This window comes from Anas platyrhynchos, chromosome 3 (genome assembly GCF_047663525.1).
Source record: "Anas platyrhynchos isolate ZD024472 breed Pekin duck chromosome 3, IASCAAS_PekinDuck_T2T, whole genome shotgun sequence".
NCBI classification, from domain to species: Eukaryota; Metazoa; Chordata; class Aves; order Anseriformes; family Anatidae; genus Anas; species Anas platyrhynchos.
In genome coordinates this window covers 105,146,245-105,286,214 of record NC_092589.1, presented here as the reverse complement: position 1 = coordinate 105,286,214, position 139,970 = coordinate 105,146,245, and the positions used below count along the sequence as shown (strand labels likewise).

Below are 139,970 nucleotides of genomic sequence, written 5' to 3'. Positions count from 1 at the left end.
AGAGAAAGCTTGCTCTTGGCTATCAAAAATGGGACAATCAGCTGAAATCAGTGGGAATTGTGCTCAAGCACCACAGTACAGTGATGAAAAATTATAGACATGGTAGAAATCTGTAAAGCTTTTATCATGAGGAGGCTGAAGACACAACTCTGATCCTTCTCACCATCCTTTTATAAAAGTACATCAGTATTTGCTTTTCACAGACCTGCTATGCAAAGAGTAATAAAGAGATCTTTGAGTCATGTGAGGAGAGTCCAGCTCCTTTAGGACCTCCGGTAACTTAGATAATTTGCATAACTTTTAACAGTAATGAATAAATAAAGAGCCAAAGGAATACCTGGTGTTAATGAGTGTAACTCCACTAATTTCAATAAATTAACAGCAGTAACTCCAGAACTCAGTTCAACAATGCTATTTAGTGAACTTGGTGCAGAAAATAAGTGAGCCTATTTTATAGCTTTTAGGAAGATGAACCAGTCAGGTTCAGCTTTCCAAAGTTATTAACTCCTAGAAAAAAGACAGGGAGTAAAAAATTAAAAATTCAGCCTAAGAAAGCAGCAGCAAACTGAAAAGGGAGATCAGAATGGAACATTTGTACAAACTCCTTTGTCTAACAACTCATGCCCTAGGTAAAATATTCTGGCCCTGAAACTAAAGCTGAAGGAGATTTTATTACAAACGCAGCTGCATTTATAATTAGACAGTGAAATGTAGTAGGAAAAAATAGCATAGGAACAATTTTGCATGGGGACTGCATGACCTAATAGCTGCTTTTCAACTCTACTATCAATGATTTTGTGCTCTAGTTTCCTTCATCAGCTGACTGGGGACTGTTTTTGAAGTCATTAGGAAACTGGGAACACACCGATTTTACTTGAGAATTACAGAGAAATGGCACAGATAAGATAAAGATGGAGAATTTCCTCTCTTACACTGTCTGTGCATTGTTTAAACTGGACTGATGCAGCGGCCATTCCTGTTTTGCTGCTGCTAAACGGGAGAGAGGAATCAGACCCCGTATGACATTTCCAGGCAGCAAGTTACAGGCGAAACTTGTGCAAGTGGCAGTTCTTTGTGTTCCCATAGCAACCCAAGCTGCAGTTGTCAGTAATTAAAATTAAATCCATAGTTTTATTAGAATGCCAGGAATTGCCTTCTCAGATGATGGAGACAAAGCCGAAGCCACAATATCTGCAAAAATAATAGATTTCCTTACACAGCTTAGTTATTCCTTACAGCAGCGTTCAGCTACATTGCACCCGTTTCAGCATCAGTTCGAACAGGAGTGGGAAATGGTATCTAGAAGGTTTTAACCCTACTCTTGTGGCACGTTGTTTCTATCATAGGTCGCATAACGTGGGCAGCAGCTGCAGCAAGGGGTGCAGCAAGGTGAACTCCCCTGGAAAGTGCTTTGCATACAGAATATATTGGCGTCCTAAATTAAGAGGATGGGGAGAAGGTCGAGCGCTAAACCCTGACTATATAACATGGCTTTGCTACCAACAGCCCCCTCATTTCTGGCTCTGCCCTGGACCTTCCCCACCAGCTGTCTGCAGAACAAGGCTTGGGCATGCATGCTGGGCCCAGGTCATGGCAGGACTCTTCCCTGAATCGACTATTAGACTGTCTCAACCAGACCGCACCATGCTTGGCTCCCTTTGCCCTACAAGTTCTCCAGCACTGTCCCGGGTGGCTTTGCAACCTCACATGCCCTCGTGTTAACCATCAGCAAAACACACCGCCAGGATCATGTGAAAAAAACACCGCTGTCGTGGGCTGCGGCACTTAATTCATTTCCCTTCAGACAAGTGGATCTGGGAAAACGCAGACAACATAATAATCATGTTTTATGGCCAAAATCTCTCCCTCATGGGGCCCAGTGGAGACCCAAGGCCAAGCACTGTTTAGTGTATATGCAGCCAGTCTGCTTCAGAGGGAGCAGGAGGACACGAGCCAGCCCGTGCTCCTTGGCCTCACACCCGACAATCAGTCCTTGGCTCTCTGTTATTTAGTAGTATGGATGTATCCATAAAGAGTACCCAAAACCACTTCTGGCTCCAAAAAAAGCCTCCTTAACTTAATAGAAAAGTAAATTATTTTGCTTCTCAGAGGCAGATTAAATTTTCCAACTGGCTAAGCATAAATTAAAATCCGTCTCTCCAAACCAGAGCCTACCAGCAGCTACCATGTCCAGCAAAACAGATTCTCATTAGTTGCTCTTAAAATTGTTAAGAAAGCAAAAATAAAGTGCTATATTAATAAATAAATGAAAAAAAATAATTCCTTACATCTACCCTGGAAAGAGAGCTGGTAACAACAGAACAAACATCTGCATTTCATTGTAGTGAATCAAATAGGAAATTGTAACACGTTTATATCTTTAGAAGGAACAAGAATGCAAGGCTGTACATACACACCTGCATCATAAGCCCAGTAACAACATCAACACTCCAGATTGCAGAGAGGCATACTCTTTTGTTTGGTAGTAGAGGTAACAGCCATGGTTAGCATGACGCCTCCTGCCAAAAATACATCTGACAAAACTAAACCTTCTGAGATGAGGGGGCTTCTGTGGAAACTGTGGACTTCAAATAAAATTTTAGTTTAAGTTTGGAAAACAACTTTAATTTTCTGCTTCTTCATCTCCTCTTATTTTGAAAACAAAATCCTGCTAAGTCTTGCTCTTCCTAAATTTTATCACAGGAAGCCTCACAACGCAAGCTGAAGAACTGCACGCAGAACAGTCCAGAAGTTCTCTAGAGCTGTGATTCAACGAGGCATCTTTCAGACTGAACAGCTCAGCCATGATGTTATTCTTGCTCACCACTTCCATCTCGGCACTCCACGCTCCAGTTTCGTGCTGAAACAAAACTCTAGCACAGGCACAAACCACATTTTCCAGGAATGTCGATACAAGCAGCATTGTGCGTTGATGGATGTTCAGGAAAAGTGAGTAAGAAGGCTCCTGGTACTTTAGAAGCAAAGTTGTATTTAAAAGTCTCCACAATCACCTCTTGCAGCTTGTTATACAATGCTATCAATAGCCAAAACCCTACTGGGAGCCAGGATATTTTTCAAAATGAGGTTGTATTGCTCGGGCGGTGCTACTCTGCTGCTTGTGACTGCTTCCTTTCCCTCCCGCCTGAAACTTGATAAGATCACAGTGGGAAATGGAGCATAAGATTTATAAACAATGGTGTTACTCCATGAGAAATGCACACAGGAATAGAGGAAATCCTAGATTTCCTTATGAAGATAACTTTCCAAATAAGACTTTACACAAACACACAGGTTCCAGTCACAAGGGTGGCGTGATGTGAGCCAGATATGAGACCCTAAATTTACGGGTGTTGTAAAGGGACATCTGAGAATCTAAATAAGAATTATCTAACAAGTGAAGAAGCTGAAATCCACATTCAGATGTGGGATCTGAAGGACTTAATGCTGATGTCCACACGAGCAGCAGCAGCTTCTACAGCGCCTAATGGCCATGGGATGCCACCGCCTGCGCCCAGTGAGCAAAGCACAGTGCATGCACCACCCCACTGGACTTGCTGCAAGGACAGGGCACGCTGCAGGGCCACAAATCTGTGCCAGCACATCACTACCCCAAAATCCATCCACCTGGGAAGGATTCCCATATGAGGAATGAGGGAATAGCCAGGAGACAAGGAGCAGAAGTGTCATCACCCTCACCCACCTGGCTGGGGGGTCATCAGCCCAGCTGGCGGTTTTAGATAAAGCACGAGCTCTAGTGTTTTGCTAGAAACCCTATGCCACTCACCATGTGAGCAGCAGCACAGCTTTTCCAAAGCAAGCTGTCTGGAAAGATGCCTGGCTTTCTCTGCGTAGGATCCAAACTGTTTTTAAGGGACACGCTCCAGGGACTTTTCACACGTATCGCATCAATCCTGCCATTTCACTGGTTCGTTGCCTGTTTTTATTACTATCGTGCACTCTTCACGAGAAGCACAGGCTTCCGAGCTGCTGAAAGACAAAGCCACAGCAGGGAGCGACAGCTTCCTCAAGTCCAGAGAGGTCCCAGGAGCTGGGTGGTGCCAGGGGAGCAGGCATTGTGCAGGGCTGGGATTCAGCTGCCCAGACATTGCCTCCTGCACTAGCCACCGTGAGCTCCCTTTATAGTTAGTGGAGACAAACAGGCACTCATAGTGTCCTGTGCAAGATGAAAAACTGCTGGATGGAGCAGTTGTTAAAGCCAGAATCAGCTCAGGTACAGAAACCCACACCTGAATTCCAGTGCTTGTGCACAGGTGCCATAGGACATGAGGGCACGGAGCACCTGGAGCTGGTTGTGACAAATCTTATCTCACGCAGCCTTGGGATAGATGTGAACAGATTTCAACAACAGTGGGACTCAGGTCTGAGCACCTTCATGCAGGTACCCATGTGCCCACCACACTTTTGTTTCACCTGGGCTGTCAGCTGCAGAGCCAGGGATCACCCTGCCAGTTTTATCTGACCAAACAAAATTCAAGCCTGCCCAGCGGATCGAAAGCAGCCACCTCTGCAGAGTGCAACGGAGCATTGAAGGAGAGGGTGCTGACAGCACAGCCGAGAGCCCAGCACCACCTCCCCTTGTCCTGCACAGCAGGATGCTCACGGCAGCCCACGAGCAGCCCGGGCAGAGGCAGTCAAGCGTGCCCAAACTCCTGCAACGCAGCCGGGCAGCCTCTGAGAGGTGCAGGGAGAGTTAGCAGCAACCAGGTTTTCAAAGAGCAGAGATGGCTTCTTCAAAACCTCAGCAAATCCCTCTGAAGGAGTTAAGTCTGTCCTCTGTGCGGCTCGGACCTGCCAGTAGCGGTAAAATTGCCTCCTTTTCTCTGGCATTTTCTATACACTGCTACACAGTGGGACTCCAGCTTGCAGACACAGTTTCTCCGGGGCTTTATACGTTTTGTCATGGTTGGCTGCATTTTTCAGAGCTCTTCCTTTTACCTTCATTAAACTTGAATAAAAAGGGTCTATTAAAAAATGCAAAAGACTCATTTTTCAAAATCAGCCATAGCCTTCAATTTTTCAAGGTTAAGGCACTGTTTCTTTCATTTGATCTAATCCCAGCTGCAAAGGAAAGGAAGGGACTCAGTTGCAGAAGAACTGAGGACATAAATACCTTTGAACCAAGCAGGACAGACCAAAAAAAAGTGCCTGCTCAACCAGCCAAGATAGGCTCCACAGGCCCAGTGGTGTGAGGAGGACATCTTCACAGAGCCTGTCAGAGCAAGAGCCAAACTGATGTCCTCCAGAGCACCTTCTGCAGCACCTTTTTTGTCCCTCTCTGTCATTAGGTGCCTGAGGTTAAATCCTTCAGCCAGCTGCGTAAATACCTGACCCCATCCACCAGCCATGGACAATAAACCTTTTTCCCAGCTGGGATTAATATTTAGAACACACAGCCAGGTTTTCAGGGACTGAGGAACTAGGATAACTTGTGAGCAGACGTGATGGAAATTTCGGTTTACGTGCTTCACAACAAAATGCCTGTTTTCAACAGGCCCTTGTCTCTCAGGCTTCCAAGTCCCTAGGGTTATTTTCAAAAGGTTTCCAAAGAATAAGAGCCCCATTTTCTAAAGAGCCCGGTGCATGGGGATGGATGCTGACTTGCAGGGTGCTGTTGCTCTCCTTACGTCAGTGGGGCACACAATGACACCGGGCACGGGCAGCCAGCCAGGAGGTGCACAAAAGCCTTCCTGAGGCTTTGAGCCGCTGATATAGGGGCCTAAAATGACAGCTTCGGTTTCCAGAGAAGCTGCCCATGGAGCACAGACAAACAGACAGTGTAGAGGACTCTGCCAGGAAACTCTCTAATCTTGAAAATACTTTTGTCAATAAACACGGGTGACGTATTTATTTGAATGTATGGCTTTAAAAAAAATAAATAAATAATTCCACCAGGCTTATTAATCCCTGTTTCTGCAAATGAAAATATGACGAGAGTGTAAGGTGTCAAACTAGTCAATGCAATGTTTTTAAACTCAGGGTTAACAGCCACCAGAAGAGCTGCTTTGTCTAATTTACTTCAAGCAGAGAAGAGCATAGCGGCATTACTGTCTTGGCATATCATGTAACATAGCAAAAAGTCTTCAACAGCTTTTAAGCATTTTTTTTTTTGCCGTGAAGGACTCAGAGCGATGTGATCAAAGAGCAGGAAATACGCAGCACCTGCTCATTGCCTATAGCTGATGGAAAATAGAGGTTGGTTTGTGTTGTCATTGGCTTCTGCTCATTTCCTGCTCCGGCCCAGAAAAACAAGGTTTTTTATGAGTGCTTAGGAGTTCGAATCGATTCAGATGCTTCAGCCTTAAAATCAGATCTGCAGCTGACCCTCCCTGAATTAAAGTGAATATCCCTCATTACTGGAAAAATAAGCCAATGCTCTAAAACCCATCTGTATTTTAAACTATGTTCTCTCTGCCTAAGCCCTTTGTATATACTTTAATTCCCACAGCAGAATTGTATAGTCATTATTTTTTATTAAGCTACCTTTTTTGAGCAGAGAAAGGGAGACAGGAAAGCAAAACAGCTTCCCCCAAGCCCAGGGGGGTGGCTGTACCCAGACACATCCTATTTGAGACAGGGGACTTGCTGCCTTCTCCAAGGAGTGGAGAGAAACAGAGAGGTCCACAGCATGATTTGGCTCTCCCAAGACACAGACCACCTTGGGAAGTGCCCACCTCTTTCCATCGCTGTGCAGACAGCCAGAAGTGGGTGAGGTCTTTAACTGAGGGCCCCTGCTCAGTGCTTGAACCTGGGGTCACTGGAGAATTGCAGCAGGACCGAACGCTGCCTGGAGTGGCTTTTAAAATGCCACAGTGTTTAGCTGGACTGCTCATTTTGCTTTCTGTGACCATTAAATTGGAAGCCAGTATTAAAATACTCCGTTCCCAGTGCCAGGGTTTTGTTATTCAGAGGTTTTCATTCATCTCACAGAAAATCTAACTACCCTGCAGACCTTGATGAGCCCAAGTGGGTACACTTTAGGCAGATCATGCCTCCTGGTCCCCTCACCAATGTGTTCTTTGTGCATGCAAAATTGCCCTTGCTAGTGGTAATGAGCTGAGAAGCTTATATTTTCATGGCATCCGGGAATACTTCTCTTTAGCTTCAATATGAAAGCTGGGTTATATTGGAGTAATATTTGTAAAGCATTTTGTTAGACTCTGTCTAACGAAAGGCACTATCAAACAATCCTTTTAAATCAAAAAGAAAAATGACAGACTTTTCCTGAGCACTAACCTCAGTGTAGTAGATGTGATGGGCTGCTACCATGGGTTGCACACTTGAGCATACATTTCCGAAAGTATGGAAATAGAAAAAAAATAGAAACACAACACCCCACACCCCACCCCCATGGCAGAGAGGTTGGAACTAGATGATCTTTAAGGTCCCTCCCAACCCAAGCCATTCTATGATAAGATTTTATGAAAAGAAGCAAAAGGAGAAAAAAAAAAGAAAAAGAAAAAAAAAAAGGTTTTCTTATACATGAGCAATGGAAGCTATAAAATTTCTCCCTGTTTCAAAGAAAATTAGAGTTTAGATCTTCCATCTGCCACTAATTCAGTGCTAACAAAGACATGATCAATTATCACTATAAACAAAGCACATTCCAAAACAATTGTAGCCGAGGCAATAAAACCACCCATTAGAGCAGACACATTGGATAGGCTCCAGTCAGTCTCATTTAGGTGACTAATTTAGGCAAAGCTCCACTGCAATTTTAGGCATCTGGCCTGGGCGAGGAGCAGAGATTTCTGGCAGCCAGATACACCCTCGTGGAGTCTATTTTACAATTCATGGAGACGTGTGGGTGCTGCTGAAGATGTGCAGCCGCACAATGGTGCTTCCCACAGATGCATAGGGCAGGAGGACGTGGTCCTGGCATGCCACAGGGTGAGTGACCACCTGGGATGTGCCACCACCAGAAGGATGGGCAACATGAAGCCCCAGCAAGATTTGGCCCTACCTTCTCTCCTCTAGGCTAGAGGTGGCCCTCTGGGGAGCTCGGGCCTCCTTCCTTTGCAGGGCCCACACAGGCAAAGTCTCTAACAGCACTTCACTAACCCTACACATTAGGACTAGAGGGAATGGCCTCAAGTTGCACCAGAGGAGGTTTAGGTTGGAAATGAGGAGACATTTTTTCTCAGAAAGAGCAGTCAGGCCTTGGAAGGGGTTGCCCAGGGAGGTGGTGGAGTCACCATCCCTGGGGGTGTTCAAGGAAATGTTGGACCTGGTGCTTGGGGACATGGTTTAGTGGGTGACAGTGGTAGTAGGGCAATGGTTGGACCAGATGATCTTGGAGGTCTCTTCCAACCTTAATAAATCTGTGATTCTATAATTAAACATGGCCAAAGCATGTCCCACCATCAAATTCTCACCGTGGTTCCCCTGGCACAGTCATTTTTGTTGTTGTTGTTCAGATGTAGCTACACCAAGGCACGGCCTAGCAGCCAAGTTCCTTTCCTCCTAACAGGATGCCTCACCCCAGGGCTCAAGTGAGGTGTCTTCTAATCAGCTCCTCACCTGAACTCATGGCATTTGCCTACACAGCTAAAAAGTGGCTCAGTTTTGGCAGAAGCAGTGTCAAGTTCAACCATCCAGGAAGCTCCAGGGCCTAGTAGTTAGGACAATAATAAAGTATGAAAGATGTAGGTACGATATCACACAGCCTACCCAGACCTGAAGTCCCTGAAGGAATGCCTCAAGCACTAGACTATAACATTAGGCCTGGCAGCTCTTACCACCCTAAATCAACCACACCATCGCATCTAACTATTCAGGCTTCTCTGGGGGCAGTTCAGAGGACTCCCTGCCCAGCCCTGGACCACAACAACGTTTGAGGTGCCCTGCTCCCGAGGACGGGCACACCTGTACACACCTGTGCACATAACATTTCTCACCCTATAACGTCCGAGACTGAGCATGGCAATGTGTTCAGGCAGTCCTGGAAAGCAGATGGATGGGCTTGTCTGAGACTTGGATGGGGTTCAGAGAGGTGGGATCCCTGCCAAGATGACGGGAGGAGCCCTTCCTTGGATCCTGGTCAAAATACAGTTAAAGCCCTTTAGTATTAAATGCAGAGCTGCTGTGTAAGTTGCTGATAGTGACCAGCAATAGGTGGCAGTGAAAAGGTGTAAGAAATGTGGGAAGCAAGTGGCAGGCACTCCCTCCCAGCTCCTCCTGGCTGCTTGCAATCAGCAGCTCAAAGACTTCTAGGGCTGGGGGATGAAGATGAATTTTGTGCTTGATTGACCCCACTGACTGTATCTTCCAACATCTCTTTGCTTTTCATTTCCACAATATTTTTTTCACAATTTTCATGATTTAATCATGTATATGTATGAAAAGTTTTTCCTTTTGCTTGTTTGAAATTCCCTTCTATTAACACCTTATATTCTGACGATAGCTGTATAGCGAGTATCTGTATAGAGAGATAGCGAGTATCTGTCCTTTATTCACCTCCTCTGACTGTCTGACTTCACCCCTCAGTCATCTCTTTTTGGTGCTGGAAGTCTAATCAGCATTTCCCACTATGAAAGCAGTTTAACAACCTTCTCTGAAACTTTTTTTTTCTACTGTAGCTGTTTTTCAGAATGGAATGACTAGGATGTGCACCCTATCCAGGATGTCAGCATCACCTGTGGAGTGATGGTTTGGGTTGTTGTCTTTTCCTTTCTGTTTAGACAAACTATAAAACACAATGTATTAGAGAATATTTAAATACAACTGAATTCTCAAACAAGTTCAAAGCGGGGCCCATGCTCCACATGTTGCCTGCATCCCACTGTGTGCATGTACATTTTTCCATGGGCACAACTTAGAGACCAGATTTGAAAGCCTGACTCCAAACCATCAATATAACAAATTAAATAGAGCTTTGAGATGCACTTTTTGAGAAGGATCCTTTATAAGGAATTCCTGTAGTTCATTTACCGAACAGGAGCCACATAGCTTTTGAGATTAGTTTGTTTAACAGCAGGACTTACTCCATAAGCATAAATGCCTTCTTGGTTCACGGACCTCCTTGCTGGATGCATTCCAGCCTGCAGCTGCGGACTTCAAAGGCCAAAACAAATGCTGACTGTTTGGCTGGGTGCTCCTGTGGGTCCCAGACATACATCTCTGTTGTCATTTGGTGCTTGCTCCCAGCCCAGCCTGAGGTCCTGCCTCACCAGTGTCCCTGTCACACAGACTCCTATGGAAAGGAGAGGTTGCAGGGCTCAAACTCGGTCAGTGAGGAGCTGGGACCACAGAAGCCAGACCCACCAACAGCCCTGCTCAGCTTCTCTTTTTTTTTTTTTTTTTTTTTTTGCTTTGGTGTGGGCACTGTGCACCCTAGTCACGTGTTTTCCACGTGTGTGTGCAACACAAGCAGAATCCTTGCATGGTGAGGGGTCACAACACTCAAACCTGCTGGTAGGCCCCCCACACCTACCATTGTAACCAGTGAGTAGAGACTTAATGAGCTTCACACAAAGCTTCTTTGGATTAACAGAAAGTCTCTTTTGCATTCAGACTGCTCATGCCTGCAAGACTGAAGGCCAACCCACCACGTGTGTGGAGACCTGTTGCAAGGAGTGGGTTGTCTCCACACCAACTGGGGTCTGGTAGCCCCAGAGCAAACCAAAACCCTCCTGGCTCCCTAAACAGGCCAGGTTCACTTTGCAGGGCTGGCAGATGGAGGAAGGGAAAGGGGGAATCTCTGTCCATATCAATGAGCATGCATGATCAAAGACCTTCTGAAACCCCCCCAAGCATCGAGTATCATAACAGTATCATTCAGATGGCAGGCCTCCCTTTAGAAACACTATTTCTTTCTCCCATAGTTAGGTGTTGCATAAATGCTGATCATGTTGACCTAAATTTGCTTGCTTTTGTGTACTACCCACCAGCTAGGTGCAAAAACAAGTTCAGGTTCATCTTTCAGCTTGCACTCTTCAGCTCTGCCAGCTCCCAAATAGCAGCAGTACTGCAGGTCCTGCTATGGCAGCTCAAAGTTTTGGCATGTTGGGTTTTTGTGATCCAGGGTATTTTTTAAAAATATATGCTTGGAGGACATGAAACACCTGGTGTGTGAGAAAGCAGGACCCAAACCCCGTCTGTCAATGTCCTTTTAGAATAAAAAAAAAAAAAAAAAAAAAAAAAAAAAGGATAAATCAACAGAACCTTTGAGTTCAGATGCCATTTACTAAAATGCAACATTCACATTGTCTGCAAATAGCAGCTAGCTGAAACTTGTTAGAAGATTAAGTTTCAATTACAGCTGACATTTCCACAACACTGTGCGATAGAAAAGCCATTCACATCCCCAGACCCAGACAGCCATCTCACATCTCCTCCTTCCAGGCATCAGCTGTTCCAAGGGTCATCGCTGGCAAAAGCCACGACAGAAATGCCGTCTCTGACATTTCTGTGCTCCGGCAATCATGGGACTCATCAGCCCCGGCGTCAGATATGAGGAGCAATCACACGGCACTCCCAGAAGCTTGTGGGATGGTCTAGTGCTAAGCACACATCAAAGCTAGTGTGATTTCAAGGGAGATAGGTGTATTGTATGGGCAAGAGAGCTATATTTATGTTCTTCCCCATTACTTACTGTAGAGGAAATGGGAACAAAAAAGAAGAGCTCTCCAACAGGTACTGGAAGGAAGGCTACATTCCAGATTTTTTCTTGTAATATGCTGTCAGCTGGACAAAGCAGCTGCTAATTCCACTGATTTAAATGGCTTTGAAGGACAAGCTCTAGGGTAAGGTGACGGGCTGTTCTTAAGCTGACTTACTTAAAGATTCACAACACGCAGCTGCTGTTTTAGAATTTCAATAAAATGTTTATCTTGATCTTTGTGACAGGAGAATTATAAGATCAACTGAAAAAGACACACTTGTAACTCCCATCTCCCCTTTGCCTTGAAAAATGATAAACACTCTGAATTTCCAAAGCATTACTCATGGTTTTAGATGAACCATCACTTCATAAGCAGAAATCTTACAAAACTACCCTGATACGGGAGCAGAAGCTGAACTCCCTCATGTTGAGAAGAGATCGTATTTGGGGAGAGGTCTTCTCAAAGATCTCTGTCATTTAAGGCTATTCTGTACTATTAAGGCTATTTAGATCATTACCAAAATGGTCTTACCCTCACGTCCAACACAGCTACTTAGGCTGCCCATCTTTCAAATACCTGACAACACTTGGCAATACCGAGATGCATTTCCCAGCTACATGAAGTCCCTCAAACCATCTTTAAATTTCTGCACTGCATTAATCATTACACTGATGAGAATTTCCTACCATTTTCGTTCTCACCCTGATATCCTCTCTGATAGCATTTAGTACCATTCAGATTACTTTGTAGATAAATGCTAAGTGTTTTTAATGGACACATCAGGGCTATTACCACCAGCTCCTTTCTCCAAGAGGAGACTGATCTATACAGCTGCGGCTGACAGCTTTCCCTCTGACACGATCCTTTCATCACAGGATGCTGTTAAAATAAGGGGCTTGACCCAAATGCCATCGGAGTCATTGGGAAGCTTTGCAGGTTGAGAAAGGCAAAACTCATGTGCCTCTCTCCATCCCAATCTGCCATCAGGGTGAAATACAGATGGGCTATGAATCACCCTCCTATGAACAGGCTTCGATGGGAGGAAAATCAGTGTGCATGGACAAGTTTTAGCCAAGCATATAAGTGATTGAGAGATCAGGACCTCAGGGCTTTTCGTGACCAGGGCTGGTTTGCATTCTGCACATAGTTATTGCTTTCCATGACCTTTGGATGCAGTGCTGCATGCCACAAGCACTGCTGGCGTGCATTTGGGGGGCTTTGGTGCACCTGCTCCAGAGGGAGAAGGAAGCTGGTGGGGTAGGTGAGGGATATGAACTGAAATAAATATCCAAGTGGATGTTTAATAGCCATGTACAACAGATAAGGTCTAAAGACAAAAACAGCTCCATTTTTAATTTATTCTCATGGTCTTGAAAAGCTAAAGTGATCCTGCTGGGATTCTGGCCTGAGCTTCGATGGGCTTCAGTTGTACCAGCTGTCAGGCTTAGGGCCACTAAACCACTCTGTTTACTTGGGCTGCTTCTTCTTCTGTAAAACTACCACTGTACCTCCTTTACATGTTTGTTTAAGAACACAATTCTTCAATGAATATAAACAAAAAATACCTTATTGCTGGCAAATAAGATGATTTACTGGAATATACAAGATTGGTGGTCACTTGGGCCTTTCCCTCTGCTAATGCGAGTGTGGATATGCAGAACGCTCACTTGTTTGTTTCTCTATAATAAGTCATTAGCGAGTATTTGGAAACAAAATGGTACAGCATCTCCTACCTTAGGGTGACCCTTTTTGATACCAGACACATAGCCCAGCGCTTCCCACTAACACAATAACTCCTCTTATTGTGGACTCGCATGCGGCTTGTTGTGACACCATTAAGAAAGGAGCCTGCTGAAGAGCAGGATGCAGTTGTTGCCAAGGGACAAGAGATGTGCGACCTCAAACAAGGTGCTCGGCTTTCTTCCAATTAGAAGCCCAATGGGTGTATTTACAATACGAGGCAAAAGAAATGAGTTTCAAACACAACCCAGGATTAACTGAACAATATCGAAAAAGCTACTGCTAGGCACTGTATTCATATGATACGAACAGCAGGGATCCATTTCTGTGGCTGAATCTCAAACAGTGCATAGTATGTATCTGTCTCTACAGTCATATTTTTAACTATGTAAAAAAAATATATATATATATATATTCCTTCCCTGCTAAACAATGATGCTGAAAGGATCGTTTTTAGCATGATCCTTGTGTATGTCCTAAAACCACTTATGTATCTTCTTGACCCATGAAAGCAACATTTTCCAAACTTTTAAAAACTGAGTTATCATTAATTTGTACAGCACGTTAATTTAAACATTTCTGCATTCTTCTAACCAGTGTCTTACACCTCTCATTCCCTACTCTGTTATAAATCAAGAAAAACAGACAATTTATTTCCAGCTGTAGGAATTCAGTGCATTATCAGGAGCATAAATCTACCTGATTTCTCTGGACCCTTCCATTAAAGCCTGCAGCCCTCTCTCCAAAGATGTCAGCATACATACCAAACAAATGATATCAGCTAAAAATCCCTTATCAGCATGCTCAGATTTACTAGTCTAGCCCCTGAACTGCTGCAAACGCAGTAATAGATTAAATGTCAGGAGGAAGTTCATCCTTATTGTTTCCCCCTCAGATGAGAAGACCAAACATTGCAGGCTTATAAATTTGTCTTTGTTAAAGGCAAGCTGTGTGAATTTCTTACCCAGCACTGCCTGCCTGAGCAGTAAATGAACAAAAGAGGTAGCTCATGGCGTACAGCAGGCGAGCAAGTGGCATTTCTTTAGTGAATCTCTGTTGGACACAGAGCATCATACAAATGCATCTCAGATACCTCACTGTCCTGCTTTGTGCATCCAACAAAAGCTGTGTGGGTCCCTAATTTATTGGCTGTCCGCCTGTGGCACCAAGGAGCCCCGTTTATCACACTGGAGGGCACTGTGCTTGCATTCCCCCAAACCCAGTCTTCCACCTTGCCAATACTTCTGAGATAATTTAATTCTTGTTTCTCTCCCTGTGGTGCACAAGGCTTCTGGCATCCTACTCCTCTACAAGATGCAATGCCCCATGGCTGAACCTCCGTGAGTGAGTGAGACCACCAGATCTCAGACATGGCAACATCTGCTTAGGCTTTGTTCTCCACCATAGCCTCTCCCTAGGTAGGAGGCAACCAACTCAGTGTCTGAAAAGGTGTTCAAAAGCCTTAGCATCCACAAATGTTATCCCAGCAATTTCACACAGGCCAGCCCCACCCTACTGAATGTCCTGTTTGCTGATGGATCTGGTGAATGGTAGCTCAATCTTCATTTTATCCACTGCCCTCCTCACTGCTGAGTGCAAATTCTTCTCCATCCTGAATGATGACCATGAAGACCTGCCCTGTCCCATAGCAGGGCTTTTCTCCAGTCCTGCGTCAGCTTACCTCCTAAGAACAACATTTGGAGCTCATCCAAGCCTCTGTCCACCTCCAGTACTTGATACCCACTGGATCCCCTTTATCCACTTGCGTTCTGACGCCTTTCCAAAACAGCAGCAGGATGGAGGGACAGAAGTCCCCTTCCCAGAAAGCGGGACAACTCCTTCCTAGCTCAGAAGGAGTTCTCAAAAAAACTTATTCTTTATTATAAAGGCCACCATCTTACAAAGAATGGAAGTCAGGCTCACTGGTTTGCCATCTCCAAGAGCCTCTCCACAGCCTCCTGGGTAGCTGAGAATTGCACTGGCAGTTTAGCAGTTTACAAAGGGGGTGTTACACACCTTAGCCAGCAGTATCTAACTCATCCATTTGATCTAATACTTCCCATGTATTAACTCCACATCGATTTCACTCCTCTGACCTATGGGCCCTAAGGAATTAATTTGATGTGGGAATGTCTCCAACATCTCTAGCAGTGAGTTCATCACTAATCCATTTAGCCACTCAGCTATGCCTCGTTACCCCCAAGGTCCTACTATATTTTCCCACTAATTCCTTACTTCCCTGGTTCTTCAGATGTACCTAACCAAATTTTTACTCTTGGCTTGAGCATCCTTTCTGAGATGTTTCCCAAGTTATTTTTTCAGCCCTCTTATTTTCCTGCTTACATTCAATCTCACATACTTTATGGGCTTTGCTATTACCCTGATTTGGAAAACAGTTCTGTTCTTTCTTGGACACTCATCCTTTCCTTCTGAGAGTCAACCTGACATTTTATTAACCATTGTGTGCTTTATTGGACTACTTTGTTTTCTTTTCAGTTTGTAGCACACATTTCACCTGGGCTTCTAGCTTTTCAGCCTTTCTCATAGCTTGTTCTGTGCGGTGTTTTTGTTTTTTAACTACCTCATTTTAACGTTGCTCCCAGTTTCTGAATTTAATATCTACATGCTGCATTAATCTGACCCGCTCTCTCCCACCACAACATTAAAACTCTTTGTACTGTGGTTGCTGCTATAGATTCCCTCTCCCACTAACGATTCCCAGGTTTGACCCTGTGCACCACTGAGGACCAAATCCAGACTGACGGCTTTCCTTGTGCACCCTGGGACTAGTTGCTGCAAGAATCTGCCGATTTACACCCAAAGGTGTCTTCCTGGTTTCCTTCTCTCTTTTAACATACTCACTGTTGTGGCAGATGAAAGAGGCCACTGTGATACCACCTGGAGGGTGGTCAAAGACCAGGGGTAAGAGCCTTTTCTGCAGACTCTCTCTCTCCCTGAGACTCATATTCTCATCTGCTCCTCATGGACACCAACCTCTCCGTCTGCTTTTTAGGGAGACCTGCACAGGTGAGGGAGAGAGAAGAACAAGAGATACTCATCACAGCCAACCTGTGTGGTCTGATTTCACCAGCTGGTGATTAGATGATTCTCCTAAATTCCTCTTTCTGCTCACCGGGGAGGGATGGGCCCTTCCAGAGGGAGGCAGGGGCAGTGGTTTAGTTTGGGAAGCACTCCCCAAACCAACCACCTCCCTGCCTTGCTGGGTTACTCTCGCTCCACCATTGTCCCACGTGATGGGTGTCCCACGTTAGCAGAAACAACAGAGTTCATTAAGAAAGAGAAAGAGGAAACACACCAATTACTCCCTTCTTCAGCTCTACTGATGTACTACACTCCGTCCTTGTTGACTGTTAGATTATAGTCTACACATAGCAGAGTAATGTCAGTGTATCAAAAATAATAACAAGTATTCCCTCCTACATGTCCATAAATCTATACACACTCATCTGTGCGTGCACCAGATGCATTTACACCATAATCCTGCCATTCAGCTGAAGGCGTTGGTTACATCCAGAGCCGCCTTTTTTCACAATGAGTCTCCTGGAGAATTTTCTGATGATGTTTTTCAGGGGAAAAAAAAAAAAAAAAAAAATCAGTTGTCTACATACACATTTCTGCTAAAGAAAAATTTCAGCCAGAAATTTCACGAGTTGGGGGGAGGGGGAATGCTTTTCCCAAACAACTCTAATATTTACTACACCGCAGACAGAGCCATCATTTAAAATTTCTCCCTGAGGCATTGTAAAGAATGTCATCGTGCGCTGCTCCATTTTTCTTCTCCAAAAATTCAAGACACAAATGGCAGAGACAGTGGCCTTTGTGAATGCTAAGATTTGCTTCCCTATAAAACTTCATTATTGCTAGGTATTTCCAGAATGGTGCTATCGCCAGATAATGCAATTATGTGACTTTATGGTGATGGCAGACGAGTTTACAAGAAGAGCATATGGAAAATAGAGCAGCATATCAATTAACTTGAAGATGGTTTTGATTAAAACTTTGAGGCTGGCAAGACTGTTCTTGAGCCCTTAAGATTACCCGTGTTTTTTGTAAATGCCACAGCACAAACGTTTTCTGACAGACTGTTTCAGCTGGGTAATGCCCTCCATAAATCTGAGCTTGAGCTCCAGCGTGCACCACTGGTTCTGAAATGTGTCAGCAAGGACTGGAAAAACCACAAGAGTTTAGGCAGGAGAGAAGAGCTGTCAAATTACAGGAGAGCCTCCAAAAGCTAGACATCGCATGCCCCAAACAACACCACATATTTCTACAGTATCTTTTGCCCTTATGTGACTTGTTAATGTTGTGGCAATGGTTCTAGTTATGGTTCATAGGCTAAGCTCTAATAGAAAGTACTCGTGGTTGGGAGAAAATACTGTTACAAATACTATTAAAGAAATGAAAATGCATTTTTTTTACCTTTAAATAATATCATTGAATATCTTAAATTGCTATTTAGTAGACATGAAGCTACACTATACACAGAAAAAATGCATTTTTTTTGGCCTTCTGATCTTGTGGAGCACAAATTAAAATTCTGGAAGTAAATGACATTTAAGCGAAAGAAAGGTTATGTCTATAGAGACTGTAATTAATTATTCTAAGAAGTTCTGAAATACTTATTAGCAACAGAAAAAAAAATAATTCAATCTTCTGTTAATTCAGAGAAAAAGAATCACATGAAATTTCATCTGAGAATTTTAGATTTTTCCATGCCAAGGAAAAGCAAAGACAGAAATGCCCATTCTGCATAAAGTTCCTGTTTTTCTCTCTACCAGAGAGAAAATCCAGCCCAGTGCCAGCTGGGGTAAAGGCAGAAGATGCAGGGAGCTGGAACAATGCTTTATAAGTTTTTGAAAAATACAGTTTGTTTGTTTGTTTTTAATTTATGTGTTTATTTATTCCCTCCAGCATTTGCAATAGCTGTGAAGAATTCTGGTCTTACTCTTGGTCTAAAACCCTTGCCTGCAGGAATTTGCTTCCATCTCCATGGAGCTGGGAGCTACCTTGGGAGGAGAAGCTGAGCCGCCCCCTGGCCTGGGGCTGGCAAGGAAGAGGAGGAAGATGAGGGGAAAGGGGACCACATCTGCATGGTGCTGAGAGGTGGGAGCCTGGGCAGCGCTGTGCTGGCCAGCAGCTGGCTCGGGCTGCAGGGTGCTCTGCTTCCAGCTCTCTTGTTTCCCTTACAGCACCTCTAATTGGCTAACTCTGAGCGTTTCAAGGTTAGCGTTGGCCCTAAACCAGGGAAAAATAAACAAAGAAATTTGATTGTGTGCTTTAACCTGCAGTTCATGGTTGCTTTGTGCCAGAGGAAGAAGTTGCTGTCACTTTCAAGAGGAAATACAAGCAACAAATTCAGCAAGCTTCTGCCTAGCTATCTGGCTATCACCTGGCATGTATTAATAAGGGACAAATTTCTCAGCCTCTGCGGTTTTTCCCAAGGCTCTGGCCACTCAGTTGGTAGCAGTCACAGGTATAGAAGTGTCTTGCGCTTGCCAGCTCCCTGCTTCCCAGCATTTCTGGGCAACCACAGAGGTTGACCTGGCTACATCAATACAGGTGTCAGCGTTAGCTGGTGACGTGGTCCTTGAGCATCCAGGCCCTGAGCTTCTGGCAGGGCCTCACACCTGTAGGCACCTCGTGGACCTGTTTTCAGATGCTTCTCCAGAAGATGCCACCCAAATTGGAGCAGCAGAGCGTCCACATGGCTTGGTGCAGTCTGGCAACCCCATCACATGAAGCCACATGGGGGTTCACAGCACTGTCTGCACGGAGGTAGGTGGTGTCTGGGCATGGGGCACTGACAGTGGCTGACAAGGTGCCAGTTTTCCAAATGAATAAATTGTAGACCCGTCTGGGCAGAGGGACAGAAGCTGCTTCATCTCAAGTGCCCTGGAAATCGCTTTGTCCCAGTCAAGCCATGAGAAATTCACTGCTGAGATCCTCCCCCTCGTGTTACGGACACAGCAGCAGCAGCATTCAGTCTTATCAAGTGATGAAAGGCCCGAAACGCACAATACAAGCCAGCAATTTCTGATTTTTCAAGCACCATCGAGATGTAAAATTGAGGATCTCTATGGAAACCGTGGGATTAATCACAGGAAACTCATTGGACGGGTCAGTCCTTTCAGGTGACTCGGAGCTAGAGAGATGTCAGGTATTTTCCTGAGCTCTTTTATTTGGCATGGAGGGACGAGGTGCCCCAGGAAGAGCAGACACCTCACTGTGCAACCTGCTGCTCCCTGATGCCCCACAAGCCCTGAAGAGTAGGTGAAGATAGCAGCTTTCATTTTTCAGATTGTGCCCCTCCAGGCACAATCCCTTTCCCTGGTCTTGTTTTCTCACCCTCTTCTGCACCCCAAGGACAAAGCAGAAGGGCCTGCCCCACACCGACCAAGGGCTTCTCCTCTCACGGCCACCAGCAGACCACTCCTGGAGTAAAATACTTACAGCATGAAGAAGGGGGCACACTCAAATCCCACATGCCTACTCTGACAGAGGCTCAAGGGGCTCTACCCATCAGACATTTACTGATCCCTGCTGTCAGGGAGGCAAACAGGCGTAACGCCCAGAGGAGCATGTGGAGGAACTCCAGTCACCACTGGAGAAGTCAGGGGCACAAGCCTCAACAGATAGCTTCCTGAGGGTATGCACATGAGAAAAATTCAATGGGCCAAGGTCAGCCTTTGATAGAGAGAGCCGTGACCAGAGGGTTTGCAAAGAGAGTCAGCCCTCCTCTCTCATTGACTTCCAACATGATCCAGACACGTGAACGTCCTTCACGCTGTATCAAAGTCTCCTCTTTCCAGTACTTCTCAAATAAGATTTACAGAGTTTTGCCGAACTGTTCAGAGGTGATTATACCTTCTTAGCTATAAAAGAGGAACAAGTCATGTATATTTTTGTGTATATGCAGTGCAAAATATCATCAAACAGATGTAGGTGTGTAGATGCTATTTGCGAGATGCACCAGCTGGCTCTGCTGCCCCTCAGATGCAAGCACCTTGCAGCCTTCGTAAAGGTTATGTATGTAACAGTTTGAAAGCAGAAATGTGATGTTTAAAGGTGAAAGCAGGCATGAAATTGTGGGATGGATTTCGAAACAGCATCTGAGCTAGGTCTTTTTTGAGATATGAGAAGGAAGATAAATTGGCTTAAAATACAATTCAGTCTTTGAAAAGGAGAAATGTGTTGAGAGACTTCTCATACCATGATGAGTTGGGACAAATTTTCAAAACCAGAGATACCTGAGCTCCATCTTCAGAACAGATCCATGAATATAATTAAGAAACTTCATTTGCACTGGAGCGGTGATCGCAACAGCACCGAATCTGCTTTCCTGTAAAGGTGGGCACTGACCTGGTTGACCTGCACACTTAGCAGGTAAGAATAGGGGAACCCTTCTTTAAACACCAAAAGCCATACTTTCAACAGCATAATCTGTTCTTTCAGCACCAAAGTTCCATTTCTAAAGGTGATTGAAACATCTCCAAGCCTAACTGAGAACGAGTGATAATGAGAGTTGAGAGCTGAACAGTCCCTTTCCACCTACAAAAGCTGGATTTGGGTACTTCCAAACATCCTGCTTATAATCTTCATTAACCTGTGTTGTTTCTGCTTCGCCAGTCAGGACAGTACCTGAAGGTACCACAAGGTGTTTCACAGATATGTAAGTCAGCTTCGATGAAATGAAAATGCAAGACTCATCTCCTGCAACCTAATAAACACAAGGGTTGTCTTGTGCCAACACACAACACCCTAGATGTCAAAGGAGGCAACAGGAATGTGCCAGTATTCCTCCAAGAATTGCTCTAGCAAAACTGGAGCTTAAAAAATAGTGTCTTGGTAGTTATGATAGTTGATGTAATATTAAATATTTTGTATGGCTTTGTGAATAACTGCAGGGGAGAAAATTGGAAAGGAAAGGAAAGGAAAGGAAAGGAAAGGAAAGGAAAGGAAAGGAAAGGAAAGGAAAGGAAAGGAAAGGAAAGGAAAGGAAAGGAAAGGAAAGGAAAGGAAAGGAAAGGAAAGGAAAGGAAAGGAAAGGAAAGGAAAGGAAAGGAAAGGAAAGGAAAGGAAAGGAAAGGAAAGGAAAGGAAAGGAAAGGGGAAAGAGAAAAGGGGGAAAAAAGGAAAAAGGAAAAGAAACAATCAAAGCCTCAACGCATCCCTGTCTGGGTGGTGTAACAACTGATACTGAGACCCAGAATCATTGAATGGCTCAGGTTGGAAGGCACCTTAAAGATCATCTAACTCCAACTCCTGAATATGATAATACAATATACGACTACCAACAAGCTAAGGTATATTATAAACATAGATTGAAATACGAAAAAAAAAAAATGGAAAAAAAAAGAAAAAAGACACCTTGTATAGGTGGAAACTACAAAGTCAATCTATAAAATACGTGCTGTGTTTATACAGCTGCCCATGTCTCATAGGCAAGGCAGAGGCAGAAATCATGGCACTCTGCTCCGAGCTTCCTGCAGCAGCACACGGAGAAGATGCTGCAGATGAACGAGAAAACTTGAGCACACGGGTCAGATCGGCGAGGCAAGGGTTGCCAGTAATAAGTTCCCAGAAACTTTAGGCAATTTATCTCAGCCCAGTGACAGGTTTATTCATTTATAATGTGTTAGAAACAAGGTGGTGCTTGACAATCAGAAAAATTCCTTTGTCTCTTTGCATATACAGATCTGCCATGTGCTGCTTTCCAAAAATAACCAAGACAGACATTTTATCTGGGGAATAACACGTTTTCTTGCATGTGGAGGTATGTCAGGCTTCCATTTATCATAGTGTAAACAACACAGAAAACCCATTTGAAAGCTCCTGCTATCTACCAGGTGGCAATTTAAAAAATGTTAAAAACTGGCAGGTCTCAACGCTGTGAGTGTGGGACCAATATGTTGGGGCTACTTTAACTGTTTCTGCCTTATCTGTTTTTCAAGTTTTTTATTTCAGTTTTTTTGCCTAAAGTAACCATTTGCCAAAACTTTTTTTTTTCTTTTTTTACTTATCAGACATAAGCAAACATTCACAACTGAACTATCACAGAAATTCAGAACAGTTGAGGTTGGTAAGGACCTCTTGAGATCATCGAATCCCTCCTCCCCATTCAAGCAGGATCAGCTAGAGCAGGTTGCCCAGGATCATGGCCAGCTGGGTTTTGGATAGCTCCACAGAGACAGAAACGTCTCCAGGCAGCCTGTGCTGGTGTTTAACCACACTCACAGGAAAAAGAAAAATATTTCCATGTGTTATGATTGGATTTCCGTTTTTAAAAAAATTTGTGCCCATTGCCTGTCAGTGGCAAAAGAGCCTGAATCCCTTTTCTTCATTCCCTCGCATCAAGTATTTATGCATATTGGTGAGATCCACCTCAGCATCCTCTTCTCCAGGCTGAATGTCCCAGCTCTCTCAGCCTCTCCTCAGAGGAGAGATGCTCCAGCACTTTCATCATCTCCATGGCCTTGTGCTGGACTCCCTCCAGTATGCCCAGGTCCCTCTCGTACTGGAGAGCCCAGGACTGGGCTCAGCACTCCAGGTGTGGCCTCACCAGTGCTGAGGATGAGGATGGGTGCCTTGCCTCGACCTGCTGGCAACTCCTTTACCTTAGCTAGGATAAGGTGAGCCTTGCTGGCCTATAGTTCCTGGACCTTTCTTCTCGCAAGTAGGAGAAATATTTACTCTTCAGGAACCTCTCCTAGTCACCATGATGGCACTGCTGTGCTCCATGGAGGTAGGTGTACATGGTGTGCTACACCACACACCTCCCCAGGAAAGGAAGAGAAAGCGCTGCCTTTTTGGAAAATGGTGATCTGTCCCATTCCTTAGGCAGGGACTTCAGTTTATCACCCTGGCTTGTTAGGTCTGGAGATGGACCAGTTTTTACTTGAAATATTTCAGGGTTTGATATTTCTCCCCAAAGCTGTGATTTTCTGTAGCAACAAAATCTTTTTCTAAACCACCTGTATCACAAAAGAAAATTGGATAACATAGAGTCTATTTTGCAGGGGTGCCCTGAAATCAGGGCAAAAACACATCAACCCCAGTGGGGCCACCAGCAACAACCAAAGCGTACTTATTGCTTTCCTATTCACTCCTTCAGTCCCAACACCCAGTGAAAGGCTAGCCTTATGGTTCCATCAGCTGTTTCCTCCTCCCGTGTACAATTAAATTATTGAAATCCTCTCCATTTCCTCCGATGCTCATGCAGAAGGGTTGAGAGACCCTCTGAGACCGGTGGCAGACAAGCAGGCACCTGTCCTCCCCCATCCAGCAGGCTCCGGGGGCAGGCAGCGGCACGGGAAGCGCTGGTAATCCCCAGCCACTGGGCAGAGGGGAGATCTACGAGAGCAGATATAAATCACATTTGTCATCACTTTCCTGCTGCATGGAACAGGCATGCAGAGCACAGAAAAAGCGCTTTTAATATATGCATTATTGATAGGAAGCTAGTGCACAGTAATAGCACTTTCTGCAACAAGGGCTGTCTGCAGAGGGATGGAAGAAGGCCACCAGAGAAGCACCAAGGGGAGGCATGAATGATGATTATAAACTCATGAATAAATCTGCTTCCCTACCCTGTTGAAAGATACATGTTCATTTGAAAAATGTGCTCGTACACACTCCCCCCCCAAACGCCAGCATTTTCAAAATGCAAAAACTCAACTGAGATTTGATGTTCAGATGCTTTTCCCATTGAAAACCAAAAGTGAAATGGTAACTTTCCCATACACCAACCTGCTTAAACCTGTTTGTATAAACCTACAACAACAGTATCTCAAGGAAAAAGCTCTCCTGAATTTTAGTGCTTCCATACAGGTCCAAGATCAGGACAGAGACGAAAAAGGGGGTAAGGAGATTTCTTATGTATTATTTTTCTTTTTTCTTTTTTTTTTTTTTTTTTTTATTTCAATAACAGCTTAATCCACAGGGACTTAAAGAACAATCTTTATCCTACCCCAGCAAATTCCTATATCCCAACATGAGCACTGCAGTGAAATTAGGGTTTTACTTCAGCCACTGCGTTTCACAGAGGGGAAGCTGACCAAAAGCAGGCACAAAAGCAGCAAGTGAAGAGCTGCAGGAGCTAAGCAGCCATCTCAGCAAGTGCTGTGTGTGCTGAGAAGCTGCAGCACAGGGAGGGGCTGAGCCTTGTCCCATGCCATCGGTGAGCAGTGGAGCTGGAACCGGCTCCTGCTTTAGGTTACATGCTGATGAGCCACTTACTGCTGCTCCTTCCAGGCCAGGCTTTTTCTTATGCTGTGATTGTCACCCCTAGGGACTTTTCCCAGAGAAACTTCCAGCTGAAAGAGACTTGGAAGAGCAAAGATTTGTCCTCAGCAAGATTCAACCTGTCCATCGGTGCTCATGGCTAGAGTCATTTGACTCAAGTAGTCACATTTGACTATTTGGGGGTTTGTTCATTAACCAAAAGAGCTGAAAAATCACCAGTTCTCAACCCAACAGCTGTGCATGAGCCTTTCAGTCAAAGTGAGTAGGCAAAAAGCTATTTTGATATGACTTTTTAGGTCAGACTGTACCAGGACTTCATAAACTGCTCGCAGGTGCTGAATTTTTTATAGCGGTATTTTCAAGAGAATGGTCATTAGCTTGTGCAGTGTTTGTTCTGGCACATACAACTGTTTCCATAGCATGCATGAGAGGAGAAGCATGTTGGAAACTTTTTTTTTTTTTTTAGAATAAAGGAGATAAGGCCGCTGTAATAACAATCCCCCATCTGTTCTTCACATGACCCCTTTCTCCCCTTCTAGCATATATTCAGAGCGCTTCCACTTGCAGTAGCAATTGTAAGGTTGGTAGATTGTTTTGTTGGTTTTTTTCTTTGTTTTCATTTTTTGTTTGCTCATTTTGTGTTTTATTTTGTTTGTTTATTTTATTTTTTCCCCCCAGAGGAATATTTATGTATTTATGGATCCATTCAGAGCTTTAGGCATGTACACAGTTTCACCTCCAGCACCTTGCCTAATGCAAGCAAACGAGAGATGCCAGCAATGAGCTCCAATGACTCCAAACTCTGCCCTTACAGGATGCCCTTTGCCACCTGTAAGCAGGAGCCTTACCCGAGCTCCGTGCTTCCATCAGCAGGGAAAGTATCTGGCAACCCACGTGGCTTTCTGAGGAAAGCAAGAACATACCTCCTCCAGCCCAGCTCGGGTTGTGTGGAAAGTGCATCAGTGTGCCGTGTTTTATTTGTTTGCCTCTGATTTTCACTTGAGCATTCAGTCCTGATTTGTGCAACAACCGCTTGGGCTCGGATCTGTTCTGCAGCTCGTGGTTAAGTGAGCAGCAGCAGCAGACTCTGCTCAGCTGCCCATCTCCCAAAATACAACCAACAAGCTGAGAGAACCTTTCCCAGACAAACACTTAAAGGCCAGGTGATGAATGAGCAGACAGCTCACTCAAGCTCCCAGATGCTAACCTAGGCGCAGAGTTGTGGTGCTCCAAAGTTTCCTCACTCCTCCAAGGTTAGTAGGGGAGTGTCCCTACAGACAAATCAGCAGATGATCTTTCCAGGGTCAGCAGGCATCCAAAGCCATGACAGTCCTGGCAATAGCAGAGCTCTTGCATCTTTTCCCAAGCATTCATTCACTGCTTGCAAGCACCGCTAAGTGAGTAATTTGCCTTAAAAACAAAATGAGGACAGCAGGATCACATCCTCCAGCTCCTGCGGGGAGCACACCCGGTTTGGAGCTACAGCTTCTGCAGACATGGCTTGGCTTGCCTTGTTGGACACCCTCACAAACCACTGCCAGCCGGTGCACGACCCTGCTGCAGCCTCATGCTGCTCCTTCTGCACAGAGAATATTGTGAATTTACATAATAAATGAGGCACACCAAAGCATAATATATTTATGCTATATCTCAAGCCACCTGCGCATTATCATTCCAGTAGCCTCTCCAGCAGGAAATGAGTTCCACACCTCCACAGAAAGGAAACATGAAAATTAATTGATAAGCTACAAACGGATCATTGGGAACCCAAATGTGCGGAGGATTGTTCAGCCAAAATTAAACCTCTCATCTCTGGAGAAAGGAGATTTATCATTTTAGAATCTTTCAGTCAGGTTTAGGTTTTTGTTAGTGATTGTTCCTTGGTCAAGTAAGTAGAAGAAAAATAAATTCCTCTGTTTGTGAGTGTAGAACTAAAAGTCAGATAAAATATTGTCCTAAAAGATATCACCATGTGTGTGTGTCTGTGTGTATAGATACATAGAGCAATGCCTAGAAATCACCTGGAGTGATAAAAAGGCTAAGTCAGAAATGCCCTTATGGAAATGTTGAATTCACAGTAGAGAGCTATTCTGTCTTCATCTCCTTTCAGGTAAATGCTGCTGTTTCTTTGAAATGTCAGAAATGGCCTACTTTGACCTGTGTATATTACACACTCACTTCTTTTGAATGTCAAGAGCACGAGAGAAATAAATGCTGCATTAATATTAATATTGTCCTTCACGAGCCAGCCCAGGCAGCAAACAAACCCAGGCAGCAAATGAGCACAATGCAGAGAGATACCAACACACCGTCCTGCTAACTCAGGGCTCAGGTACAAAGCCAAAGCCAAAGGCTTTGCAGTGCCATGCATCATGCTCCAGCTGATTCCCTCAAGACAGTGCTGCCCCAGCAGTGCCCCGAGCCTGTCCCCGGTGGTAGCTGGAGGGTTGTCCTAAAGCAAAGGCGAGCAGGAGGGTTTGCCACTTTTGTCCAGAGCTTTCGAATGGTCCATTGATGGGGTTTGTTCCCTGCCAAGCAAACAGCTCTTGAAAGAATAAAAATAGCTCTTCACTTTCAGAGTTGAAAAATTATCCCCATTATTAATTCTGAATTTGAGAATAAAACATCACAGTATTCGAGTACTTAGAGGGTGACTGCAAATAGGACAGAGTCTCTCCCTTCACAAGAAGCCTCGTGGAGAAGACAAGGGGCAACAGGTAAAAGCTGCATTGGGAGAGGTTTCATCTTGATGTAAGAAAGAAATTTTTGACAGTGAGAACACTCACCAGAACCAGGAACATGGTTGAATCCCCATCACTGGAGATTTTCAGGATGCAACTGGACAGGGGGGCTAGGTAATCGCACCCAGGCTCCCTTTTTCCATGTATGGTTGGACCTGATGATCTTTCCAGGTCCCTTCCAACCTGAGCTGTTCTATATTTTATGATATTATAAAAACCAAGCAATCCATTGGCACTGCAGTCTCTCCTTCTGACCAGGTCTCCTCCTATTTTGAAATAATCACATCTGCTCAGCTAATGCCCTGTGACTAGAATATTTGTCCCTTACTATCACCAGCACCTGGGATCCCAGGAAGATTGATAAACAGAGGTTGTTTACAACAGATCGATGAAACCCAATTATTTTATCAAATGTCTGCAATGAATAAGTGCCCACATGCAGGAAGAAATAGCTTTGAAACAACCCTGTCTCTTCGGAGGAGGACCTGGATGGCTGAGAGCTGGAAGCAGGGAATTCTCCTTCAGAAATGGATGTCTCAATGTACATCTGCTGAGACATGGTGCTTCTCCAGCCTGTTCAAAATGCCCCCCCAGATTACACAGCTGCTCCCTAACATCCCACTAAGAGGACCTCCCAAAATGCTCAGCTAACCAGAATTCACCAGGTCTACAAAAACTCCTCTTTGTCCTGTTTTCTCTAAGTAGCAAAGCTTCAGTTCTCCTTGCCCTCAGTCCCCAACCCACTTTTGAGTGTCCACCATTCTGTGTGGCCTTTCCCTTGGTAGGTATCTGTGCCCACACAGCACCAAACCCACTCTTGGTGCTTAACGAATGCTAATTAATGGGACGTGTAGAATGGCACAGTGATTAAAATGAGGTATTTTCTCCTGCTGAAGAATGATTAATATCTTGGACAGATGTGAGTGTTGTGCTTTGTTAGCGGTATGTTGCGTGGCAGATAGGCACACACACAAACAGCACCCCGTCGGAATACTAATTAGGTCTCCTGAATGCAATTCATTAAAAAGACAATGTTCCAAATTCCACACAACTAATGTTACAATTAAAACACTTGAATAAAACTCTCATTTTAGATTCCTTCGACAAATGCTTGTGCATGCCTACACACTCAGTGAAAGCAGAACTGGAGATAAATGCACTTAAGATCTCTTAGACTGGAAGAACTAAATGGAGGATCCACCCCCATAGCTAGCAACATGCTCTGCCCAGTGGGAATCTGTATCGATTGCACTGTGTGTTTTCACATTTTTCATATTTAGCTCCCAAAGGTGCGGGGCACCAGCTAGTAGGATTTTCCAATACCATGTTGGGGTCAGCTCCCGTTAGCACGCAAGTCAGGAACCTAAACACATACGGGAATCCCATCAAGTCCTATTTGCTTTCTGTGTAACTTTAAAATCTAGTTCTCAATTTAAAAAAGTATCTACTTCTCTTTGTAGTTGTCTTGACTAAGAAGAGTACCACAAGGAGGTGCATGTCACTGCTGGCTCTGGAGCCTTCGGCCTTGCTAGGCCAAGCACTCAGGTGCCCATTTAATTCAGCCAGCCCCAGGCCTCAGGACGGCTCCATGAGCAGCTGGTCCAAATCTGCAGAAGTCTCCAGGACAAGAGAAGTGATTTCTTCAGGCTGTGCCACCACAGACAAGGGAGGACATGGACAGAGCTACCACCTCCGTGAGACGTCCTGCCTGAATCCAACCCACCACCAAAGCAGAAGGCAACAACCCCAGGCCACAAAGTTCTCCCATTTCAAAGGTGCATCATCCAGCTGTACTCATCCAGGTTCACTAAGTTAACACGGAGAATAGGCTCTGTTTAAGCTGTGTACATTTGGGGTAGGAAATCCCCCTCTTGTTCAAAAGAATAACTGGTGGCCTGGAACAGCAGGGCCTGGACCTGAGCCACCAGGACGAGGCAGTGTCTTTTGGCAGGAGGGGAGAGGATGAGAAAAGTGTTGGTGGGCAGGAGCTGCCTAGAAAATAAGTCACATTTTATCTGCCTTTGATAAGCTGGGTGGAGGACAGCTGTATAAAGAAGTGCTGCTTCCCAGGAAAAGATCCCGCTTGATATTTTCCATGCAGGAATTTTCTGAATAGCTCATAATCAAAATTTGTTGTCTTGTTTCATCTCCAGCCCCCCTTTTTCCTTTCCACTGCACTGACAATAGAATAGAGCAGGGCAGAACAGGGTGGAATATATTTTTCACCTTATTAGATGAAATTGCTTGACATTCATGGCACAGTTTCACACCACTGAAATGCAGCATTTCAAGAAATCCGTCTGATGTTTCCAACAAGAAATATTTCGGTTCACTGTTCCATAAAACATTTCAAAATTCCAGCTTTTCACCCCAATTAAGGACAGACACAAATTTCATGACATTGGGGTTCCTCACGATACTTACTGTGTCAGTGGGCTGCAGGTAAGCTACTGGGTTTGTGTACTACCGTGCCCAGCCTCTAACTGAATTATTCTTATAATTAAATGGAGAATTTCAACTAAGAGATTAAATACAAAAATCAAAACTGACTGCTGGCAAACATGAGCAGGACTTTCTCTGGGATTGTCAACTCCCCATGATACTTCTAGAAATAAAATAGAAATTTTATATCAACTTTATAAAACAACAACAAAAATACAAAACAAGGGCTGTGTATTCAGTATTCACCTTGGCCTGGTAATAGCAAAGTATTTCTAAACACATCACCCTCATGCCTTTCTATAACCTGTTTAAGGATATACTCCCTTGCCAATGACAGTTTTACCTTAATAGATATTAATAGCTTTTTCTCTGATTTTCAAATTGACCCAGGAACTTCAATATCTTTACAGGTCACCTGAAGTGACTGCTCCATCCAGTTTACATTCATAGCACATTTAAATCACAGGTATTGGACTTGTCAGATGAATTTTTCAATTTGGCACCAGAGAAAAACCAAATTGCTATCAAGGTGCCAGGTGAAATGTCCTGATCCCGGGACGCAAGAAGTCAAAGGATACAACACGGGGCACCTTGGGGCCTGGAAGGACACAAAACTGAAAACGCATTGTCATGAAGTTGGCAGGTATTCCTGAGAACAAAGAAAACAATCTGCTGCTGCTGCTTGGTGCTCACTCCAAATATTTCCTTGGCTGAGCCTTTGTTCAGTCAAGCACAAGACTGCAAATTTCTTTTGTATCCAATGCATTTTCTATTACACTTTACAGACTTAATTCCGAGCCTCGGGTCTGTGCACATTAGACACGCTTAGCTTTGCATCTGTTTGGCCTGTGTGCTGGAGGTGTACGATGGCTGACAGCAGTCACTTAATTATAGTCAAAATCTTAAGAACCAGAACGAATATTTAGCCATTAATCCAATCAGTAAAGCACACATTACTGTCGTTACTGTACACTTAAAATTAAAACAACAAAGCCTCAAGCAGGAAAAATCAGTAAGAAGGCAGCCGAGCTTGACACGGAGCTTTTTAAATAAAATTATTGGGTGTAAGACTTGTGTGTGTGTGTGTGTTTGTGTTCAGCTGCACATCCATTTATTGAGCTGCCTCTTTGAGGGACGGATGGCCACACGGAAGATGTGCAAAGCAATGTCAGAGTCTGTGCAATAATCTTTAAATCACATCGTGTCACAGGGACTCAGCTCTAATAACAAAAGCTCTGGGCAGGATGATGACAGTCTGCAAAGGATACTGTAATACTGAGCTTGCCATGAGCAATGCAGGATTCTTCCTTTCCTTTTCTCCTTGCCAGTCACTTTTAGCTGAAAGCACCAAGCTATGAAAGCTGGCAGCGGTGTCCTGGGGAGAGCAGGATGATTGCAGAAGTTCAATAACAAGGGACCGTCTCCCGGAGATCAAATGAATACCTGAAAAAGTGTCACACACACCTTTGGTAAGGTCAGGATTAGTCATTAGGCCTTCTTGTTGTCTTGGGCTTTGAAGATCACATCCTTGCTGCTCTCTCAGCACAGTCAGGTAAAAGAAAATAGCTCTCCCGCTGTGGCAAATCTTTGGACCACTCCAGGTATGGCACCCCTCCATTTGACCTTCACCAAGACCCTCACAGAGCTTTGCTCCAGCCTCATCAGTGCAAAATAGGCACAGTGTCTCCCTGGATAATGGAGTAATAAATGCCAGGGTCCTCTGGCAGCAGTGGCTCAAGTGACTGCCGCCCCTGCTCTCTGCGAGGCCATCATCTCCTCACCAAGACAGTGCTGAGCATCTCGTCCTCAGCCTGCACACGGCAGGACAGATTTGAAGCTGCAGTGCTATGCATGGCTCTCCTACCCTGTCCTGACACCATCCAGCAGGGGCAGGGAGAAAACAGCTTGGGGTAATCCCTGCTGCTCCCCAGGTTCAGGAGATGACTTGGTTTCAGAGCTAATGGTCAGCATTAAAAGGCTAACTGCATCTAAGCCAAGCCCTCGCTCCTCCGCTTCTGAGCAAGAGTCTCAGCAGCTTGTTAGCATAGGCACTTGTCCATGGGGTTTAGTTTCATGGTACCCCGATGCTTAGCAATACGGCTGGATCCCACGTAGGGAGCTGACGAGCATGTGACTTGATTGAATTCCCTAAAGGACTGATTATGGCTGGCATCTTTGATGAAGAGATTTATTCATGTATGGGATGCAGCCCGTCTCCTCAGCTTCTATCTATTTTTCTGTAATTACAGGGACATATGGTTGTGTTTTATAATTAATTTCCACAAATTAGGGGCGTTTGGAGTCGGCTGCTTAGAATGAAACAATCAGGTTATTAAGTGAGTTTGCATTTTCATTCATTTATTTGCAAATATTTGCAAGTTGGGTATCCTAATAACAGAAAGAATACTTCATACCTTCAAAACACTCTACCACAGGGGACCCCAAAGCCTCTGCTGAACCTAAACGAAATTATTCCATGGCCAAGAGATAATTTCTCTATAGATGGAGAGCCTGAGACACAAAAAGTGAGTGCTTTGATTCAACATGGCAATGGGAACTCCAGCAGGAAAAATTTAGATCAAAACATCTTTGCCAAAAGAGGAAAAGAATCCACAAGAATAATAAAAATAAGATAACTACCTCCATTCATATTCTTATGATTCCCCATTTGAATGACAAAGATATCACACTAGCATATTACCTAGACATAATGGCATTGGGTTTTGAGTGCAAAGAAGTACTGTGTGCATCCTTAGGTTGATGGAAACTCGGTGATTAGACATTTCCAAGTAACACGTACATGCAGAAATCCTGGAAAAGCCTACAGATGTCTTGGGCCATGGAGCTTTGCTATGTTTTTGTTGTTTTTTTTTTCTTCCAGTACATGCCATTTATGGATATTAATGACTTAGTACGTGATATGTAGAAATAAATTTGGAAATAACGGGAAGGAATTAAGAGGTCCTGAAATTTCCCTGAATATGCAGAAGAATTCCTGGAGAATGAAGCAATGGAATAATTCCCCAGGTAAGCAACCTTCCATTATTTTCCAAATTAAATTGCTGCCTTGGATATAGCACTGGAAAAACAAACAGTAGTGAAAATTTAAAAAACAAAAAAAAAAAAAGCCCTGTTAATAATTTTTTTCTATTTCTAGCTTCCAGTATTACTAGATAAGTTTTTCTTTTTGAAATAGAGATTGAGTGAAAGAGCCACACACTTTGCTACTTTTCAGCGGGTCTGCACAAATCTCTTCACTTTCAAACAGAACATTCGTCTTCTGCTTTCATGACTCAACATTCAGATATGCTCTCCACTGACATTAAATTAAATAGTGCTCCAGAAAAAGAAAAAAAAAAAAGTTCTTTTCCAGGAAGCTAACAAAATGTTATTGTAATTACAGTAGAATCCAAAGAAGAATTTCATTTTTTTAAAGACTTTTCTCCTCACCACACAGCGGATTGCTTAGTATAGTTTGCAGTCAAAAGAATTATTCAGAAAACGAACAACAAAAACAAAAACAAAACACTAGGAAGGCCTTTAAATAAACACGCAAAGCAGATTGTCTTATTCTATTCACTTATTTAGAGGAAAAATAGGGTGGAATTTGTTTGGCATTTCCTGGTGATTGTCCTTGTCAATGCAAATGTTAAAGGGATAATTGCACTCAGTATTTCCTGGCTGCAGAATCACTCAGGCTGGAAAAATTCAAGCTGGAAGGGACTCCATGGAGGTCCCCAGTCCAACCTCGTGCTCAAAGCAGGACCAGCTTTAAAGTCCTTCATATATAAGGTTTTGCTGCCCTATACATCATGTCTGGAGCAGTAACAGGTAAGTACATGGTGCCCGGTCTGTAGTGCTTTGAGGAGAACCAGCGGGGCTGAAGACGCCATCTGGGGGCAGTTCTCCTCTGGCTGTATGGCCACCTGCTTGGGCCATGCTTGCAGCAGGGCTCAGCCATGGCCCCACGAGGTTAGTGGAAGGAGAAGACCCCACAGGGTCCATCCCACCTGGGCATCCCTTTCAGAGCGGGTGAATTTGGGGCATGCCTCCAGAGGGGCTGGTTTGTGGGCCTGGCTGCTCTTCACCCCTCAGGAGCAGAGCCATGGGACGTGGGGCAGTGCTCCTCGAGGCAGAAAGCCACCTTCATTTGCTGCCCAAATTACATCGCTCACAAAAGCAGCAGCACACCCATTCCCCAAACTGACCTAATCTGAGCCACAACAACGTCCCTGTAATGGTGACTTCGCCTCTTGTGGATTGACCCCTTGGTGGAAGAAACGTCGGCCACAACCCTCATGTCACTCACATTGCTGCGGAGATGTTCCAGAAATAAACCCTGAAGTCCTGCTATCCCACCGCTTCGGGGATGTTCGGATTGTTCCCAAGTTCAGTCCTATGACTGATGGCTGTTGAGAGCTATTAAATCCAGACTATGGTCCTTAACACCACAAAGCCATGCAGGCAGCACCACAGAGGGCGAGACCAACAGCGTTAGATCTCCCGGTCTGCAGTGGGATTTGTCATGACCATTTACTCCAATCTCGTTGAGCCCAAATCTGATTTTTTCCCTTTCCGTAGCTACACAAACTGCCCTCCTCCACCACACACGGCCACACGCTTCCGCGAGCAGCCGGCCCCACGTAAGCCGAGCACCGGGGGCAGGAAGGGATTATCTGGCCAAGCAGAGCGCAGCGTAATAGAAATTTAATTTTGCCTTGTTTTAAGGATTTGCAAAGATCATTCACCCGTGGAGGAAAATAACGTCAGAGAGGGAAAGCGTGAGCGTGGCAGCTGATGTTTTGTCTGCCAGCCGTACCTTGGGAATCTCACGTGCCTCGGCGGGGAGGACAACGGGGCTTTGTCTCTGCTCCCCGTGACACCGTGCCCGTGAGCCAGCGTCCAGGAAACGGTGACAAGATGGAAAAGTAAATGAGGGAGAAAGGATCCCACCTTATGTAACAGTGCATTTAGAGGATTAATTGGGGCAGGCTGATAAGGATGAATTGACTGTGTGAAAGCTACGGTTGTTTTAATTGAGCAGCTTTTCTCCAGGGAAAAGAGCTAAGTTTAAACCATCTGTCCAATTTCAGTGTCATTTGCCAAGGAAATGATTAAAATATTTTAAGATTAAATCAAAACTCTGGGAATCAAGGAATAAGCCCAGAAAGAAATGATCTGGAGGTTTGCTTTACGTGCAGTGACGTGAAGCTGAAGGCTGGAGAAAGTCAAACATCACTTCTCTCTCCACCTGTACACACACACACGGATTTGTCCACAGCGGCTGAGTGAAAAATTGAGACTTTGTGGGGCACTCGGTAAGCTGCAGGGGGAGACAAGGGCACAGCAGAGCAGAGCACCTGTGCCTGCAAGTCCCCTACCTTCTGGTGGGACAGGCACGGTGGCCAGACCCCCTGCTCCTGCCCTGGCAAAGCGCAGAGGTTTTACATTTGCCACCTCCTACCTGAAAATCACCCAGCAGTTGGGACTGGAGGTAGGTCAGTTTGGTTCCCCAACCAGAGTTGCTGAGTGCCATTTTTAGGACCTCAGGGTGTCTGCAGAGGGTTTGTAGACACACCATGGTGCCTGCAGAGATGTGTTCGTCTGGCTCAGCAGCTGGAGACCCACGGGGGCCTCCTCGGACTTCTCAGATGGTGCAAGGTGCCTGTGTTTGGGACCCTGAATCCATCCCTAGACAATGCAGTCTACGTGACCTAAGGAGTTATTCAGAGGAGCAGACAATTTGCCCAGATATGCAGTAAGAGATGTCATTGTCTGGGCTCCACAGATCTGATTTCCATTGACTATAAGGTGAGTTTAGACAACAAGTGCTCACCCAGGCACCTGCAGGTAGACACCCACATTTAAGAGTCCTGACCTGAATCCCACACCTTACGGTGGCCTAACTCTGGCCATGCAGAAAGCACTTTGTCCCCTCATATACTTGTCTTTGGTTTTCTGGCCAGATGTAGAGAACGAAAAGGAGCAGATACATCTTCACGAGCATACCTGTGCTAGGGAAGGGCCAGGTACTGACTTCCTTGCTACGCCTCCATGCATTGGGGCAGGTTTGCTCAGCAGGCAGTGTCCCAGGGCTCCAGCACTGCTGCCGGCAGCAGAACACCAGCCCCTGGTGTCACCTTGTCCATAGAGGACTTCATCCTACCTCTAAGCTGCTCTGTCTTCAGTACAGAAAGTCCAGTGCTTTCATTTGTAATGCCACAACAGACATTTGAGCTGACAGACTTTCTGTTTCCATCCTTTCCATCTCTTGAAGAAAGCTGCACGACATGAACAAAGCAGAACAAACCAACGAACTCAAGGTGAGCATCATTATTCACTTTCCTTAAAATCTGATTGCTTTTCATCCAATCCCATAAAGGACAAAGAATTCTTACTTCTTGACAATGCTGTAGGAGTGGGATTAACCTCTGCTTTATCCAGCATTTGCCTAGTCTGTTACTGAAGGCTCCTTTCACTGGCAATGAAGGGAAACAGGAGGAACAGAGGTCTAAGAAAGGAGGGGTCAGTTGACCCCTGGAGATGCCACTCTCTCTTCATTAATGGTAAGAAATCAGGGGCTCAGACTCCAGCAACTCACATAAAGGCCTGATAAGATTGAGATGAGGCCCTTCGTCAGCATCCAGTGGAAAGTGTGAACTGTAGCAAAACACAGGACTGGTTAAGCAAAGCAGAGATGAGCACAAGACCAGCTGTCATCTTTATGTTCAGATACTCCAAAAAGTCTTTTGGTGGGGTTGCTCCAAGCCAGACTTTTTGAAAGAGGAATCAATTATCACAGCTCTTCACTCTTCAAACCAGCTTCCCTGCAGCCTGCTCAGGGATCTGGAGCCTGCAAGGTGCAGGGCAGCCTGCTGCAACCTGCTCTCACACAAAGGAAACGGTGACTTCACTCAAAAACAGCCTTTATTGCTATGGTTTCTTTTTTTCCATGATGAATAGACAATTTCTTTTCTAGAAATTCAGTGAAAAACTCGCTCCCAACTAAGAACACATTTTGTGCAATTCATGCTGACTGTGCTGTGCCAATGACCAGCCTTCATTATTTATCGCTCAGTCAATGTTCTAATTATGGACAAATGGTATCAGCAGAAAATGTCTCAGTTTATAGATACAAATCTTGACTAACTTTGGGCCAAGAACAAATCATATCTTTGCTGTTCACTGCTGCAGATTGATGACAGATATTTTTTGGATCTGTCATTTAATCAGGTTTTAATCCACAAGTGTTCCTCGAGCAGGGCAACCGAATCCTTAAACTCATTAGTTACATATTTTTCTAATTTCTGTTTTTATTCTCCCTCAATAAATGTTGTCTGCATTTTCTAATGTCCAGTTAATGACTTCATCAACTTCTCTTTCACCTATATTAAATATTGATTTGTTTACAGAAATTTTCTTAATCAGAACTTTTTTTTTTAACCAAACTTGCTTTCATCAATGAACAGAATACTGTGGCTCTTTGGCCATCCAACTAATCTTTTCACGTGATTATTTTTGCTTCTTTGAAAAACAGCCACTTACCAAGTACCCAGAATATGCAATTGCTTGTTGGACTTTCCTCCTGATTACTCAAAATGTAAGAAAAAAAATGAGATATACTGTATTATACACTATACTATTCAGTGGTAAGTTTCTGTACTCTTAGAGCAACTTCACTATTGTCCTCCTCTGTAGAACAAATCGAAGGGTGACCTTCCATCCATGGAAGATGCAGTTTTAAAGTATAAAAACATTGTAAAATTTTATTATGTATTAAAATTTTCAGGACTTCCAAGGATATTTTACTACTAACAGTATAAGATCTTGAGTATCTTGACTAGAATAGTGAGACGTGAGAGAATACAGCTGATATAGATAACCAAGTTCTCAGCATAGCCAATCTAGTGAAGAAAATATGTTTGTAAATGAAGGAATTTTTTACATGAGACTATCTAATATTTTTCATTTCTTATTAAAAAAAAAAAAAAAAAACAGTACTATTTTGTATGCCAGAAAACCTTCTTGCTGCTGGAGGAGTCCTTTAACTATTGAATTTTTCTTCACTTCTGACAATATCATATATCTCTAGCCTAGTCTTTCAATATAATGAAGGAAACAAAGGCTGTATTTCTTCTCGGTAAATTTAAAATAAATGAGAAATGTTCTGATGAAAACAATCTTCATAGAATTCTAGCCTGTATTTTCTTCTGCCATTGCAAAATGGGTGAAAAATAGTCTAAAATAATCCAGGCACAACCATTCTGTGTCTATTTTAAAACAGGATTAGTGGATATTTTTTGTCATTGCCAGGTGATACTTACTACTCAAAACAGTAGCTTGCGCATTTTAAGATTAAATTTTTGCAGAGCTATTTCAGGGGAAACTAGAGAAAAAGGAAGAAAGATAAAATAGTACTAGATTTTACACCCCACCCCTCGTAATTTCTATTTTACCTTTACAGAACTTTTTGTCTGAAGATGACAAAACAACAGAAACTCTATTACCATGGACAGACCCCTCTGAATTGCTGGTCACGGGGAGGATGTAAGTGAAAACACAACCTCTGGTGCTATCAACAAGGACCAAGAAAGCATCTGGAAGGTTTCTATCAGAGTGTGGGACAGCAGCATGGTAATGCAGTCCAAAGGGAACAGGCACCTCTTCCTAGCTCTTCCTCATCAGTCTTAATCTTTATATTTTGTCCCAGTTCTGCTTAAATAATGACAACCTGCCCCAGTCTGGACCATTACTTATGCCAGACTGGGGTAAGAGGCTGTAGGAAGCTCACAGCAAAGGAAAATAAAATTGAACCAACGGCCCGGGACTCACATCAAAAAACCACCTTGCCAACTGCAAAAGAGCACTGTTTTACATAGTTGGCTTGATTGATTGTTTTAATTTACTTTTCCAGCTCCCACTGCAAATACCTTCAGGGCACAATTGGTGGAAAACTTCTTGACTACTCCAGGCCTCTTTGGGACATCTCACCAGGCAGACACACAAAGAAAACAGGCCTGTCGCTGGCATTTGGAGATACATAACCCACTGGCTCCTACACGATATGCTGCCAAGAAAAATCCAAGGTCTTTCTATTAATCCATTATGGAAGAGAAATCTCCCTGGCTTCTGCTGCAGCCATGGAAGGACTTGGTGGGTGGCATGGGGTGCAGACCTTAAGCCAGGCTCCACCAGCATCTCCCAGATGCATTTGACCATGAGGCTTTGGATACAGCTTTTTGCTAAGTCCCATCTCCTTGGAGTAACCCTCTGCCCACCAAAAGCCAATGCGTATCCTACAACACTTTCTCATTGCTAGTCAGATTTATACCATACAAGACCACAAACGAATTACTCATGGAAGGATCCGCACCACATGGAAGGATCAGGGGTCTGGACCAGATGATCTCCAGAGGTCCCTTTCAACCTCAACCATTCTGTCATTCCTTGATCACAGATAGCCAGCACAGGCCACCTATGTAAAGCTGATGTGGTGCCTGCTTTCACTTGCTAAGCTAGGTTAAACATCTCTTCTCCCGAGGGCAGAGGGCATCCATAACTGAAATCTGTGGTGTTATTGCCCCTTGTTGTGTGCCTGCATGTTAAACAGACAGAACTCCTCAAATCTTATTCTTTTGTAGTGCAAATCTGTGGTTTAGTAGTTTGTGCACACATTGTATAACTGCAGGTTAAACCATTGAGGCAAACTCACACCAAAGAGCCCTGAAGCTGTGACAAAGAAGCATCTGCACTAGATGAGACACTTCACTGCACTCTGCAAGCCAACACCTCCACTAACACAAAAACCAAGGGCTCGCACAGCAGCTCACCAAAATATTTCCCCCCAGCTGGTATGTGCTTCTGCATTGCTGACCCATGATCACTTTTGACTTAAGAGCCCTGTGCTCTAAGATCCATTTCTACAAAACCCTCCGTTCACCTCAGCAGCTTTCAGGCAAGAAATGTGTATTCCTCCAGCTATTGAAGTCCTGACTGAAAATCATGAAAAGCTTTGCTAACCAGAGAAGCAGCAGGGAAAGGTATATAGAGAAGAGAAATGAATTTCAGTAAAGATAAATTCTGTGCACCTTCAAGACAAAAACAGAAAGAGAAATAGATACGTCTGAAAAAAAGACACAACCAGTGCAACAGTCTTGAAAGGAATGCAGGAATGGAGGCAAAAAACTTAGCATGAACTGGAGAAGCTGTAAGTGTGGGGATTAGCAATTATGGCTGAATCTCAACAGAAGATATTTTTGCTAGAAAAACTGAGACAGAAACAAGTAGTATAAGTTAATTACAGTGCCCCATAAGCAAGCAACAGAATCAGGACTAGACCTTCCCAGTCTCAATCCACTGCCATTCACAGTGAATCTGTTAAATTTGGAGGATGAACCCTAACCTTCTACTGCTATTGCCCAAACCAGAGACGCCTAAAACTGTCTTCACTGAAATCAGAAGAAATTTTATCACTGACTTCAGGGGAACCCAAACTCCATCCCCAGCACCTGCCTTGATGACGACAGATCCCCACTTGATCAGCTTATGTAAAATTGTGGTGTCTGAGTTGAACTTGTCATGAGAGGATGACCCCCCAAACCCTCATGGTCCAAGAACTAACAACTGCCTCCCTCTAGTAGCTACAACAGTGCTGAAGCTCAGCCCTCTCTACCTGCCAAAACCTAATTGTGGCTGGGGAAGTTGTGTCAAAGCCAGCACTCCCTTGAGTGCCCTGGGCAGGAAGCTCCAGAGGACACACAGAATCATTTAAGTTGGAAAAGACCTCTAAGATCATCAGGTCCAACCTCTAAGCTAGAGCTGCCAAGTCCACCATTAAGCCTTGTCACTAAACTCTGTATCTACATGTTTTCTGGATACCCCCAGGGATGGTGACTCACCTACTTCCCTGGGCAGCCTGTTCCAATGCTTCACAAACCTTTCAGGAACGAAAAAAATCAGGATATTTTGTTTACAAATGCAGACCATTCATTTCAGTTTAGCTGGGGAGGGAGGAAGGAGGGCTTTTCTCCAGGAGAGAAGTGGCAGTCTGGCTGGGGTGAAAAAAATGGAGCCAAGGTTTTATAACAACCACAACCCCATCCATCTTCCAAAGACCTGCAAACGAAACAGTCTTTGAAGGGATCTGGAAATTATGCTCTCTTTCCCAGTACATGGAAGAAACAGCCATACTGAAATCAGTCGTTAGCAAATATCACTTTAATTAAAAAAAGGGATAAATGAAAACAAAAAAAAATAGCATACAACTCTCACTTTTTTTTTAAAATAAAGTTTTGTGTGATGGCTTTGAAACTAAATCTAGAGTGTGTCTCTCATGCAGCTGAGAGGCTAACTATAAGATACCGAGACACTTGAAAGTCAGAAATGTAGGTGATGTTGATAACATCATCGTGCAGTGCAATAATAGTGTTCAGTCAATCAAGGTCTTTCATTTTTGGAACTGCCCCACATGAGTGTGACATTCATTAGTTCAAACCTGTATCGTGCTACAGCAATTTAAAAAAAGTCACTAAGAAGAGTATTAAAAATTGCATGAAGGAGCCTTTCCCTCAGGCATTTCTTTTCAAGGTCAGAAAGCCTTGTTCTTGTTTTTCTGCTGACATGAAAACATTCAGAGTGATGACGTGACATAAAGACCCCCACCTAATCCAGCTCTTTAATTCTGGAAAACCTTCATCTTGTTTCAGATATGACTGTCTGATCTCCACCAAACAAAGTGTGCCACGTTCCCTGACATACCTGCTATAGGATGTGCAGATAAAAAATGCACGGGGATGGGCCGAGCCTCATGAATAAATGCTGCTCGAAACCTTCCTTTACCCAAACCAGAAGAAAACATTTCTGACAGCTGAAAGGTATGGTGAGTGTTGTGTGTCTTAGCTTTTCTCTTATTTTCCTCTTTGCTTGAAGCAATCAGTTCTATTCATTCATAGATCCACCTCAAGCCTTGGCCCAAAGATATTTTTATACTAATTAGAACAAACATTTACCAAAATTTTCTCTTTGAACGATTTCAGGACAAAATCTCCCTTAGTGCAACCTTGCTTGTGTGGGTGGATTTGCACTAGGGACAATGTGCCCCTGGATAAGCAAAGGGAAATTCAACATTTGCCACACAGACGTGGACGTGTTAGACCAGTAACCCCAGTGCAAAGGGCCCTGCCTGTGTTGGAAGACCCCACCAGTCCACTTGACCATGGTCTCCTGGGTCCCAAGTCCCCTGAAGAAGCCGCACAACCCTACCTGTTTGATCTGCAGTGAGGAGGCCCCAAACCAGCATCAAACAGCATCCATTTCTAAAGATCCTTGGCAATGTCAAGAGGAGAAACAAACCCGTTTGACTTCCCCTGTAAGAAAACACATGGCTATTCCCAGTGCACCACAGGGCTTTCAAAATACGGTGTACAGAGCTGCGCAGGGGTAATTGTATCAGCATTAAAAGCAGAGTCTGTTAATATTTTATGACTTTCCTTTTCCCCTCCAGCTTTTCTTGAAGCAAAAGAGGGCCTTTTTCCAGTTCAGGCATGCTTTTTTCAGAAACTGTTCAGTTTGCCAATGGCTGACCACGTTTATCAAAATCACACAGCAGTGATGTATAACATTTTGAAAGTACCAATGTGACTTAGGTACTTAAATCCTCTTCTGTAATTATGATGAAGTTCTGCTCTGCCAATTTGTTAAAACGTACATTGGAGTTCCTAGCATTAAGTCTCAGGACCAAAAAGAAAATAAAAATAGTCAAACAAACATGAGGCTGGCACAAATTCACTCCACCAGTTTTCACTTCCTCACAAAAATGTTGGTAGATTAACGTTATAACCACATCTGTAAGACTGAAGTTGGGTACCACCCGCCCAGGAGTAGCGCTTGCTGAAACCAGCCTAAAAGCATGAAGCTGTTGTAGAAAAATGGTACCTGGCATTCTAACCTGAGCTCACTGAAAATCCCTTTTTGGTATCCCATAGGACTAAGGTCCCAATGCAGTCTTCTTTTCACAGAGGAATACCAGACTGACCTTCCCACACCCGCCAGGACATTGCTTCTTTGAAGCACCTGTGTAAAAATCTGCTGGAACTGGTGTTTGTGTTCACAGCGGGCTTCACGTCTCCAAGCGTGAAGACAGATGGCCCCACACAGACTGCAAGTCTAAGCCTCATTTCTGTAGAAAGCCAGAGCCTAAACTCTTGTGTGGAACAGCCCAACTTGTGGAAGTTGAGAGAGAGAGAGGAGATGCAGCAGGCAGCCCGGATAGGCCTGAGGAGCTCAACCTCGTTTTCCCTTAAATTGACCCAGGTGGGCCAGAGAACTCCAGAGCCCTCACCCAAATTACAGCTGTGTCCAGGCTTGGCTATCCCTAATCACCCTAAGCAAGACCAAAATGAGCCTTCTTTAAAATATGAGCAACTGCTATGGGCAAATCAGCCCATGGATATGTACACAGGCCTGAACTGCTGCATACAGGGCACATGGACCCCAGGAAACCCAGAGCCCACGAGGGCTCAAGGCAAGTCATCGAACATCCCACACCTGAGGAGGAAGAGCACGCAGGGCTGGCAGCTGAAGAGCAGCCTGACAGCACATAATGCTGTGCCACAGGAAGGCTTGGCACTGCACGGACGTAAGTCTCAGCTTTGTTTTGCTGAACACGTTCCAGCAAATCCATTTGCTCCTGTGCTAACGCTCCTGCTTTTCACTCTCTAATTTTACAAGGACTCTCGAACACAGATAGCCTCGGTATGGCATATACGGAAGGCTTCAGTGTTGACCTTTAAAGCTAATGGCTTTGTCTACATTGGAGATGTTTGCACTTGTACTCTTAAAGCCAGGCCTCGGGCTGATAAGCGCTGCCAGCAAAGTCTCTGGCACTCCTGGGAGGCCAACCAGGACTCCAGAGTTGTGAGTATGCAGGGGGTCAGCCATGGAGGCTGATCTGAGGGAGATGTCCTGCCCTGGGATCAGGATGCTTCTCACCATTCAGTAAAGTCAGATGCTGCTGCTAGTTTTTGGGCACCAGCAGCATGTTTTTGGGTACAGTGGTATCAGCTAGAAGGCAGAAGGACTGAAGGACCTGCACTGGCTTAGTGCTTCCAGTCACTCTCATAGCCTTCCTCATAACCCCAGTACGGTGCTGAAGTAAATAGATTTGCCTTTAGATATCTATATCAGTGTTGGGAAGTCTTCTTGGGTTGAGGCGCCATAACACTGCCATTGATTCCATCAGCGTAATGTCCAGTGGGACATTAATGCCTTTCTGTCCTGGTAGGGTCTCTAAGCACACGCTGCTGGGCACAAGGAACTGCTGCTCCAGGGAGCTTCCAGCCTAGAAAGTGCATGCAAGAGGAAAACATTAAATGACTGCTCTGTCCACAGCCAGCCTGGATTCTGGGCACAGCTTCACAGCAGCACCAAGTTATGATCTTATCTGTGTGCCTTGCAGAATAACAGGCATCATGAAAGCCCGTGTATTAGGTTTCTTCATATTTTAATAATCTTACCAGTAACATACAAGTGCTGATACCCTCTGGTAGGCCAACATAGCCTTGGGTAGTGGGTGACTACATAGCTGACAGCAAACAGGGACTTTCAGTAGCTGAGGATGGAGAGAAATGCTCCTGAAGCAGAAAAGACTACTTCAAAGTCATGAAATGACAAAAGCAGAATTTCGGTCTCACTGTTATGTGTTTTCCATCAGATTTTCATGCAGTTGGAAACCATTGTGTTACAAAAACCTGAGTTAGAGACAGACTCGGGACAGAAAACACTGAAAGTCTGCACAGAAAGACTTGGAAGCAACAAATACTTCATCAGACAAGAGGAAAGAAAAATAAAAGCCTTCTCCTTGAACTCTGGCTAGAGCAACTAGGATCCCAAAAGCCATTTTCAAGTAATTTCATGGAAATTTTTGTTGCCTCCAGTAAAGCATTTGCAGACAGTGCAACCTGGAACAGCTAGTACACACTTGTCTATGATCTGCATCTAAGGAGGTGCACATAATTAGCTAATGAGTAGATGGCAATTAGAAGTTCTTACTTTAGTGCCAATACATGCCAGCAACTGGAGATAATAAGCAGCACAGAAACAAGCCAGAGCTGAACAAAAAAGGAGGTTCTGCTGTATTTCCAGCAGCTGTACAAAGTGGTCCACCCAACGCATCTCCAACACCAGTGTAGCCTCCAAACAGCACCAATCATACCATGGGAGAGCATGGAAAGGTGGACACGAGAGCAACCCCAGGGACCTGCTGGTCTGCATCTCTCCTGGACATCCTCCAGAAGCTAAGGAATGCTGTGAGGTCGTGGTTGTGTGGCTCAAAACCAACTGCAGGCTGCGAGGACTTTGTGCACCCAGTGTGGGACAAGCAACCAGCAGGGCCAGTTATGATCAAGCCCCTACAAATACCTAAGGGAGGTCTTGGTTGTGGAACCAGAAGAGCAGAGCTTTGCCCCCCAGAAAGCTTGGCAAACATCCACCCATTTCCAGCTTCACAGCTCCCAGTCAAACATGGACAGGCCCTGAAATGGGTGTCCAGACCAACTGGAGACCTCGTGCAAGCGAAAGCTGGGAACGGCACCACGGTATCGCAACTTTTCGCTTCGCAGGCAGGCCACTATTCCCATTTAATTGCATCTGATAAGTGAGACATGCGGACCCCATGCTGCTTACAATTTGACATATCATTTTATTTATCAAAGCAGCTTCTGCAGTTCTACAAACGGATGGCGATCCATTATCGTTTTGGAGGCATTATTATTCATGCAAACATGTCCCAGAACCCTGGACTTTTTTTTTTTTTTTCCCCACATTCCTTTTACATTCAGATTGCAAATTCCCTATCTTGCCAATGAGATTTCCTCCTCCTCACCAACCCAAAATAAATTAGAGAACAAGCTGCTATCTCTAAAAGCTTTATAAATAAAACATACAGCGCATAGACACACACAAAGGCTACAATTTTAGAGTACTTTTGTATCCGGGATGGATTTGGAGATGTCATTGCAAATGCACAGATGCTGCCAGCCACGGGAGCTTAACAAGTGCGAGGCAGTTTGACATCCCATCGGATCGTGGCCTTTTGTGGCAGCGGAGGACAGAAAGCAGCACGCCAATTGCTTCTATCAGGAGAGAAAATAGCGGGAGCCACACAGGCAGATTCGACAGGGGGACAGAGCTAAAATTCTTCTCTCCTGGCTCACCGACGTGATTGTGACAGATTGAAAATCTGAAAACTTTTCTGGAAGTGGCTAAATTGCATCATTCAAAGTAGTTAGTGGAAACATTTGCTTTCTTCTTTACTTCAAAAGGAAATATTTCTCCTTGAAGAAAACAATCTGAGTGTTGTTTTAGCTTCTCTTTTCCAACAGAAACATGTGAAATATGAGGAAAGGACGAGAAAAAGAACAAGTTCCAGGACTAGGAAAGCCTGATTTCCTACTGCTGCTGATTTTTAACTAAATTCTAACAAAGCTGCTGCTTAGCTACTGTCCATCTGCTGAAGATGCCCTCCGGGGGTGTGTGCTGGGAGCTGGCCTGGCAGAGGGACAGGCTGCAGCAAGGCTTCCTTCGCACCGCTTCGTCTACCACAGCCCAAACACCAACTCAAAGCTTTTTGGGGCTTCCAACCCTCCAGACACTCGAGGCTGAGAAGGCAGAGGATGCTCCATCCTGGGATGCCCTCAGCCAGCTTTGGTCTTTGCATTCTCTCCCCTCCAACCACCCTGAGCATCGCTCTGCACATCCCCTCCATGGAGTCTGGCACCACAAATCTCCTTCCATCCATCTAGCTCATGAAATAAGTCTCCAAACATCTGCCAAATTAGTTTCCAAATAACTGCCTTGCTTTCTAAGGGCTTAAGAGGGTCTTCAGGGATCAAACTGGTGGCTCCACTAGCCAACACAGGCCAGTGCCCATCAGACAGCATGCTCAGAGCGAAGCATCTGGCCTTGCTGGCATTTCCTATGAAATGAGACACATGAGCTTTATAACATCTTTTTTTTTCTGCCCTGAAACAGGGGATTTCATCACCTGCGTGGGTGTCTGTGGTTTTTAGACTACACTAAGCTCCTGGCCTCGGAGAAGTCTCACAGACAGACGGTAAGCAGAGCTAACAAACACCTTCCTCCACTCCTGCTTGATTAGCTCCCATTTTCATCGAATTCCCCCTGCTCGTGGATTAAGGGAACGAATAAAGGACACCAAAATGACCTTCTACACCACCACTTGGCACTTCTGCACCCTTCTCCCAGCTTGTTGCTCTCTGCAAACCAGAGAGCCCCAACCTCTCTTCACACAGCCCCTCCTGGGGTATCAGCCCTGGGGGCTCAGCTCGTCCTATTTGCTGTGATTTTGGTAGCGGGGGTGGTACAAAAAATGGGGTGATTTGGTAAATGGGGGGTGTCTGAATCCATCCCAGCTGGCTCTGGGCACCTACCTGATGGCAAGGCTGTGACGCACACACAGGTAGCTACAGCACTAGGGCGCAGCACCAGAGTCCAAGGCAAAGTGACAACAGGTGGGGAACAGAGAAAAGAAAAATCAAGCTGCCATTTTACGTACAATTTCAGTGATTCAGAGGAGTCATTTTAGTCAATCCACTGCCTAATGGGTTAGCTGCACTGGCACAAGGTCAAATCACAAATGTGTGAGAGCATTTCTCCATTTCAATTGTTCGTTTCTCCACTCCCAGCCCTCCATTTCAACTTGATGAGCAGCACTAAAAAGGAGAGAAAAAAAAAATCAGCTTTCCAACTTTATTGGAGAGAGTCTTTAAGAAACCACAGAGGCCAAACATGCCTCCTCTCCATCACTCTCTCCTTGTCTCATACCAGCCCAGCTCCCCGGGCTGCTACAGCTGCCAGTCCTTGAGCTGTGAGAAATATTTTTAATAGGCATTACTGAATGTTATTGAGACACTGAAAAGCAACTGGAGATCAATTAAACAGCCTTATCCCTAAGCAGCAGCACACTGAAATGCAGGAAAGGCAAGTGACAACCACCAACAGGCCAACACAATGCAGCAGCTTCCCTTAAAACCGATCTACCCACAGAAATAAATCCAGCCGAGGTACAGCTAGGGTTTCATCTTATTTACAGCCGCTCTTCAGCATCAGCTGGCAGAAACAAGCTGATTAGGTGAAGGCAACAGAGGAACACGCATGAATTATTCAAACTCCTTGGTTATAGGTACCAAAGTACATCAAAATCTTCACACCTTCAGAGCTTGTGAGAACCCAAAGCAGAGCTTTTTGGCTCACGTCCCTCTAGGAGGACACGAAACAGTGACTGAAGCAGTAATCTGTGGTGTGCCCACGTCTGCCCCTTTGGTCCCCTGACCATGCTGCCCTCGAGGGACCATCCTTTGCTTTCAGAAGTCATCTGTAGCCATTCCTAGTCTTTGGGCAAAAGGTAGTTTATTAAAAGACATTGCAATGGCCATAAAAAAAAAGGCTTGGAGGATCCCAGGTGTTATTCTTAGCTTTGACAGGCCTGTTGGGACACCTCTGGGCAGCACTCCGACGTGCACAAAGCAGCAGTTGAGCCTTCCTTCCCTCCACTCCTGCCCTCTCCCCCTCTGGAGGCGGCATTTAGTGAGCATCTGTCCCAGCCATCCCGACTGTGATCTCCATGTGTCCTCCCAGCTGTTCCCACCAAACCCAAAGGCTGGATCTCTCTGAAGTATTTCGTGTGCTTGCTGACACTCAGCCAGTTGCTTTCAAAGGCAAACAGGATAACGTCCTCTGCCAAAACCATCTCACTGATGCTGTTACAGCTATCCTCATGGACTCATCTTCCCTCCACTGGAGGCACCCTAAGAAGAGCAGGGATCAGAGACAAGGCTGTCTGTAATAAGGTTAGGCAAAACCCTACATCTGAGCTTGTTTTGACCATAGGGAAAATTTCAATCCAAGAGAATTTCATGGGTTAACTTTAGAAAACAACCTTTTCCACTTCCCAGGCAACGTAGTTCTCCTTCACGCTGACTTTCATTCATTTTTTTATTTTTTTTTTCTGTGCCATGAAACTGAACAAACTTGAGTTACTGGGACATAAGGCACGCGAAAATGAAGCCCAATTCAAATTCAGTTTTCATTTATACAGCTCTATCTTACTAAAGACTGTTGACCTTATTAAGAATATCAGTTTAACAACCCACTCCAGGAAAAAATATACATATGCATGTGTTAAACAATGCTTGAAAGAAGTATTAAATCAAATAATGACAGCTTGCTGCTTCTATCCCACCAGTCACACACTGCTTGTTTCAGCATCTGCATGTAATACAAGAGACTACCAAGGGTACATCTCCTGCCCTCCTTATCTCTCCAGGGCAAACCTGTCTTTACGTAGATACCTTTATTGCAAGGACTTTTTATTCATTGCTTACACAGCATCTAGCACGGTGATGCTTATGACAGAGCCCCAGGGCACTGCCACAAAGGAAAAAACGCACGGGTATTGCCATACAAATGGCCTGTAACACGTTACACTTTTCAGACTTTTAGCAGCATCCACCAGCTGATTCTTGGAAATTTTGGAATTTATTTCCTGTCTAATGGATGTAGCAATATGACTCACGGATCAGACACTGCAAGCTTGGATCAAACCTGGGTTCAGATCAGAAGCTCCATACGAGGCACCTACCAAGGACAAACTGCATTTATTTTCACCCAGGCAGCCTGCTCAGATGGCACCTGGGGTAAGGGCTTGGAGCAGACATTGCAGAAACAGCTGGATCAGAAGTCCAAATGTTCCCTAAACTGCATCTCAGAGCCTCACCTTTCACCTAGCCACATCCTGTGGTAGGAAGCACTACCATTCCTGGTCCTCTTTCTCAGCATCTTAAGTAAATGGCAGACATGAACTCAGTGCAACAAAAGGGATCCCTTGTTTGAGGCTGTCTTTGTGGATCTCATGACAAATGATACAGTTTGCTGATTACAGAAGGAAAAAAGATATCCAGTGCAGCTTACTCCACAGTGGCTAGATCAGTCACCAAAAAGGTCCTCAAAAGAATCTAAGTGGCCCCACCCACCAAGACAGAAACCAATGATCCTAGCATTAAATAGCATCAGTCCTGCCTTGCACCCTACTTTTGTTAGGCTGACCTGCCACTTCTCACCTTAAACTCGGCATCGTGGTCACAATCTTGCTGCTGCGCTTAACAAGCCCCCTTCCAGATGTGGTCTGTGTGTGCACTTTGAGGCTCTGGAAACGTGGGGCTGAGTTTAGAGATGTGAAGTCTCTCAGTGGAAATTAGTCCACATTTCCCAGGACTAAAGGCAAACATGGCTAAGGGCACCAAACGGCCACTCGTTATGTAGTAGCAGCTTGAGTCTGAGCCTCTGATCGTGGCTCCAGGAGGTCACAAGCTTCCTTCCACGTCTCTGTAGCACCTCCCAAATGGGGCCCAGCTCCCTGCAGGCAGGCACAATTAAGCAGTACTCTCAGGAGGAACAAATTTCCCCTGACAAAGCACTGCTGTGTTCCTCTATATTACCTCCTTATCCGTGAATAAATACAGCAGGCTTATCTTTGCTACTCTGTTTGCTTTAATAACTAGCACGAAGCCTGTATTTATTACCAAAATCCTGCTTTTAAATCTCACTCCCAGATAAAGCAGTAATGACAAGGCTGCTCTGCTCAGATAACCCAACAGCAGCTCGCCAAAGCAGATGCACAGAGGGCATGTTTGTATTTATTCAAACAGTGGAAAAGGCCACAATTCATCCCCAAAAGGCAAAGCAGCAGCTGGATTCTCACCGAGACTCAAAGTAACAGAAAGCAGGCTCACAACAGGTACTTACAGAAGGGTCTTGATAGAAGTTCAGGTGTGTGTATCTCATTGTCCATAGTGGAATGAAGTCTGGCAATCAGCAGAATGAGCTGCAGGCTTTTCTTTGCTGGGAAACTGCTTGTGGCTTGTGTCAGGGAGCAGTGTTCACACAATGATGTCCCCACGCCTCTTCCAAACCCAAGGATGGTGATGTTGTCCGTAAGAGACATTCTGCTTGGGGAAAGACACAGGAAACTGGTGAGGAAGAAAGGGTTAACCAAATGCCAAGTACACACACATGGATTGAAACTCTCAAGCTTTCTACAGGCAGAGCCTCAACTGGCTTTGAAAGGGATTTAAAATCATCTTCTCTTGGCTCTAATGGCAATAACAGCAGCGACTGCCAGCCCCAGCTGCTCACCAGGTTATTTCTGCTGCTTCTTCACTGAGCAGAGCAGTCAGAAGGTCAAATCCTGCCTCGGACCACAGCCACCAGGTTAAATCAGGGCCAGCAAACCCCAGCAGCAGGCACATGCGTGGCACAGCTGCTCCCAGGCTGGGCTGTCCACCCACAGCCATGGACTAGCAGCAGCCACCCCTAGTGAACAATCACCCTGTGCCGTTCCCTGAAGATGAACACTGCCTCCAAAGTGGTTTTAGTCAAGTGATGAAGTGGGATTAGCTAAAAACCAACAACAAAAAATAATAATAAAAAAAAAGCATTTTTTTTCTGGCTCAATTTTGCTTTTTTCCCCCCAAACCAGCTCATTTAAACCACGTGGCTTCTGGACAACTGCACACAAAATTGGATGGACACATCTGGGAGGAGACCAGGGTCATGCAAGGAGCCTGAGGACAGCTGGAAGCACACCAGCCCCCACCAGGACTGGGGCCACAGGGGTCTCAGATGCAACACAGTTGTGTTGGACACTGTTAATTAATCCCAGTTTGTTTTGGCTTTCGTTGGTTTACGCTTAAACAGATTTAGGGGCAGACTGAATGAAAGAAGTGGGCTTGCACTTTGCAAGAGCTGGGCCATCCGCGTTGCTATTTTTAATTACAAACAACGCTAAAGAAACACTTCTCCCAGTTTTCTCATCGGTGCTACTTTGGAAAAGAGTAGTTAGTGAAAAACAACTGCTTTATGAGAAGGAGCATTTGTGGGGATTTGGATGCTCCTAGATGCCCAGCTCAGTACACGTTGGGCAGCGTGACCTAGAGATTGCAAGGAAGTGACAGTGCCTACTGAGGGCTCCTGGACAGCCGCTCCACTGCTAAAATTAGAGCAGGGCTCTTTGTTTCAAAACAGCCAAAGTATTAGCTTTTAAGTAAATGTTCAGATGTTTAAAGCTCGTTCATACTATATTAGGAAAAGCAAGCAATTTCTGCGTAGGTGGTTCTGACAGAACCTGGCACGTGCTGGATTTTCCAGATAAAGTCTGTAGCTGAATAAGTGATGAGAACAAATTAAGAAGTCAAACCTGGGTATCTGAGAGTTGAAAACTTGACTGAAATCCGGTCCCACTACAGAGAGAAACTTGCCACCCGCACTCCTGTGCTAGCCTCTATCTAGGCTGTGCCAAAAACACAAGAGGCACCATCTGAGACAGCAGAAGACAACCTCCCCCCTAAAGAAACCTAAACCTAAGAGATGACACCCTGGAGCCTGTTCAGATGTTCAGCTTTGTGTATTGGTAGAATCACTACAGTACACAATAAACTATATGTATAATATCAGTAAATAAAGTGTTTGAAGGGGATAGGAAGCCAAAGCTTTGGTGTTTTGGATAATTTGCACCAGCCCAGATCAAACCTGCTCTTCACACCCAGAGAAACAGCAAACCCCTGTAGGCTGTGGAGGCACCCAGCTTCTGCTCCAAGCTCCCGTGGTCCTGCAGGAGAGCTACCAGCTGCCTTCAACAGGGCGTCCCCATGGATGTTACACGTCACATCTACTCCATAAAGGTCCTTAGATTTTAGCTGAGAACTAGTTCTTCTTTAGGATGATCTAGCAAACAGACAAAAAATAAGACTTGCAGCATTTAACTAATGTCATGTAGCTTCACCATCACGTCCATCCCAACTGAACCCAGCCAGACCATTTCCTGAAGGACAAAGCACCTCGGAGCCCATTTACTCTGCTAGCATCCTCCCACCTGAGAGCATTCCTTTCACACTGTGGAGTCATTTGCCAAAGGCACCACTTCACAGCACATGCTTTCATACCCGTGTGGCACTCGTTACACAAAAAGACACGGGGACAATTTACAGGTCTAATCCTACCAGGTGAGGGAGTGTTGTGCTATAAGCAAAATTCAATTAGGAGACCTTGCAAGATCAGCCTCTGTGCTTGTTAGCAGCCAGCACAGGGCAGCTATGTTTTTCTGCCTATTGACTGAGCAATCGAAAGGCAACTGCTGCATGCAGCCAGAGCAGCATCCAAATTGCTGTACGGTTCGGGAATGGGGGAGGCTTCCAGATGTAATCAGCCTGAAGGGGCTTGGTCTACCTGATTATGAGGCTCCAAGTTTGCAGACAAAACTTCTATCATTGCCCTTATAAGAAATCTTTCATACATGACATTTTGTTTGCTTCTAACAATAAATGACTAAACCATCGATGTTTGCAGCTCACAGCTGTAGGCTGCTTGCCAGGATTTAGCTGCTATGGCTGTGGCTAAGAGAAGAGCTCCCGATAGAAACCATCTACAGCAAAATGTAGGTGTACACTTACACTGACCTTCCCTGCTATTGCTTGGGCGTTGATAAAAGCCACTAGGATCTGACAGCTCCGATGGCAAATGCCCAGGTTTACAATAAAACTTGGTGCCATGCTGCCAGAAAACTTCAGAATATGAGTAACTGAGGAAATAGACCCAAGATAGTTTGAGACTATGGTGAAGGGACTTGTGGGTTACAGGGAGAGCACCAGGCAAGACAGGAAGGCAGAAGCAGAGTAGCTAGAAACCTCACCGAGTCTTTTCCAGGCCAGGTTTTGTTGTTCCCAGCCCTGGGCTTCTCCACGTGCAGGAGCCAGCAGATTAAGACCTCAGCCATTATGAAGATCTGCATCATGTCAGAAGCAGTCGGTGCCCTGACGATGATGTATTCAGCACAAGTTGACAGCCAGCACTAAACGACAGCAGCGATTTCCAGCGGGACCAGAGTCTGCAAACAGTGTAAGATAGAGACACCATCAATAAGACAGCCTTGACCTTGGCCTCTTTAGAGGAAGTGAATTTCATTTGGGCTAAGAAATTCATGTTAACCCAGGTGCTTTCATCTTCTACAAGGAGGTATTGAGGAAAGATGCCCTGTCAGGTGGTGGCTGCACAAGTAACGACACACACAAATCCCAACTCCACATCCACAGGATAAAACTCATCCTCCCCTGGGCTTCCAACTTACCTAGCAAAACCAATTAAACATCAGCTGTCCGTAACTGTTTACAGACAGTGAAGATATTTACAGAGTAAGCTACTGTGTGGATAATATTTAAGCACCTCTCTCTCTATCTACTTAACTCTTTAATCTGATGCAATGAACAGGTGAGGTTGCTTCCTTCTTTTTTTGTTCATTTCCTTCGGGTAATTAACTATCTCAGCCTTTTCCAGTAGCACCAGAAACACTATTTCCCATTGAAACTACCGAGATTTGACAACAGAAATCACCATCTCCTGCTGGAATTATACAGGCTCTAGGGAGATGATCTGGATAAATCACTTTCCTCTGAAATCCTGCCCTTTGTTACAGCTTAGTTTTTTTTGGAGGGCAGGGGTTGAAGGAATGAATTTAAAATGCAAAGCATCATTTACACATTCCATCCATCCAAAAAAAAAAAAAAAAAAAAAAAAAACAAGAGAAAGAAAAAAAAAAAGAGAGAGAAAAAGAAAATACAATCAGCAAAGACCAAGTACTTCTCTGCAGGTCGATAGCCAGTAAAACAATCTGAAAGAGTCCCTGACCTCAGCTGAGCGACCTCCCAGATGATGGATGCTCCCAGGTTCTGACATTTGACCCGTGGTGCAATCAAGAGCGTGCCCACCCCCAAACCAGAAACCGCAGCCAGAATTGGATTTAAACCCAGAGGCAGGGAACCAGACTTCATTGATCTGATCTGGAATTCAGTGGCTCAGCGGGGAGCCCAGAAGCCTGAAATTATGGCCTGACTATGAAATCCTCCTTTTCTGTTACTTCTGACAGTGTCCCTTACAAAAAAGGGAGTATATTACTTTTAATCTGGTGCCTGCCTCTGCAGCTTTCATTAGAAAGCCTCACATGAATGATTAGCCTGTAAATATGCAATTAAATTTGAATTGCTGCTGTTCCAGTTAGTGAATTTACCAATATTTGTTAGAACTTTAGTCTTCCACTCCTGGTCATTAACGGTGCCCAAATGTCAAGCAAAACCATCTTGGTGTATATGATCTTTTGGCAGCCCAAATTTATTCGTTGAGCAAAGGTCAGGAATTTGCTTAATTACAAACGCGACTGTTTAGAGCGACTTCGTACAAGTTAGAGAAAGCTGCACTCGATTTGTTCAGCACAGCGTCCTCGAAGTTCCCATGGAAAAAAATATTGTGCCAGGCACATTAAGTGCAAATTGCATTATAAATTCACTTATAATTAAAATTGCCATTTCTGTGCCTCCTGCCAGACCCCACACTCTGCTGAACAGACACCGCTGAATCCTTGCTGTTTCCATGGCATTGTTACCCTTCCTAACAGTTAGGTCCCTGCACACCCCTGGGAAACAGCTCATTATGGGCCGTGGTAGCCCAGATCACTGCATCAGCACAGGAACTCGGGTAAATCATTCAAAAATAAAGGGAGGAAAGACAGACGTGCTCTAAACCAGTGCATCACGGGGAAGACACCTCAATGCCAAGCTCGGCTCTGCAGTGAAACATTTATCATCGTAAATACAGAGCTGGGAGCCCTCGGAGCCTGTGCTTGTCCCTCTGGGCATGATACATGGCCCAAGGTTGTTCATCTGCAATGAGTTTCCCTCAGTCATTGCCCCCCCCAGCACAATATTTATGGCCCAAGCCCTGTGGGACAGCACTGGCATCACTCCTTCACAACAGCACCTCGTCTGGGATCCTGCTGGGCCAGGACACAGGTATAAGCTTTCCTGGTGAATCCGCAGCTTAAAACAAGGTTATGATACCCTTGGTTAAAAGGGCAAGAGAAGTGCAACTTAATTACCCGGTATTATGAGGCAGCTATTCTGAGAGGCTGCAGGAGGAAATTGGCACCGTTCTGATGGAATATTCCACGTGGTTCACAGCAATTTCATGCCACCTCGGAGCAGACAGGCAGTTATCTGTATCTGTCGAAAGGTAATTGTGACATGCAAAGTGTTGTTCCTCCCTTACATAAAATATAACCCTATATTTTCAGGCTATATACCTTATATTTTTAGAAGGGAAAGAAGCAAAGCAAGAAAAAAAAATAAAGTTAAGCTGGAAACAAATTGGACGCAATTCAAAAGGACAGTGGAAAAATACAGGATGAGAAGGCGAGGGTGAGCAGCAAACAAGCAGAGAAGGAACAGGACATTGCTGTGCACAACTAGTGGTGTGCAAGCTCGCAGTGTAAAATGAGCAAACGTCCAACCATGAGTAAATACCTGGGAGTGAAGGAGGTAAAAGGTACCAAGACATCTCCAGGGCTTCTCAGCTTTAAGTCTCCAGCAGAACATCCCCGTGTAGCCGTGGGCACCATATTTCAGGTGTGGGCAAACAGATGAGAACCCAGAGGAGGGGAAAGGGCACGATCCATGACCCAGAAAATCTGGCTTCAGAGGAGTGATTGGATTAATCGGGGGTTAGTTAGGCAAGGGGAGAGAACTGAGGAGATGCTTTAACTCTAAAGATGTAAAAAGTGGGCAAAAAAAAGATGTAGAAAGTGGCCAAAAACTGCCTCTCTGGCAGCTGAACACAGGGAAAATCCAAGAGGTTTAAACCAGGAAGCTTAGGGTAGGTGTGAAGAATTTACTAGTAAGACCTTTAATAGGAAATCTTCACTAGAAGATCTGGAACAGGTTGCACAGGTAAGGTGTAAAGTCCTTGGGTAATTTAAGTAAAGGAGATTCAAGCATGGTTCACCCTGCCCTGGGACAGGGATGGCCTCTGACTGCTGCAGATCCCTGGGGCAGCCTGGCTTGTGTCCACAACCGTGTACAGTGCCCCTGTGCCCCTGGAGGGAAGCAGATCTGTGCCTCTGAACCACCTCTCCGTTGGGATATCCAAAGCCTGAGCACTTCTCATCATCCTCCAAAAGGTACTCAGGACCACGTGAGGATGGGCTTCGCCTGGCTGACAAGGACAGGGCAGCAGTCACTTGAGGGGACATCCAAAGGGCCTGGAAGAGATGCTCCTTTTGCCTGATTGGGCTGCAGGAGAGCCACTGGCCCATTTTTAAGCACCAGCAGCGCCCACATCTGATCTCACCAGTGTGTTCACTCATTTATTTATTCATTGGAACAAAATTAGCGACCCACGGAAGGAGTATGAGCAGAAAGCAGCCAACAGCACTGGAAGGGAAGCTCAGCTTGGTTGGGTGCAGTCAGGGCAGCACGTGTACCTTTAATAGTGAACAAGACCAAAAAAATAAAACTAGAACTTGCAAAACAGTCACTGCTTACTTAAAATGCCAACCACGTGCCCAAAACAGAAATACCCAACCTCTGCCTGGAAAGCCTGTAAGCACTCTTTCCCAGCAGTGCTTGTTGTCTACGCCACGGAAGTTTTCCACTGAGGAGATTTGCACCAAAACAAGAAATACCCTTCTAAGGTTTTCCATAACAGATATGCCCAGAAGACATTTTATAAGTGCTGTTAAATTTAGGCCTTCACTAAAGCAAGGGGTACAGGTGCAATACCTCAGAAGGGACCAAGAACCAGAAAGCCCATCAGTTCCTTCAACGTTCTCCAGTTTTGTAGCAGTAGAGTACATCTGGACTTCAAAATTATGGTTTAGCACATAGAAAATACACTTCCCTGTTGCTGTTTTGCTGGTGTTTTTTCTTTTTACTATCAGCCATTTGACATCCCCTTGCCAGCAAGAAAAACTGGCCACATGCTGAGCCTGTTTCCTTGAGGAGCCTACCTCCCAAAAGGAAGCCAGGTGAAGCAGGAGGCAGACGTGGCTGGTTATACACCAGCGCCTGCAAACCTGGGAGCACGCCTGTCTGTGCAAGGCTCTGTCGCAGCAGTGAAAGACCCAATTATGCTCGTCAGTTTTTAATTAGGAAATGACGTGTGATTTACAAGGCTTAGTGCAGTGCGATATTTTAACAAGCCAGGATTGACGTTTCAGAATCACATTACAGTAACTTTTTCTTCCCCTTCCCCCTGAGTCATTCAAGCACGTAGTTCAGACAAAAGAGAGAAAGTTGTATTGTGTTTTGTTTCATTTTGTTTTTTCCTGAGTTTTAATCCTAACCAGAGCTGCTTCACAGAGAGGCACCTGGTCTCTCCAGATGAGGCAAGACAAATTAAGTCACCATCAGCCCTGGGAAGGCCAGCAAGGTCATAACATATTTGGGAATTCCCAGAGGAGACTGGGGTACACACAGTGCTGACAGCAGGTACTCTATCAGGTACCCTAACATGCAAAAATAAAGGTATGGAGTGATAACCGGCTGTTATGACACATAACACACGTACCAGGGTTTTAAGGAAAACCGTGAAGAAGAAGAATAAAAGTCATTGAGATTCCAGCTGGAAACTTTGCTAGCAAGAACAACACAGTTCCAAAACCAAGAGTACTGAAAGATTCATGCTATCCTTGTCGGGGAGAAATACAGAAAGAAAAGGACGGGTATGTTTTAGACTCAAAACTAGAAGTCAAAGTACGGCTTTAAATGAATAACAGAGATGCCTCTGCACAGATTTTGAATGGATACAAGCAGGCTAGGAATGAAAACAGCAATTCTAGGCGTACCACAGCATTGCTCATGAAAACTCACACCTGAATACATCTGTTACAAGCAGCCTGACCACCAGTTTCAGCTGGAAGGCAATCGCTTCCTCCAGCACAACACCTCCACGTAACAAGGCAAGTGTAAACCTAAGCGATGTGTAGACAAACCCTGATCCTTGGTTGGGTGCAGCCTGAGGAACCTCCTGGATCAAAGCCTCGATGAATTTCACAGCCCCGGAGTGTGACAGAGGGAATTAAGTAAGCATCTGAAGGGAACATGCCCAACAACCTGCCTACAGGAATGAAAAGCAACCATTAAGGGGTAGCAGCTAAAACAGAAATTGCATTGCTAGAAGCCGTACTTCAACATAATCATTATATTTATGTACTTTAAAATCTTGCTGTTAAGGCTTTAATCAGACTACTCACTCGAAATAACTGCTAAATCCTACACTTTCAAAACCAGATTTTTTCCATCTACATCTACGCAAAATGATCAGAATATAAAGGTTTCCCCACCATGGGATTTAACTATTTCCTGATGAAGACAGCTTGCAGAATCTGAAATAAATTATTCCTGCAGTGCAACTGAAAAATGCTGCCTGCTGGACTGAAAGCACCAAAATATCAGCACATGACAACACACCATTAAATCGCACCATCCTCAGAACCTGCAGCTCCCAGGTTCGCATTCAGAATCCGAGCCCAGGTAATTCAAATCTTGCCCCCTCCTTAAACTGAATAAAACATGACCTGTGCTTCTGTTCTGCATATTTCATTCACTGTAGCTCACTTCCATGCAACTCTCAATAGCAAATTCTGTGAAACACAGGAGTTAGACTGTGCAATAGGTCTTTCCAGGGTGACCTTTTGCTTTTTATTATCTTTTTTTATCATCTCACTGTTAATTACATTACTAAAGTAATGTTATCAGTTACTCCACCTCATTCCAGTTGCTTCTGTTTATTTCAATACCAGAATTGCCATGGTCTGATAATAAATTCAGCTTTTGTTTTCTGTCCTATTGCAGTATCAGATAGGCTTTGCTAAGTGGTCAATCCACAACCTCATGCCTCCTCAGGCACCAGACATATCAATACTATCTTTAGGCATAAAGGTACTTGAATTCAGCCCAGTGGCAGGGCTGGAACCTACTGGGGCCAGAACGTGGTAGGATGAACAGCTACATTCATGTAGATGCAAAGCCCAACCGAGTTTCTCAAGCATGACAACTACAAGAGAGCTGGGAAGCACTGCTGTACATAAAACATGTTTTATGTCCTTCCCGAGCACAGTTTTCCAATATTCCCTCATGAGAGTTGGCAGCACTCGATTATTTAACCTAAGAGGGAAAAATTTTGTCCCAGAGAGAACAATCCCTTGGAGCACATCACCTGCACCCCATACTGAGAGCAGGCAGCCTGAGGCAGGGGGACGAAGAGTGGGACACCTCATGTGGAGGCCCACCAGAATCTGCTTGTTGCTGCTGCATCCAGCCCTGCACACCTGGAGGAAACCTTGCAGGTTTGGTCTTTTAATCTATGAGGGAAGCACATTAATTCTGTAAGAGAGAAGAAAAGATATGCTTGATTGGATTTTTGACTCCCACCCAAAGGAAGGCTGCACATCACCACTCTGTTCCTTCACAAATCTAAGCATCTGCTTACCAAAAGCTTCAACTCTTCACCCTTCAAAAAAGTCATCATAAGGAACAGGCTGATAAATTTGCTGCATTTGATTTTTAGATGAACGATCTGGTCAGAAACTTCATGGGCTAGCAATAGTTACAAAAAACATAAATAGCAATGTATCTTAGTAAATAGATAACATGTAAATAAATTATGTCCATAACTATTTTCATCTGATTTTATAACATGAACCTCACATCCATGACACGATCCATTCAACATGTTAATCTTTGGCACGGATTAAGCATGACCTAAATTTAGGTCTGTCTCTCGTGTGCTCTTGCAGGAAAAGGGCTGTTTACAGTCACACAGCTCAGGCATGATCCCACAGAAACGCACACAAACTCAGGGATCTGCTCCATGCAAGCCCAGGGCTGTTGGCACCCACCTGTGCAGAAATGCTCCAACACCCTTTTATCCTTCTTTTTCAGCTACTTTGCAGACATAGGCATCAAAGGGAGAAAACAACATGACCACCACGCTGCCTGCACTGTTTCAACTGCCTTGTTGCCACGTCAAGCAGAACATCAGGGCAGGATGGGAGGGAAGCACGAGGGAGAGAAGGAACACGGGGCATGCAAAGCAGAAATAAAAATGCAAAACAAAAACTATAGCAGAGCAGATCAAGAACAAAAGAGGCAAATTCAGGAGACAGGCACTCGTGAAGCTGACAGGTGAAGCGATGCGAGGAGCGCATACATGACTGGATTGCAGTAGGCATGATGATGCTCTCATTCCTACCAAAATGGCTGTCGCATGAATGCCTTCCCTCTGCCTCTCTATTTACCCTTTGCTGAAACAAGGCTTGCACAGCTCCCAGCCCGGGACAATAGGCAGCCATTCAAAACTTAACAATAGTCTGTTAGTCTATTGAGAGCAGCTCTGACAGATGGGCACTGCTGGATTTAGATGTGCTGGCTCGCACCGCTCCCGCCTGCTGCTCGCGGTCCCGCGCATTAGTGTAAGCCGCCCTCCTTGGGCTCACCCCCTCTTTGGCAATCACATAACCCCGGGGATTAAGCAGCAAGCAGAGTGCCTGTTCAGCAAAGGCCTGGAAGAGGTTGGGTGCGAGCAGAGGAGGGGCAAAAAAAAAGACAGAGCAAACTGGAGGAGGACAGGCCAGACCCCAGCATGAGGTATCCCGTTTGCAAAGCCCACAGGCTTCAAATGCATCATCAACCCCACGCAGCAGCTCCCAAAATCTGGAGCTCACCTGACCAGATATAAATGTCAGCACAGGAGTTATTACCAGGGCCACCTGCACCATCTGTGGAGAGAAATGGGCACTTGTCAGGCACCTTCCATCCATCCCTCTGGAAGCTGGGGTCTGATGGCGGTCAGACGAGCTGCCCCCTTCATTAACCAGAGCTTAGGGTTAGCAGCCCAGACATAAATTTCTCTGCCACTGGCATAGAAACTTAGGAGAAATTAATCCCAGGACAGTGCACGTGATGCTTGCTTGTCATGCAGCCAGCTCCATGCCAGCAGCTCTTTGGCCAAGATGAATAAATATCCCATTGACAATCTGATGATTAAAATTAAACATCTTATGCACGATGTCAATGGAAAACTGAGGGAAGTGGCTTTATGTAATTAACAACTGTTTGGGGAGATTTTTCAATAAGTTTTTAAGGGCAACATTATTTGTCATACACCTGCCCTAATCAAGATTAACACCAAGAAAATGCGGTTGCCTCTGGGAAATTACTCACCTTGCAGACAGTACAGGAAGCTTTTTGTGAAGTCAGGACTCATCTCCGAGTGCCCAGTCTTGAGAAAAGGTCAAGAAGACACCAAGGGATCGGGGTGTGAGGGTTATGACGTTTATGGGTTTCCAATTTAAAAAAAAATACACAGTTTCAGGAATCTGTACCCCAAAAACCAGAAGCAACCTGCAGAGGCCATACCCACACTGGAAGCACAGCTCAGGACACTTACCACCTTGCTTCAGAGCCACTCTGCTATTCCCAAGCCTGGCATCCTTTTCCGAGGCACCAGCCCTGCAAGCAGACGAAGAACGAAGCCTCAGCAACCTTTTGCTCTGTGGAGGGAGCCACAGCCCTGTAACACAAGACGAGGCTAATAATATCTTCAGGACACATGGGTCTGGGTAACACAAACGACATGATGGTGATTCAGTTCGTAATTAAACTTCCTGTTAGAAATATCAAGGTTCCTCTGATGGCACCAGCAATTGCTCTTCTGACTCATCTAGCTGTTGCCGTAGCCAGGCAAAATGAAACCTTCTTTGATCCTGAAGGTATAAATAATTAAAGGAACTATTATTTTGAAAGAGTACCTGGTATTTCAGTTACTGAAACACCATCAAAATAAATAGCTACATGCAGAGGAAAATACTACATCCTACTTGAGAACGGTGGCTTTTATTACGATGTGTATTACCTGAAAGACAGCAATAAAGCACCTATCCAACCCTCCCGTGGAAGAGATTTACTGCCCATCCTTAGCTGCTTCCAGCAAGGTTATCCTACATGGCCAAATGAATCGCTGTAGTCAAGTGAGAACCAGAAACCCACACCTTCCAGCCATTGTTACAGGGTCAGCAGCATGGAAAGTCTTGGTTTTTTGACATACAGGCCCAAAATTTCCTTGGAGTTAGTACTGTCTGAAAACAGATTGACAGGCCCAGGCCCCAGGAGCAGAGCACCCCACCATGACGCCCTTGGAGGCCTGGTGCATGGCTGCGGTGTGAGCCCTCGCTGCCTGGAGCCTGCTCGCTGGGCTCCTGGCTCTGAGGAGCTGAAAATTTTACCCCCAGTAGAAAAACATAAAAGTACTGCACCCCTTCCTCGCCCAAAAAGTGACCATTCCCACAGGGCCCAGAGGAAAATCTGCATCAACTCAATGAATAAGGCAGGGGAAGAGGTGAGCCCATGGCAGGCCTCTGTAGGGCCCCCAGTGTAAAGACAGAAGCAGCCTCTTTACCGCAAGGCTCCTGAGACCCAAAAAAAAAAAGGCTTTTTAAAAACAAAAAATGTTTTTAGCTCATCTCTCGGGAGGTCTGGAGCCGAACTCGCAAAGCCTGAGGACTGGCCAAGTGGCACTGCTGCCACACGCAGCACCCCAGCTGCCGGGAAGCATTAAGGCTGCGGTTAGTTAATTAGGGAAGGGATCGTAAGAGCCTCACAGCTTGACCTCACCCTCATTACAGACGGCACCGAGCTGCGCCACTCGCTCCAGCGAGGGCAGGATCGAGTCGCCTGTGGCTCACGGCAGCCCACTTGTCCCCCTTGATGAGTCTCTTGTTTCTCTTTGCCACAAACAACTTGAAAAGCCAACAAACCTAGCTCCTGAATAACACACGCAGGTGAGAAACCCTTTCCAGCCTCCCTTCGGCGAACTCTTAAGGATGAAGCACAGGGCATAACAGCTCCCGTAATAGTTCCCTTGCTGGTACAAGTTCGAGGTTTATTTTTTCCATTGCTCCTCTTCCTATCTAATTTACCAACTTGATTTTTGGCGGCACAAAAGGCCTGATTTACAAAGATGCCGTGAGTGAATTTGGGGGAACACAGATGTACAGCTCTTCTGAAAAGCACGCCTCACGCTGTGAGACCAAAGACTGAAAAATTACCAGCGAGAGCTCTATTTTTAGCTGCGCTATGTCATAATATTCACCATTTCCAAGCAAAACTTTCTGGCAAATATTTAGAAGGCAGCTTACAACCCCTGGCTCTGTCAGCAAACCACGGTGGCTACCCAGGGCTGCTGGCTGCTGTTTTGCCTCTCACCATGGCACTTTCATGTGGCTTCTGCCAGTTGGCACACGTAGGACAGGCTGACGTGAGGCAAACCTTTCATGCTTTTAATATATGGGAAGCAAGGGATAGTTAAACCACTGTATTTGGGGCCAAAGGGCCCACATAAGCCAGTGGAAAATATTTCTGAGTTTTCACAGCAGGGCATTTGCAGCCCTTCTGAACACTGGCAAGCTTTTCCCAGCCTCACGTAGCCAAAGAGCAGCACCAACCTGCTAATTAGCCCTGTTGAGATGGATGCTGCTAATGAAGGTCTGCTCTGCCAGGGTGTGGGCTGGGGAGCAGCACGAAAACCAAAAGGATGGAGCTGCACAGATCGGCACTGCCCGGCTCCATCCCTCCTCCAGCAGCCCCATGCTACGATTCAGGCTCTGTCCTCGAAGCTGCCCCACATCCTGCTCCGTGGTGAACCCCCAGAGCTGTGCAGCTGACATGACAGCTCCGTTCACAGCCCAGGGTTTTAAATGAGCTACCAAGCTCAGCAATACGTGGTTTTCTCAGCAAGTCAAATGTGCTCTCCAGGTGAAGCCACTCAAAACAAGAGCTGCCTTCCACCTGGGTTAAATACCAGCTAGTGCTTTGGTGAGCAGCAGGGAGGGGGCACGCACACCTTCAGACTGATTAAACCCACCATTAACACCTCACCCAAGATCTACTGTGTGATTGTACCTGATATACATTATTCCTGGACTGACGCTATCCTAAGTGAAGGATTTACAGGAAAAAATGAAGAACCCACCTCTGCTGTCTTCTCATCACACCCTCCCACCCACCCCAATATTTCTAACACCATTAAGTCCACCTCCCTGTTTGGATTGATTTTATTCTGCAGGAGGCTGCAGAGAGAGGCACAACCCTGATTTTGGTGGAAAAAGCCTAAATTAACAAACATAATGCTCTCCCCCTACTGAGGGCACTGGTGACAGCATCCTGGGAAGCCCATCTCTATAGGGGATGCACAGCTTGATCGCTACGGCCCCAGCATCCAAAAAGGAAGCTCAACACAGCAGGCACAAGCAAGAACTAAGTTCAGTCATTGATTTAAATATGTGGCACATCTCCTAAAAGAATTATCCCCATCCTCTGCTGTATTGCACAGTGAAATTGGGCGAGTGTGATGCACTTTCTCATAGTCCCCTGCCCACGAGGTTGCAAGGGAAGGACTCGTGCTGCAGATTCTGCAACTCCCCAAAACCTCAGCAGCCCACATGGCAAAAAGTCTGCTACAAAATCTTGTAGAGAGGATTTGCGTGCATACTCTGATTGTGAGCTCTGCAAGCAAACAAGCAGGGGATGCCCTGTACTGCTGCAGCAACTACAAGAACAGATCCTGTGTTTTCCCCCAGGGGAAGCCCCAGCAGCCCAGCCTTCACCCCAAATGTGACAGTCACCCGGCACCTCGCAGACAGCGGGGCCAGCAGCCTGGGCACCGCACTGCTGGGCTGGCTGCTGGTTTCTTTGTGCAGGAGCCCCCCTGCTGACAGCCAGCTGTAGTGCTTGCAGCAGGTACAAGCTATTGCAAAACATGACTTCAGATCTGCTGGAGCTGACGGAGAACCGGAGCATGGATAGGTGAGCAGGAGGTAGAAGCAAGCCTGAGCTCACCTGCAGAGGCGAGGGGACAGCAGCCACAGGAGGCTCAGATGCTGAGATGTCACCATAAGTACCAGCTGCATGGCCAAGCTTACCAGGAAGCCTGGTCCTGAACATCTCTCTTCAGGCTACCAAGTTACTTGGTAATCACGAACAACTTTCCCTAATCTGCCCAAAATTCACTCCCCCCTTGTGGAGTCTGAGCAGCGATGCTTGAGTTTATGCACACATCTAAATCTCAGTCCTTTTGCACGTGTTATGTGGGGATGCGAGAGGTGAAACTGCATCTGCTTCTTGATTATCTACACAATATTGAACATTTCACTTGAAACATTTTTGCTTTAATTAATTTAAATGCAATCCAGCCGTCCTGCCATTTCATATGTAATCCTGGGATTTAGTAACAGCAAAAGCAGTAACAGCTGAACGATGAAAAGACGGCAAGATTAAAAACTTACCATAAAATTAGCCTACTTCACACAGCAAATAGCTTTTCAATTTGACAAGGGATAACCATTTTATGGAAAATGTGTATTAAAAAATAATCCTGTTACATTCTCCAACGTCTGCCAGTCTTAGCTCCCAGGCAGCAATAATAACCAGATCAGGCTCAGTTTTCTGTACGTCCACATGTATTTACAGCATCATCAGGAGTAACTGTAATAGCTACATCGATAGGAGATGCAATTTCCAGAAGCAGTAATCGAAACAGCAAAGTCATTGTTAAGCCTTGAATGTGTTTTGCTTGAAGCTGTTTGAGAATCCGATACTCAAATTAATATTTTGATTCCTTTTAGGAGGGAATTACATTTCACTCCTCCTTATAGCTGGGGCTGCATTTAAGTGGCATCGCAGCAACGTTCAACCAGAACAGACACTTGCAAATGGGAACGCTTGGCCCTGCTAACATCTCTGTTGTGAAATGCTCGTTTCCAATCCGCTCCCTGCCTGAACACACTGCTGCTTCTGAACTTCATCTAATGAAACCTCATTGCTCCACAGCTTCCCTGCCAAGTCCCTGCTCCCTTCTGCTCCACTGAACTTTAACTTTTGAAGCACAGAAGTGTACTTTTTTTGGGGGGCTGAAACATTTTAGCATCACCCTGAAAATCAATTCATGGCAGAGATAAACCATTTAATTAACTCCAAGGGAGAGAGGTATAGCAATCAGGCTGTCAGCACACTTTGCTACTTACAGAACCAAGATAAAACCAGAGCAGGTGGCAACCTGAGGCTGCTATTCATTTGTGTCCTGAATTGGGAAAAACACATCTCAGTGTCTCGCCGAACAGTGATTCAAGGTGGGAGGATGGAGATTCGTTCTGAAGCACTGACACAAACGCTTATTGAAAGCTCCTGGATCACATCAAAACAAAATTATTATATAAAAGGGTGCAAAGGAAGTGAGAAAGTCACCGCAAGAAGCGCAGCCGAAGCCCAATGCTTCATCCTGATGTTGAATCAGGAGGATTTTGCCAGTTGAGTGGCTCAGGGATAAATTCTGACAAAATATTTAAATTACCCAGGAGGATAGGAAGGAATTCCCTTTGCCATTAATCAGTGACTGGGGAAACAATGTGGCTACGGCTATCAGAGAAGGCCAGCAAAATATGAAATAAAACCTGTGAGTGGTCAAATAGGCACCAAATGGGATTTTGAAGTGATGAGATGAGCCCTGGGCTTCTCCCAAAAGCTTGGGCACTGACAAAACATGCACCAACCTTCAGGGCATCAGATTCAAACCAGGGATTAGTGTCACTCCTCCGCTCTTGCAAAATCTCCTGGGGCTGCACCCCAGTGGCACCTGCAGAGCCATGGATTTGGAGGTTTAGTTCTCAGGGGACATATCCAGGTACATGCATGCATTGCAAAAACTGGTTTGCCCCAAAATTTGGCCACCTACAGAAATAGCTGCAGGCGCTCTCCTCGGGACCCAGCAGCTCGGCCGGGAAGTGACTGATTTAACAGTTTTAGTTACCTGCCAACTCATTTGCATAGCATTAATTGGCTCAGTTACCTGACGATTCATTTGCTAGAGTCACATTAGGATGAGGTTCTAGCAAAGTAAAATTATCTCGCTGCTAGGGGAAGTGGAGACTACACAAACTGGATTTCACCAGGAGCCCTCGACAGCACCAGAGGCTGCAGCAGGAGTACCAGCACCCCCTACCCAGAAACACCAGAAACACAACCCAAAAGACCATAGTTTGCAAGTCCAACCTTTGGATGTGCAAAAACCGCAAACTCTCCCTTAATTTAAGCTAAATCCTACAATATTTGGAAGTATAAATTACCAGTAAGCGATAGCAGAAACTGGCCTTGGATGCTTTTTCCCCCCCAGTCTGCTTCCGAGAGGCACCAGTGTGTATCCAACATGTGAATCTTCACCCTTAGGCCAGGGGAAAAGCCTCCACACGAGCATTCAGTGCCAGCCAAGTGCTCCCGAGCGCTGCATAGCACAAGCATCTCCTAGTAATTCACTGTAATCTTCATCTGACGAACAAAGCAACGTTGCCTGCGGCTTGAACTACACACTGCATTACAAGCCGGGAAAAAGCAGGAGAGGGATTTGGTTACTGGAAAAAAATTGCAAAGCCATTCCACTACGGTATGTTTCTCTTGATATTTCAAGTCTCAAAAAAATGAGTAACAGCAGGGGGGAGAAAAGGTGTTCATTTTGAAATTCATTCACCCCCGATGCATCTCAGGATTTCTGCTTGCAGCAAGAGAAGCATCCGCAGCAGGGGGGATGTTAATACAACCCTTTCTTCTGCACTCACCTTCACAGTGAACTCCTCTCCAGCAGGTTCAAAAGCACAGGGTGGTGTGGGGGTAACCTAAAATCAGGAGCCAAAGCCACAGCTCTGGTGGCCAGCCAGTGCCCCAGGACTTGCTGTTTGCCAGCAGATGGCCAGCAGAGCACCAGTAACACCCAGACAGGGGAATGAAAACTGGTGTTCCTTGTCCATCCCACAGCTACCTGGCATTTAGCTAAGAGCAGGTGCCCAGCAGACACCACCTTTTATCTGCTGATCAGCGAAGAACCCATCACTGAAGATATCAAAGATGTCATCTTTCTGGCACACAACACTCCAAAGGAATAAAGCTGTTTCTCCGCAGGCTGAGGAAGGAGCAATGCCACCATTAAAGGCAGCTGAGGCATAACTCTGACCTATAAGCTAGTCCCGATGTGAAGTCCTGTGCCACAGAAACCAAGTCACTGTGTTGTGTGAATCAGAGGAATCAGTAACACCCCCAAGGGATGGATTCCTAACAAAAACAGCAGCTTCCCATCAGCAAACAGGACACGAGCAGCTCTCAGATCCTTTCTGATGGAAGTATTTACTACTTATAATTCATTAGGCATAGAGGGGACAGAAAGGTAATCAGCAGCTTAAAATGAGGCATCACTGACTGTGAGCAGTGGGCTTTGGAAGAAGAACTCCATTCACTTACTACTTTCTGGCAATTTTTTGGACTTCTCACCGGCGTGGAGGAAGCAGCTACCCTCCGGGGAGCGCTCCAGATTGTTAATATGCCTTCAGATCCGCAGGCTGGCTGTGCCCTGCTGCAGGCACGAGCAGCAGGAACTGTTCTCTGACCTCTTCTGGGCACAAATTGCTGTCATCACTCCAGGAAATTTGAGAAATCTGGGGATTTTCTTTGTCATTACATCCTAGCGGTGCAGTTGCTTCCTGAAGACGAGCCTAACCTTGGGTCGCTGCTCTTGCCCCCCCACATTGCCTAAGATTTTACATCTGACGTGCAACTTGGAAAGAGAAAAGGTGTCAATTTGTTAAAGGCTTTCTCACCTGTACCCATGCAAGTGTTCTTTAAAATCAACAGAAGAAATAAAAATAATGAGAAAGCTTTTAAGTTAGTCTTCTTCCATTGCATCTGGTGCTGTTAAAAGCTGTTAATTGTATTAATAAATATAACACGGGGGGATAGCTAGGGATCAGGGCTGCATAAATCAACTGACAGCCATCAGAGCATTGCACCAAACACATCCGTTTTTACGTATCCCTCAGTATTTTTCCTCTACTAGCCTAATTGCTTTGCACTTGCGGCAATTACTGTGCCAGAACCCCCACCAGACAGCTGTTCTGAATCATACACATACAAAAAAAAAAAAAAAATAATCAGCCCTTCCATCACTTCGCTTCAGTCTCCACTGGTTCTTCAGCCTCCGTTCCCAAACATACCCTGAAGGGTCAGTTAAATTTTCACTTCCCTTCATTTTTCTGTTGGTTTATTTCTGAAGGGAAGCGACAGCTTCCATTATCCCCTCGGTGCTGAGGAGGATCAAGTGTCAAAACAACTGGCATCTCGCTTGAATTAGGAACTAATCGCCTCTCGGTAACTAAGCATTTTATCAAGGCTTGGACGTGATCTGTGTAATCCAACCAACGGCAAGATGTTTAATTCCTTGTGAAAACAAAATTAAAAGAGGCGGGGCCAGATGCAAAGCTTTGCTCCGGACCACACCATAAGAGCTGATTTGCATTACGGCGCGTTCGTACACCAGAAGTCAGCAGGCATTTATACATCTGCAACGCCAGGAGGAGATTAATACCAACCACAGCAGGCCTTATTCTCTCCTTGAATCATTTCTAATTCCTATCTAATCCATCCCTAATGCGCCCGTGTCTACGGTGTCTGTTACCCCAAGTGCGCTTGGCTAAGGGACTTTCTTCCTGCCTGCCATTACAAGACGACTTGGCCATCACACCTCCATTTCGAGCAGCACTTCTGGAGTGTGCTGAAAATACAGTGCTGGTTCTATTCATATCTCCAGTTAGGGGTAAAAAAATTAAAGCTTTCCACCCCAATCATTTCCATTCTTGCCATATATTGAGAATCAAGTAGAAAGGGATCGTTACGATACAGCAAGACCCGACTCAGAAAAACAAGCTCAAAACCCAGCTTGCTGAGGGAGCAATGCTGATATTTAGCAGGAAACGTGCCCAATAACATTAAAAAGAACCAAGTTTCAGTGTTTCAGAATGATGCATCTGGCCATTCAGTCTAACACGTCCCCAATTCCAGCTCCCAGCACGTTATTCTCAGCCCACTGCGACTACTGACCTGTTACCAACATCAGTGCTGCAGGGGCATTTTGGAGCCATCTGTTACACGTCTCGCATTTTCTGCTTTGCATTCCAGCCTTCGGGGATTTTTCTTTTTTAATAATTTATGGTTTTGTTCCCTAGGACAGCCTTAGAAACGTGCACATCCTCCCAGCTTCACGGACCCAGGGGAGGAACAGTCACACACCATCAGCTTCAGTGCACCCAAGAGTGAAGGAGCAAGGATCAGCAAATCACTTACTTCTAACCCAAGACCGCATCTCTCAGAGAAGCACCATACATACTGCACACATTTTCAAAGAGGGAAGCCTTCAGCAGAAAGAAGCCAACTCAGCATTCTTCCAGCTCACAGAAATGATTTAAGTTCCATCAGGTTTCTTTCCCATTATCAAATAGACCAACACAAGGAAGACAGTAGCCAATTTCAGTCTCTCAGTGGGGTTTAACATGAAATAATGTTCCCAGATACTGAAGAACAAACTCAAGCCACATATTGTTCTCCAATACACAGAATATCCAGCTTATTACCAAGTTGTTCACCTTCCATACTCTTTTGTTCTTTGACAGATTTTAATATCATTGCAGTTTGTTTCACAGAACCATTTTTTCACGTTATATACCAGGAAAGAAGCACAAGACACAAAAGGTTCGGTTGCAAAATCATGAACTTTTAGACTTGCATTTTTACCATTAGAGTATTATGAGACAGTTCTTTATTTTGAAAGTTAAAGTGCCAGGTTTATGTACAAACTATTAAAATAACATAAAAAAGTAAACTTAAAACCTGCTAAGAAAGCAGTGAGGTCATGTAGCTGCCTCCGGAGTTTTCTACAGAGTATTCAACAAGTTTAAGGCCAGAATTTCCCAAACAGTCCTTTCTAGATGTGGAGAAGCTAGTGGTGATTACCCAAAGCCCCCATCTGGCAGGAGGAAGGAGCCCACGTTTCACCAGATAAGTAGCGCGTGTTTCAGGAGATACATTTAAGCATTCTAAGAATTAACACCTTTGGCAAAGTCTAACAAAAAGGGATTTTACTGCTGGGGTTACACTAGCCTCCTTAGAAGTACCCATGTCTCCACACCTTTCAGGAGTGGGATTTTAGTACAAAACATCAAGTCACAACGTGACTCAATTTGTTTAATCTTTCCTTGTGAAGAGGAGAGCATACACACTAACTCATGCCATCTCAGTCCATTTAAAATTCTGCATCCAGGGTGAAAGAGTTGTCTGTGGGCTTTGACATGACTCCCATCCTCTGGTATTCACCTACTCGCTTCTCGAAGAAGTTGGTCTTGCCTTCCAGAGAGATGTTTTCCATGAAATCAAAAGGGTTCTCTGCTTTGTATATCTGAAATGCAAAGGTAATGAATGCTACAGTCACTAGGGGTGCTCAAATCTGCAACTCATGAAAGCATTACAAAAATGGCTAATGACACCACTGGTGGGCTTGCTACGCAATGAACAAAAGCCTCTGCCCCATGTCTTCGCTGTTCATTCCTGTCTTTACATTCTCGTTCCCATTAGACAGAAGCACAGCAACTCCTACGTGTCTTTCATTAGTGTTCTTGTGCCTTTTCTGCTGTGGGTACCCAAACAGTTCCTAACAGCAGGACTAATAACTGAATCTGTAAGTTATACCAATAGCGCTGCAGCCATTTGAGGATTTGGGTTTCTGGAAGAAATTAAACTTATTATGGTCTTCTCCCCACGACAGATCTGTGTGTTAGCCTTACCTTTTTAAATCCCAGTTCCAACATAAGCCGGTCTGCTACAAACTCGATGTATTGTTTCATTAAAGTGCAGTTCATGCCAATCAGCTTAACAGGCAGTGCCTCTGTCAAGAATTCCTGCAGAAAACAGAAGCACATCGTGTACAGCAGCCAGCATTCACTCTGCACCATCTAGGGTAATTTTATACCCAACAGCTCCACAGTTTTGCACTTAATGGTGACCAAGTTCCTAACCAAGCAGCAGACAATTACCTGTTCTATGAGGACTGCATTCATGATGATTTCTTTCACCCTTTCCTCCGACGGTTTGTGTATCAAGTGCTTGAACATGAGGCAGGCAAAATCACAGTGCAGACCCTGGGAAGAAGTTTCAGAAAATTGTCAGAATGCTGATTTAAAAGAACCACTCGAAGCAGTAGCACAGAGTAACTAGCCTGAAGTCTAGGCACCATTACTGTGCTTGCCACGCGAGTGCTATCTGCAGACAGCTTTCTGCCTACCCAGAAGGAGGTACAATGAATTCAGGCCAGTACCAACTGCATTTGCTCCCTCAGCAAGGGAAAGAGCTGGTGAGAAACTTTAAGTTCCTTTTGAGTTAATAAAATAATACTTTCACTCACTAAGATCCACATTTACACACTTTAGTGAGCTTTACAGACTGCCTCCTTCTAAATACAATCCTGCAGAAAAATACAGGCTGCAGCAGAATGTCATTACTTCGAGCCACATGGCACATCACCATATTAACTGCTAAAATTTGAGCCTTACCTCATCTCGACTGATGAGTTCGTTAGAAAAAGTGAGTCCCGGCATTAATCCTCTTTTCTTCAGCCAAAAAATTGAAGCAAAAGAGCCAGAAAAGAAGATGCCTTCCACAGCTGCAAAAGCTACTACACGTTCTCCTGTTACAAGGAAATGGATGTTGGTATCACATGGAAGACTTAACAGGATTAAAGCTGAGACGTTGTGAATAGACCGATAAACAGAGTCCTCGAAGGACAATGAAGCCTTCTGCTCAAGGGTGCTATAACCTATCCATAAAGCTATTCTAGCAAAGGCTTCTGGTTATCAAGTAGAACTTTGGAATAAGAGAAGTGAAACCAAATTAGAGTAGCTAGCAGGTAGCTGAAGCCAAGACTCCTTCCCCTAGGTTAAACATCAATGCTGCCTTTTTCCAAAGAGTGCACACAGAGTAGTCATTTTGGCAGCAGATTGAAGTCCGTGTCTGCTCATCCTTAATTAAGTGAGGAACTTTGGCCTCATTTAATGCTTTAGCAGTAGCACAATAACGATCTCTACCATCTCCTCTCACCTGTGAAGTGAGACATCACAAATCACTGGGGCAGAGGAGCCACTGCCTCCAACTGTTACAAACCTGCTGGAGATCAATGGCCAGTTCTAGACACGTCTTATCAATTTGTTCATACAGCAAAGTATACAAAGATTGTCATGTGAGCTCATTATTCAAAACACCAACAACTTTACAAATATTCACGTTCATTTGCAAGACAAAAATCTTCATCTCCAGAATTATCCCAGAGCATTTATTCATCCTGTGACAACAGTCTCTAAACTGCCTAGAGGAATGGTGGTTCCTCCATCGTGCTAGGGAAGAAATCTCGCTTTGCTTCCAATAGACGCACTCACCATATGTCGCTTTCTTGTCCCCAATCCAGCGCATGGCCCAGTCAGCCTTCTTTTTAACACATGGTAACGTTTCAATAGCATTGAAAAGGAATTCCCTGCAAAGCAAGACGCGTCAGTAGCATGAGACAGCAGCACAGCAACATAACATTCTTAACCATAGATGGTGTTATTCTCATGTGCTCTGTACCCTCAATATTTAAGTAACCTGACCCATTTTATTTTGCACCTCTCTCTATTTGTGTCCATCTACTACCTCTGCACCACCTTCCTGTCATGTCAACACCAGTTCATATGAATTCCTGACAGTGTCAAGGGGAGGACTGTTTCACCAAGCATTATAGTTGAAAGAGACTTTCAAAACTACAGGCCAGCCTCCAGTGCCAAGACCTAAATATTCAGGTAAGCAACTCTTCCTTAAACACTTAGTGGAATTAAGCACCACGGAGCAGACAATTCTTCCTTAAACACCTGGTGGAATTAAGCACCATGGAGTGGAAATGTCAGCTTTCAACAAGCTATCAGCAACTAAATCTCTCTCAACCACATCTAGCACCAGTTATTTCTCTCAACAGATGTTGGTCTTACAAGAAAATACCAGAATAAATCTAGTCTAGACTGCTCAAAAGCCCTGAATTTAGGTTTAAAACGCAACTCTTGAATTGATCCATCTCATTGCACTTTGGCTTTGTTTTCTAATCAACATCAAAAGCCACTTTGGGGAAATAAAGTGTTTTGCTTGCTTTTAAGCCCAGCAAAAACAGTCAAATCACTAGGTGCTAACCATTAACTAGATTTGCAGGGTTTTAGAAATATTTTAATACAAGTGGTAAGATTCTTTAATACAAGCAGCAAGATTCTCAGAGAAAATATCCTGCAGAACTACCTGCTAGGTGCAGTGGGTCCTCTATGTGAGAGCTTACTGTAATTTAACATAGCCACTTGTTTGTTGTATCTTTTACATAGTTTCGCTTCTTACTTTCAGTAAGAAGTGGTTTCAGTTTCCTGCAATCTAGGCAAATTCTCACACTTAAGAACAAAAACATATTCTGGAGTTGCTCTTAAGCAGCACTTTTAGCATTATTTTATATACGTCTAGTTCAAATCCCCAAAATCAGCTTTTGAGTCAAAATAATAGATATACAGCAATTATATCTCAACAGCTCAGAGTTTCAGACCTTTCATTGTCAGGCAACACTAACCTCTCCTTAGAGTCCTTGATGTACGTGTCAATCAGAAGGCTATACATTTCTGAATGTATGTTTTCCATGGCGATCTGGAAGCCATAGAAACAACGAGCTTCTGTGATTTGTACTTCTTGACTGAACCGCTCCACCTAGAGGAAATAAAGGAGCATTTGTGAAAATTGTTAACTAAGTTGCAGGTTAGAAGCAGCAGTGCTGTCTGTAACTGCTCAGCCCACAGAACTCTCTGCAGATTAGTCCCAGAAATGTGGGGTCTGAGCAGGAAGAAGAGGAGCAGTTGCCCCTCACAGCCCCAAGCCATGAGTTGGTTTTTAGTCCCAGGAACAGGGAACTTTCTTAATTTTCCTCAGCCTCCACTAGGGAGGAGAGCAGTGGCAGGTTAGAAGCAGATCAGGGGCTCTGAATTGGGCAAGTGCTACTACTGTAGGGCAATGTTCACTGGGGAAAGGGCAAACTTGGGTATTACAAGGAGGAAATCTGGTCTGCTAATCAGGATCAGGCAACACTACATGCCCTAAGCAGACAAGCTGGCAGCTGTGCCATTAACCGTGCAGTTATCTGGCTAGGCTCAATCCCCAGAGGGACTGGATGTCGGGGCTCTCTCCCCACACCCACCAGGTTCTCGTTGACAATGCCGTCACTGGCAGCAAAGAAGGCGAGGACGTGCGAGATGAAGTATTTCTCCTCGGGCTTCAGCGACTCCCAGTGCTGGATGTCCTTTGAGAGGTCGACCTGAAACGTGAAAAGAAACATAATAAGAGAGAATATTAAAAGAAAGCGATGAAACAAGGAGGAATAAAAGCTCCTGAAGCAGGGATGGTGTGGGTGAGATACCCGTGGGGAAGCCTCAGGGCTGCCCCAAGGCTTGGGGGGGGGGGTTTGGAGGAGATGACCCCGTGGGGACTCCCTCACCTCCTCCGCCGTCCAGAAGGACGCCTCGGCCTTCTTGTACATCTGCCAGATGTCGTGGTACTGGATGGGGAACACGACGAAGCGGCGGGGGTTCTCCCGCAGCAGCGGCTCGTCCTGCTCGGCGCTCCGGGGGCCCTGCGGCGGGCGGGGAGCGGCTGAGGGAGGGGGAACGGGCCCCGAGGGGGCACCGCCGGCCCTGAGGGAGCCGATTTAGGGGAAAAACGCCTTCGGGGCGCGCACTCACCGGCTCCTGGAAGATGTTGCGGGCCGCCTTGCTGGCCAGGACGCGGCTGCTGCTGGCGGCCGGGGGCTGCGGGGAGAGCGGGGCGGTGAGAGAGGGGCCCGGGAGGGACGGAGGGAGGGCGGGGGGAGGGAAGGGGCCGCTCACCGTGTTCTCCTTGTCGCCCAGCGCCAGGCCCTTCAGGGCCGGCAGCCGGGGCTGCTCCTGGCGGGCGGCGAGCGGGGCGCGGGCGTGCAGCATGGCGGCGGCGCGGAGAGCGACTGGGGGGCGAGGGGCTCCGCCGCCCCCTTTATATACCCCTTCGAACTTGGCGCCACAACGCCCGCCGGCCAATCAGAGCCCGAGCCGCGCCCCGAGCGCGGCGCTCATTGGGCGGGAGGCCGGCCAGAGGCCCGCCTCCCATTGTGGCGCCAGGAAGAGGGGCAAGGAGGTTTTGGCGCGCTCGCGGAGGCCACGCCCACCGAGCGGGCAGGCCACGCCCCCGGGGTCTCTGTGCCCCCCCCCCCCCCCCCCCCCCGGGTGCTGAGGCGCCCCATGGGCCCGGGGCCCCTTTCTCCCTATAGGAACCTGAGGCGCTGCCCCCAGACCCCATAAGTTCAAACCAGTCACACATTCCACATCACAGACCTGGGGCCGGGCTCCCCTCAGCTGGCAGCCCCCAAAAAGGCCAGCCCAGGCAGTGGGTTTAGGGCATTTGTCCCATTTAGGGTCTGCATGCTGACAGCACCCCAAACACTGAGGGCTCAGTACGCACCCCAGCCCTGGGACCCAAAAACCCCATCCTGTTTTTTTGTGCACCCAAAGACCACATCCCAGCGCCCTGAAAAACCCACCCGTGATGGCCTCCAAACCTGCTGTAGGACACCCCAAGCCATAAGACCTGTTCCTGTTAAAAAACAAAGAGGCTGTGAGGCCATCGAGGCTATCCCAGCCTCCTACATCAACCATGGGGTTGGCTATCAGGGAGAAACTTTTCTAGGCCATCGTGTTCCACAGCCAAGGTGGTGCCCCCGTATGGGGTCAGGAGGCAGGGGGCAGCTCCAGCCCCCCCCCAGGACGGTGATCCCTGGGGCAGGAGGGGCAGGGAGGCCTGCCAGCACCCTGTAGGGCCCTGCTATCTCCTGCCACCTCCTCAGCAGGCACCTCCACCCTGCCCTGCTGCCAGCAGATAGCCACAGCCAACCCCACAGCCCGTCCTCCTCCATCACACAACTGCATCTGGGGGCAGCCATTTCCAGGGGATTTTAGGCCCAAAGGGGGTTTTAATTGCGGCGCCCTGATCACAGACAGCGCGCCCCAACTCTTGCCACACATGGAAAATTACAGGAGCCTGTCAGTCACCACAAGCGGATATTTCCACTGCAGCTTCCTTTGGGTTACATTCCTCTGCCTTTACTCACATGAAATGCATACACAGGAAGGCCGCCCGAGCTGGTCCCTTGCTCCTGCACGGCAGCTTTTCTGGTGCATCTCAGTGACCACAGCACCAAGTGTCCCCAGCTGCTTTTCTCTTGCTCCAAAAACTTAGCTTGCCCTGCTCACAAAGCAGCCAGGAGCCCCCATGTCCTTCAAAGAAAAGCAGCCCCAAAACCGTGGAAGTCCACAACCGAGGAGACCGAGGCAGGACAGCAAAGGGTGATCCTTCTCACTGCTTTTCTGGTGGCATCTGCCAGAAACAGCCCTGCAGAGCCTGGGAAGTTCAGTATTTGGCTGGGTTTGGTCACAGTCACCTCAAGATGGGACCAGCAGGCTCCTTTCGTACCGTGGTCTGTTGCTCTGCCAGGGCAAACTTCATCACGGGGCCCAGCAGTGACCCCATGGGGGCAGAACAAGGTGCAGGGGACCCTACTGCTGGTCAGTCCCTGTGCACAACCAGGCAGCAGTAGGAAAGATCCCAAATACACGCGAGGACGTGAAAGATGAGACAGGCACAAGCGTGCTTGTGAAGGCAGTGAGTAATGAGCATAAACCTGGCCTGTCCCACTCTGGCCTCAGCGTTAATGAGCCGAAATGCAAGTTTCGCTGAGGGTAAAGGGATTAGGGCGGATGATTTGATTAGCCCTGCTGCCTGGCATCCATCACGGCGCTCAGCAGCCAGCCCAGGGGCTCAGCTGCCCCAGCTGTGCCTGCCGACACACCCAGCTGAAGGCAGGGGGAAAAGAAACCTCCATGAGATGGTTTCCTGTGACTGTAACTTCAACACACCACCAAAAAAAAAAAAGCCAGAAGATGCGTCATGTCCCATCCCCCCCCTTCCTTCTAAAACCTGTAACAAATCTACTCTCTCCTCCTTTCCCATAGCAGTGCTTGGGGCAGAAGAGACATTATTTCGTTTTGTTAACAGATACAGCTCTGCAGCCAAATTACTACTGTTTGAGAAAAATTTCCATGATTTAGGCATCCCAGATCCATCACGCATGGATGCAGCAACCATTACATAACCATTCATTACCTGTTCCGCATTAGAGTTGCATCTCCTCCAGTTTTCCACAGTAGTTGCCTTCCCTTGTGACTGCCCCCATTTCTTCTCTAGTTTTTCTGTTATTTTCCAGTATTTAAGTTGCTGTCTATGCCCTTTTCTGCAGTGCTGCCACATGAATTCTTTAAGACAAAGCAGTTTGCAGCCTCTTTCGCCTGGGCTCCTTCCCCATCCCCACCCTGGCCCTAGGGCTCACATATGAGCTGGTCCTGCTGAGCACCAGCCTCCATCAGCTGCTTCCAGCCTCATTTTCCCCAGGCTGCCCAAAATCTGGAGCCCAGAGCCTCAGCTCCCATCTTTTGAAGCTCAAAAGCAGCTCTGCAAAGTGGCCTCTGCGTTCCCCAGGGACACCATCCCTTCCCTGGCACCATCCCTTCCCTGGCACCATGCTCCCTTACCAAGCAGGACAACCCAGAGATGTTTCTCTGGCTCTGAGCACCGCTTTTTAAACCCAGCTACCTGCACAAGGCATAAAAATCCCCCAGTGGAGGAGCAGCCATGAGACAAGGACAATTTTCCCGCAGCTGCCCGTCCCCATCCCCTGGGGAGCAGAGGGCCAGCAGGGGCTGGTGTCCCCGGGGCACAGCAAGGCAGGGGGCACAGGCAGACCCTTGCAGGGCTGCAGAGGGGTTTGTAGGGACCAGGATCCGTCTCTGCCCGACCCCAGGATCCTTTTCCTGGCGGCTCTGACCCCGCAGGGACAGCAGAGGGAGCCCGCAGGCCTCCCCGTGCGCCCCCGCTGCGCGCCGCAGCTTTGCGCAGGGCTTGGGCAGGGCAAGGGGCGCTTGGGCAGCACGGCAGGGGGGAAGAGCGAAGTGTTGAAGATGTCATCTCATACCCTACAGACAAAAAGGAAAAAATAATAATAATAATAAATAATAATAAAAATAATAATAAAATAAAAAGAGCATTTTGCCCAGTGTCATCGAAGTTCCTCTCCTCCTTGTCTCCTTGTAATTCGTGGACCCCCACTGCCTTTTTAGAAATAATATTAAATTTCCTGCATGTCAACCAGCCAGCAGACCTCATCCTGGACATGACATGAATCCCACGCCGTGTAATTCCCACCAGAAGCCGTCTAACCTTGCGTTTTTGGAGGATGACACCTGTCCTGCTGCCCCTTCAGCCCAGGCATCCCCTCACCACCCCCAAGCTGCAACCACCCTGTGCCTGCCCCCGCTTTGTCTGTGCATTTCCCCCTGTGTCCCATCCTACCACTTCCAAAAATGCAGAGGACCTCGAAAGCCAAGAGGCTGTGCTCACAAACACCACCATGTGCTGACAGGACAGGCAGCGGTGGCTTCTCTCACCCAGCTGGACCGGGGTTTCCCTCTTCTTCCACTTACCTCCTTGTCACAGGCCTCCAGCAGGGACATTTCACGAGCGGATTTTTAGCTGTATTCTTCTCACTGGTTGCTCTCAGGCCAGTTCAAGCTGCTGGAGCATCATGCGACCTGTTAGGGTTGGTTTACATTTAACATTGTGAAAAGAAAAAAAGAAAAAGAAAAAAAAAAAAAAGAAGAAGAAAAAAAGGAGAAAAGAAAAAAAAAAAGATGAAGAAGAAAAAAGAAGAAAATGAAAGGGAAAAAAAAAAAAAAAAAGAAGAAAAAAGAAGAAGAAAAAATCCTCCTGACAATTTGGGTTTAGAGAGAGAAAAAATAAGGTGAGGTTGGGTTGTGGGTTTTTTTTTGTTTGTTTTGTTTTTGACCTAAAATCAAGTCAAGCCTGTAAGCAGTGAGTGAGGAAAAACAAGTTTCTAACCCAGCAAAGCTGGCTGGGCACTGCTAAGCACTTCCCCAGCTGTGTTTTATTCACCAGGGGGAGGGCGGAGGGTCTTCCACTCGCAGCTCTCTCAGGATGATTGTTATTTCCACTTTAAACGCCTTCAGGAGACCCTGCTTTTGAGTCCAATCAGTGCTAAACAGGAGTTGGGGGAGAGCTTTGTCTCCTTTTAAACCTAAATAACCTCTTTATGGGAAGTTCTTCTGGAACTGGTGTAAAAACAAACTTTTTTTTTTTTTTTAAAAAAAAAAAAGAGAGAGCAGAAATCAAACCCTTCTTTCCAAAGCAGGCCTTGGCTGCTATGGTTACTCGCTGTGCTGGGAAGAGCCCTTCCTGGTGTTCCCCTTGCTCGGAGGTTGTGCAAAGCCCGAGCTGCATCTGCTTGCAGGCTCAGGGCCACTAGCGAGGATTAAAAGGCTCGTTTATAACAAATTGCAATTAAGTACCTTGAGACTGCAAGGGCACAACTTTCCTATAGACACCAGCACTCAGCCTCCAAAACTAGCAGAAATAAACCCTCTTAAACCCGTTTTAGGAGACCAGACTTCTCCTTTTGTTCCCCCATTTTTTAATTAAGGCTGGATGAAGAGCGACAGAAGCTTTCAGTGGGTTGCCTCCCAGTATCAGACAATATTGCTTCCCAGTATCTCCATCTCAGCACGAGGGGATGGTTCAGATGATGTCCTCGTTTGGTTTGCTCTTGCACCAAGAGCTAGAAACCCTGCGAGGAGCATCCCAGCTGCTCATGCAGCCCTCAGGACTCACGGTGGTATTTCAGCAGCTCTGCAGAAGCCACCTAAGCCCAAGACCCACGCCTCCCAGACCAATGTCCTCCGGGGACCCCTGGGATCAAAAGGCAGCACCAAGACCTGCTGCTGCCTCCAGGCAAGCGGCGTGGAGGCGCTGCCAGCTGTGGAGCCGAGGCTTTTGCCCGCTCAGGGAACTGACTCAGCCGGGAGCGGGATGGCATCGGGCCGTGTCGGGGGAAACGCGCTGCCGTCAGCACAAAGGGAGGCCACGCGCAAGGTTTTATAGCTCACCGTTTATTATTCCCGACCTTATTGCACCGAGGTGTCAAGCAAGAGCCTGGAGATGAAACGGCAGGAGCCAGCATACCAATGCACGTGGTGGTTTCCAGCCCCGCGCCTTGCTCCATGGCACAGAAACCACCTGGACTTGGAAGAGATCGCAGCCCGCCCCCGTGTCACAAATTTCCAGTTAAATCCCCACCTTCTAATCCCTTACTCAGGGCTCTGAGCTACCTACTTTCCTCATCTTTTTATTCTCCTGGCAGGCCGAGACCGCTTGGTTTGTGAGGACTGGTGGTTAATAACCCCGGTCATTACGGTGCCGAGCACCTTGCCAGCCAAGGGAAGTGTAGGCAGGCTTCTGCAGCCTTTTCTTTTTTTGCTGTGGTTTTGAAGAAAGAAAAGGCCTTCTAATTAAGTCTGGGCTTACCTCAGAACCCAAACCTACATGCACTATCAGGAGATTCAGCACTAAGTTCTTCTGGGGCTGTGGGAACCGTTTCCACCAGCCAGCAAACCCCGTCCGCAGAGGTCACCACGTCCACCCCGAGAGGAGCAGGGAGCCCCATCAGCCAAGGCTTGTGCCGTGCTGTCACAGGGAGAGCACGTCCTTGCTGCAGCATTTTGTAATAATTAGTACCATATACGTTGTCTCCAGGACTTTAATGCCCAACCTGTGTAAGGGCCATTTCGCGAAGCTCAGCAGAAAACCCCTCGTTATTAAGCAAGCCATTATTCCTCGGTAAGTGCGCCCTGCTCGTAGCGATGCCCTGACACGTCCCAGAAGAAGCAGGCAGCAGGCAGAAGCCTGACTTGCTCATGACTCAGTGACATTAAGTCAGCTTGCTTTAACTAACCGTCTGCGATGCTGCGAGCCCTGCTCACCCCACAACTCAATTAAATAAAACAGAATTTGCAAAACGCCACCGTCCCCAGATCTGGACTCAGGTCTCACTTGGGGTCAAGACAATTGGGCTAAAAAAAGCAGATCTGACAGCAAACTTCCATATGCTTTATTAAGGCCACTAAAAGCCTGTGAGTACTCATCTCTAGAAGTACCTGAGGCACCGGTCCTCCTCCTTCTGGGAATTTCTCCCCAGGTTTAGGAAGCACAAACTTGTCTGTGAGCACTGCTCAGGTGCTGCTGAGAACTGACCCAGGTATTTCACAGCATCCCAGGGCTGGCTGAGCAGTGATGAGAGCCCCAGAGGTAAAAAAAAAATAATAAAAATAATAAAGGAGGGGGATTTATGCAGAGATGACGTCCAGGTGATGTTGCACACAGATTTTACAACCAGGGGCATAGGAGGTCAACTGAGGTCCAACTGAGGGCCTATGGTAAAGCAAAGTAACGGTAGCATAAAATCATATGTGAGAATAAAGGTTATGAATAAATAATATCACAGACCCCACAATTTTGTTAGGAATTACTTTTCTAAGCAGAGCATCTTTGCTCCCTGGGGTCTGTCCCCACAAGGCACTCTGTCTTCCCAATTCTTCTGCTTCGGTTTTCCACCCTCAGCCACGCACATCTGCCACATCCCCTCGGATTACACACACCCTTATCTACCCCCAGCTTTCCACCAGCTCCAGAACAGCTTTTCCCTCCTGGGCACTACCCCCTTGATGCTTAAACCTTCATACAGCCAGAGCAACAAACTCGAGTTCACCATTTTCAGTGCAGCCAGCCCTGGTTTGGCCACATCTCTGGTGCAGGGTCGGCCCCTGGAGTGGTGAATTTGTAAATCTGCCCTGTTCCCATCCCTGTAAATCAACGCCAGCACGGGCAGGGAGCATTTCCAGCTCGTGTTCCCACAGGACTGGAGTGATGCTGGCCACCTGCTTGGGACCCAGCCAGCAATGCCACCCAGATAAGCGCACTTTGGACTTCCCTGCAAACAAGCGTAGCCTCAGAGGACCCATCTGTGTTGGTAAATAAAGGCAGCCATAGCCTGTCCACAACACAAAAGCCCTCTGAAAAAAAAAAAGAGGCAACACAAAAGCCCTCTTGGGTGGACGCTGTGGAGGCTTCCTGCTCCTCCTCCTCCTCCTCAAACGAAGCAAGGAAAATTCGGGTGGGAAGAGCCTCCCAGCAGTTACCTGCTCCAGCCCCCAGCTGCCAAATCAGCGCAGGTTGCCCAAGGCCAGGCAAGTTCTGACAGCCTCCAAGGATGGAGACGCCACAGCCTCTTTGAGCAGCCTCCTCAGTGCTTAACCACGCGCAGGGTGGGGAACTTTTCCCCGTTTTCAGTGGGAACATCACCTCTCCCTGTTTGACCCTAGAGAATAGTCCAGCTCTGTATTCTCATAAGCTCAGGCCCGTGGTTACCACCACGCAGGAAATCAGGCTTTGGTTTTTATCTTTTGCCCTCCTACTCCTGCTCCAGCCATTTATTTCCTATCCCGACGTATTTGTGAGCTGCCCACACAGGTTCAGTGCTCCCCAGGTACCAACTTGCACAAACAGCACCAGGGCTGCCCCTCACTGCTCATCCATGAGGCCATGGCATCAGCACACCCCTGGGGATGTCCCACAGACGTTGTGAGACCGCTGATAACTGGTGGCCATACAAATACTGTTCAGAATAATCCTGAGCAATAGGATTTCAGTGGCCCACTGACACCTGTGGACTCATTCACCTGTGGGAAAGGTAAATGAGCAAGCCTTATCATTTCATTCACTTTTCACAGGTCAGAAGTTGGGGCAGAAACTATATTTTTTCCCTGTGTGCAGACCAGTTGCATGCTGATTGGGAAAATAAACCCCAAGCAGAGTTTGATTGCCCAAATTTAACCTATTGTCAGCGCTCTGCTGTATTGAGGACATCCGTGGCTCTCCTCCAAGGAGATCAGCAACAGGACCCAGGGAATGGCCACAAGCTGGAACAAGGGAAAATCTGATTATGTTTGTGGAATAAAAGCTTTCACCGTGAAGGTGGTCAGATGCTGGAAAAAGTTTCCCAGAGAGGATGTGGAGTCAGAAGTGGGCCAGGCCCTGAGCTGTGTGACCTAGCTGGCCCTGATCTGAGCAGAGGGTTGGACTCAGACCTCCAGATGTCCCTAACAGCCTGAATTACTCTGTTGGTTTAGGGCTTTGAGACCCAGCACTTTCTGTAGACAGGTCTGTTGTCCGTAAAACCTTCCCTGCTGTGTGTCTCTTCAGAGTCAAATACCAAAAATCGCACGAGCTCTCGCAACCAGCAAAAGGCCGAGGCTCCCCCTCGAGGTAAAAGCACATCATTTGGCACTTCAAAGCCCAGGTGGATGACAGGACCATCTCTTCCCAGCTGCTGTTGCCAGCAGAAGTGATGCTTCAAGACAGAGCCCCAGGGCAGGATGCACACCGCCACGGGCAGCCCCGCTACAGACCCCCCTGGTGGCTGCGTCCCCTCGGGGACACGGGCTGGCTGGCACCAGGACAGCTGGTGGGGGCCAGGCACGATCACGTTACAGCCTCTCAGCGAGTTGTTCCAGGCCCGGAGCCGCTGACATTATCCAAGTGCGTGCCTCTGGCCGTGGGGCGCTGCCTTGGCTCCAGCCTGAAGTGGGCTAAGGGCACACGGGGACAGCCAGCAGGGCCCCGCTGCCAGGGGACAGCCCTGCCAGCTCCCGTAACTCACGCGGGTGGCTGAATACTAGGTCAGACTCATTGCTTGCTGGTGGGATATTAACCTCAGCTGGTTTTTTCCTCCCTGCGGGTTAAAACCCCTGGGGAACTGAGTCAGATGCTGCCCAGGCCTTGTGAGAGCAGGCCTGGTGTCACCCGCCTGGTGTCACCCCAGACCTCTGCGAGCTGCAGCTTGTCCCATTAGGGAGATTGTCCCAAGTGTTGGTGGCACTGGGATGAGATACAGCTGAGGGATTGCTCTCTGTGGGGTCCCAGCAAGCCTCAGCTGAGGGAGCTGAGGTCCAAGCCCAGCAAGGCCTTGCCCGGCTGAAATCCCACAGCCTGCCCCACACCAGGGACCAGCCGGTCTTCAGACCTCAGCCTCGGCCACACTGAGGGGCAGAAACAGCTCCCAGAACTGGAACCAGAGCAAAGTTTGCAGTGGGAGGGGAGGTTCAGCCCCCAGGCCCAGCGCTTGGTGTTTCCATACACCCACAGGCCTCTGGAGCTCCTCGGCTCAGGCAGCAGGGCCAGCACACACACCCCACAGCAGCTGGTGGCAGAAGCTCTCCCATGGCACAGCCTTCTGCGGTACCAACAGGAAAAATGCACAAGGACATGGTGGTGAAAGCCATAAAACATAACCCTTCCCTGGGCTGGGACTTCTGGGCAAAGCAGGGCCCTGCCCTTAACCCGTGGGCTGCAGGAAGGGAAATCTTTTCCTGACAGTGCTCAGGGTGCAGCGAAATCCGAGAGGTGTTGAAAGGACAACTCTTAAAAATAGGCTTTTATGTTTATTTATTTAAATACGTGTTCTCAGCAGGTTTTCTGATGAGTCAAACCCCAGTCCTGAGCCAAAGCCCAGCTCCGCTAATTACACAGGGGCAGCCTCCAGCGTGTCCTGGGCTCCATCCTGCTGTGGGACAGCTCCTCAACAAGGGAACCGGCCTCCCCTGCTGGAAAACACCCACCTTGTAGGCTCATATTTTCCTCCCACCTTTCCAGACCATCTCAGCTGATTCAGGGGATGCCCAGCAGCTGCTTGAGCCCTGCTGTCCCCAGGGATGGGGCAGGGCTGGGGGCACCAACCCACAGCTCCCACCATCCGTCCCAGGACCTCTCCTCTCTGTGTCCCACCAGCCTCCACCTCACGGATATTTTTTTTCTTGGGGTTTAGAGGCACAGGATGTGAGATCCCCACATCAGAGCCTGAAGAACCATCACAACTGTATTTTTTTAATTTTTATTTTTGCAGGTTTGGTGCCAGAACTGTAGCAAACCCAGGTGAAGACTACATCAGGGAAAAGGAATTGAAGGCCAGGCTAGCGGTCCCGTTGCGTGGTAGAGGCAGGCTCCGATTTGAGCAATGCACACATTTCCTTGCTGCACACGAGTTAATGCTAGACAGGCAGATTAATAAATAAACCTGCTCACCGAAGGGTGACACCAGCCCCGCAGTTCGCAGTGGGACAGATTGAGGTTTTCCCGATGGCTCTGCAGAGAGCAGATCTGACATGATATATACATTAACTTTGGGTTTAAATCCTTTTTGTTCCACTGCTCTTATGCTGAGGGAATTTATCTGTTGAAGATTTGTAGAAAATCCAGTGTCAGAAAAGAAGGCAGAACCAAAACATGCAGCGTAATGCTTCTTGTCACAAGGTCAGCTTGCTCAACGTGCTACCTGTAGTGCCCTGGAAAAGCTCTGGTGGGAAGACAACATGAGAAAGCAGAGTTCCCCGGCCCTGTTTTGGTTATCATGGTGAGAGGAGCTGCTAGTTCACCCAGCAAGCACACTCCTTGTTTGCAATAGGGATCGTGACCGCTGGCACCCCGCCGTGCCCTGTCATCCCTCCTTGCTCTCCAGCTGCCGTCATCATTTTTGGACACGGGTCAGGACAGTCATTCTCTTTTATTCTCCTTTTTATTCTCATATTCAGGGAATGAGCAACCTGAAAATACGATCAGAAAGGGAGATTTGGCCCAGACAATTGCACCTCTCAACTCTGCTTCAACCATTGATTTCGGAAGTCCAGCAAAGCCCAGCAAATACCCCAACGGGGCAAACCAGCCCTCGTGGCTTTGCTGGATAACAGCGATGTTAAAGTCTGTGGCAGCAGCATCCCCCAGCAGGGCCCCGGAGCCGCTGCCTCCCCCGAGGCCGTGTCCCGGCCGCTGGCTGGGTGCCACCCGCAGCTGCCAGCCCTCGCTCCTGAAGATCAGCCAGGATGCTAAACACCGGCCCTGCTGGGAAACCGTGCTTAAAGCCACCAGAAAAAAAAAAATCAAAATAAAATAAAAAGGGATTTGATAGCCGATTTTTGCTGCTTTTCCTGCGAATTCATGGCCTTACCAGGCTTTTAACTTTCTGAATATCTTCACTTTAGTCCCCGGCAGACTTTGCAGCAGGGAAACATCTCCTGGCCTCCTGGATAAACCCCGGCAGCATTTGGGGTCGCTGCTGACCCAACACTCCCTGTCCCCAGCTGCTCCCAAACCCGACAGGCTCAGCTGGCCGTGGGACGCAGGCTGTGCGCAGGCAGGGAATTTTTTTTCCATCGGGGCCGCCAGGAAACTTTCCAGGAGGCTCCAGGCCTGCAGGGAGCCGGGAGCTGTGCTGGTGGCCAGGCCCTGAAGGCAGTGCCACCGCTCGGGACCGTGCCCAGAGCATCCCCTCTGTCACCCTGAGCGTGTCACCAGCCCTGGACATGGTGCTGGGCACCCTGAGTTTCCAGAACCCCTCCAGGGTCCCCTGCTGTGGCTGGGAGTCTCACAGGAGTGATCCGTAAATGTGTCGCCCTCCTGGCTCCCCCATTTTGGGGAGGCTTTGGGGGACACCCCCAGAAGGGCTGATCCCAACCCGTGGCTGCTCTCGGGGCTGTGGCAGCCTCCGGGGACCCTCCCCGAATAGAGACCACCCCCTGGACCCCTAGGGAAAAGGGAGAGAGGGCAGAAAAGACAGCAAGCCTCCCCCATATCCCCCCTTCCCCCATTTTCCCCATTCTCTCCCCCTCCTCCCGGCCTCCCCGGGGGCTCCTTCCCCGCCCGGCGCCGCTCCCCCCTCGCCTCTTGACCGCCCCCTCGCCCCCCTCCGCCTGCCCCGGGGGCCGGCCCCAGCCTTCAGCCGGCCCCGGCTCCGCTCCCCGAGCCCATGGGCAGCGGCAGCAGCCGCCGCCGGGGCCCGGTGGCCACGGGGGGAGGCGGCGGAGGCGACCCCCGAGGGCCGGGGGCGACCCCGAGCCCGGCGGAGGCGGCGGCGGGGGGCGAGGGGGCGGCGGCGCTGCCCACCCCCGGCAGCCCCCCGAGGGAGGTAAGTGCCCCCCCCGGGCCCCTCAGCGACCCCAAATCCTCTCCCCCTCAAACCCCAAGGGTGGTCGCAGCCCCCCTTGGGGGCTCGGTGTTACCCCGAGTTGCTCCTCGTCCCCGTTGTTTCCTCGGGAAGCCCCCAAATATAAATAGGGTTTGTATTACCCCAAAGGGAACCGGCCCCAAATGGTTCCCGGCCGCTGCAGCTGGTTCAGGAACTGCTCCGTTTCCTGGATTTTCCTCCGGGGAGGGGAAAAGCAGAGATTTGTTTTCTTTCCCCTTGCTCGGAAATCGCCGCGGGGTTTAGAAATAGTGAAGTGTCCGAGCTGGAAGGGACCCACAGGGATTAAGAAGGGTTTGGGTAACGCTGTCAGACACAGGGTCTGGTTTTGGGGTGGCCCCGTGTGCAGCTGGGCTCCACGATCTGTGTGGGTCCCCTGTGTTCCTATAGCAGGGGCCAAAAATTGCTGGCAGCGTTCGTCTTCGCTGGAAGTTGTTGTTGTGGGAGCTGTGTCCTGGTTGTAAGGAAAAAAAAAAAAAACCAAGCAGGGGCACCACCAGCCCCAAAGCGTGGGTGAAATGTTCCCACTGGGGGTCCTGAGAGGGGCAAACGGGGCTTAGGGACGTGGTATAGTGGTGGGACTGGCAGTGCTGGGCTTGCTGGTCTTTAGGGTCTGTTCCAACCTAAAAAGATCGTATGATTCCATGATTTACTGACAGAAATAAGTATTTAGGATGCGATACTTTTAGTTGTTTTGCTTTTTTTCTATGACCGAACCGCATGCCCATGGCACGGCAACGATTTGCACGCAAACCCAGTCGGCGAGCGGGAGGCTTGGTGAGCACAAAAAGCAGTTTTATGCGAGTCTTAAAGGAAAAAACAAAACAAAACAAAACAAAACTGAAAGAAAGAAAGCCTTGGGAATAGCAAAAGGAGAGAGCTCGTACCATCAGGGGGAGGTTTGCAGGGCAGAGCTGGGCTCCTGCCTGCGCCGAGGTGGCCGTGGTCCCTCCCGGGCAGCAGCCCCATGGGCTCCGTGCCTGCTCGCAGGATGCGGTTTAGGATTTAGTTAGGATTTAGTTAGGATTTAGGGTGTTGTGCAAGCCGCCGTCCCACCCTTCCCATGGGGAGGTTTGTGAGCTGGGGGGCAGGAGGAGATGTGGGGTGAGGAGAGGAGGGCAGCAATCCACCGCCCAGCCGGGGTGCTGCAGTGACACAGGCAGAGCCTGCGTTAACCATCTTCTGCTGGGGTGCCGCATGTCTCCAAAGCCCTGGTTAAGTCCCAAAAGCTGGTTTATTCAGCCCAAACAAGGCGTTTTCCACCCCTCAGTGCATCACCCTGCTGCCGGACGCCCCCAGCCGACGGCAGATGCGGTTTCCTGCCCTCGCCAAACCAGGCCTCTGGCCGCAGAAATCTGATCGCCCAGATCTCGCAATTTATCTCTGCCTTTCCTTCCTGCTTTTATTCATGGCCAAAAAGCGTGTCCCAACCCCCGAGTCCAGACACAGCACGGGTCACTTTGATCCCGCCACCACCCCTGACCCAAAACGAGCACTGTGCACGGGTTCCCAGCCGGCGGATGGAGCAGAGAGGGGCCTGTCCTTTCCCTCCCGTACCCATTACCCCTGGATTTTGTACCCGAGGTGCTGTTTGGCCACCCACAGCATTTCTCGCGTCGCTGGAGGGTGCTGCCTGCCGTGCCAGCAGGGCCAGCGGGCTGCTTTTGATGCTCCCACTTTCCTGGGAAAGAAGCCTCGGTGCTGACGGATCCCGGGGAGAAGGTGGGAGCGGGTTTTGCAGAGGGAAGCAGATCTTGCCGCTCTGTCCCGATGAGTAATTAATTCTGCCTTCCACCCACACGACACGTACGGCTCGTAACGTGCAGCAGTCAGCCAAAAAAAGGGGGGGGAAAAAGGCAGCAAAGCATGAGCCAAACCCACCCGCAGTGTAGGAAGGAGGGGTCCCATGGCGGAAAGGGCTGAAAACCCTGTGCAGGGTGATTTGGGGCAGCGGCATCCTGGTGGGGACAAGGAGTAGGATGAGGATGAGGAGGATGCGGCATGCTCCAGGATGTGGAACATTTTGTTGGCAGTGGGAGGCTGCTGGGAGGTGATGCTCCGTGACCAGAAGGGAGCTCTTTGCTGGCCATCAGCTCGTGCAGCCAGCCCCAGGAGCTGTTTCCAGGCACCAAATCCTGGCTTTGGGGCTGTGCCTGGCACGTAACACATGGTGGCTTCGGCAGCCAGCCGGGTGCCCAGAAAGCTGAAGGAGAGCCAGCAGGACTGTTGCTGCTATAGGGATGCTCTTGCACCTCTGTCATCTTCACAGAGGTTGTTTGGGGTGTAAGAACAACCTCCTAGAGCTGAACACAGCTCCCAGATGTTGCCACTGAGGTACCTGATGTTTGTTCTCTTCAAGGCTGTGTTACCTGGAAGCCCGCCCGACACAGAGAACAACAATGTCAGCAATGAGTGAGTTCTTCCCTTCCCTTCCCTTCCCTACCCTTCCCTACCCTTCCCTTCCCTTCCCTTCCCTTCCCTTCCCTTCCCTTCCCTTCCCTTCCCTTCCCTTCCCTTCCCTTCCCTTCCCTTCCCTTCCCTTCCCTTCCCTTCCCTTCCCTTCCCTTCCCTTCCCTTCCCTTCCCTTCCCTTCCCTTCCCTTCCCTTCCCTTCCCTTCCCTTCCCTTCCCTCATGTAGAGCAGCAAACATCCCAATGGACTGCCCAGCTGGAGGAATTCCTGCACAACCAATTAAAGAAATAAATGTTGATTGGGGAGCAAAAAGGAGACCCTGCAGAACCACGGCCAGGAGAGCAGGCACCCGTGGTGGCTGCTGGGGGTGGGCACGGACTGCAAAAATTCACGTGGGACCCCATTAAGCGTGGCAGTGCACAGGTCGGATGACACGGCCCAGGATCGTTATAATGATTTTCTAATTGCTCCCAAGCCCCGTGTCACGAGCAGAGTTGCCCAGCCGTGGTTTTGACCCATTTCCCAGCCATGAGGTCTTGCAGAAGGCATTGTAATGATTAATCCCGGACTTGCCCGTCCTCAGCAGAATGATAAAAACCCGTGGCCTGGATTCATCCCACCTCATTTCCAGGCATAGCACTGGGGCTGACTTGATTAACTTGGCTGACCTCTGGAGGTCCCTTCAGCCACGGCCATCCTGTGACTCTGGGCCTTCCCAACTCTGGACGGGACCACACATCTTGCTTTCCTCCTGCCTTAATTGCTTTGCTTTGCCTCTAAAATCATCCTTACTGCTGCTTTTTTAACTCCCTCCAAGCTGTTAATAACTTTTTAGCACTCAGATACCCAGAGACATCCTGATGGGTTTCCTTGGCCTGTTTTCCTTTGCTGTCCCACCAGGCTCTTCTCCTCCCAGCACTGCTCCTTCTCAGCTCTCTCCCTGCCCCAAAACAGCCAGATCTTTAATAATTTTTCCCTCGACGTCCTGGCCTGCTGGTTTCTGAGCCGGGAAGTCTCAGAGCCCTTGGCTGGGTTCAGCAGGCAGTGCCTCGACGTGGTGGCGTCCCTCCTGCCTTAGCCCTCTCTGAAGACACTCCCGGAGATGCAGGGTGTGCTGGGGCTCCCAAAATAAAATCCAGACTTCGTTTAACAAGCCCCTGAGATGAAGGATGGGGCTGGGAGGGCCTCGTGAAGTCCCTTGCCCATGCTCTGGCTTGGAGCCACGCTCAGGCCTCCGTGCGGCCAGGCCCTGACAACCTCTGAGGCCTGCACAGCTGTCCTCAGGGTGGAGAAGTTTCTCTTTTGAAGCAGATGGAGCCACTTTTTTTTGGACTTACTGCCATTTCTCCAAATTAAACGGCAGATAGATTTGCCACAATAGCAGAGATTGCCCACTCGGGCAGGGCCTTGCTCATGAAGTAAACGCTGCCCCCTTTATCCCGCCTGGTTCCGGGGCCTGCGTGGCAGTGGGCTTTGCTTTTGCCTTCCTAAAAACACATATTTCACCCAGCTTGAATTTTACCTGGAGACTTTTTAATGCTCGGGGGTCACCAGCCAGGCCAGGGGATGAAGAATAATTAACAGTGAGGAATTAGCAGTCGTTAGGAGAAACAATGGCTCTTCTGTGGGTCCGTGAGCGAGCTGACAAGAGCTCTGCCTCTGACCCGACCCACCGTGTAACATGAAATTAGTTGGACTGTCCCAGCGCAGGGTTTATATCAATAAATCAGGTGCCAGCTGGGTGTTTAAGTCGGGTTGCTCCATTTCCTTTTCCCGATTCTTTCAAATTCAAAAGAATTTGCTTTGCAGCTGTTGGCTCGTGGGCACTGGCTGCCAGCTTTCCTCCCTTATTCGCTGCTGCAGCAGAAACCAGAGAGCTCACAGCCCTTCAGGAGAGGAGAAAGGAAGAAAAGGAAGGCTCAGCAGAGCCCGCTGGCTAAATCCTCCTCGGGAGCTGCCAGGAGAAGCTGCAGCCGAGGGCAGGGTGCAATGTCCATAGCCCCAGGCCCACATGATGCGGCCGCCACGCCAGCTGGGGGCCAGGTGGCTCCCGGGAAAACATCAAACTATTCCTGACATGCACAGGGCATGGCACGAGCACTGCCAGGCCGGGCCAGCTGGGCTTTTTGTCTTAAAAGGTGCAGCTGCCTCCGTGCAGTTTGCTCCAACGGGCAAGTGCCTGCTTCAGAAACATTACAGACACCCCTGTGCCCAAGGAGAACCGCTCCTGGCTGCCAAAGATGGCTGTGGGTTTGTGAAAGCAGCTCCCAGATATGAGAAAGGTTCCTTAGAAAAGCAGTTCAGGGCATTTTCCTTCAGTTCAGGGCACTTTCCTTCAATTCAGGCATTTTCCTTCAATTCTCATTCCACGCTTACCTGCTTTGGGGCAGCTCTCATCCCATAACCAGGGTTCTCAGTTTTTTTCCCCAAGGGATGCTAACACCAAATTCACCCAAAGCCAAGGATGAGATGGAGCTCATCCTTAGACCCACAGATACTGATGGTGATAGAGCTAGAGCCATGCCATCAGATATGAAAACCTTATTTTGGTAACCAACCGACTGCCCTACAAAACCCTTCATTTCTCGCTTACCTGTTCCTGGAGGGCACAAAGCAGACGCACCGAGCTGCAGGTCTATGAAGATGTGTTAATACCTGAGCTCCTCCCAGTGAATCGTGGGCCCAGCAGAGCCCACACGCAGAGACCAAACCTGGAGGGGGTTGTTCAGGCCCATGAGAGCCCGGACAAATAAAACCACCTTTTATCTTACACATCTCCAAAGCAGAAGTGCAGAATACCAGACCTGGGGAAACGCAAGCCGTTCCTACAGGTAATGTCCAGCGCTATCGAAAGGGGTGGAAGCCAGAGGGCAGGCAAATCCTGAAATAAACAAACAGAAAATAGTCCCAACACCTTTCTGCAGAAAGCCTCGAGGCGAGGAACTGGTGTAAAGGTTATGGCGAGCTTTAGCTGGCCATAATTCACCAGAGGGTTATGGGGTTACGGGAGTATGAGGTGCAGCATTGCGAGGGCTTCACTTTCATGAACTCACCGGCTGAAATAGATGCCAAGTGTTAGCAAACGTCAGCCAGAGCTGGAAATCTGATGCGTTAGAGTATCTCTGTCTCAGTGAGCCACTTGCATCGCGACTTTTCTATTCACAACAAGATGAAATCAGTGTCTTTTTGTGTCTTCGGAGCTGGGCTCCCCCTCATGCCCGCAGTAACTCCTGCCCTTCACCAGCAGGTGCCCAGGAGGGAGCAGCAAGCAGCCGGCGGGGTGCCCGGCCGTGTCCTACGACTGCGCAGAGGAGGAGCTGATGGCCAGCATCGAGCGGGAGTACGGCCGCTGAGCCCAAAGCGGGGGGCAGGAAGCTGCTGCCAACAGGCCACAGCCAGGAGGAAGAGGAGGAGGAGGAGGAGGAAGAGGATGGAAGAAGGAGAGGATGGGCGAGAGGCAGCGCAACTGCTCCGGAGACACGGAGGATGACCTGAAGAAAACCATATTTCCCAACGAAGGCGTACTAGAGCTCTGCTGAGATGGTGCTTTGAAGGAAAACCTTTTTTTTGTTGTTGTCCTGGCAGTGCGGGTGCTGTACCCGCAGCACAAGGGCTTTCCCCCCCAGTCCCAGCAGGAGACACGTCCCCAGGGCCACCTCGCCATGGCCATCTGCTCAGAGAGGGCCTTGCAGAGCAGCTCGTTGCCACCCATTCTCAGCCATCGCCCCTGGCCTGCCCGTGCGTTTCTTCTCCTCCATAGCTAGTCTAGAAGAAAAATCACTACAATTTATCATTAGCTGCATCAGAAAGGCTGGATCGCCACGGAAAATCGTATGTTTTCAGCATTCCCTGACAGGGAAGCCTGGTATTTTAGGGTTTCTGCCTCTGTTTTGCCTGCATCTTAATGTGCTATGAGTAGCTGCTTATTATCAGGCGTAGAAAAGTACCTTATTTCTGCCTTCAGCTGAACTGTAAAAGGTGCCAGATGAAATCTGCACAAAGCGTGTGCAAGCGCAAGGGGAAACAGCAGGGCGCAGCTGTATTTTGGCTTCTTTGTCATTCCTGAAATCTGTGTAAGGGAAAGAAGCGGATCTGTATTCTGCATAACTCTCAATAAAGGCAAATAAGCTGTTCAGAAAACGTCTCCAGTCGGTGGTGCCACTTTTTGAGTCACCATTTGCTGTTTTCCACCTCTGTTTGCCTTTTCACAGCCGCAGCCAGCAGTTGGGACAGCGCCGGCAGCAGCGCCTCACCTCCTCTCGCCTCCCGTTCCCTTCTGTGCCCCCTCCTGTTCCCACGCCGCTGCCATCTCAAAACGTAGCAGCCAGAAATAAACGCTGCCCTAACCTGGGAGGCAGCCGGAGGCACTTACAAATGTAAACAATTACAAAAATAAAAAAAGGCTGCGCTTGAGGGCAAGTGAAGCAGCGAGCCCTGAAGTCTTCCCCTGGCCTGGATATATAACCTATTCGGATGTCTTTACACAGTTCTGGAACATATATTTATAGGAAACCTGAAATTTCACTTTTTTATGATTTAAAAGTGGTCATATTACATAGTTTTTTTAATAGGAATTTAAAAAAGATAGGTACAAAATGCCCAGCCACCCCTCCACGCACATCTGCAGGAAGACAAGCCGCCTCTGTGTTCCCACACCCACCAGGAAATTTTGTATCACCAGCCCATTGGGTCCTCCCTGTGATGCAACAGCCTAACACAACCTTGTGTTAAATTATGGAGGGAGTTCCCAAGCCAGTTTGCTCAGGTGGACACCAAAAATGGTTGGTTTTGGGGGAAAAAAAGCAAACAAAGCCGCACACAAAGTACTAAATTGGCTATCAGATCGAGACAGGACAGTCCTCCCCCGTTATAGGCACGCTAAAGCAGCATCTAAAAATCAAACCTCTTGCTCTAGGGAACTTCAGAGCAAGAAAGAGCCAAAATCTCTCTTTTTTTCACCACGCTAACATGGCAAAGGGGACACTGCCCCCGAAGGGTAACACTGCAGGCATTCAGGGCGCCTGAGCACATTTTGGGCCGAGCCCCGGGGAGCACAAAGCAGGCCTGCACGTGCACACGCTGCGCGGCACGTAGGCCAGCCAGGGGGATTGCGGCGCGACGAGAGCAGGGCGTGGATGTTTTTAGGTGAGGCACAGAGCTCCAGAGCACCCAGCACAGGCTCCAGCCCTACGCTTACGGGTAAGAACAGAGATTTCCCTCCCCGGTCACATTTGCAGCCCATGTAAAAGAAAATCCATGCAGCGGGGAGAGTATTTCATTTAATAGAAAAGGGTGATTTCATACAAAGTACGGGGGGGAGTATAAGGCCACATAGAGAGCATCATCGGGTTGACACGGTGGCTGGTTTTTTAAGTTAAGACATGATTAGTATTTCCTCTGGTGCTTCGATACGGGTAAATGAAAGCCTGGAAGAGTTTCCTATAAGGTGCATAAGCATCCACAAGACATAAAAAACTTAAATTTCTCATTTCTCCTGTGTTCAAAAAAAAAAACCCCGAGACCCAGCGAATTATTCACAGGTTATCTTGCCCTTTTTGCATGTTTTCAGTAGATTTTGATATGCTGGTTTAATGGGACCAAAAGGATCGTTTTTAGTGTCAAGGCTGCTCAACAGTATTCGTACCTCCCCTGGAGCAGCTCCAGCAGAACAGCCTGGCTCCTCCAAACTTTGCTGAGGTGGAGCATGGACCTGGGAATGCCCAGCACCTCGGGCTTTACCAGAAGTCACAGCACCCCCCACTCACAAAGGGTACGAGCTTGGCTGAGGTTGGAATCCTCAAGGCTTTTATTCTGCAATCGTTCTGTTGTGTTTTGAAACAATGCCACACACAGATCTCAGAATCTCAAACCTCCAGTGCCACCTGCACAAGGAGGGTGTAACAGCACCAGCCCGCTGCAGGATCGGGATCCCGAAGCGTTAAAACCCCAAACACTGAGTTTTGAAACATTATGCGTTCACAAAATGCTCTGAATGCATTTCTTTAGGCTACCTGAAAAAGTTTCCAAAGCCCTGGGTCTCATCCTGCACACCCCTACTAATGCAGGCCAAGTAATTGCCTGCATACCAAGACCAAAATGAATAAATACAAAATATATTTGGTATAGAAAACACTAGTATAAAAATTAAAAATCACCCTGTTTCACTGTCCATCGGAATATTAACAGCAAGCATTACAAGTGACTTTTTGAACCTATTACCGAAATCATTTCAAAAAGAGTTCTGCTTTCCTGAAGTGCTGGTGATTGCATTTGCCCCAAAATGGAAAAAAAAAACAACACGTAGGGAAGGGATGAGGAAACACAGGCCATATTTCTCACATCGCATTAATAACCGAGGACCTAAAAAGAAGGAAGCTGAAGTGTGCACAGACACGCTGGGGGAGGAGGGTTGCGTTGTCAGTTCTCTCGCAGCCAGCAGAGCCCTTCCCGATTTTCAGGAAGCTGGAGGAAGAGGCGCGCTCTCAGGCTAGCCCTGGCAGACAGCTGGCGGCATGGGGATGAGCATACCGAGAGCGCTGCTGCTGCTTTTGGGTTTCTCCACCGTGGCGATTCTGTTCAGTTTGCCAACCTCTGTCTGCCAGCTGGGCACCTTCTTCGTGGTCATGTGGCGGCGGGTGTGCTTCGTCAGGTGGTCGCTGCGCATAAAGCGGCGCTCGCACACGGGGCAGGCGAACTTCTTCTCCCCCGTGTGAGTTCGGCGGTGGCGGGACAGTTCGTCCGAGCGGGCAAACTTCTTGTCGCAGCCTTCCCAGTTGCAGCTGAAAGGCTTTTCTCCTGCAGGACACGAAAGAAACACAACTTGTTGTCATTATGCTCCATTTCATCGAAGAACTAACTTATAAGTTCTAGCCTAAAAAAAATTCTGACCTTTTTCCCTGAACTGCTCATGCATGAAGTCACCATTTGCTGAAGTGGAAGCTTAATTCCAGTTTCAGAGATAAGCAGAAACAAGACCAATGATTTTTATTTCCTCACATCTATTCTAATGACCTTTAATCAAGCCTATTTTTTTTAGTTGTCCAAAACCCAGTTTAAAGAAAAATGATTCTTCACAAAGCAACATTATCTATCGACTAAACCAGAAGCAAATCCCTCTGAGCCCGTCCCTCCTACGTGGCCACAGCTCCGTGACCACTACACGACATCAGCAAATATTGTGGGCAAGAAGGAACCTGGAATCCAACCTCCCAGACCTGCCGAAGCGCTCTAGCTCTGCATACCCACGTGGGGTACCAAGGAACATCCTCCACGCCTGCATGCCCAGACACCGCTGGCATTTCTGGCTGCCAGGCACTGAAAGCAGCCAGGAAGGCTTTCAGCGTCACCTCAGTGCCTGCTTTACATCGGAACCGTCCCAAGCAACATGACCCGCAGAGCTCCAGATAAACATCTACCGCATGACCAGATTTACGGCATCCCTTTGGAGCAGAACAAGAAGGCCGGAGGAAGGGATGCACCGCAGCAGCTCTGTCCTCATTGCAGGGGGGAAGCTCTGCACTGGGTGAGTGTGGTGGCAGCTGAATGAGCGGGATGAAGCAGGAGCAAGCTGAAGCTGCTCTGCCCACTGGTGCCGTGCAGCAGGCTGGCTTCCCTGCGGATCAGCAATGCTCTGGGCTCAGCAGACACCTGCTGCCAGCCCGTGGCTGTCCCGCAGCACCAGGTTCACTCACCAGCCTGCAGCGCTTCCCTCAAACCCGCACGGAAGCAGCCGAGCTCTGCTTTGCACGGATTATCGGCTTCACACAGAGTTTAAGCTCTTTTCCCAGAGGAACTGTCCGGACAAGCTGGCGAACTGCTGGGAAGCCTTGCCATGGAAGCTGCCTTCTAATAAACCAGAGGGTGGGGGAAGTAAGGCAAGGAACAAACTAGACAAATGTTTAAATGAGCTGTTCTATACCAATAATCTGCTATCCTAGGCCTTCAACATCAAAAATAGTCCCTTCCAAGAGCTCAGAAGTTAGTTGTAATAGAAGCTCTGAGCTAGAAAAAGGGTAAGTAAAATACATTTATACTGCCTCCACGCTAACCAGGTGTTACAGAGCAAATTAGCGCTTATTAATTGTAATTAACTTTCATTTACTTACACAAAGGGAATTCTGGAAGTAAGTGAAAACAGTTAGATTCCTGCAGCAGCGCTGCCTCCCAGCACAGTAGCCCAAAACCTTAACGCACACCCCTTTAGCCTAGACAAAGCTCTAGGAAAACATGCGGCATTTGACTTTCTCTCTTTCCTTTTACTTTACAAAACCGAATGGCAACTGCCTGCACTGGAGCTGGGAGATCCCTCCACACTCAAAACAAAAGCTTGCACAATCCCCTTCAGCCTAGTCCAGGTGGCAGAGATCCACCCCGATCCACACACACGCACGCAGCGGGCTGCGCTTCGCTCCAACTACAGCACGCGAAAGCCAGCTAACGCTACGGGGTCAGCTGAGGTCTCCGAACAAAGTCTGGCTTGTTTTGCCCGCCCGTGAAGAACGAGCATTCTTCTCTTCTCCGAGAGGAGCACAAGATTCCCGATCACCTGCCCCTTCCCCTTCCCACCCCTCCCGGAGGAGCCGTGCATTTCGGCACCCCGAAGGCAGGGCTCATCCCCCCGGTACGCACCCGTGTGGGTGCGGAGGTGGGCTTTGAGGTGGGAACTCTTGAAATAGGTTTTCTTGCAGCCCGGGAAGTTGCAAACGTAGTTCCTCCGCCTAGAAAAGTCCATCTGGGGGGTGCAGCTTTGCCCAGAAGCGATGAACACGGGGGCTGGAGCAAGGGGCAGTAACTTGGTGCTCCCCACGGTCACGACCGTTTGCGGGCACGGCGGTGCCTGCGGGACAGCAGGCTGGGGGAGAACCAACATGACGGTCCCCTGAGGCACGGAAGGTCCCATGAGCACGGGCTGGGAAAGCGGGGCCGTCTGCGGGAGGATGGGTTTCATCGGAGTCGAGACCGCTGGAGCAGGAGGCTTGACGTAAGCATTGATCATGCTGCTCTGTCTGCTCAAGGGGACGGAGATCTGACACACGACCTGGGGGCTCGACACGGGGACGGGCGGCACCGGGGTGGCTCTTTTCTGCAAGTCCCTGTCACAGTTCTTTGCCACGTGGGGCTGCGGCGAAGCGGGGCGGGCTGGAAGCTGCCCTTTATCGGTGGTGGGGTCATCGCAGTCATGTGCGTGGGGCGGATGCTCCGGGGAGGTTTTGCTGAGGACGTCGGCGGCAGCGCACGCGTCCTGGGGCGCTCTGCAGTGTCTTCGCTCGGCTGCCCCGCACCACTCGGCCGCCTTCTCGAGGCGGAGGCAGGCCGAGCTGTCGCCCGTGTGGCGGATCACGCTCGTGGCCATGGCCCGGCACGGCTGCGGCGCGGCGGGCTCGGCCCCACGGCTCTCCACGCTTATCACTGACGGTTTGCTCACGGGGGACGCGGCGGTGGTGGAGGTGAGCGAGCAGGAGGCCGTGTTTGCCATGACAGTCCTCGGCTTGGAGTAAGTGAGCTGCGAGGAGAGGAGCATCGCGGCCGACATCTCCACGAAGTCCGGGCTGTGCGGCGGGGTCATGCACTGCACAAAGAGAGCGCCGTTACACAACGCTGCAGCTTCACAGCGCGGTTTTCTACGGTTTTTAAAGCAAAAAGAAAATTTGGCCCCCTCCCCAGAATGTCAGAGCCTGCTTGCTGGGGAAAGCAGTTAAAGCGTGCGTTGCTTCACCTGATGGCCACTGGGAACAGGCGTAAAAGCAGTCTAATAACAGGAATGCAATGAGGCAGACTGTAAAGCTGTGTATGACTGTTCCACGTCTACTCACTGCCTTACAAAAACCCTCTGGTTTCTCCTCCTCAGCAACAGGAGCAGCTCTAAGAGGCTACGAGGGCTCTGCTGTTCGCAGCAAGCAGAGCAGTGACAGCAATCCTGTACCGTTTAAACTGCTACCTTCCAGCAAGGCCTCAGTCTTTTAATAATAATCCCCCACCAGCTGGCAGGGCAGTAGGATAAACACACACAAACTGCTCTCTCCCCTCACCTACTCCTTTCCCTCTGGGCTCTTGCTGCCACCACCTCGCCTTCCTCCTTTAATACCAAAAACTCAGCCCACGCCTGGCTCCTGTGCTGCTCAAGAGACAGTTCCAATCCTGAGTGCCAGGAGCCAGAGAGGAGCAGCCCAGCGGCCAGCTGCGGTGCCACCTCAGCCTTTTTTCCTCTGCTGTTCCTTTCTTCTGACCTAAGAAGTCTACCAGCTGAAATAGGGCCTTCTAAAACCCCGATGGCACAGAGGGTTGCCTTTTTTGCTGTTGTTGTTTTGTTTTTTTTATCTACGTTTATTGCAACACAAATTGCAACAACAACAAAAAAAGTGATTCAGCTGACATTAGTCAGTCAGAGTAGGCCAATGCTCTGGAGAAACAGCAGGCTGCATGTAGAAACACAGCATAAAGCTAATTAAAATCCCCGTTTCATAATGGGAACCTGTGCTTTCTCTTAGAGCAATGAGAGCAAAGCCAAATGTCGTCAGGAGCCTTTTTCCTAAAGCACTTCCAGCTAAGTCAGCGCTGAATCACCGCGGCTGGTTCTGCCTTTCTTACTGCAAAGCCTCCCAGAGGCAGGAAGCGCGTTTTTCCACCGCCCAGGCTGCCCAGAGAGGCGGTGGGGTCTCCTCCGAGGCCGCCTGGCCGTGGTGCTGGGCACCCTGCTCTGGGTGGCCCTGCTGGAGCAGGGGCTGGGCTGGGGCCTCCTCAGGTCCCTGCACACCTCAGGGCTGTGGGATCCTGTGAAACTTCCAGCCAGCACCCAAACTGCCTGCACACATCCCTACATTTGCTACCCAGAGAGAGCAGAAAGCTGTGGCTATTCCCTGCAGGGACATGTAAGCAAGGTGAGCATCTTTCCCATCAGAGGGATGGGACTTCCAGCCATCACACGCTCATTCTGCAGTCACGTTTCTCTTACCAGCGTGGACAAATAATCCTTTGGTAACTCAGAAGTAGCCTCGGCGTGCATTGTGAAATCGCCAGAGTCCGAGAAGGGCGTGAGGGGTCTTATCTTTAATAGGTCACCCTTCTGCGATCTTTGCCCCCAGGAGCTCATGCAAACAAGGGCTTCGACGGCTTCGATGTCATTCTGCTCCAAGGCGCCGCAGGAAGACCTCTCGCTGTCGTGGCGCTGCCGTTCTCGGATGGACTCGTAGATGTCCACAATGTCAACCTAAAGGCAATCGGATTACCGGCTGTTAGGACACGTCCGCAGACAAAGCTGCCGCCACCCCCGCGCTGTCTGCTGGCGATGAAGGTCATCTGAAACAGATCCCAGGCCCGCGGCAAGACTTTTACCAGGCGGCTCAACTCTTCCCCTCCCCCTGCCAGCTCGCCTCCCCACCCCCTTACTCTTCTTTAAAAAAAAAAAAGAATAAAATAAATGACTTGCAGGAAAGGAATTGATATGTGTAACACGCAGCTTGGGTTTCCAGGGCTACTTTCCTGGATGACACTGCTCTGAATAAACACACCCCTCGCCTGCACACCAGCAAAAAGAGAAGGATTCTCCTTCCAACCTTGTTGAGGCAGGGCTGTCTCCCAGACCCCACGGACTGCTGGTATTTAGCACTAATCTCTTTCCTGCCTCATTGAGGGCATAGCTTCCAGGCTGGCGGTGAGATGCTCTGAGGGCTGATCTCTGGCTCAGGGTACCACGCTTTGCAAAGGCACTTCAGCAGTGCAGAGCGAAATATTTAAGCCCCATGCTGCTATGCAGTGTTCGTACACTACTGAAAAGGGCTTTTAATTAAAAAAATAAGAACCTCTGTGTTGTTATCACACCCTTCACGGAGCCCTGCTCCTTGGATGACAGCACTGGGACAGCACTGGACCGGAGGCCAGGAGCTTTGTTACTGACTCAAGTAACAAGCTCAGTGGTGTCACAGGGACACAGATGTGTGTGTGTGACACTGTTGCCACTACAGACACAAATGTTTCCAACAAAATGGATCTGAAACAGCGAGCGAGCCACTCACACAGGGCTCTCACCTAAAACACCAGGCACCCGGCGCAGAGGCTGAAGGCTAGGGACAGGGAGGGGTTAAGGCTCTCTAAATTAGGAAGCCAAGGGGTTGAGTGCTCAGGAAAAGAAATCAAACATCTCCACTGAAAATAATGTCAAGTGGAAGGCGGGCGAGCACAACGCAGGGCGTCAGCCCCCATCACCTGTCAAAGAGGTGCCAGGCGAGCTGCCGGCAATGCCGAGCCAGCACAGCGCTTAGTTCATGATTTCATTGCTTTTTTTAGCCGACATTTCAGGAGAACGGCTTCCCCTGCTCCAAAATAAAATAATAATTACATAAAGCCAGGGCTTCCCGCGGCCGCGCCGTGCCCGCTGCCAGGCCCGCCTGTCCTCGCCTCACCCCGCGGCAGGAAGCGGGGGCTGCTCCTGCTCCTGCTGCTGCTCCCCGCGGCGCCGCCGCTTCCTCCGCCCGGGGGCGAGGCGGCGGCTCCGGGAGGGGCCGGGGGGGGGCACCCGGGGGGGCTCAGGGGCTCCTCGCCCCGCAGGGAGCCGGCCCCGGCCGCCCCCGGCCCCTCGGGGTCCCCTCAGGGCCCCCGCCTCCCCTCAGGGTAACGGCCGCAGCCGCCCCCAGCCCCTCAGGGTAACGGTCACAACCGCCCCTCAGGGCAGCGGCACCGGAGACCACCCCTCAGCCCCCTCAGGGTCCCGATATCCCCTCAGGACCCCCGATATCTCCTCAGGGTCGCGATATCCCCTCAGGGTCCCCAATATCCTCTCAGGATCCCGACCCCAGCCCCTCAGGGTACCGATATCGCCTCAGCATAACGACCCCAGCCCCTCAGGGTCCCGGTAACCCCCTCAGGGTCCCCGATATCCCCTCAAGGTCCCCGATATCCCTTCAGGTTACCGCCCCCAGCCCCTCAGTATCCCAATATCCCCTCAGTGTCCCGATATCGCCTCAGGATCCCGATCCCAGCCCCTCAGGGTCCCGGTAGCCCCCTCAGGATAACGACCCCAGCCCCTCAGGTCCCGATATCCCCTCAGGGTCGCGATATCCCCTCAGGATAACGACCTCAGCCCCTCAGGATCCCGACATCTCCTCAGGATCCCGACCCCAGCCCCTCAGGGTCGCGATATCCCCTCAGCATAACGACCCCAGCCCCTCAGGGTCCCCGATATCCCCTCAGGGTCCCAATATCCCTTCAGGTTACCGCCCCCAGCCCCTCAGGGTCCCGGTAGCCCCCTCAGGGTCCCGACCCCAGCCCCTCAGGTCCCGATATCCCCTCAGGAAAACGACCCCGGCCCCTCAGGGACGCGATATCCCCTCATGTCCCGACCCCCTCCCCACCTAACGGTCCCCTCCCCGCCGAGCACGTGCCCGCGCTGCCCCCCGCTGCCCCCCCACCCCGTACCCCAGCCCCCAGCCCCTCCGCTCCCCTCCCTTCCCTCCCCCAGCCCCGCCGGGCGCTCACCGCGGCCGCATCGCCCATCCCCGTGCCGGGCGAGCCGTGCATGGCGCGGGCCCCGCGGGCGGCGGCGGTGTGAGCGGGCTGGCGGCACGGCGCGGCGCGGCCACCCCGCCCCCGCCCCTCCCCTGCCCCGCCCCCGGGGAGCGGCTCTCCGCCAATCAGCGCGCGGCGCGCCCCGCGCTCGGCCAATGGGAGGCGGCGGGCGGCGTGATCGCGGCGTGCCGCGGGGCTGGCGGCGGGGGGGGCGCCGCGTGGGAGGGAGGGGGGGGAAGGGGGGGGAGGCGGGGCGAGGAGCGGGAAACTGGGGGAAAGGTCGGGGGCGGGGCCTAGGCGCAAGGGGGCGTGGCCACGGGATGGGGGCGTGGCCACGGGGAGGGGGCGTGGCCTGGGGGCCGCCCCCGCCAGCTCCGTGCCGCGCCGCACGTGGGCAGCGGGGTGGGGTGGGGTGGGGTGGGCGCCCTAAATTGGGGGAGTTTTAGGGACAGTGGGGGTGGGGGCACCCCAAAAAGCCGCTGGTGGGAAGGGGAAGGGCCCAGGGTGCTGCCCCCACGGCTCTATTGAGCTCTGCACAGACCCCCAAGCACCCCACGTCCCGGCCCCGTGGAATGAAGGGCTGCTCGTTAGAAAGGACCATATAAAATTTAATAGGGCGGTGGGAAATACACGGCGAGTTACAAAACAGCAGAGGGACCGCGAAACGCACACCCCGCAGCGCTGCTACTGCTCCAAGACCCGCGGCCCAGTGGAAAACAAGCATCAAGCTGGGGCTCACAGCTGTGAACCCCACACCCTACCTCTACACAGCCACAGCTACTGAGGTTCGGCCCTAAAACTTCCATTTTTGATAAAAACCTGTAAATATATATATTCTGTATCTATAGATCAGCTTTAAAAAAGTTCCCTTGCCATAATAACTCCATTCCCCAGAAGGTGAAGGGAAGCCCAAGGGGCAGGTCCGGTGCCAGGCCGAGTGCTCTGTGGGATCACTGCAGGAGCTCTCTGTGGGGTCACAGTGGTTCTCTATAGGGCCATGGCCATCAGCTGTAGGGCCACAGTACCGTGCTGCTCTCCTGTGGCCCACAGACCCCCGGGATCCATCCTTGTGCTGGACGTGGTGGCCGTCAACCCGCGCAGAGGAGAGCAGACGGCACCCGGTGTAGGACCCAGCTTGGGATCCCAAACACAACCCCCAAAACACTCATGTCTTAAGTCATAAAATAATAACAATAAAATACATATATATAAAAAAAAAAAAAAAACCAACCTTCTGAGTGTGTAAACCTGAATTTCTGCGATTTAAGCCCACTCCCTGGCGCTCTGCTGGCCCGAGGCTCCAGCTGGGGCTTTCCCTGTGCCAAGTGGAGCAAAAGGCGGCTCTCTCCTGTTTCCTACAGGCTCTGCTCCTGCCCCAAGCAGCAAACCCTACCCGTGTCAGTCTCGCAGCCCTATATCCCAGCCAGATTTCCTAGCCAGAGCAACCTCTGTGCCCTAGGCGAAGCACATGCAGCCCTTCCCAGCCCAAAAACATGACAAACCCATCGTAAATCCCGCTTGCTAGGAAAACCAGAGGGGCAAGGACCCAGCGCTCGCCCTTCCCTGCTCACTTGGCACCCCATAATGTGGGTTTTTGCCCTAGAGCCCGGTGCTGCCGCTCCCCTGTGTGTCCCTCACTCGCTGCTGATCAGAGGGCGCCTTTCCCTTCCTTCAGAAGCACACATGCGGCACAATGGCACTTTGGGGAGGTTTCTGGCACTCCCTGCTACCAGCTGCCCCATAGGATGCACCCCATTAATGCTCAGCCCCCAGCTCCCTCGGGGCGCTCCGCCAACATCCAAACACGCTCCCCTGGGGCTGAGGGTGAGGGTTTGTCCGGGTTTAAACAGCCCCGTTCAATATCTGCGTCCCCTGCACGCGGCTTCCTTCTCACTGGGCTTCGTCGCAGAGACTGGCGGCACGTAGGCGAGGAGCAGGGTTTATATATATTATATATATCACTCCTATGTACACAAATTTACAAACCTTCAAAAATATATTGCACTTATATACAATATAGCTTCATCTGACGAGAGTTCACACAGTTACTAAGGCGAGTTCTTCATAAGCAAGGCAGTTTTTACGTTCTTCCCCCCCCCTCCAAAACAAACAAACAAAAAAAAAAAAACAAAAAAAAATGACCCCAACGACCTGCCCTGTTAAGGAGTAAACATCACGAAGGCTTCTCTCCGACCTGCCCCAAGTCCTCCGGGTGTCACGGAGCGGTTTCGCAGCCCTACCTAGCAGAAAACAGGCCGACACAAGGCTAGTAGCTGAGAACAGGCTCCCACGTGGGTACTGAAGAGATAAATAAGGGATCACCGCTCTACAAGGCCACCTTCCAAGGGTTTTTTTTCCCCTCCCGTAGTTACTAGTGTTTTATACATGCTCTCTATTTAATTGCTGGTCTCTGCTCGCTCATTTCAAGTGCAAATAAGGCCATGAGCGTTCCCACCTTCTCTGGGAAGAGCAGAGACACAAAAGGTGTTAGGCAAAACCACTGTGATCCCCAGAACGAGCCGGCAGCTGGCTGGCTCCTGGAGAAGGTGATTAGTGTTTTACCCAACACACCAAATTCTGGGAAAATGTTCACTCGAGACCTTTGGTTAAAATCCAGAGGCTCAGCGATCTTAGATCTCGGTGAGAGTGAGCTTGTAAGATCCCCCGACCTCTTCAATCTGCAACTGGAAGGTGTCTTCGTTAGAGTAGTGTTTCACGATGTTGTCGTCCATGTTGACCAGAATCCTGGAAAAATAAAAATCAAGCTTGTGGTAATTCTGCTATAAAAGCACAACGCTCAGAACCACGTTCCAAAGGCGATAAAAGCACTCATTTTTCTGACCAGAGGGATTTGGGGGGAAGGGGCTAAGAAACTGAAGGGACTTCAGAGAAGATTTAGAGAAGAACCAAGAAAATTCCTGCAAAATTACTGAAAATAAAGGCATGTTCATGAGCTCAACTATATTACAAAATAAAAAGGAGCCTGGCCTTTGTGGGGAGCAGGTATTTTGCGAGTCAAGTTGTCTTCAATGTAGCGCACAAAAAGAGGAGCGGGTTTAGTAACTGTAGCCACATGGAGACACCCTGAGCACAGCTAGACACTGGAGCAATTTAACAGGGGTTGAAGTTGGTTCCTTGTCACTAGGAGCCTGTAAACAAACTGAACTCTTCTTCCTCTGACACAATCAACTCTGATTCAAACGGCAATTAAATCTGAGAGGTCTGATGACTTGGTTCTATAGGAAAAGTCAGAGTGTTTATTTCTGTGAGACCCTTCCAGTCTCCTGCTCCATGAGGGGTGCTGGAATAGGATTAGCACACGGTGCACACACACTTTCTTCTCAGAAAAAGCAGTCAGAAACTGGGACGGGTTGCCCAGAGAGGTGGTGGAGTCACCGTCCCCGGGAGTGTTTAAGGAAAGGTTGGACGTGGTGCTTGGGGATATGGTTTAGTGGTGACATTGGTGGTAGGGGGATGGTTGGACCAGATGAACTTGGAGGGCTTCTCCAACCTTGAAGATTCTGTGATGTGGGATTTGCATATGAGCGGTGCACAGAGAGGTATTTAAAGCAGATCTGCCTACAGGTTTGGAAAAAGGTGTTCGTGTTCTCAGAGTTGCAGCACGGGTACATACTCACCCTTTTTTACACTTTTTGAAGATCTTTCCTATTTTGTCAAAAGGAACATCGTACTTGTCAGATATCTGGAACAAAAGAAAGCAAGCATGGGTAAAGCAAGGGGACTGTCAGTGCTGCCTTCCACTACTGTAACAGACAGGAACAATAAAAGGTCTGCTCTGCCCTTTCAGGGCAATACTAAATCTGGAATACAAGGAGAAACCTAGAGATGAGAGCCCCTCCTCTGCAGTTTGCCAACTTCAGTGCAAAAAATGTGAATGTTCTAAGCCCAGCCACTGACTTCTCACCAGGCAACCCCCCGCCCACCCGACAAAAAGCCCACACAGAGCAAGAAACAGGAAACAAACACTCAGCATCCTCTCCGGGCTGCCTTCAGCACATTGAAAGCCGCTTTTAAATTCAGTGTCGGAGGGGTGAGGTGAAAACCAGTCATCGCAGTGGCTGGTAGAGGGGAAAAATGGCAAAAGAGCAAGGAACCCTGCTGCTAAAGACATACGGTGATCATAAATGTCTTCCTTTACCCATCACAGGGTTCCCCAGGCGGAACCACAGCCTCTGAGCATGGCATTTCATCATACAGACATCATAAAATCACAGGGCTGCTATCCTAAGTCTGATTTACCCAGGCAAGTTGCTCTATTGCACTGACAGTGAGCACCAAACCAGTATGGACAGGGCACAAAAGCACAGGAGGAGCTCTCCAGCCTGCATTTTTGAGCTTTGATACCTTGTTTTATGAAGTCCAGGTGAAATAATAAAGGTGCAGCTTCAGTGCAGGACCCATCCCTGGGTTCCAAAGCTAACCTGGCTGTGCAGCCACAAAACATCTGTCCTCTGCGCCTCGGCAAGGCACCACTCACAGAAAAACAGGCAGAAATGTCAGTGTTGAGCCTGTGCCAAGCATCGCGCCGTTCCCCAGGGTTAAGCTCTGAATTCTCTTGCAGCACTGCAGCAGCAGGGGTGGTGGAAGGCTATTTTGGCAGTCACCCACCAGGGAATTAAATTCATGCTTGTGTGCACGGATACATAAAAAAAGTATTCAAGCACACTCAGAAGCTGGGACTTGAAAAAGACGAGCCTGGATTTTCAGGAAGGCTAAGAAACACCTCCTTACACTCAGACCTTCAGTGTGTGGAGTAAGTCTCTTAATGGAGTAAGTCACTTAGGGAAGCTTCCAAAAGCCCCTTCAGCAGTGAATCGAAGTGTTATTTATGTTCATTTTCCCACTACTGAAAGTGCACCAGCCTTCTGCTTTTGATCCCAAAGCAGCAGGAACACAAGGACACAAACTGGGATCAGCATTCCTACAATTATTTGTGCACGACTGGACAGCCAGGGACTACACTCGTGTTTTCTTCCAACTGGAGGCAAGGACTAGGAAACAGCCTCGGTACTTACAGCTTCCATCAGGCCTTTCAGAGACGGGGTCTTTAGCATAAGTGCATCAAAGACTTCTTCTGACTCTTTCCGGACATACAGCAACACTGGAAAACAAATCAGAGAGGAGGTAACTGTGTAACTGCTCCTCAAAGACCTGGGCAGTAGGTGAAGCCAACCCGGCCACCTCTTCCTTTTTAATTAATTTATTTGTGTGCTCCCCCACTCCTCCTGTGCTGTCTCATCAGTCTTCCTTCCCCTTAACAAACACCCCAAGTGTTCTCAAGCTAGCAGAGAGTCAGCGTAAATAAAATCAGCCTCATTAAAACCTGCGTTAAGGCTGAGGAGCAGGCCTTATCAGCTAAAAAGCCAGGACTTGGACGTCTTTGCCAGCTTTAATCTGTCTTCTAATGAGTAGGTATTGCAGCCTGGATGGGATACAAGGGTCTTGTTTTGTGGCATACAGCAGCAAGAGAAACCAAGAAGCCTCATTCCCTTTTGTAAAATCCATCGTTTCTTTTTAGGTTACACAGACTACAGCAGTAGCCCCATTCACATCCAACTTGGGAGCTTTAACTTTGCCCCATCAGAAGTTTAATCCTCGCCTTTTAATCCTTTAAACTTCATCATCGTCTTTCCACACACAGCTCTCACCAGGCAGGTAACCCTCTGTAACAACTCCAAAGGGGATCTCATCCCAAAGGGATCTGATCTTCTTCCACGACCCCACAGCAATGTCCAATCCCACAACAGAGTGCACAAGTTGATAACAGCTTTAAAGCAGCAGAACACACACTCAGTTTGGTTCAATACCTCTTTTTGGTTCTTCTATTCTGGCCATCTTATTAGGACTGGCGATGAAGTCCTCTTCGCCAATATAAGCTCCTCTCTTCAGGTTGGAGCTGTCATTGACAGGACAAAAAGTTAGGCACAGCACAGTTAGAGACAAAACTTGATGAGGCTGAAGTAGCACCGCTCTTACCTTTCACCCTCCAGCTCTTCCGAAGCAACAGGAAGGACCTTTTAAAAACAAAGAGAACATTTATTTTTGACTTATGCAGAAAAACTTGGGATGATCCTGCTGCTATCCACCCAGAGATGCCCCAGTGACAAGTTTTTGTTCAAGGATCGGTACAGGATACAGGGGATAAAGAGGCTGTCAGGTAGGGAGCCTGCCAAAACTACACTACTAGAAGTGAGATGCTCGGGTCCAAGCAATAAATGTTGCCTTCATTTTAACAAACAGGTAATATTTTTGCTTAGGGTTATAAAATATTTTATCCAGAACTGGATTTTGTTTCTTATCTTTCAACCCTGTATCAAAAATAAGACTCAATCTTCCAGAAGCCACTAAGCATCTTTACCTCTTAAAAGAAATCGAAGGATCTCAAATGCTAAAGATGGGAACATACAAGAGCCAATCGGTTTTCTGTCTAGTTCAGTGTCTTCCATCAGCACTCAGCAGTAGGAACCTTTGATTTTTAACACGTGCTTTCCTACAATCTTACAGATACACATTTATTCTCCCAATCCCTGGTAGGAGCTCAGGCAGTGGTCTTAACAGATCAGGTTAACATTGTCACATGCCAGAACTCTCGACACAGTGAAGCTGAAGGTTTTGAAGTTTCACTCCTTTTTTTTTTTTTTTTTTTTCCCTTCCAGCTTCCTGTCAGCTGGGACTTTCCAGGAATGCTGCGGCAGGGTGCTCTGGCAGCAGATCACAAAGCTGAGACATTCGCCAGCTCCACCAAACGGCTTTTCACTCTGCAGCAGGCTGAAGATAGAGAAGCCCGAGGTCTACAGCAGCCCACCAGAAACCCGACAGACTTTACAAGAGAAAAACAGCCTGCGGTTCCTTCAGGGAACTCTCAGCTGGAGATGCTTGGGCAAAAAAAATCATTTCAGGTTCTTACCAACAGGAGTTCATTTGAAAATAATTAATTCAGACAACATCCCTGGGTAACTCCAGCCAACACGTCTCGGAGCAACGTCCCTTGCTCATTTAAGGCTCGCCCTGTGTTTGTGTACAGCCCCAGTGCAGACAGCCTGGTATTTGGGATTTATTTGCACGCACAGCACCCCAGACTTCTTGCAGCTACGCCCCCCAGCCCTCCCCAGGCCCATGGGTGGTGCTTACGTGAGCCCCGCGCTGCAGGTTCGCAAAGTGAACGTCGGGAATGAAGAGGACGGGCTGCGTGTCCAGGTCCATGAAGGGCTTGAAGATGGTGATGTCCGTGCGCTTGTGCGAGGGAAGCATGGGCACTTTGACATCGGAAACTGGGGAGAGACCAAAGAGGGGGGTGGAGGAGAGGGTAAATAAATGGCAACGAGGCCAAAGCTTTCCTAAATCATTTCAAATTAAGAGACTGTTGGGGACGAGTACCCTGCAGGAAAGGGAGAACCTCCTGTAGCAGGGAAGTTTGAACCTGGGTTGTCCTGGGGGAGGGCCTGGACCCCAAAAACCAGCTTATTTTGCAGAGGAACAGGAGTTTGCTCCATCTGAGTGAGCTGCTTGACTTCATTGAAGCATTAGAACAGGCTGGGGAGCGCTCTGACCACTCACACAACAGAGAAAACCAGGTTTTCCACGTACCAAGTGAACCAAACAGAGGGCAAAAGATGGTTCAAACTCCCCTCTTCTCCCTAAGCATTCCCCCAAAATGTTGCTGAATTTCCCACACCAGAAAGTCAGAAGGAAGACAAAGAATTAACATGCCACTGATTTATTTTTTTTTTCAAGATTGCTCAATTCCTGTAAAATAAAATAATTGGTGACTTTTGGTGAAAATCATTTCTGCCATTGAATCCACGGGCACGTGGTATTAGAGATCCTGGAGTGGGTACCACAGCTTAGTGGCTCAAGGCAATTAAAAACTCCCCACACAAGAACTGAAGAGCAATGGTTTGGGCTTTCCAGGAATATAAAGGTCACTTCGGGCTAAGCCCAAGCCGAGGAAATTCATCCTAGAAAGCACCTTCTGTAAAATCACAAGACCCTGGGAGTCAGTGCTGGAGCTGCTGGCAGCGTGCAGCCGTTAGGCAAAGAAAAAAAATCTCCTGGGAGCCGCCGGGGGACTGCCTGTGTGACACTGTGCTAAACCCACCTTCTACTCAGGGCAAAAAGCAAAAACCCATCCCTTTTTTCCACCTGCCCTTGAGCAAACGGGTTCCCTGGGAGCATTATCTGCTTCTGAAGCTGCTCCAGCTGCCCAGACCTGCTGCGTCAGGAAAATCCTGCCCAGCAAGGCGGGAGGCGCGTGCTTGCTGAACCAGCCCCTGATCATAGCAGGAGAGAGCACACGCCTGCCCCACAAAGAGGTGAGCAGGGAGATGTTCCTCTAAGCGGCTCTGTTAGCGAATAACTAGTCAAAACACAGGGTCTGCTGCAGTCAAAATAAAAAAAAAAAAAACAAAAACTCAGCAGCAGAGGTAAAAAACACAAAAATCTCATCCCCACATCACACACAGACTGCTGAGGCCTTCACTTCATTCATACATGTGGAAAAGTGCAGGCCTAGGAAAGTTGTGAAACAGCGAGTGACTCCATAAACACCAGCTTAAAACAAAACCGATTCCACAGGGGATAAAAAAATGGACTCAGGAGAACACCAGCGCACAAGTTACTTGCAGCCAAAATGAGATCTACTATTTAAAATACTCGCAGAGTAATTTCTACTTACAGGCATTCAACTGAGAGCTGGGGTCAGTGCACTTGCCTTTTCTTTTGCTTTGTTTTCGCTCTTCATCCCTGATCTTCCTTTCTGCCCCCTGCCAGACAAGAGATTAAGGAAAGGGGGTGAGAGGGAAGGTCTTTTTAGTTTGGGTTTCCATCCAGAGGCAGGAACAGTGATTCTTTAAGAGCTGTGTTTGTGGAGGTCAGCTTCAGTAAGATCATAGCAACGTTGAGATCTGCCCAGAATTTACTTCCAAGTCCTGCCACCTAAAGTCCAGTGACCATATCCGAGATGAAGCCACTGGCTTGTTTTTCGAGTCAGATGGGGATGTGATGACAAAAGATACCCACAGCAAAACCAACCGTTAAGAAATGTGATATGAAATAAATCCAAAGTGTTTGAAACAAGAAAAGCTTTCACATTTTCTCAACGTAAGAGTTCAGTAAATGATCTTTAAACACTGATCTGTGAAAACGAAGCCACATTGGGTCACCAAGTGCCAGCTACTTTTCTGCACGTCACACAAACACAGCCAAAGCTGCAGACACTCATTGCTTTAAAGCAGGCGTTATTTCTTCTCCTCGTGCCAGTGCCAGGCTATGACAGAAGCCACAGCCCCCTGGTTCCTGCCCACACAGCTCTGGAGCTCCAGCCCAAGCAGCAGCGGGGAGGGAGCTGTATTTCCTGCTAGGTACACGCAGGCAGCTCTAACGGCAAGGAAAAAGGAAGTCTGGTTTGTGGGGACTGCAGAGGATGGCAGCAGGAAGAGCACATCTGGCTCCAGCCCTGTGTCTTCTACCTTTTGTTTGGGATTACTGAAGTTCTGCCACTCAAACTTCACACTACAGAACTGCGCTGTCTTCGATGCGAGGAACACACAGACCAGGATTTGGAGGTGTTTTGAGGAAGTCTCCTCCATCCTCCCTTTCTGTACAGTCTCAGAGCTCTGTTTTCAATCCCCTGCAACCCGCAGCATCTCAGCTGCTTTGGTAACAGCCCTTTCTGCTTAAGGGTAAGGTACTTTTGGAGGAAGGAAGAAAAAGAGACATAGGAAAGAAGAGACAGAAAGCCAGTATTCGACAGTTCTGGGATAAACAAGTTCATAAGAAAGAAGTTTTCAAGGTGATGAAGCTGGGAAAACTGCCTACAGCCTGAAATCTAAGATTTTGTGCTCTCGCCACCGTGTTAAAGGCCACAGGATTTTGTGGTTGTTGCTTTTCTCCTGCTAAGTCTCTGGCTGTGTAAGGGATTCTTGGGCTGTAAAAGGGAAGCTGTGTTTTGGAGAGGGCAGCCGCTCATTCCTCCCTCCTGCAGCAGAAGGGGGCTCGCTGGTAAGCCCCAGACACACAGGAGAGGAGCTCCCCAGGTGCTCCAGGGCGGGGCCTTTCCCCTGCAGGCCATCCAGCAGCACCAGGCAGGGGCTCAGCAGGGCTCTGTGTGCTGGGGAACTCAAGCTGGGCTCCCCGTCGGCGTGCCCAACGTGCCTCTGCACCTGCCAACGCAGCTGGGGTGCTTGGCTGGGGGGGAAATGTCACCAGGAGCCACTTCCCGGTCGTGGAAACTAGGGCAAAGGGGCTGGGAGACGTGAGGGCATCGGGGACACGGAGCCAAACGGGTCTCATGTAACAGCACGGTGCTGCAGGGAGCCAGCTGGAGGCTGGAGCCATGCCCCGCAGCGTGCAGGAGGCGCTGGAAAAGGGGCACTGGCTGCAGGTCCTCAGGGCTGTGCCCCTGGAGCTTCAGCTCCTCCTAAAAGGCTCCCCCTGATAGCAGCACTCGCCTGCAGGCAGCGCCACGAGGACAAACACATTAAGGACTGAGCTGTGTGGATGCTATAGTAACCCTGCTCCTATAAGCAGCTGTGATAAGCTGATTGATCGCTCGAGATTTAAAGCACGACTGCTGCTGGAAAACTGGGAGCTCTTGCTGAAATGCCGGGGCTCCTACAGGTGGCCAGAGGGGATGGACAAGGCTGGGGTTTGGGACTCGGTGCCTTCTCTCCCCCTCTCTCCCTCCGTTAATTCAGCTCCAGTTTGCAAAGCATCTGGAGGAAGGAAGCGGGAGGAAAGGTCAAAACCCCAAACAAAAATAAAGGATCCAGCGGCACGGCAGGATAATGGGATTTGATGAAATTACGTGCTCACCAAGCCTGCCCTTTTATTACCCAACTTCACAGAAGAACATCTGCAGAAGGGTAGCAGCAAGAATTCAGCTCCCTGGTAAATTTAATAAATTTGGGTTTAATACAAAACTGGACAATAAAACGTGGCAGGGTGGAACCATGGGATGCCATAGCAGAGGCAGATCCCATACATTTTGGGATCTTTGCAGCAGTGCCCTAGGGTGACAGGAAGCCCATCCGGAGAGGACACAGTCCCTCTGAGGATGGTTTGGATGGAAGCAGGTTACAGAGACAGGCAGATATCCCTCTCCTCCACAAACCCAGCGCTTTCAAAGGCTGTCAAGACAGAAGCTGAGCAAAAATAAAAGCCTCCGCTTGCTCAATCCATCAGGTGCTTTTCCGGGTGTCTGGACCACCACATTTGATCCTCTGCCACAGGCTGACCTTTCTCCAAAGTCAACATCTCCACAGCGCTCAGGAGAGCAGCAAATTGATCTGAGGTCATCCTAACCTCCACGAGCCAAGTGGAAGGGGTTGGAATATTTTCCCTTGCACAGGAGCCTTCGGTGAGCCCAAATCCCAAGCAGCCCCCTCAGCTGTGGAACAGCCCGCCCCAAAACATCACCTGCACGCTGAGCCAGCCTTACCTTGTCGCAGAAGACTTTAATCTGGCAGTAGGCTCGGTGCACGGGCTTGTTACTCCTGTTGTTGTAGCTGTAGGTGTCGATCTGCAGGTTCAGGGGCAGGCCTTTCACCCCCTTCTGCGAGGAGAAATCCGTGCTGAGGCAGTTCACAGAAATGAAAACCTGCAGGAGAGGAAACCAATCTGTCACAAGTGCCACAGAAATTCCTGGCAAGGCACTACACAGCCAGAGCTGAGAGCTAAGTGCAGGCCCTCATCCTCCAGGGAGAGCTTTCTGTCTTTTGAGGTATCAGCTGAGAGCCACACGAAGCAGTATCACGGTCCTTAGTATTTATAGATGGCATTATAAGGGAAATTCACTCTTGTTCAAGGGTTTTGTCCAACTCTCAAACTTCAGGAGAGCTCCACCTGTCTTTCCTTGGTATTTTTTTTTTTATCTCATCTCTCCTCAGCAAACCTTTAGCAGCAGGAATTCTCCTATACCCAAGCTTCACTGGCAAGTCTTTTACCACCCTGAAAGACTTGCATTAATTTGGACGTGGTAAACCAAAGCTTTGTGAGTTGCACATAAAAAGTTCTGAGTGCTTGTATCAGATTAAGTTGTATTAAAAGCTATTAAAATATTAGGCAAGCTATTACCTTTAACCAAATAAATAATGCTATCATTTCAGTGAGAGAGTTCCTGGGTTTGCTTCTTAAAACTACAAACACCATTCTGAATGTTCCCCAGGAAGACCTGCAGCACCCTGTCAGAGCTCAGAACCACCAGGAAAGGGCAATATTTTCATTATTCTAACAAAAAATTGAATTAGGAGTGATTTTTCAACACATCTAATTTCATTTTCTTAATTGCCTCAGAAAAAGGCTCTCCTCTCTGCCTCGTGAGCTAAGGCTGGCCACCCACCTCTGAAATAATAAATTTTTTTTAAAAAATAAGGCATCCAAGCTGTGGAAGCCAGAAGCACATTGTCCTTCTGCAGGAGCACGCTCCCACCACCTAATTGCTGATTCCTCTCGCCTCTAACACTGAGAGCCAGGCTGAGGAGCTGTGCGGTGAGCTCCTGCCACCTTCCGGAGCCTCCTCGGTACTGCGAAGGCTCAATCGCAGCTCGGAAAGGCGAGGAGGTCTGTTTGGGATCACTGTTTGAACGCTTCCCATCCCTACCCTGCCTTTCATCCGCCTGCCTCCCCTTTTTGCTGCCTTCAGCTCCCAAAGCGCATTCTGGCAGGGCCCTGGGGAAAGCTCGGAGGTTTTTTCAGAGCTGCTCTCACCCCTTTCCTGTAATCAGCTGCAGGCACAGCCTGAGTAATTGGCTTCCCTGAGCAGGGGGGGTGTTGTAAGAGAGCCGTGGCTCTGGTGTTTGCATGCTTTGACATTTTTAATTTGAAGTTTATTTACCCCGGTGAATATTCACACGCAGCTCTCCTGTCTGCACGAAAAAGGGGGGGATGTTCTGCGGGGAAACACGCAGCAGCAGCCACTCCAGGTCTGCCACAGCCTCACAGCTCCTGGGAAATCCCACACAGGTTTCACAGAGGCAGCACGTATCTCCTGGAGAATTCGGGTCCCAGTTTTGGGCTCTGCCTGCAGGCTGCTGCCCAAGAGGCTCCCTGGAGGATGGGCTTAGCAGGGAAGCAAAGCACAGGCGGCTCTCGGAGCCTGGGTCTTGACACGAGGGATGGGTGCTTCTGGGTGTCCCACGGGAATTCGGGGCCCCGTCAGATGGCAAAGATTATCCTCCCACTCGAAGCTCTCCTCATTTGCTTAGCTGGGGCTTTGAACGGCTGACTTCATTTTCATGCCCTTTAAGTCTTGGGGACGCCAGGCAGATGACAACCACCTCCCTCAGAGCCTGGCCGCTCCCCTTCCTACAAAGCCCTTGGGAAAGGCTCCCCTCCTCCTCCTCCCTCCCCGCCCTGTAGCTCCAAATCCTATTTTTGAGCTTAAAATCCCCTCCACTTCCCCAAAAACAGCCTTTCAGGGAGCAGCTTCTACACTTTGGGCTCGAGCAGTTTCAGCCAGGAGCTTTTGTTGGGGAAGATTTGACTCGCCCCGGAGAAGAAACGTCAGGCCGAGGGACTGCGCCAGCTCCATCCCCACCCCAACATTGCCAGAAGAAAGAAAAACGTAACCGCAGAAGCTGCTCTGCGTCTCCAGCCTGCTGAGCAAGATTCCTTTTCATCTGTCCAACCTATTTTTCTAAGGGCAGTTCCGCATTCTCAGCTATATTAAGATTTGTTGTTACTTTTTTTTTTTTTAAAAAAAAAAAACATTTTCTCTCATCTCACCTCCCAGGATCCAACACAACGACGGCGCTTAAAAATAGAGCGCTGTCAAGCCCGAGCGCTTACAGCCATGACTCAAAGCCTCAAAAGTTAGGTAGATTTTCTTTAAAACAGATCTGGAAAAGGATTAGGAACCCGTTCCCGAGCTATTTTGCTTGCTCGGCAGTTAAGCCTTGAGTGTACGTTGAATCAGATTTGCAGGCTTTTCCTCTACAACCAAAGCCAGGCTTTACTTTTTCTTTCTTTTTTGTTGGTTTTTCACCCCAATGTGCCACAGAAGCCCCGCACCCACCGCTCCCTCGCCACCACATCTCGTGTCCTGCAGCCTTTGGGGGCAGAGGAGCAGCCCGGCCTCACAGAGAGCACAAACGGAGGCTTTAAAGCAGGGAGATCTGAGATCAGGACAGGAGGCAGCGTGGGAAGAAGCCCAACCTTGTGACTTCCCGCGCTGCTCACAGCTGGTAGGAACGGCGCCGTGCCCACCTCGGGAGCCACGAGGAACCATCCGCGAGCTTTAATAACGCAGGAAAAATTAATCCGGCTGCTCCGCTGCGTGCCCTCGAGGAAGGGCAGCGGAGACAGCCGAGCTCTTTCCACACAGCACCTTTTTCCAACCAGATCTGCCTTTCAAACAAGCCAGGTGTAATTAAAGGGCAATCAAAGCGCTGCAGGAACCTCACTGTCAGCGAGATGAGAGATGCTTCTCCAAAAGGAAGGGCTGGAGCACCCTGTGCTCTTCCCCCCAGTTTATCTTGGCCATCATGCAGCTCCTGGATGTCCTTCTGGGATTGTCCTGGTCCCACACACAGTAGGCAAAGTGGTCCCAGCACATTCTGGGATCATTTCCACCCCACAAAGGGGCAGCCTCACCTGTGGACGGGCTCCCCACGCACCCAGAGCTCACCCAACAGGACCCGTGGGATCCGTGCTGCTCATGCTCCTCCCTGTGGGCTCTGGCAGGGGAAGGCAGCAGTTGCTGCGCAGCTGATTTTACCTCCGTGTTGTTTTCACTTTTTGCAGGACAAAGAGACACAGAAGCCCTCGACCGAGCTAACCCAAAGAGGAACCTTTGGGGATGACCCGGTGAGAGCAGCCCCAACAACTCATTCATCAGCCACACACTAAAGAGAAACTACCCAGAAACTCCAAGGTTGCTGTTGAAGTGCTGACAGCAGAAGGCGTGTGGTTTCCCTCCAGGCTTGGACAAATATGGACACGGAAGAGAAAAATAAAGGGTCTTTGCTAAAGATACATCCACACGGACGTATACAAGATGGGATGCACACGAGATAGGCCTTAACATGCTCAATCCGTGCTGCGAGCTGCCAGGATGCAAATCCCCTGGCCCCAAAGCTTTATAATTTATGCACCAGCGTGGCTCTGAGGGGTGCTAACGAAGCGAGGTGGCTTCCAGGCTCATAGTGTGAGCAGAGCTCTGCCCGCACACATCCACCGGGGCACGTCCTAAGAAAGCAGTGCTGAGAAAACTGCTCTGGCTTTAAAAGAGCAAAAAAAAAAAAAAAAAAAAAAAACACCAAACCAGCTCAGTAGGGATCACCTGAGAGGTCGCTCGTCTTCCTGCTCTCACATTCGTTTCTTCGCCTCCCACGTGCGCACCGCAGGTTTTGCATCAGCAGGAGGCGAGCCAGGAAAAGGGAGATAAAAAAAATAAATTGGGCAACTCGTGCACCTGTGGGCTCCCCGCCTTCGGGATCGGACGCTCCAAATAAGGCTCGTCTGGCAGGGCCGTGATGGGGCAGCATCCACTGGGAGCGCGAGGAATCGATCTGCAGCAGCCCCCGAGCCCCTGTGGGTGTCTGGCAGAGTCCAGAGCATCCTCGGAGCGAGCTGGTGCCACCAACAGAAGAAGGCACAGGAATGAAAGGAAAATGCAGATTCCTGCTCAAATGGGAAGGCTGATTGGTATAGCAGCGTGTTCTGGGGCGAGGAAACGCACGAAGCTCTGCTCCCAGCACGTGGGAAAAGCGGGGAGAGAGGTTCCCACTCCTGCCAGCGCTTCCTCCCCGCCCCACGCTCTGATAAGATAAAAGATGCAGCCCAGGTGTCAGCTCCCGGCGGGGTGGTTCGAAAGGAAACAAAAGCAGCAGCTTGGGGGGGAGAACAATTGGCCATGAGGTAAAAAAGACAAAGAATGAAGTCTGCCAAGGCACAGACATGGCTGAAGAGGAAGTTTTGCCATAAGGTATGAAAGGAATGGAAGTTAAAAGAAAAATATCTGTCCGTGTTGCGAGGCAGGCAATCCTTGCTGTGCCTTCCCTACGTCCCTGCTCCAAGTAGCTGTGCCTCAAAGTACTCGTGGTCTGCAGCGCTGGCTCCAACCCAGCCCCTCTCCTTGAAGTATGTTTGACTCATCACATTTCATCGTTTCATTTCCAACTCACCAAACCTGTACGGCCTCAGCGCTTCTCGAGGTGGCAACACCTCCTTTAATGAGGCATATGACTGCTGCTTCATTACAATGGCATCCATACAAAGCCGGGCAATATTCATCAATCACAGAAGCTGAGCTCTTCCTACAGCCAACACAAAGCTAGGGCTACACCAGAAGAAACTCTTAAAACAAACCAGCAGCGTACGCCCCAGCCTTAATTCAAGTTATGAGCACGAAATCCGCCCTCTCCAGAAGAAGAGAAGAAGTTCTGCCCAGGAATTGCAGGCAAGAAGCATGAGGACTGCCAGAAGACCACCCTTGCGGGGCAATGTGATATTTCTGAAGGCTAATTCAAATTAGCCACAAATTACCTTAATGCACCACTGTCCCATTCATCTTGGGCAAAAAAAGGGCATTGTTTAAACTCTGTCATTCAGGATGTCACTTGAGAGACCTCACAGCACCTCCTCCTCGGTGGGAAGAAGCCAAAAGCGCTACCAGCCAACACCACGGCTACACCCTCCCTGGGTACCCCTTTTTGGGGGAGTCTTTTCACACAGTGCCTGCTTACAGCACAGAAGGGTGCCTCAAACACCACCTCGAGTTCTTGCAGCCACAAAATCCGGCGAAGACACCACCACCGAGAGGACATGGATGTGTTTTGCCAAATCCTGCCTCTCCTTGGAGCTGCAGCTGAGCAGGTCGGGCATGTGAGTCGTTTTGGAGCCCCCCCGGGCAGAACCCCAACCCCAACCCTCCTGCTCCACGGGATTTGAGCAAAGCCGGATCCAGCACAGCCAGTTACCCCTGGAGAAAGCCACCCGGCCAGATTGTTCAGCCGGCACTGACCTGAGAGCAAGGCCGTGTCCCCAGGCCAGAGGTAGAGAGAGAATTTGCTCCACGCAGCCTAACGGGTAGCAGCAGAGGTAACAGGACCACAGCCAGCATGGACTGGCAGGAAAGACGGGTAAGAAACGCGCACTCAACCACGCGCCTGGTGACAATTCCCATCAGGAGACCTCTAACAGATAGCAGCCAGGGGAAGGAGAACCAGGCATGCTGTATGGACCCCGAGGAGACGGCTCCCAGTCCCAAAAAACTCACACCCTGAGCCTACAGATGCTTCTCCCCATTGCCAGGTGGAGACAACTCACACAAAAAGCACTGCAAGGACAAGAATTCCTCTTCCCCAGCTTCAGCAACAGACTTTAAAGACGGCCAAGCCCGCTTGGTCAACAAGGAGGGGCAGGCACCTCCACAGCAAGCTCCATCCCAGCCCTAATGAAGCACCAGAAGATGATGAGTTTGTCTTCAGACACCCAAAAGTTGTTACCAAAAGAAACAATTCTGCCTCGACCGTCTGCCCAGCGCAGCAGAAGCCCAGGACGGGGTGGGAAACTGTTTGAAGTCTCGGCCAGCCTGAGGGTGACTCCAGCGTTCCCTGCCGCGTGCAGGCGGCTCTATCAGCTCCCATCTCTGCCCGACTCAGCAGGCCACGCTCCCACCCAGCTGGGGCTGCTCCCGAGCGGCCGTGCTGACTTTCCCAAATCCCCAGCTCCACAATTCGTCAGCTCTATTCCCAGTTTGCCATCCTCCCTTCTCCACAGCACCTCCTTCTCCATCCTTCTACCCTTTCTTCACTCTCCTGCCAATCTCAGAAGCATCTCCTACTCTTTCCCACTCAAAACCTGTGTCTCCTCGCCACTCTCACTTTAGGTCCTGAGCCCTTTTCTGGCTTGAACACACCCGGGAAGCCCAGCAAGTTCTTAACACACCACTTTCCCAGCAATTCCTGTGTTGTCTCCCAGGAACAGAAGAGGGCAGAGAGGAGCTGCCAGAAAGAAGCACAAAACAGCTCCAAAACCCACAGGCACTGATCCCAGAGTGGGAAAAGCCTGGCACACGTGAAGTGCTCCTGGCGCACTCCATAGCACGCTGTCGCTCTGAGCAGAGCTGCCACGTCCTGCATCCCAGGGGAATCAGACAAGTTTCTAAGCAGCAAGGCTTGCCGGCTGGTTAAATGCACCATCCATGCCACGCTGCTCTTATTAAAGACCAGACATTATTTATTTCTGATGCTACAGAAGGTCTTCCACAAGAGTTCAGCTCTCCTCACTCCCTGCTCTTTGTGTATTCTTCAAGAATATTCTTCGGGGGGAAAAAAAAGGAGATGGAGGGGGAGGAGAGAGTGCGTGCACACAAGGTAAGCGAACCGTGCAATAAAAATTGTTGAAATTGGCTCAGGCATCTCCTGATAAGATCACAGGAGTTGGGAAAGAGCAGCAGCTCGGCTGAGAAACCCAACCACTGACAGAACGCATCCACTCGGGGGCAAAAAATAAAGAAGTTGAATAGACATTTAAAACACAGAGGGTTTGTTACAAATGAGAGTTCTTTGAACACTCCAAATCCACGGTATTTTGGTCTTAATGCGATCCTGACACCAAGAGCACAAGCGTTTGGCTCCTGGAGTCACAGTGCCTTCAAAGCACACTGATCTTGCACACTAGGAGTGAAAGTCTGGAGACAAACTCGCCTTCTGTAGCTACAAAACCAGTCTGGGTCACATCTCCCTGCACCACCTCACCCCGCGAGCTGAAATACAGCCCCAGGGGTGTCCTGAGACATCTCCAAACTGCCACGGGCAATTTCCCTGCGGGCCTGCAAGACCTGAACGTTCAGGGGTCTGCGGAGCACCTGGGCGATGACCACCTGGCACCAGGTTCACGCAGATCAAGTGCATCAGTTCCCTGCTGAGGAACCTGTTTGAACACTTCGGTTCACCTAGATGAATGCTGCTGGCCCCGCTACAACCAGCATCTCCACCTGGACGTGCCAAGGATGGCGCAGGGGAGGTGTTGCACAGCGTTTTTGGTGCTAAAAATTCACCACGTCCTCTATCTGGATCTGCTCAGTGCCTCTTGGCTTGCTGAGACTACCCTGAGAGAGGAAATTGGGAGAAAAATGGCTGGGCTCAGCGGGTGGGAAGGGATTGCTTTCCTCAGGACAGCCAGCGGGAAGCCTGGTACCCAAATCCATACCCGGCTCACTGCAGGCACGCTGCAAGGCAGCTCTCTGCAGCGAGATCAGAAGGGAGTTCACTGGGAGGCTGCTGGAGCTGGAAATAGGTCACCGTGCGTTGGCACCTGCGGGTTCAGCAGCACTGTTTGGGTAGCTCAACAGCAGCAGCTGCTCCCCCTTCTCCTGAGGACGAGCCCCTCGTCCCAACCTTAACTCCTCAAAAATTGTCCCCCTGGCTCCTGCCAAGGGGCTGTGCTAACTGCCAAGCCCCGCTGCGCTCAGCACCGCCTCATCTCCCCTGGAAACCCTCGGCGCTTCCTTCTGCCAGCGCCCATCTCTCAGGGAAGACGATTCAGCCAAGAACCCGAAAGCAGTTGCGCATCCAAAGCCTCTGAAGAAACAGCCAGGAGGTTTTGCCTCACAGCAGAGCGTAAACAAACTCGTTACACGCTAATCACCGGGTAAGGCCACACGCCCTTCCCTTCCCCCCCGAAAGGACGGGCAGCCTGAGCGTGCTCACACACCTTGGCCTCCTCGTTGATGTCCCAGGTGAAGGAAATGGCGTTGTAGGCGATCTCCTCGATGTTGCTGATGGTGTTGAAGCTCTCCTTGTAGTCAGCTGTTAGAAAGGAGAGGCGTGAGGGAGAGGGAGAGGCGATACCGTCCGGAGGAGCTCTTAATTCACACACACAGCAGCTAGAAACTGCAACTCCTCAGCAACCCCTTGGGGGCAAAGGAAGCTGAACTGTATTTAAAAAGGGATCATTAAAAAGGCTGCAAATAGCTCTCATACCAAGCACACACACAAAGCAAAAAAAAAAACAGGAGGGAGGGGCAAAATAGGGGGCTCCCAGGAGATCCCTAGTGCTTCTCCTAGAGGAAAAGCAGACATCAGACACTGCACGCCCCATGCCACAACCTGCTGCGTACGGGAAACTCTGCTCCGGATGGCAGAGGAACAAGCTCGCAGTAAAACTCCTTCACTAACAGAGATTTGCATGCGCGTCTGCTCCAAGTGCCAAGTGATTAATCCCTGCTTTTATTCGCAGAAGGAAGGCGAGGAGCACAAGCCAGCCTTCAGCCAGAGGAGGCTGGACGCCAGCCAGCCACTGCCTTGTCTAGAAGCGAGTGAAAATTTGCAGTGTTTTCTTTTTTTGCCGGGCACCAAAAGGCAGCTGTGAGCAGAGCTGGGGGAAGGAGGATCACTAGCATCGAGGTATTTCCACAAGGATTTGAAGAAATCATTAAATACACGGTATTTAAGACTGCTGCAGAGACCGTGGGCTGCAATTTAGCTACAGCCACCAAGACAGGCCAAAGCACCTGTAATGACTGTCTCCAAATTCCATCTCCCAACGCAGGGCTCTGAACTCAGCCTGCTCCTGAACGAAATAAACCCCTCCAAATAAACCCTCTACAGGGTGCTAAAAATTACACCAGCTCGAAACAATCAGCAGCTCTCTCCAGTCTTTCAGCAGAGCTATGGAGAGTTGAAAGCGTCATCCAAAGGTTGCTTAAAATAACAAAGCTTTAGCAGAAAGCCAAACCGTGCCAAGGAATTAGGCTGGAGTTTGACATCAGCAAGAAGAGTGTTCCTTTACCTATGTCAATGCATCTTTGTTTGGCTGTGTGCTGTCTCGAGTGCCAGTATTTCCAGTGCCTGAGCTGATCTTCTCTTGTTTTGTCTTCAGCAAACACCACCATGATGACGCTCTGAAAGGAGAGGGGGAGGGCAGAAGATTAAAGAAAACCCAACGCAAAGAGGAGAAAGAAAAGGCCGTGGAGTACGTTTGTCTTGGAAGTCCTCCTCGGTGTTGGGTTTTCCGCTCATTGCAGGGGTTGCATCACCTGCACGCAAGTGCTGACACCGCTTCCTAGCAGGAAGAGCCAGGAGGGGTTGGTCTGGAAGGAGGTGGACAGTGGAAGAGCGAGCACTGAGGTGACAGAGCGGGTAAAAGCTGCCCAGTGTGCTGATTCTCCAGTTGGGATTTGTTTTTGGATAGCTTAAGCTACCAAGATGCATGCCCTCCCTCCCAAGAAACCCCAAAAGCTGCCACTTACTCGCACTTTGCTGATGGGGTGATGGATTCCTTCGCTGCTGCTCACTTCTTTCAGTGTGATGGGGTAGAACTGGCCTTTGTTCAGGTAAGTCATCGTGCTGTCCCCCGGCTTCTGTCGCAGAGACTTGGAGGCCTCCAGGGTGTACTCAAAGTTGTTCCTGTGAAGCCAAGAGGACAGCGATTGCTAAGGCATTTTCCTGGAAAGCTGATTAAATGTTTTACATTTAATTTGGAGAAATTCCAAAGTCGTTAGTTGACTCACAGAGCCATCAACAGGCGAGGAAGTTGGAAAACAGGACGAGCCCCTTTTTAAAACTATTCCCTTCATGAATGAAGATTTCAGAGAGGTTCTTGGCAAGCTAAATTCCAAGTCACAGCAGCAGGCCGGCCTGGAAGCTCTCTGTTCCATCATAGAGCAGCAAGCTGCTCTCATGGAACAGAAAGCTATCCATTAGCTATTAGCAATTCAATTAAATTCACAAGCTAATAAGCTGCTGGTGCTGCTTTTCACACCCAGAGCCTGACAGAGACTCAGGGCAGAAGGGAGCGAGCTGCACCGCTTCCTCACAGGAAAACCAACTCTAAGAGAAGAAGAGAGTAAAGGCCAACGGGGACATTAAAGCATTACCCAGAAATACTGTCAAAAACATAATCTTCTGAATTCATGTTGGTCATCCGGAGGTTCAGTTCAGCAGGGAAGAAAACCTGGTGCAGACACAAAACAAAACACAACAATTAACACGGCAGCAACAAGAAAAGTCAAGATTAAACAGATACCTGTTGCCACAGAACTTCTGGCGGGCAAACTGATCATCAGATAAGAGCTGATTTTTGGTCTGTACCCACAGGACACCAGAGCAGGTTTTTAATCCTAAACTTTTGGGTGTCAACTAAGCACAACATCTCACAAGCCTTCTGAGTCAACATATGGCAACATTTTAAAGCTTCCCCAAATCTCAGAGACAGGGAGCAGCTACACAGTTCCTTAATGTGTGGCTTTAAAATAAATAAAACCACGGTTACTGCCATTTTCAGTGCATATCATTAAGACAAACGCACACGGAGTATGTCTTTTTTTTTGTACCTCTTGCACGCCTTCCTTGAAGGTCTCAGAGAAGGTTGAGTCCGGCGTCCGTCTCTGGGAGTTCTGCGGCTGGGTGTTGGAGCTGAACTGGTCAGGGTTGAGGTTCCTGTCAAAGACCACCACCCGCTCGGGGGGCTCGGGGTGGTAGACGCTCGGAGGGATGCCCACGGCGAAGCCATGGGGCTGGGTCTCCGTTTTGATGGAGTGGGTGGGCATGGTGGCGATGGAGACGGTGACAGTGGTGTCAGGGGTGGTGAGGTGGCCCCTCTTGTCCATGCCCATCTGGGGCGTGTGCGGGAGGACGATGTTGAACGGCACATTCTTCAGGACCTGGACTCTGTTTTCCCCGGCGGAAATAAGCGATTGCTCCGTCACATTCGGGATGTTGTTCCTTCAAAAGGCAAGGGAAAAAGTAAATAAACAGAACTTTTCATTTTCTCGTTAAACAAGAACTGCTTTTCAGCCTTTAGGACAAGGACAACTGATACCAACTCTAGTGTCTGTGAAGAACGGCTCTACTCTAACCTGAAAAGCTGAGAAAACTCATTAAAAAAAAAGAAAAACCACTCACCCACTGCTAATAACTCCACCTTGGAGATGAATTACCCTGGAGCAAAGGGTGAGGGTTCACAGCCCCGATTCTCACTGCCTGGAAAACAGCGATCCAAAACCAAGCGCTGTGATGCTCCTCTCACCACATGCAGGCTCACGCTAGGCTGCACCAAACTGCTGCCTGGTGGCCAGAGGGGCATCGGGAACGAGGTCGCCGTTCCTCTGCCCTACAAGCCTGCCACCCAGGAAGAGCTCCCGGGGAAATCAGAGCCCTCCTTCGTGCACATCCCCCGAGAAAACCCCCAGTGAGACTCCCTGGGATGGTTTGCATAGCTTCACACTCCCCACCCCACCCCACCACGCCCATTTCTGCCAGGATGACACCGACACCTGCGGCCGGGCTGACCTCAGAGCCAGCAGCCGCTCGGAGCCTGCCCTCCCTTCCTTTCTCCCTCCCGACAGCGTGGTGCTGCCCTCTGCTCTGCACCAATTCGGATGCTGCCATCCCCCTGGGGAGCCAGTTCAACTTGTTCCACTGGCAGAAAACCAATCTGCTTTTTGTCCTGCTAGGTTGTGGGTCAGAGGAAGACCACAGCTGGTGCCAGGGGAGCAGTGGAAACACATGGCGAGGAGCCAGGCTGCTCTCCTCAACCAGAAGTCATCCGAGCAGCCCACAAAACCTCACCTCAGGTCCTCAAGACATTTTAATCTGCTAATCGGGGCAAAGGAAGAGGATGGTGGGAGTGGAAGCCTGTCTTGAATGAACCTATTGCTCATAATATTTGTTTAATCAGTATCTTTGCCTGCTTTGGGCAGTGGGCACAAGAGAGGGAGGGCAGGAAGAGGAAGAAGAAATAAAGAAGTTCCAGAGGATACAAAAGAAGGCCAAGAACGGTCCCTACCCCGCAGCCCATGTGTGAGGGAGCAATGCTGCTGGTGCCTGAGACCAAACTCAGCGGTGAAGAACCAAGATAACTGCATGCAAAAAAAAGGAAAAAAGACCTCTGCGAGCCTTGGGAAGGAAAGCCTTCACTGAATGTTAAAGGAAGCAGCTTCTGCCAAGCTGACTGTATCACACAAGCAGACAGAAAGCAGAATGGACAGCAATAAGCAGCAGTTTGGGCCTCAGCTCTCCACAGCACAGCCCAGTCCCTGCCCTGTTCCCGGAGCAGCAAAGTTCCCTTTCAGCAGCTTTGGTGGTCTAAGAGCAAAGGGAGAGAAGCAGACACGACAACAAGAGCTAATACCTTTTGCTATGATCTTGGTCAGGATGTTCTACCTCTGGTTTAGCTGTTGAAGATCTCCTCTCCCTTGGCACCTGGGAAACACAACACACGCTGTCATTGCATTCCTCCTCCCATCCACACAAAAAATTGGCCCTTCAAACACAGCCATTACAGCTCTTCCCCCTCTCTGCTCACATTAAGCTCTCTGAGGCCGCTCAAGGCTTTAAGTTCTCCTCAGAGACCAGAGGAGTGGAGGCACCAGGCTCAAACAGTGCTCAAACACTTGGACCCCGCGTGCCACCTGAAGGATTAAAGCCAAAATATTCCTGTGCGAGGAGGAACCGACTCCCAGCACTTCCCTTTGCTCCACAGGTGCACTCAGACACTGCTTGCATTTGCCAGCTCAAGTGCAAGGCAAGTAATCACCGCTGCGCCGCTAATTAGCTCTGATGCTGACGACGTAGCTGCATGAGAAGCATATTTCTCTTAATAGCCCCTGACTAAAGCCTGAATCCTGTCTGTTCCACCTAACACGAGGACTCCAAAAACCCCAGAAATGGATTTTCCACAGCCACCAGAACTCTGAAAAATCTCTATCTGAAGACCCCCAAAGCCCAACACAGCTGCACAATCCACATTTTGACTGAAAATTTAACTTCTCTCAGAGCCTGCTAGCAACAGCCGAAGGATCAGGGTAGCCCATTAATCAAACAAAAGAGTCTTCAAGTGTATTTTTTTTAAATATAAAATATTCAAAGGTGATCTCATCACTGCTTTTAATATTGCAAAGGGAGAGGGGGCGTATTGCGAATGCCGAGACGCTGTCCCTCTGACATTACTTCATCGCAGCCTCCAATAAATCTTTCAGCCCTAACCGTCCTGCCTCACAAGTGTGCTGAATACCTGTTTTTCCACCAAATTTCCTACCCACCTACTGATACACAAACACGAGGAAACCCTGAATTAGACGGTAACGTACAGCAAATCCCTTCTGCTTTGCCGAGCATGAAGGATCGACATCGCCGTTCTCTTTGTAATCCACACATTTAGAAATCAAAACTGATTCTGTGGGTTAAAATTGTTCTGGTGAACGTGATTTATTGCTACCCAAAAGGGCAGCAAGTGCAGGCACAAAAGGCAATACTTTCAAAAAACTAGCCAAATAACACTCCCACCAGTGAATTTGTGGCATTTTGTTGCATGCGTGGAGCGCTAAGCTCCACAGAAAGCATTACAAGAATATTTTGATACATAAGATGTGTTCAAATCAAAAAAAAAAGGCAAAGATTTTGTATGCCCAATGCCACCTCTGCTAGGGTTTGAGGAGCATACTGAGGCTAGCAACTGCACTCAGTGCTGTTGAAAGGCACTAGCCAAAATGCCAGCCCCCAGAGCCAAGCTCCCTGCCTGCTCAGCAAGGAAAAACCAGGCAGCTCCAGCCACTCCAACAGAAGCACGACACCTCCCTGCCTACAAGTGTCTGCAGGCCTCCACTGACTCGAACACTGGGGTGAAGGAAGCCAGCCTGGCTTGGGCTTCCCGTATTTAGAGAAGAAAACTCAATGAAATGTACTCCGTGCAGCTCAGAATGTTATCTGCTTGGGTTCAGCTCACCCGGCGGCATTTAGGAAGGTAAATGTCTCTGAGAAGACCTCGAATGCTAAGGGGAGACAAACAGAGCTGCCAAGGGATGAACACGTTAACAGCTCGCTGAAGGTTAGAGGGAAGCAGGCACCAACTCCTCCTGGCTGACAATCCCCCACCCACAAGCAAAAATTCTGCCTTTGTAGCTTCACGGCAGCACAAAAACCAGCGGCCCCACCAGAACGGGGATCACACGAGCAAAAGGAAATGCAGATCTGCATTCAGACATGGACACGCTCCAAAGTTTCATTCATCGAGACTATTTAACGACTCTGGGTTCTGCAGAGGCAGAGTAAAGTGCTACTGGATTTTTTTAACCATCACAGCAAGATCCAGGTCTTATTTTACTGAGCTAAAAATTAACCATCTTTCAGGAGAAATTTGTGGATTTTTTTTTTAAAGCCCTATATTTTAAAGTCCTCGCGATAAATTCATGGCTTCAGCAAAATCCATGCCACGACTCTTTGTCATCAAGTAACCGATGCTTTTTCTACCGGTGGAATAAAAGCTCCAGGGGCTGCCAGAAGCACGCCCACGCCAATCTACCTTGTAGTAATCGTACAGCAGTCCGAGGGCAGCCGCGCTGTCCTCGTCGCCGTTGATGCTCATCATAGCTTTGGTAGCTGCCGTAAGGGGATTTTCAAGAAAGGATTTCCAGGCTTCATCTTCGCTGGTGTACGGACGTCTCTGGGAGTAGAGAGAGTCATTCTGAAGAACCAGCACGGGTCTTTTACTTGAAGCATAAAAAAAAAAAAGAAAAAGGAAAAAAGCACCTGTTAGAAGTCGTGAAAAACATTCCTGAAGTTCTTTCAAGTTAGCTGCCCCAGTTTCACAGGGTTCAAGTTCTGATTCAGTGCGCTGCAAGGATTAGTCAACACAAAAAGCCCAGAAACCTAATTCTGATCTCACCCGTGCTCAGTGTAAATCGGGATTAACGTCAGCAAACTCAGCGGGATTACACCAGCCCATATACAATCACAGGGCCGTTGAAGAGCACCCCAGACCTGCTAAGGCTCTGAATCCAGCCCAGAAGTTATACGTGCTTGCTGGCCTACCACCTACAAAACCTCCAGCACATCCTGCGTAATGGTAGCGAGCCGCAACCTGCTCAAGTTTCCATGTGGAACTAGAAAGTGTGAACCGACAAAACATCTTTCTCCCAGAGCCCTCAGAAGGTGCCCGTGCTCTCCAAGCCCACATTAAAACACCAAAAGATTTGCTGTCTGGTGACTGCTGAGGAGATGTGAGCCCAGCTTGAGTCAATGACAAGTTAGAACTGGGAAAGAGACAAAACCTTGGTTATTTCCTTGATGATGTAGTGCATTGAGAAACTGCGTCTGCTCTGAACATTCTGCTACTGCTGCGAAGGAGAAAGGGACAAAACGTGGACTTTCAGCCCATAACTGAAAGCAGGACAACCACAGAGCCCTACCAGCTTAGACACCTTGACAAATTCATGTCCTGTTTGTAAGACACGTGCTTCATCTTTAAAGTCAGCTCAAGAAAACATTTTTTTAATCTGACTTTTTAGACTAGCTCAAATAGTTTTCCTTCCAGTGCAATCGCAACATTAGTTTGCTAGACTGGGTGGAACAGGGGATATTTGGATTTCCTCAAATTATCCAAGCCCCAATCCTTAATAGATCGATAACAGGTTGTTAAAAAAAAAGAAAAAAAAGCAAACAAAAACCCACCAAAACACATCCTCACCACCTTCATACCCCTTCCCCGGAAGATAAGGATTCTTTTCATCTGTTATTCACCCAGATGCATTCAGAGATTGAAATACACTACGAACACAAAAAGTTGTGAAACGCCAAGTTGTGAAACGCTCTAATCACTGTAATCAGCTTAGCGCTCCTGCATTTATCACCACCTTCTCCCCCAAAGATTGCCGAGCACCCTGCAAACGATGCGCTCGGTCCTTTATCGCTTACACAAGCAGCCCCGCAGCTCCAGGGGGACAGCTCGGCGGGGCTTAAGCGAGTGGGAGTTCCCAGGATATAGAAGAGCACTTTGTACCTATAAAACAGCGTTGTGTAGCTGGGAAAAAAAAAAAAAAAAAAAAGCAAATAACAAAAGAGACGAGCTCTCCACCAAACCCTTTTATAGGTCTTTGTGGGGATTTGTGTGTGGAGTGCCACACGTGTGCTGAATTACAGGTTGTATGGGGGACATCCACCTCCCAGCAAGGAGCGCACAGCGAGAGATAAAGCTGGATTCTCTCAAGGGGTGAATAAGGATCCTCCTGTTCTTACACAACGCGATGAAAGGAACCGGGAATATCCACAACAAGCGGGTAACTCCTCGAGTCAGGTCATTTGGGAGAAAAAGGGAGGTGAAAGCAGCGGAGTGCGGTGCCTCTCACCCATCCTTGCGATGCCAGGAGCCAGAGGGGGACAGAAGGAAGGGAGGAAGGGGGGCAGCAGGAGCAGGGCTGGCCACCACGAACCCTCCAGCCGCCGGCTTCTCCGCCGTTTCCCCATCCCGGCCACAGCGAGGAGCAGCACCCGCTGAGGCGAAGCCCAAAGCCTGGCAGCGGAGGGGACCTCTCACAGCCCCAAATCCCCCCCGACCCCACAGGAACCCACGGGACGAAGCGGGGCCGCCCCGTTACCTGCCGAAATCCACCTTCCCGGCGGGGTGCGCCTCGTAGAAGTCCATGGGGCCGGCTCACAGCCCCCAGCCGGGCATTGGGGACGCGTGTGGAGGGGGCGCACACCCCACAGGCGGCCTTTAAGGAGGAGGAAGGGGGCGGGACGGCCGCGGGGCTGCCCCGTCCCCCCCCACACCCCCCCCCCTCAGCCCCCTGAGGCGGCCGGGGGCTCCCCGCCGCCATTTCGCGCCGCCCCGCCTCAGGTCGCGGCCCTAAGATGGAGGGGGGGGGGGGGGGGGCACCCCCTGAGGGGCTTCTCCCCCCCACACCCCCACCCCTTTTTTTTTTTTTTTTTCTTTTTTTCCCCGCCCCACGGGGACTCGCAGCACTCACTTGTCGTAGTCCTGGGTCATGTCTAGAGGAGGAGGCGGCAGAACTGGCCCAGCGGGTCGGGAGGGAGCGGGGGCGAGCGGAGGGAGCAGCGCGCAGCCCGCCGCACCGACGGGTTCTGGCGGCTTTTCTCGCCCGCTCAGGTGGCGCCGCCGGCCGCAGGTGGACGGGCGCCGATCGAAGCCTCCCATTGGCCAGCGAGGGCGGCGGGGAGGAGACGGCGGCTCCTCATTGGCTGGAAGGGAGGGAGGGGGCGGGACCGCGCTGAGGGGAGCGGAGGGGACGGGCGGCGGCAGTGAGGGGGGTGAGAGGGGCTCGGTGCTGAGGGGAGGGAGGGGGGAGGTGAGGAGAGGGGGCGTCCTCACGCTGACAGGGGTGCTCCCGAGATTTAATAAAAAAAAAAGGAAAAAAGAAAAAAAAGTTCCTGAGGTAAAAAGAAAAAAAAAATCTGTTCCTGACGTAAAAAAGCCGTTCCTGAGGTAAAAAGTGAGTTCCCGAGGAAAACAAGTAAATAAAAACTGTTCCTCAGGTAAAAAAAGGACGTTCCTGAGGTAAAAAGTCAGTTCCTGAGGAAAATAAATAATAAAAAGCCGTTCTTGAAGTTAAAAAAAGGACGTTCCTGAGGCAAAAAGTCAGTTCCCGAGGAAAATAAGTAAATTAAAAGCCGTTCCTGAGGTAAAAAAAGGCCGTTCCTGAAGTAAAAAGTACGTTCCTGAGGAAAATAAATAAATAAAAAGCCGTTCTTGAGGTTAAAAAAAGGACGTTCCTGGGGTAAAAAGTCCGTTCCTGAGGAGAATAAATAAATAAAGAGCCATTCCCGAGGTAAAAAGGTTCGTCCCTGAGGAAAATAAATAAATAAAGAGCCGTTCCTGAGGTAAAAAAAAAAAAAAAAGGCCGTTCCTGAGGTAAGAAGTCCATTCCCGAGGAAAATAAATAAATAAATAAAAAGCCGTTCTTGACCTAAAAAGTCAGTTTCTGAGGACAATAAATAAATAACATGCCGTTCTTGAGGTAAAAAAGGCCGTTCCTGAGGTTAAAAAAAAAAAATGTTTCCGAGGAAAATAAATAAATAAAAAGCCGTTCCTGGGGTAAAAAAAAAAAAAAAAAAAGGCCATTCCTCAGGTAAAAAGTCTGTTCCTGAGGAAAATAAATAAATAAAAATCTGTTCCTGAGGTTAAAAAGTTCATTCTAGAGGAACATTAAATAAATAAATAAGTAGATAAATAAATAGATAAATAAATAAGTAAATAAGCTGCTCCTGAGATTTAAAGGGCCGATCCTGAGGTAAATAAATAAATAAAAAGCCCGTTCCTGAGGTAAATAAATTTAAAGAAGGCTGTTCCTGAGGTAAAAAGCGCCTTTCCCCCGTGCTGCTCCCCGGCGGCTCAGCCCCCAAACCTTGGGGCCAGGTTCCCCTCCTCCCTCTCGCCCCGCTCCCCCCCGCGACTTTCCACACGACTTTCCACACTAAATCTTTTTTTTTTTTTTTTTTTTTTTTTTTTTTACAGGAAAAGTCCTTAAAGACAGAACAATTCGCCACTGCCCTGCTCCGGTGGACCCCAAGGACACCGCAGCCCTCGGAGGAGATGCTGCTGAAGCCTTGGGGTGCCAGTGGGTATGAGGACATGGGTACATCCAGTGGGGGCACGCCAACAAAAATCAGCAAATCTTGAGTTCCTCCTTGAGAAATACAAGGGTGGGAGGCCGCCTGTTGAAGTAACAAGCTGAATCAAACCCCATGCAGCAGCCACGCTCTCTATCACATGCCCAGATGCTGCAGATAACTGCTGTAATTTAAAAGCGTGTGGACTAATGAGAGGTCTCTCTTCTAGGTCAAAATCTCTTCCCTATTTGTGCAGGACATACTCCAATGCAAGATTACAGAAGGACAATTCAAGCAGCCAACCGAGGGAAATATGAAACCAAAGGGAACAAACTTTCACTAAGGGTCTAATTCTGGAAGTTGCCTAATATCCTCCGACTGGATTACAACTGGCGTTCTAGAAACAAAATGCTTTGTTTGGGTCTGCAAACACTGCCACTAGGATGGCAGAAGATAAATATTGCTATCTGGGCAGGATCTCGCTCTACTACGTGAAATGAACTGACTTGAATTGTTCTTCATGGCATGCAGTAAAAGCTATCCCGTATTTTTAACCCATTTTAAAATCTCGTTCTGGATTGCACAGAAGATGTGATTTCTTACCGGCTTGCACTTCTGAAAAAGTGCTATCATCAATTAAGATGTCAGAAAATTACATTTTTCCAAACGAGTAAAACTGGCTTTGTTTCCAACACAAATTACACAACCAGCTCAGAATTAGAAGCATTGGAAAGAGCTGCTGACATTCTCAACTGTTATTTGTCTGTGATGCTCCCTGTTCTTAGAGCTCGGGGATGTGCACGCGCGATCGCTGCTTTTTTGGCACATGTGCACACTTTTCATTAACACTAAAATTCGGCCCTACCCCGTGGCTCTCAGTGACCCAGGGGCAGTGTGCCTTGAAGTTCAGCCGCCTGCTCACACTGCACCCCGATTGCTGAAATCTTCGCAATGCGCCCTGCTTGGCGTTTCTACTGCACTAAAGTTGGCCGAGGCCTTATTCCGAATAAATCAGGGCTGGTGCCTCTGCAAAAGAGCCTGCTTTTCTTAACAGCCTGATTCACGGATGAAAACGTAGTTATCGACATGGCAATCACTTCCACGTTCAGGAGACAATGATACAAACACGGGATTGTGACACCACTGACTAATCTGCCGGTCACAATCTAGACTCTGAAACACCAGCGGGAGGTGGATTTCTGTGATGTCACTGACCCGGTTGCATCAGCGCTGGATAAAATCAGGCAAGAAGCACAAAGGGATTGAGGAGGGCTTTGGTTTGGGCACGAATCCATCCCAGCCTGGTGTGGCAGCGCTCTGGCAGGACTTCCCTTGCCCTGTGCTGACTGGCGTCCGCTCCAACTGCTTCCCTCCCTCAGGCCTTTCACCTCCGTGTCACTGCTCTCCTCCCCTTTTCCTTTTCCTCTTCCTCTGTCCTGCCTTCAGTGCTCTCCTTCCCTTCCTCATGCATTCATTTCCTGTTAAGTGAGTTCCCACCCGAAACACCTAAAGAACCCCACACACCATTTGCAACCATCTGGCTGAGCGCCGTCTCAGCGTGCTCACCCGTTTCCCTTTTGCCTTTTGACACCGCTCTTGAGAGAAATTGGGAATTGTTCTGGACGAGGATCACCCTCTGTTAGGACTTACCCAATAAATAAGGCTCTATAAGCTCGTATGTGATAATTATCATCTTGGTGCACCGGCCATTCACACCTGTGTAACAAACAAGTTGCATCAAATTTGTAACAGTATTTCTGATTTCGCAAAACACGGCAGGCAGTCAAGGCAAGATGCACCGAATCTTCTGTGCTTCACTGCACAGCCCACCAGGTAAGCTCTTCTTTTCTGCATTAGGCCATGCGGTCACCGATGATACAGCTGGAAATGTCAGCCCACAGCTAACCACTGACTCTGTACAAGTAACCCAAAGGAGTCAAAGGGATGAAAAGGAAGAGAAAAGCCCAGGCAGAAAGTTCATGAGCTCACAAGGAAGAGAGGTAAAGCAGGCGCAAAGGAAAGGAAGAGGCAGACAAGTGGCTGTGGAAAAGGAAGGTGGAAAAGGATGGGGAAAAAGGAGTCAAGAAATAAATGAAAGCTCAAAGCGTGAAATACAGACGAGGAAAGTGAAAGCGAAACAGTTGGCTTTTCAGCCATATCCCTATGTGCAATCTTGCCAGCGTTCCTTAAAAATCAGATTTCCCCTTTAATTCTGCATTTAGCCTTAAAGATAACACAGAAACCATTCACAGCAAGCAGACTGTTCGGGGCCAGGAGATGCAGCTCCGCTCTGACATGCCTACCACATAAATGAACCAAATTTGCAGTAGCCTACACATAAAAAGAAGTCAACCTGAAGGCTCAAATTTTATACTGGCAATAAAACCTTTGGCTGGCCAGTCTCACCGAACATTCCCCATCCCTATAAAGCACTTCCTTTGGGTTTAACTCCTTTGTACAAACACCCTGCCATACGGGGTGAGAGCGATGTAGCAAGAGAACAGCGCGTGCAGCTCTTTGCCTGCACGCTGTCCTCTGCCTAATCCGCTTGCTCCACAGCCACAGACAGCGCTCAGCTGCCCAGCCAGGAGCTGCAAACACCGCGGAGCTCGGGGACGAGCCTCCCTTCAGTCAACAACATGTTTTGTCACGGTCTTGTGCCGAAGCAGCACACCTCACTGCGCCGATGAGCATCCAGGTTGCCCTCGGCTGCTGGGGCACTGCGATATAGTTTTGGATGAGCAAAGCCACTGCTGGGACAACACGGAGGTCTGGGATGGGATCCAGAATGCTTCTCCAGGACGGAGCAGCCACGTGAGGCTGTCAGAGTTGTTGGCTTGTAATTTCTTTTTGAACCACCTGCTTTGCTGCCAGAGGCAGGCTGTGGATGCTGGCGAGCGGGGAGGAGCGTTCTGGCTCTCCAAACGCCGCCACGAGCAGTCGGACCAGGGCAGCCACAACCTCACGTGAGGACACCAGCATTCGTCATCCCGCGCTCTGCCAGCCCTCAGCGCACGCAGCGCTGAGGGAAGCTTTCATCTCTGCCTGTCCCCACAGCTTGGCATTCCCTTCGCACTCTTGGATCAAAATATGAGGCTCCTTGAACAAAGCTACCCTGACTCTTCTACACCTCTAAAGCAGCGTAAGTCTTACTCAGCCTGCCACAGCCAAGGGATGGATTAGCCACGGTGCAGACAGCTACCCAGGGACTTCACATCTTTAAGACTTTCCTGGCAGGTCTGTGGGTCCCAGCCCTTTTGCTCCCAGCTGGCCCTGCAAAAACATCCTCCTGACAGCTTTCCATAAACACCCTACGATGACTTTCCAGGCCCATCAGCAAATCTTAGTCATCCACAGAGGGAGAAAATCCAGCATTAAGCAGTCAGGCGAAGAGACTTTGGAGCTTCCCAGGACGTTGTGAGCAGTGAGTTTTCATTGCATTGCCTGCAACGCTGCACGAAGCCTGCCCAAATCTCCTTCACACTATTGTTCCAGGGGACGTGCAAATAATAGGCTAGGAAAGATTTAATTACCCATACAACACACTATTGACAATATATTGAACTCGGATTGCTTACAGGCATGTAACCTTGCTGATTCTCACTTCTCTTGCTAAATCAGGCTCAGGGCCCTTGCTCAGCATAAGAGGTTCAAGAGAAAGTCAGACATCTCTCCTTCCCGTCTGGAAAATGATAAAAAAAAAAAAAAATTGAAAAGAAAACAGGTATGTGGCAGACTAAGATGACACTGAGGATGCAAACACACTGAGGCAGTGAAAAGACAGCGAAATACCAATTCTGTTGGAGACTAACTTTCAAAGAAAACTAGACGTCTGTCATATTTCTCCAAGGAATCACTAGAAAGGTTGCATTATTTAAGGAAATTCAAAGTAAGACTACATTTGTACTCTTGATGGAAAAAACAAAACAAAACAAACCAGCATGTTAAAGTATAATACACAAACTGGGAAATGACTGAATTCACTTTGGAAGGCACATCAAGGTCTTGAAATAACTGATACGCTTTTGTCTAAGCTAGTAATTAGTCAACTATTCAAAATCTTCTCAATAGATGTTTTAAAATTTCAATCTAAAAAAAAAAAAAAAGCACTTGGTTTTAACCTTGCTTGGAGGCTTGAATTTCCCCCAGAAGAAGTACAACAAGGCCCATATCAGAAAGCTGAGCTTTCCTTGGCCATTTTCAGCAAATGGTTACCGAAAGGAGCTGCGAGGTAGAATCAGATAGAGGAGGTGTTGGGAACTGCTGGGCTGCGGCAGACACCCTGCCCCTCAGCCACCTGCCAGCTCCACCTCGGGCTCGTGTGAACCAGACCCCAAGCGATTGTCCCCAGAGAGCTCGGCTACATCCACTGAAGACAAGGCACTCTGGTGGCTCGTCAGCTTCGTAAACATCACCGCTGGAGCGTAAGTGCCGATTGATTAAGCTGGATTGAACTACCACGAAGTATTTCAGAGGCACACCCTTTTCTTTTAAATCTGCCTCTTCGCCCATGTGTCCAGAAGGCACAGGGCTGCTGATGATTAATTGCGAGCTCTATTCCAGTTTATTAAAGTACAACTTTAATTTATTCTAACATCTAAGGGAGCTTTGTTACATTTGTAACAATGGAACAATGAGTACGGTGTTTTTAATTTACGAAGCTGAGATTTTACTACTACAGTAGTTTTAAAAGAAAGGTGTACCTATAATTAAGTGCACAAGTCTTTCAAATGAAGACTTCTGAATTAAAGTAAGCCTTTATGTCTATAAAGTGTCTTTTAGATAGGTAATTCAGAACTTTAGCAAATACCATAGTAAAACCAATGGGATATTTTCAGGAGTTTGAGGAAGCACAGAACAAGAACAAAGGATAATTTTCCTAAATATTTACAAACTTCAGTAATTCGCTCAGGTGAGGTTAAGCATAATAAATAACAGCTGATTTTAAAATACAAACACAAGATCTGATTCAAATTGGTACATTCTGACTCCATAATGTAATTATCAGTTCGAGGGATGTCCCAAGTCTTGAGGTAGCTAGCACAATGTGGCAATACACACTGAATTGTATCACTTAGGAAA

The 139,970-nt window shown here is 48.3% G+C and overlaps 4 protein-coding genes and 4 long non-coding RNA genes across 16 annotated transcripts; 2 read left to right on the top strand and 6 right to left on the bottom strand.

Annotated features, from left to right (window-relative positions):
- Positions 1–51,598: 51,598 nt before the first annotated feature.
- LOC113843322 (uncharacterized) lies at positions 51,599–57,616 on the bottom strand. Its single transcript, XR_011808563.1, has 4 exons — positions 56,226–57,616; positions 55,802–55,925; positions 53,567–53,761; positions 51,599–52,602 (listed from the first exon to the last, which is right to left on the bottom strand). It is a non-coding gene; the product is annotated as an uncharacterized lncRNA (long non-coding RNA).
- Positions 57,617–71,094: 13,478 nt separating this feature from the next.
- RRM2 (ribonucleotide reductase regulatory subunit M2) lies at positions 71,095–76,888 on the bottom strand. Its single transcript, XM_027455223.3, has 10 exons — positions 76,553–76,888; positions 76,409–76,474; positions 76,165–76,299; positions 75,868–75,984; positions 75,250–75,383; positions 74,051–74,145; positions 73,172–73,305; positions 72,656–72,760; positions 72,407–72,520; positions 71,095–72,021 (listed from the first exon to the last, which is right to left on the bottom strand). Exons 1-10 carry the CDS (start codon positions 76,643–76,645, stop codon positions 71,869–71,871), a joined length of 1,146 nt encoding a protein of 381 aa, XP_027311024.1. The 5' UTR covers positions 76,646–76,888; the 3' UTR covers positions 71,095–71,868.
- A 9,642-nt stretch (positions 76,889–86,530) lies between these two features.
- On the bottom strand, positions 86,531–89,372 carry LOC101805445 (uncharacterized). Its single transcript, XR_001187224.5, has 2 exons — positions 88,773–89,372; positions 86,531–87,253 (listed from the first exon to the last, which is right to left on the bottom strand). It is a non-coding gene; the product is annotated as an uncharacterized lncRNA (long non-coding RNA).
- On the top strand, positions 88,393–95,224 carry CYS1 (cystin 1). Of its 2 annotated transcripts, none has more exons than XM_038176365.2 (3): positions 88,393–88,611; positions 91,028–91,080; positions 94,328–95,224. In XM_038176365.2, the coding sequence occupies exons 1-3, from the start codon at positions 88,453–88,455 to the stop codon at positions 94,431–94,433; spliced, it is 318 nt and encodes a 105-aa protein (XP_038032293.1). In that variant the 5' UTR covers positions 88,393–88,452; the 3' UTR covers positions 94,434–95,224. The 2 variants fall into 2 exon arrangements, with proteins under 2 accessions (XP_038032293.1, XP_038032292.1); XM_038176364.2 differs by having other exon boundaries at positions 94,325–95,224.
- On the bottom strand, positions 93,660–94,318 carry LOC140002252 (uncharacterized). Its single transcript, XR_011808562.1, has 3 exons — positions 94,134–94,318; positions 93,885–93,961; positions 93,660–93,791 (listed from the first exon to the last, which is right to left on the bottom strand). It is a non-coding gene; the product is annotated as an uncharacterized lncRNA (long non-coding RNA).
- A 1,116-nt stretch (positions 95,225–96,340) lies between the features above and the next one.
- Positions 96,341–104,705, bottom strand: KLF11 (KLF transcription factor 11). 3 transcript variants are annotated; one of them, XM_027455222.3, is made up of 4 exons: positions 104,551–104,705; positions 102,032–102,286; positions 99,709–100,648; positions 96,341–97,875 (listed from the first exon to the last, which is right to left on the bottom strand). In XM_027455222.3, exons 1-4 carry the CDS (start codon positions 104,590–104,592, stop codon positions 97,568–97,570), a joined length of 1,545 nt encoding a protein of 514 aa, XP_027311023.3. In that variant the 5' UTR covers positions 104,593–104,705; the 3' UTR covers positions 96,341–97,567. The 3 variants fall into 3 exon arrangements, with proteins under 3 accessions (XP_027311023.3, XP_071892526.1, XP_071892527.1); XM_072036425.1 differs by lacking the exon at positions 104,551–104,705 and adding an exon at positions 103,415–103,889; XM_072036426.1 differs by lacking the exon at positions 104,551–104,705 and adding an exon at positions 103,282–103,364.
- Positions 104,706–106,508: 1,803 nt separating this feature from the next.
- GRHL1 (grainyhead like transcription factor 1) lies at positions 106,509–133,444 on the bottom strand. Of its 5 annotated transcripts, XM_027455220.3 has the most exons (17): positions 133,289–133,401; positions 131,594–131,659; positions 130,846–131,032; positions 128,677–128,747; positions 126,878–127,268; positions 126,422–126,498; positions 125,795–125,951; positions 125,335–125,446; positions 124,258–124,352; positions 116,039–116,197; positions 113,276–113,363; positions 111,733–111,872; positions 110,578–110,615; positions 110,409–110,497; positions 109,617–109,702; positions 108,219–108,283; positions 106,509–107,325 (listed from the first exon to the last, which is right to left on the bottom strand). In XM_027455220.3, exons 3-17 carry the CDS (start codon positions 130,909–130,911, stop codon positions 107,211–107,213), a joined length of 1,749 nt encoding a protein of 582 aa, XP_027311021.1. In that variant the 5' UTR covers positions 130,912–131,032; positions 131,594–131,659; positions 133,289–133,401; the 3' UTR covers positions 106,509–107,210. The 5 variants fall into 5 exon arrangements, with proteins under 5 accessions (XP_027311021.1, XP_027311018.1, XP_027311019.1 ...); XM_027455217.3 differs by lacking the exon at positions 131,594–131,659 and having other exon boundaries at positions 133,289–133,444; XM_027455218.3 differs by lacking the exon at positions 131,594–131,659 and having other exon boundaries at positions 113,312–113,363; positions 133,289–133,444.
- On the top strand, positions 132,215–139,472 carry LOC119716566 (uncharacterized). 2 transcript variants are annotated; one of them, XR_005264808.2, is made up of 2 exons: positions 132,215–132,598; positions 134,794–139,472. It is a non-coding gene; the product is annotated as an uncharacterized lncRNA (long non-coding RNA). The 2 variants fall into 2 exon arrangements; XR_011808561.1 differs by lacking the exon at positions 132,215–132,598 and adding an exon at positions 133,582–133,771.
- Positions 139,473–139,970: the final 498 nt, after the last annotated feature.

Excerpts from the sequence above, each read along its gene's own strand:
- GRHL1 (XM_027455219.3), bottom strand. The coding sequence starts at position 132,963 with ATGGACTTCTACGAGGCGCACCCCGCCGGGAAGGTGGATTTCGGCAG. Across the intron at positions 108,284-109,616 it reads TGAAAGGCCTGATGGAAGCT|ATATCTGACAAGTACGATGT; the intron begins GTAAGTACCGAG and ends CTTTTGTTCCAG. Across the intron at positions 107,326-108,218 it reads TTCAAAAAGTGTAAAAAAGG|GATTCTGGTCAACATGGACG; the intron begins GTGAGTATGTAC and ends TTATTTTTCCAG.
- KLF11 (XM_027455222.3), bottom strand. The coding sequence starts at position 104,592 with ATGCACGGCTCGCCCGGCACGGGGATGGGCGATGCGGCCGCG. Across the intron at positions 102,287-104,550 it reads GGATGGGCGATGCGGCCGCG|GTTGACATTGTGGACATCTA; the intron begins GTGAGCGCCCGG and ends GATTGCCTTTAG. Across the intron at positions 100,649-102,031 it reads AGGATTATTTGTCCACGCTG|TGCATGACCCCGCCGCACAG; the intron begins GTAAGAGAAACG and ends CTCTTTGTGCAG.
- CYS1 (XM_038176364.2), top strand. The coding sequence starts at position 88,453 with ATGGGCAGCGGCAGCAGCCGCCGCCGGGGCCCGGTGGCCACGGGGGGA. Across the intron at positions 88,612-91,027 it reads CCGGCAGCCCCCCGAGGGAG|GCTGTGTTACCTGGAAGCCC; the intron begins GTAAGTGCCCCC and ends GTTCTCTTCAAG. Across the intron at positions 91,081-94,324 it reads AACAACAATGTCAGCAATGA|CAGGTGCCCAGGAGGGAGCA; the intron begins GTGAGTTCTTCC and ends GCCCTTCACCAG.
- RRM2 (XM_027455223.3), bottom strand. The coding sequence starts at position 76,645 with ATGCTGCACGCCCGCGCCCCGCTCGCCGCCCGCCAGGAGCAGCCCCGG. Across the intron at positions 74,146-75,249 it reads ATCAAGGACTCTAAGGAGAG|GGAATTCCTTTTCAATGCTA; the intron begins GTTAGTGTTGCC and ends CTTGCTTTGCAG. Across the intron at positions 73,306-74,050 it reads GGACAAGAAAGCGACATATG|GAGAACGTGTAGTAGCTTTT; the intron begins GTGAGTGCGTCT and ends TCCTTGTAACAG.